The sequence below is a fragment of the Aspergillus uvarum genome (assembly GCF_003184745.1).
Source record: "Aspergillus uvarum CBS 121591 unplaced genomic scaffold BO82scaffold_33, whole genome shotgun sequence".
Lineage (NCBI taxonomy): Eukaryota > Fungi > Ascomycota > Eurotiomycetes > Eurotiales > Aspergillaceae > Aspergillus > Aspergillus uvarum.
In genome coordinates, this window is record NW_020291330.1 from 1 (window position 1) to 125,771 (window position 125,771).

The 125,771-nt window shown below is 51.7% G+C and overlaps 47 protein-coding genes across 47 annotated transcripts; 22 read left to right on the forward strand and 25 right to left on the reverse strand.

Moving 5' to 3' along the window:
* Positions 1-518: 518 nt before the first annotated feature.
* rim8 (pH response protein PalF) lies at positions 519-2,858 on the reverse strand (the record flags this gene model as incomplete). Its single annotated transcript, XM_025631497.1, has 2 exons — positions 519-2,324; positions 2,394-2,858. 2 exons carry the CDS (start codon positions 2,856-2,858, stop codon positions 519-521), a joined length of 2,271 nt encoding a protein of 756 aa, XP_025491012.1.
* A 1,666-nt stretch (positions 2,859-4,524) lies between these two features.
* Positions 4,525-5,482, reverse strand: BO82DRAFT_365514 (putative GAJ protein; the record flags this gene model as incomplete). Its single annotated transcript, XM_025637006.1, has 2 exons — positions 4,525-5,313; positions 5,480-5,482. The coding sequence occupies 2 exons, from the start codon at positions 5,480-5,482 to the stop codon at positions 4,525-4,527; spliced, it is 792 nt and encodes a 263-aa protein (XP_025491013.1).
* Positions 5,483-5,804: 322 nt separating this feature from the next.
* Positions 5,805-7,785, reverse strand: BO82DRAFT_392741 (hexose transporter protein; the record flags this gene model as incomplete). Its single annotated transcript, XM_025638640.1, has 5 exons — positions 5,805-6,267; positions 6,336-7,124; positions 7,177-7,343; positions 7,398-7,603; positions 7,669-7,785. The coding sequence occupies 5 exons, from the start codon at positions 7,783-7,785 to the stop codon at positions 5,993-5,995; spliced, it is 1,554 nt and encodes a 517-aa protein (XP_025491014.1). The 3' UTR covers positions 5,805-5,992.
* Positions 7,786-9,067: 1,282 nt separating this feature from the next.
* BO82DRAFT_285401 (uncharacterized protein) lies at positions 9,068-9,858 on the reverse strand (the record flags this gene model as incomplete). Its single annotated transcript, XM_025631498.1, has 2 exons — positions 9,068-9,645; positions 9,714-9,858. 2 exons carry the CDS (start codon positions 9,856-9,858, stop codon positions 9,068-9,070), a joined length of 723 nt encoding a protein of 240 aa, XP_025491015.1.
* Positions 9,859-10,159: 301 nt separating this feature from the next.
* On the forward strand, positions 10,160-11,667 carry BO82DRAFT_311871 (WD repeat protein; the record flags this gene model as incomplete). The annotated part of the gene is made up of 2 exons (XM_025632421.1): positions 10,160-10,429; positions 10,485-11,667. Coding segments are annotated over exons 1-2 (1,434 nt in total), but the record flags the coding sequence as incomplete, so codon positions are not given.
* Positions 11,668-11,744: 77 nt separating this feature from the next.
* On the reverse strand, positions 11,745-12,759 carry BO82DRAFT_432960 (uncharacterized protein). Its single transcript, XM_025640835.1, has one exon. It carries the CDS (start codon positions 12,393-12,395, stop codon positions 11,973-11,975), a length of 423 nt encoding a protein of 140 aa, XP_025491017.1. The 5' UTR covers positions 12,396-12,759; the 3' UTR covers positions 11,745-11,972.
* A 1,053-nt stretch (positions 12,760-13,812) lies between these two features.
* Positions 13,813-16,188, reverse strand: BO82DRAFT_416735 (Zn(II)2Cys6 transcription factor; the record flags this gene model as incomplete). Its single annotated transcript, XM_025640004.1, has 3 exons — positions 13,813-15,702; positions 15,767-15,967; positions 16,038-16,188. 3 exons carry the CDS (start codon positions 16,186-16,188, stop codon positions 13,991-13,993), a joined length of 2,064 nt encoding a protein of 687 aa, XP_025491018.1. The 3' UTR covers positions 13,813-13,990.
* Positions 16,189-20,083: 3,895 nt separating this feature from the next.
* On the forward strand, positions 20,084-22,202 carry BO82DRAFT_98709 (M48 family metallopeptidase). The gene is made up of 9 exons (XM_025641727.1): positions 20,084-20,869; positions 20,925-21,166; positions 21,233-21,473; positions 21,540-21,564; positions 21,627-21,672; positions 21,745-21,811; positions 21,879-21,910; positions 21,967-22,025; positions 22,083-22,202. Exons 1-9 carry the CDS (start codon positions 20,522-20,524, stop codon positions 22,124-22,126), a joined length of 1,104 nt encoding a protein of 367 aa, XP_025491019.1. The 5' UTR covers positions 20,084-20,521; the 3' UTR covers positions 22,127-22,202.
* A 293-nt stretch (positions 22,203-22,495) lies between these two features.
* Positions 22,496-23,913, forward strand: BO82DRAFT_337131 (FAD-dependent oxidoreductase; the record flags this gene model as incomplete). Its single annotated transcript, XM_025633382.1, has 1 exon — positions 22,496-23,913. Exon 1 carries the CDS (start codon positions 22,630-22,632, stop codon positions 23,911-23,913), a length of 1,284 nt encoding a protein of 427 aa, XP_025491020.1. The 5' UTR covers positions 22,496-22,629.
* A 324-nt stretch (positions 23,914-24,237) lies between these two features.
* BO82DRAFT_355039 (chaperonin-containing T-complex subunit CCT8) lies at positions 24,238-26,405 on the forward strand. The gene is made up of 3 exons (XM_025635336.1): positions 24,238-24,368; positions 24,505-24,875; positions 24,988-26,405. The coding sequence occupies exons 1-3, from the start codon at positions 24,310-24,312 to the stop codon at positions 26,265-26,267; spliced, it is 1,710 nt and encodes a 569-aa protein (XP_025491021.1). The 5' UTR covers positions 24,238-24,309; the 3' UTR covers positions 26,268-26,405.
* Positions 26,406-26,702: 297 nt separating this feature from the next.
* On the forward strand, positions 26,703-27,399 carry BO82DRAFT_285435 (mitochondrial 54S ribosomal protein bL12m; the record flags this gene model as incomplete). Its single annotated transcript, XM_025631500.1, has 2 exons — positions 26,703-26,918; positions 27,079-27,399. The coding sequence occupies 2 exons, from the start codon at positions 26,703-26,705 to the stop codon at positions 27,397-27,399; spliced, it is 537 nt and encodes a 178-aa protein (XP_025491022.1).
* Positions 27,400-28,077: 678 nt separating this feature from the next.
* On the forward strand, positions 28,078-29,961 carry BO82DRAFT_355041 (uncharacterized protein). The gene is made up of 2 exons (XM_025635337.1): positions 28,078-28,599; positions 28,695-29,961. The coding sequence occupies exons 1-2, from the start codon at positions 28,089-28,091 to the stop codon at positions 29,753-29,755; spliced, it is 1,572 nt and encodes a 523-aa protein (XP_025491023.1). The 5' UTR covers positions 28,078-28,088; the 3' UTR covers positions 29,756-29,961.
* Positions 29,962-30,367: 406 nt separating this feature from the next.
* On the reverse strand, positions 30,368-31,882 carry BO82DRAFT_375226 (velvet factor family protein; the record flags this gene model as incomplete). Its single annotated transcript, XM_025637466.1, has 2 exons — positions 30,368-31,274; positions 31,539-31,882. The coding sequence occupies 2 exons, from the start codon at positions 31,880-31,882 to the stop codon at positions 30,368-30,370; spliced, it is 1,251 nt and encodes a 416-aa protein (XP_025491024.1).
* Positions 31,883-33,022: 1,140 nt separating this feature from the next.
* Positions 33,023-34,028, reverse strand: BO82DRAFT_98804 (uncharacterized protein). Its single transcript, XM_025641729.1, has 2 exons — positions 33,483-34,028; positions 33,023-33,426 (listed from the first exon to the last, which is right to left on the reverse strand). Exons 1-2 carry the CDS (start codon positions 33,790-33,792, stop codon positions 33,218-33,220), a joined length of 519 nt encoding a protein of 172 aa, XP_025491025.1. The 5' UTR covers positions 33,793-34,028; the 3' UTR covers positions 33,023-33,217.
* Positions 34,029-36,324: 2,296 nt separating this feature from the next.
* BO82DRAFT_98778 (uncharacterized protein) lies at positions 36,325-38,672 on the reverse strand. The gene has a single exon (XM_025641728.1). The coding sequence runs from the start codon at positions 38,571-38,573 to the stop codon at positions 36,648-36,650; it is 1,926 nt and encodes a 641-aa protein (XP_025491026.1). The 5' UTR covers positions 38,574-38,672; the 3' UTR covers positions 36,325-36,647.
* A 254-nt stretch (positions 38,673-38,926) lies between these two features.
* On the forward strand, positions 38,927-39,938 carry BO82DRAFT_285605 (pre-mRNA-splicing factor SYF2; the record flags this gene model as incomplete). The annotated part of the gene is made up of 3 exons (XM_025631507.1): positions 38,927-39,139; positions 39,205-39,840; positions 39,891-39,938. 3 exons carry the CDS (start codon positions 38,927-38,929, stop codon positions 39,936-39,938), a joined length of 897 nt encoding a protein of 298 aa, XP_025491027.1.
* A 282-nt stretch (positions 39,939-40,220) lies between these two features.
* On the reverse strand, positions 40,221-41,746 carry horA (ubiquinone biosynthesis protein COQ11). Its single transcript, XM_025635338.1, has 4 exons — positions 41,576-41,746; positions 41,454-41,508; positions 41,040-41,380; positions 40,221-40,943 (listed from the first exon to the last, which is right to left on the reverse strand). Exons 1-4 carry the CDS (start codon positions 41,619-41,621, stop codon positions 40,522-40,524), a joined length of 864 nt encoding a protein of 287 aa, XP_025491028.1. The 5' UTR covers positions 41,622-41,746; the 3' UTR covers positions 40,221-40,521.
* Positions 41,747-41,958: 212 nt separating this feature from the next.
* Positions 41,959-42,855, forward strand: yaf9 (YEATS domain-containing protein YAF9; the record flags this gene model as incomplete). The annotated part of the gene is made up of 3 exons (XM_025631509.1): positions 41,959-41,991; positions 42,065-42,089; positions 42,152-42,855. The coding sequence occupies 3 exons, from the start codon at positions 41,959-41,961 to the stop codon at positions 42,853-42,855; spliced, it is 762 nt and encodes a 253-aa protein (XP_025491029.1).
* Positions 42,856-44,032: 1,177 nt separating this feature from the next.
* Positions 44,033-46,030, reverse strand: BO82DRAFT_99014 (Zn(II)2Cys6 transcription factor). Its single transcript, XM_025641730.1, has one exon. It carries the CDS (start codon positions 45,909-45,911, stop codon positions 44,085-44,087), a length of 1,827 nt encoding a protein of 608 aa, XP_025491030.1. The 5' UTR covers positions 45,912-46,030; the 3' UTR covers positions 44,033-44,084.
* Positions 46,031-46,253: 223 nt separating this feature from the next.
* Positions 46,254-47,212, reverse strand: BO82DRAFT_355049 (cysteine dioxygenase). The gene is made up of 3 exons (XM_025635339.1): positions 46,776-47,212; positions 46,460-46,718; positions 46,254-46,406 (listed from the first exon to the last, which is right to left on the reverse strand). Exons 1-3 carry the CDS (start codon positions 47,064-47,066, stop codon positions 46,321-46,323), a joined length of 636 nt encoding a protein of 211 aa, XP_025491031.1. The 5' UTR covers positions 47,067-47,212; the 3' UTR covers positions 46,254-46,320.
* Positions 47,213-49,580: 2,368 nt separating this feature from the next.
* BO82DRAFT_432971 (indoleamine 2,3-dioxygenase) lies at positions 49,581-51,357 on the reverse strand. The gene is made up of 3 exons (XM_025640836.1): positions 50,839-51,357; positions 50,137-50,760; positions 49,581-50,077 (listed from the first exon to the last, which is right to left on the reverse strand). The coding sequence occupies exons 1-3, from the start codon at positions 51,130-51,132 to the stop codon at positions 49,694-49,696; spliced, it is 1,302 nt and encodes a 433-aa protein (XP_025491032.1). The 5' UTR covers positions 51,133-51,357; the 3' UTR covers positions 49,581-49,693.
* Positions 51,358-51,563: 206 nt separating this feature from the next.
* On the forward strand, positions 51,564-53,211 carry BO82DRAFT_384069 (L-kynurenine hydrolase; the record flags this gene model as incomplete). Its single annotated transcript, XM_025638076.1, has 4 exons — positions 51,564-51,795; positions 51,852-52,189; positions 52,250-52,727; positions 52,796-53,211. Exons 1-4 carry the CDS (start codon positions 51,651-51,653, stop codon positions 53,209-53,211), a joined length of 1,377 nt encoding a protein of 458 aa, XP_025491033.1. The 5' UTR covers positions 51,564-51,650.
* A 251-nt stretch (positions 53,212-53,462) lies between these two features.
* On the reverse strand, positions 53,463-55,802 carry BO82DRAFT_285577 (putative C6 transcription factor; the record flags this gene model as incomplete). The annotated part of the gene is made up of 6 exons (XM_025631505.1): positions 53,463-53,915; positions 53,976-54,868; positions 54,916-55,331; positions 55,387-55,442; positions 55,498-55,672; positions 55,735-55,802. 6 exons carry the CDS (start codon positions 55,800-55,802, stop codon positions 53,463-53,465), a joined length of 2,061 nt encoding a protein of 686 aa, XP_025491034.1.
* A 597-nt stretch (positions 55,803-56,399) lies between these two features.
* BO82DRAFT_384070 (cytochrome c oxidase subunit 7) lies at positions 56,400-57,422 on the reverse strand (the record flags this gene model as incomplete). Its single annotated transcript, XM_025638077.1, has 5 exons — positions 56,400-56,858; positions 56,934-56,965; positions 57,020-57,080; positions 57,148-57,226; positions 57,394-57,422. The coding sequence occupies 5 exons, from the start codon at positions 57,420-57,422 to the stop codon at positions 56,829-56,831; spliced, it is 231 nt and encodes a 76-aa protein (XP_025491035.1). The 3' UTR covers positions 56,400-56,828.
* Positions 57,423-57,639: 217 nt separating this feature from the next.
* Positions 57,640-60,450, forward strand: BO82DRAFT_384071 (uncharacterized protein; the record flags this gene model as incomplete). Its single annotated transcript, XM_025638078.1, has 2 exons — positions 57,640-57,690; positions 57,761-60,450. 2 exons carry the CDS (start codon positions 57,640-57,642, stop codon positions 60,371-60,373), a joined length of 2,664 nt encoding a protein of 887 aa, XP_025491036.1. The 3' UTR covers positions 60,374-60,450.
* A 278-nt stretch (positions 60,451-60,728) lies between these two features.
* BO82DRAFT_355054 (uncharacterized protein) lies at positions 60,729-62,662 on the forward strand. The gene is made up of 3 exons (XM_025635340.1): positions 60,729-61,307; positions 61,368-61,543; positions 61,618-62,662. Exons 1-3 carry the CDS (start codon positions 61,120-61,122, stop codon positions 62,382-62,384), a joined length of 1,131 nt encoding a protein of 376 aa, XP_025491037.1. The 5' UTR covers positions 60,729-61,119; the 3' UTR covers positions 62,385-62,662.
* BO82DRAFT_355055 (thiamine-binding protein) lies at positions 62,513-63,920 on the reverse strand. Its single transcript, XM_025635341.1, has 4 exons — positions 63,661-63,920; positions 63,237-63,342; positions 62,988-63,090; positions 62,513-62,819 (listed from the first exon to the last, which is right to left on the reverse strand). Exons 1-4 carry the CDS (start codon positions 63,721-63,723, stop codon positions 62,753-62,755), a joined length of 339 nt encoding a protein of 112 aa, XP_025491038.1. The 5' UTR covers positions 63,724-63,920; the 3' UTR covers positions 62,513-62,752.
* Positions 63,921-65,828: 1,908 nt separating this feature from the next.
* BO82DRAFT_432977 (inositol-pentakisphosphate 2-kinase) lies at positions 65,829-67,153 on the forward strand (the record flags this gene model as incomplete). Its single annotated transcript, XM_025640837.1, has 2 exons — positions 65,829-66,893; positions 66,950-67,153. The coding sequence occupies exons 1-2, from the start codon at positions 66,033-66,035 to the stop codon at positions 67,151-67,153; spliced, it is 1,065 nt and encodes a 354-aa protein (XP_025491039.1). The 5' UTR covers positions 65,829-66,032.
* A 1,861-nt stretch (positions 67,154-69,014) lies between these two features.
* On the reverse strand, positions 69,015-70,212 carry BO82DRAFT_99232 (chitin deacetylase). Its single transcript, XM_025641731.1, has 3 exons — positions 69,739-70,212; positions 69,261-69,625; positions 69,015-69,186 (listed from the first exon to the last, which is right to left on the reverse strand). Exons 1-3 carry the CDS (start codon positions 70,068-70,070, stop codon positions 69,134-69,136), a joined length of 750 nt encoding a protein of 249 aa, XP_025491040.1. The 5' UTR covers positions 70,071-70,212; the 3' UTR covers positions 69,015-69,133.
* Positions 70,213-70,718: 506 nt separating this feature from the next.
* On the forward strand, positions 70,719-71,973 carry BO82DRAFT_355063 (Nitroreductase). The gene is made up of 3 exons (XM_025635342.1): positions 70,719-71,266; positions 71,376-71,490; positions 71,624-71,973. Exons 1-3 carry the CDS (start codon positions 70,811-70,813, stop codon positions 71,827-71,829), a joined length of 777 nt encoding a protein of 258 aa, XP_025491041.1. The 5' UTR covers positions 70,719-70,810; the 3' UTR covers positions 71,830-71,973.
* Positions 71,974-72,008: 35 nt separating this feature from the next.
* Positions 72,009-74,676, reverse strand: BO82DRAFT_311936 (uncharacterized protein). The gene is made up of 3 exons (XM_025632422.1): positions 73,282-74,676; positions 72,946-73,232; positions 72,009-72,873 (listed from the first exon to the last, which is right to left on the reverse strand). The coding sequence occupies exons 1-3, from the start codon at positions 74,575-74,577 to the stop codon at positions 72,435-72,437; spliced, it is 2,022 nt and encodes a 673-aa protein (XP_025491042.1). The 5' UTR covers positions 74,578-74,676; the 3' UTR covers positions 72,009-72,434.
* Positions 74,677-76,245: 1,569 nt separating this feature from the next.
* BO82DRAFT_355066 (MDM34 family protein) lies at positions 76,246-78,544 on the forward strand. The gene is made up of 2 exons (XM_025635343.1): positions 76,246-76,667; positions 76,750-78,544. The coding sequence occupies exons 1-2, from the start codon at positions 76,333-76,335 to the stop codon at positions 78,119-78,121; spliced, it is 1,707 nt and encodes a 568-aa protein (XP_025491043.1). The 5' UTR covers positions 76,246-76,332; the 3' UTR covers positions 78,122-78,544.
* Positions 78,545-78,692: 148 nt separating this feature from the next.
* Positions 78,693-80,710, forward strand: BO82DRAFT_311941 (CCDC47 family protein). Its single transcript, XM_025632423.1, has 3 exons — positions 78,693-78,922; positions 79,037-79,895; positions 79,968-80,710. Exons 1-3 carry the CDS (start codon positions 78,856-78,858, stop codon positions 80,341-80,343), a joined length of 1,302 nt encoding a protein of 433 aa, XP_025491044.1. The 5' UTR covers positions 78,693-78,855; the 3' UTR covers positions 80,344-80,710.
* On the reverse strand, positions 80,683-82,574 carry BO82DRAFT_355068 (nucleoside transmembrane transporter FUN26). Its single transcript, XM_025635344.1, has 2 exons — positions 82,279-82,574; positions 80,683-82,174 (listed from the first exon to the last, which is right to left on the reverse strand). The coding sequence occupies exons 1-2, from the start codon at positions 82,467-82,469 to the stop codon at positions 80,920-80,922; spliced, it is 1,446 nt and encodes a 481-aa protein (XP_025491045.1). The 5' UTR covers positions 82,470-82,574; the 3' UTR covers positions 80,683-80,919.
* Positions 82,575-82,732: 158 nt separating this feature from the next.
* Positions 82,733-85,463, reverse strand: mdr2 (ATP-binding cassette permease mdr2; the record flags this gene model as incomplete). Its single annotated transcript, XM_025632424.1, has 3 exons — positions 82,733-83,469; positions 83,523-84,158; positions 84,210-85,463. 3 exons carry the CDS (start codon positions 85,461-85,463, stop codon positions 82,984-82,986), a joined length of 2,376 nt encoding a protein of 791 aa, XP_025491046.1. The 3' UTR covers positions 82,733-82,983.
* Positions 85,464-85,799: 336 nt separating this feature from the next.
* BO82DRAFT_355071 (Hsp90 co-chaperone CDC37) lies at positions 85,800-87,834 on the forward strand. The gene is made up of 2 exons (XM_025635345.1): positions 85,800-86,984; positions 87,045-87,834. The coding sequence occupies exons 1-2, from the start codon at positions 86,014-86,016 to the stop codon at positions 87,541-87,543; spliced, it is 1,470 nt and encodes a 489-aa protein (XP_025491047.1). The 5' UTR covers positions 85,800-86,013; the 3' UTR covers positions 87,544-87,834.
* On the reverse strand, positions 87,765-89,179 carry BO82DRAFT_355072 (clathrin light chain CLC1). The gene is made up of 4 exons (XM_025635346.1): positions 88,999-89,179; positions 88,691-88,941; positions 88,516-88,622; positions 87,765-88,409 (listed from the first exon to the last, which is right to left on the reverse strand). The coding sequence occupies exons 1-4, from the start codon at positions 89,036-89,038 to the stop codon at positions 88,058-88,060; spliced, it is 750 nt and encodes a 249-aa protein (XP_025491048.1). The 5' UTR covers positions 89,039-89,179; the 3' UTR covers positions 87,765-88,057.
* A 370-nt stretch (positions 89,180-89,549) lies between these two features.
* BO82DRAFT_375251 (CTD-interacting domain-containing protein) lies at positions 89,550-90,997 on the forward strand (the record flags this gene model as incomplete). Its single annotated transcript, XM_025637467.1, has 5 exons — positions 89,550-89,647; positions 89,712-89,803; positions 89,856-89,914; positions 89,969-90,110; positions 90,165-90,997. The coding sequence occupies 5 exons, from the start codon at positions 89,550-89,552 to the stop codon at positions 90,995-90,997; spliced, it is 1,224 nt and encodes a 407-aa protein (XP_025491049.1).
* Positions 90,998-91,076: 79 nt separating this feature from the next.
* Positions 91,077-92,885, reverse strand: BO82DRAFT_337211 (t-SNARE syntaxin TLG2). The gene is made up of 4 exons (XM_025633383.1): positions 92,625-92,885; positions 92,024-92,556; positions 91,603-91,946; positions 91,077-91,544 (listed from the first exon to the last, which is right to left on the reverse strand). The coding sequence occupies exons 1-4, from the start codon at positions 92,645-92,647 to the stop codon at positions 91,263-91,265; spliced, it is 1,182 nt and encodes a 393-aa protein (XP_025491050.1). The 5' UTR covers positions 92,648-92,885; the 3' UTR covers positions 91,077-91,262.
* Positions 92,886-94,033: 1,148 nt separating this feature from the next.
* BO82DRAFT_355075 (calmodulin) lies at positions 94,034-95,402 on the forward strand. Its single transcript, XM_025635347.1, has 6 exons — positions 94,034-94,166; positions 94,280-94,336; positions 94,410-94,425; positions 94,545-94,670; positions 94,723-94,935; positions 95,000-95,402. Exons 1-6 carry the CDS (start codon positions 94,164-94,166, stop codon positions 95,032-95,034), a joined length of 450 nt encoding a protein of 149 aa, XP_025491051.1. The 5' UTR covers positions 94,034-94,163; the 3' UTR covers positions 95,035-95,402.
* A 306-nt stretch (positions 95,403-95,708) lies between these two features.
* On the reverse strand, positions 95,709-97,166 carry BO82DRAFT_355077 (uncharacterized protein). Its single transcript, XM_025635348.1, has 3 exons — positions 97,077-97,166; positions 96,810-97,013; positions 95,709-96,736 (listed from the first exon to the last, which is right to left on the reverse strand). Exons 2-3 carry the CDS (start codon positions 96,821-96,823, stop codon positions 95,758-95,760), a joined length of 993 nt encoding a protein of 330 aa, XP_025491052.1. The 5' UTR covers positions 96,824-97,013; positions 97,077-97,166; the 3' UTR covers positions 95,709-95,757.
* A 1,224-nt stretch (positions 97,167-98,390) lies between these two features.
* BO82DRAFT_285626 (glycoside hydrolase family 47 protein) lies at positions 98,391-100,404 on the forward strand (the record flags this gene model as incomplete). The annotated part of the gene is made up of 4 exons (XM_025631508.1): positions 98,391-99,103; positions 99,201-99,998; positions 100,049-100,306; positions 100,359-100,404. The coding sequence occupies 4 exons, from the start codon at positions 98,391-98,393 to the stop codon at positions 100,402-100,404; spliced, it is 1,815 nt and encodes a 604-aa protein (XP_025491053.1).
* Positions 100,405-104,843: 4,439 nt separating this feature from the next.
* Positions 104,844-107,210, forward strand: BO82DRAFT_99548 (FAD binding domain protein). The gene is made up of 3 exons (XM_025641732.1): positions 104,844-104,987; positions 105,110-107,046; positions 107,113-107,210. The coding sequence occupies exons 1-3, from the start codon at positions 104,984-104,986 to the stop codon at positions 107,122-107,124; spliced, it is 1,953 nt and encodes a 650-aa protein (XP_025491054.1). The 5' UTR covers positions 104,844-104,983; the 3' UTR covers positions 107,125-107,210.
* Positions 107,211-107,506: 296 nt separating this feature from the next.
* BO82DRAFT_99568 (uncharacterized protein) lies at positions 107,507-107,927 on the reverse strand. Its single transcript, XM_025641733.1, has one exon. The coding sequence runs from the start codon at positions 107,836-107,838 to the stop codon at positions 107,599-107,601; it is 240 nt and encodes a 79-aa protein (XP_025491055.1). The 5' UTR covers positions 107,839-107,927; the 3' UTR covers positions 107,507-107,598.
* On the forward strand, positions 107,928-111,257 carry BO82DRAFT_99569 (uncharacterized protein). Its single transcript, XM_025641734.1, has 2 exons — positions 107,928-108,234; positions 108,295-111,257. Exons 1-2 carry the CDS (start codon positions 108,017-108,019, stop codon positions 111,080-111,082), a joined length of 3,006 nt encoding a protein of 1,001 aa, XP_025491056.1. The 5' UTR covers positions 107,928-108,016; the 3' UTR covers positions 111,083-111,257.
* A 766-nt stretch (positions 111,258-112,023) lies between these two features.
* On the forward strand, positions 112,024-112,811 carry BO82DRAFT_99571 (uncharacterized protein). Its single transcript, XM_025641735.1, has one exon. The coding sequence runs from the start codon at positions 112,161-112,163 to the stop codon at positions 112,644-112,646; it is 486 nt and encodes a 161-aa protein (XP_025491057.1). The 5' UTR covers positions 112,024-112,160; the 3' UTR covers positions 112,647-112,811.
* A 5,451-nt stretch (positions 112,812-118,262) lies between these two features.
* On the reverse strand, positions 118,263-119,882 carry BO82DRAFT_99586 (homeobox domain-containing protein). The gene is made up of 3 exons (XM_025641736.1): positions 119,606-119,882; positions 118,726-119,520; positions 118,263-118,668 (listed from the first exon to the last, which is right to left on the reverse strand). Exons 1-3 carry the CDS (start codon positions 119,711-119,713, stop codon positions 118,501-118,503), a joined length of 1,071 nt encoding a protein of 356 aa, XP_025491058.1. The 5' UTR covers positions 119,714-119,882; the 3' UTR covers positions 118,263-118,500.
* Between the last annotated feature and the right edge of the window lie 5,889 nt (positions 119,883-125,771).

A 125,771-nucleotide genomic window follows, 5' to 3' on the forward strand; every position in this document is an offset into this window, starting at 1 on the left:
AAAGGTGGTTTTCTGTCCTGTGTTTTTGGGGGGGGGGGGGGGGTGTTGATCGCAACAGAAAGCAAGATCAGCCAGCCCGAGAGGAGAGGATGCGAAAGTGTAGTGGACGGACGGGTAGTCGGTGGCTTCTGGAGGTTGAGAGACAAACCCGGCTTGGGGCTTGGCGCGTCTCCCCCCCCCCCCCTTCAAACCAAAAAGGCCCAAATGTTCTTAGCTTCTTATGCTTATCAGCCACACACCAAGTTCCTTATCCAATGACTTTGTTTTGTTTTGCTGTTCCTTCGTATCGCCTGCTGCCTCCATATCCCATCCCACCCCATCCCATGGCCTGGCTGCGATAAGCCAACTTTTTAGTCACTATCTCCAACTTATATGAAATGTATAAAAATGTATGAAATGTAATAAATGAATGAAAAAATCACAAAAACTCAAATGGTATCTCCCGGTAGCCCCGCAATGCAATAGACTCAATCAGAGGAAAATGAAACAATGAAAACATGCTCCCTAGGCCAATTCGTTCATCGCTGATACCGCGGTAATGACTCGTCGCCATGCGCCATGCCACCCACCAAGTGATGGTCTTCTTCGCCATCGTGGAAAACCGGCGCCGTGGGTGCGTCACCCGACTCAGCTGGTGCTACATCCATGTCCTCGGGCGCGCTGGCCTGCGCCATCAGTCGCCGTCGCTCCAGCTCTTGTTTATCATCTCCCGTCTGCGCCGCCTCACTGGCAGCCATGGCGCTACTGCCAGGCACTACCGTCTGCATTGACTCGGCGGAGATGGCCGGGCGCGGGGCGACATTCTCAATTGGTGAAGGCAGATGATGGTAATCCTGGAGGTGGTCGTCTTCCGGTAGCACTGGAGCCGTGGGCATGACCATGTCCGACGATCCGACTCCTGGGTCATCCTCAAGAGGCTGACTAGGGAGAAGCATCTGCTCAGCACGCTGTAACCGTGTCTTTTCATCCATCGGCTCTTCCGAAAGAGGGGTGAACGCCATCTCGCCGAGCGATTGATACGACTGCAGCCCATCCCCATACCCTGGTCCCGGATACTCAGGCCAGTTTGACGGATCATAGGGGTACGCCTGGTCTTCACGATACTCCGTTTCACCGTTGGGCTGCGAATTCGGCTCAGTTGGCCATACTTCTCGCTCAGTGATGGAACTGCCCTGCGAAGGCTCATCTGGTCCTGGCGCCACTGACGGCGCAGATTCCGCCGGTTTGACTCCCCGCTGCGAATCTCGCGTGCCAATCACGACCTCAAACACGACTGCCACAACACCTTTCTCGCGCCGAATTTGGTCCGTATCCAGGATATTGCCCGACCAGTTGGCTGTGATTGCACTGTTGTTGATATCGGCCGGGTTCAGCACTTGTCCACTGGGCGAATAATTACCACCCGAGGTGACCATATTGAACCGTGGCAGAAACCGATCGGGAGAAGTGAGCTTCCCACGAAGATCGACCACAACCTCGACATAGTATCGGAAATTGATCATACTTCCTGGGGTACGCGTGATGGTGGGAAAGGTGTCTTCGGGTACACGGATCGAGGTCTTGATGACGGCCGTCATGGTCACCGGATCTACTATAAGAGGTGCAAAGGTCTGCGTCAGATCTTTGCGAAAGACCCCCGTGGTGCGACTAGAGCCGAGGGTTAGACCACCCAGACCCGTCCGGGAGCGTGGATAGCAGTCCTCATAGACGGGTTTCTTTCCGTCCGGTTTGCCCATAGGAATCGCCGGATGCAAATCGATCCGTCCCTGGCGGTAAAGGGTCACAATTATACCATGCGCGCTGCGCACTTGTTTGCAATGGTTGATAGTGACCAAGATCGGTAATGTATCTCCGGGCAGCACGCCCGCGCGCAAAACTTCGGCCTTGGCGGTAATTATTCCATCCGTCACCGAGGGGGTAATGCTCCGCGCCTCACTATTGCGCATTCCGGTGCTGGTCGACGAGCTTGGATCGCTGGGAACTCGAAAGCTCTGGCTGCTGTTGCTCGGTCGACTGGAAGAGCTGACGTTGCTGGGTGCCGGACTGAGCGGCGGGCGATTGTCGGTCGAGCTCTCGCCATTTTCTGGGGGATCGAGCGATTGCGTATCGGGCGCGTCAGATCCTGCTGACTTGGCCTTCGCTTTGGACTTGGCGCGTCGGGAGACTGGCTCGAGGGTGACAATTCGAGGTTTGGGGCGAGGAAAGGGGCCAATATCAATGTTTTCCAACACAGTGACGCGTCGTCGGCAGGTGGAAGTCGGATTAATCGTGGTCGGCTTGGTTAGGGTGGACGTAAGCATGTAGGAGATGGTCCCTCGTTCGAACTGCGTACGAGTCATGATATCAGCATCGGCCACTTTCAGCGGGTCGGTTAGTTGTCGCAAGGCACTTACATTGATGCTGCTGGGTAGCGCATACGGTGGAAAAGACATCTCGAAGCGGAACTTGTAGACACCCTCCTTGAGACGACCCTCCCCGCACAGGACAACCTCATCCTCAAACAAGGTTGACAAGCCATTTCCCAAGTATTCCGCCCCTCGACGCCCGCGTCCGGGACCCAGAAAGCCCAACTCTGGTGATGATTCCCCCGTTGGGACGGTATTCTTGTAAACTTTGACATAACCATGCAGACAGACGACGAGATGTGTGATGCGAACGGGCCGAACAACGGTTAGCACGACTGTGCCGGTGATGGTGTCACCTGGAAAGTAGGATCGCCAGGGATCGTCAGGCTCAATGTAGAAGTCGGTGATGCTGCGATTTCGAGGGCCGAGTTGGGAGCGGAATTTGGCTAGGAGGGAGCTGCTATTCCGACGGAGCGTCGAGGAAGGTCGAGAAGGTAGAGGGTTGACGGACATGACACACAGCCACTACGTCGCCCAATCCATACAAATGGCGAGCGAGATGAGGTGGCTGGCAAGCGGCGAACGCAATGGACGTAGAAGAATCCAGCGCAGTCAATTGAGGGCGAGCAGGAGGGCAGGGAGACTGCCGAGCCAGAGGGAGCAAGGAGGGGAAGGGAGGGGTGGAATCAAGACGAGCCTCTCAGCGCGGCGTCCTGCCGTCGAATGACGAAAGCCGTCGATTCAGGGTCGACGAGGCAGCAAGGGGCGGGTAACGTGAGGAAGGATGACAAGCTAGAAAATAGGTGCCGACCAGAATGGAAGATGGGAGTGCGATCGAGACAGAGAGAAAATTCTCCGTTCCTAGCATCAAATCAAGCAGGCAAGCAGGCAAGCAGGTAAGCAAGCAGTCAATCCCCCGGCAGGTCCGGCCCGATTTGGCCGTCGGGCGCGAAGGCAGTCAGCAGTAACCACCAAGATCTTTTCAACCTCCGTAGCTAACGCAGCAGGAGAAATTAACTGGATGGCGCGCAATTTATGAGAGGTTGCGTCGCTTCAGCCTAGGTTGTGAAATCACGCAGAGGGCCACAGGGCGCGTGGGGGAGAGGCCCCAATCCGGGGTGGGGAGGGGAAGACGTGTTCGGGAAGGACCTTTCTTGTCCGACCGTCAGGAAACTTAGCAGAGGCTAGCTAAGCAGAAAGAAGTAAAAGAAAGAAGGAAAGAAGGGGAGGAATGAAGAGAAGAATTATCCGGGGGAGAGGGGGGAGGGGAGGGGAGAAGAGAGAATTGTCAAGGATTAAGAGTCGGGCTGACTGGTCCGCATCATTTCTTCGGGATGGATGGAAATGCGAACAATGGATGAGAGGAGCGAAAGCGAGAGGCAGAGAGTAGGCAGGTAGAGGAAATTAGAGGGACTAGAGGGAGAAAGAGAGCGAGAGTGGAGCTCAAGTGGGAGAAATGACAAGATGAGATGGATGGATGCTAGAAAAGCCCCCCTTAGGCTAGGATGACTAGACTTGACTAGGAGTAGCAGTAGGTCCGAACCCAAAGGGCGTTTTTGGACCGTGGAGGGCCAAAGCTTAAGTGGGAAATAGTGGGAGGGGGGAAAGAGGAGATGCAGGTCGTTGATGCAGGTGATAAGTTAGAGAAGAGACGGGGGGAGGGAAGAGGAGGGGTAGAAGAAGAAGAAGAAACCAGAACGAAAAAGAGAGAAAGAAAAGACAGAAGAAAATAAATTGCAGTAGAAGGAAAAGAAGAGGATGAAGATGAATGTAGTCTGAAGGTATTGTAGGTAGTGAGCGAGGTGAGTGAGTGGAAGACCCCCCGGGGGGGGATGAATTGGGATGGGATGGGATGGAATCGGGGAGTGGGTTAGAGAGAGAGAGACAGACAGACGGGGGGGGGGGGGGGGCGAAGAAAGGTGGGATTGGGAAAGGGAAAAAGAGGAGAATCGACCACGGTAAGTGCAGATAAGCAAGAGGAGGCGAGACAGTCAAGCTTCTCTTGGGCCGTTCGTGGCTCGGCAGTTTCCACTCCCTCCTCGGCTGGAGTTGGAGCCGGCGCCTGGAGCACCACTAAATACATACTGTATAATTACTCAAATTGCCCAGATTTCCTCCACACACACACACTCACTCTCTCCATCTTATAAATCAACAATTCACACAACAATCATCCCCCTCAATCAAAGATCTCCCGCAATCCCTCCCCTTCCACATACTCCTCCTCCCCATAACATTCACGCTGCACCGCCCGCAACACCTCCCGATCGCCGCCGGTCAGCCGATCGACCAATCCTTCCAAGACATAGATATTCTCCGTCCACATCAGCGCCTGACGCCGAAACTCCTCCGTTTCCTCCACCACGCACGACAAGCTTTTCTCCTCCTCGACTTTTCCTTTGTCTTTGTCACCGGCTCCCGAAACCGCCGTCACCTTCCCCTGCAGATGACGAATCTCATCCTGCAACTCCACTTTCCGTAGCATTAGCCGCTCCCTCTCCTGTTCCCTATCATAAGCCTTTTCTTCAACACCACCGGTAGTCCCACCATCACCATCACCACCACCACCACCACCACCACCACGCCCCCCCGCCTCCTTCTTCCTCTCTTTCTCATCCTCAACCCTCTCCCTCTCCTCCGCATCCCTCCTCTCCCTCACCAACTCCTCCAATTCACTCACCTCCTTCCCCACCACCTCCACCTCCGCCTGCACCGAACGCAGCCGGTTTTCGCGCTCGCGCTTCGCCTCCCCCGCGAAACTCCAGTACCAGTTCAGACTCCCGATCTTCTCCACATGGATCTCATTCTCGTCCACCAGCTCCTGGAGGAACCCCTTCACTTGGATCGCGTGGATCGAGGCCACCGCGGGCAGGGACTTCTCCAGCTCCTTCAATGTGTGGCAGGTGCCGCTGGCGCGGAGGTGCGCGACGATCAGGGCCTGTTTGGCGCTCTTGGGGAGTTTCGGGGGCTTGGGGGGTAAGTAGCATTAGCTGGGGTTTTTTGTGTTGGTGGCAGCGAATTGGGGTTGAGGTAGGGAGGGGAGGGGGAGGAGGGGGGGTGTTGGTCAAGGTAAGTGAGGTGGAGAGTTCGGTGCTCGCCCCGGGGCTGTGGGGGGGGCATCCCTGTCGGCTCACCATGATTGCTAATCGCGAGGCTTGTTTTGATTTGAGACGTAGATGTAGACGTAGTCGTGGACGTAGTCTTGTGGATCTTGGTTTGATATTGGCAGGGTTGGTTGTGTGGGATTAGCATTTGAAAGACGAATCCATCTGTGTCGAGGGGAGAGCAAGTAGATCGATAGTTGGTGATTGTGAGAGGTGGAAAGGTGCTCAGTATAGGCAGTGGTGGTGGGCCGGCTGAGGTTGTTGTTGTGGCAATTTACTAGGTACGTAGGTACTGTTCTCCAACACTCCCGCGAGTCTATTGGATGGACCATCAATCAGGCACGATGTGTGCCTGAGGCTGGGGGAACACCATGAATCAAGGTGGTCCGTACTGGCCAATCTAGTAACTCACGGCCTACACGGCACTAAAGAAGAGAATCTCACGCAGGTCGAGTTGGCACTGCACTATGGCCTTTTTCAGGATAGCAGGCTTATCAGCCCTATTGGGACAGTATTAGGCACAGTATCATGCACCTCCCTCGATCAGACATGCACCTCCCGGACAAAACCCCCCTCTTTGGACGTCTCCTCAAGGTGGTGGATCTCATTACCTCCCTTTCCGACTCCGGCCACCCCTCCCACCACTGCCTGGTCCCCATCGAAGTGCTTCGCAATCTCCTCGAGGGGGGTGTTACGGGTCTCGATGTAGAAGAACCAGACGACCGTCAACTCGACCCCGAGCCAGACGCAGTAGAAGATGTAGTACTTCCAGCCCAGGTTGTCCATGGCAATGGGGTTGATGTATTGATTGAAGAAAACTAGATGGGAGTTAGTGTTGATCCTTAGGTATCATTGACCATTGCCATCCGAAAGGGGAAAAGCTCACGTGCAGCATCGATGCAGAACCACATCACCGTCATGCCCTTGGCGCGGATACTGTAGGGAAGAATCTCAACCGTGTAGCCAACCAGTAGGCCGGACCAGGCGACGTTGTAGAAGACATAGTAGATATAGATCATCGCCACGACGGCGTTGGCAGCCCCGTGGTTATGAGCAATTTCATACCGCGCCGAGCAGATGGTCCAGATAATAAATGCGACCAACATACCGGCTGTGGAGATCAGGAAAAGCCGGCGCCGGCCGACCTTGTCCACAACAAAGCACATCGACAGAGCGACAATGAAGTTCAAGATTTGGAGGCAGCCGTTGATCAGGTTCTGCTCGACGGACTTGGTATATCCAATGGAGCTCAGGATCTTCGCAATGTAGTACGAGACCAACCCGTTGCCGGACCACTGCGAGAATAGGCCTGCAGTGATCAAAATGATGACACGGTGACGATTTCCTTTGGTCCGAATCAACTCCATCCAGCTGTTGCTTTCGTACTCCTTCTCTAGTCGGATGGTCTCCTTGATTTCGTGCATCTCCAGCTGCACAACTTCGTCCTCCTGGTTGCCGTTGGCATGGCAGTCCGCCAGGACCTTCAGGGCCTGCTCATGTTTGCCCTTGTAGATCAGGAACCGGGGAGACTCCGGAACAAACCAGATGAAGATGATCTGCAGGATGGATGGAGCAGCCTGAACGATCGTGGGTGCCCGCCAGGACCAGTTGTTTTGAATGTTGTTCGTGCCGAAGGTGAGCCACGCGGCAATAATGGCGCCCACGTACCATGTCGCTAACGCAGCGATCAGTATTAAATGGATGATCAGCATAGTACGAGAACCTACTATTGTAGATCGTGGTAAAGACGGCACGATGTTGGGTATGTACAAGCTCCGTGATCAGCAAGGGTGAAGCACCATGCGCGATGGCAACTCCGAACCCGATCAAGAACCGGGCTGCCAAGAACATGCCATAGTTGGCACTGATGGCCTGCAAGACGACGCCCAGAATCCTGATCATATAATGAGCACAGCACAGACTCGGAACAGTAGTTTGAGGCACTCACATGATGAGGCAGCCGATGAGAACTCCCATCCGCCGGCCAAGGTAGTCCGCCGTATAGGGCACCGCAGGCAGCGCCGCCAATGAGCCCAGAGACATAATCGCACTCAGGATGCCAAGTTTTGAGCCACTGGGGTTGTGGAAGTAGTCTTTCCAGTAGTACAAGGTTTGGAGACCATTCATCATCGACCCATCATAGCCGTTCGTGGCCTGAGACCCTGTCAGTAACGTGTCCTGCACCGGGAGATCCCCGCCAGCCAAGTGTATGCACATACGGAAGTCAATACGACAAACATGAGGCAAATGTACGTCTTCCTCATGCCAGGATCCTTGTACCATGTCACTCGGGGAAACTGCTGGCCAGCGAGCTCGAAGGTCCCGGAAGAACCCATAGTGACCGTTCAATGCGTAGATTCGAAGCGTAAGAGAGGTAATGTAGGACACTCAGCCAGTTTCCTGCATAAGAGTTTAAGAGGAAGAGGACATCTTTGAGGCGCGGGAACAGGCTTAAAATCTAGTGTCTGCCAGGTTTACCATCCGGCTATTTGGCATACGAGGACCATGCCAAATGTTCACCGGTCTAGGAGAGCTCGCGAGCTCGCGGCTAAACCTAGGTAACGCCTAAACAGATGCAGTCTCCTGTGAATAGCTACACGGGGAAAGAATCAAGGCCTGGCTCTAACATTATCCAAAAGGAACGACGGCCTGGTCCCAAAGCCCGGTCTGGCAGTGAGCCAACCACTCAAGGTTGGGCCGGGCCGAGAACCTAGGCATGTTTTGAAGATACTAGCTGGACGAGTCGAACAAGGTCAATCACCCTGATTCGCAGACTGGAGATGTGATCTTGATTTAGGCTAAACATCGAGCATGAAGCTGGTGCCGGCGAGAGGCCCACCACGATCATCCCACCGAAATCTGGGGATGCGGTCCGGGGTACAGGGAGTGGAGGGTCTAGTTTCATCCACCCAAGCGTAAACGAGTGTCTAGTCCAGAAGTCGCAATGGCCAAGACCTTGGCCTGCGCCTCCCGGGACGGATTTGACATTGCGCTACTGTTCCCGATGATGGGCGCGACTGGAGACTGGTTGGCCACATTGGACGAGCCCGAGCTAAATTAAACCCCTCGCTGGAGGCGTAAGAGCTAGGCGAGTGATACGCTGGCCACTTTTCACAAGCGACTTGGAACGGATAATATCATGCGCTCTCAGCTGATGAGGTGAGATGGTCACTTGACACGTGCCACTGCTTGCTGACAGTGTTCCGTTTGTGGCTGTTTTCAAATTACCCAACTCGTGTTGCTGGCTATTAAGCATCTCCTGGTAAAGTGATTCATGAGTGGTTGAACCGTGCCTCGGCCATTGACCTGGACTCAGAAGTTTGCGGCCGTGGTTCAAGTCATGCGACAACAGTTTCAGGTGGCGATACAAACATTCCAATACATGACCTGGAGCTTGACCCTGCATACCGTCTAGGCCTTGAACGCAAGGACAGGGTACATTCAGCGGCGGGGATGCGCCACGCGGTATATGCGGGGAGTATTAGCTTAAGATGGCTGGCGGTATTGGTTTTCGTAACCAAGTAGCATGCCCCTCAATTATGCTGAGTTGCATTTTCGCTGACGAACCTCCAATCAGCAGGACATGGGAAGAGGTCAGTTCAGTCACAGCTTCAGACCTCATAGTAGGTCATCAAGCTCTGTGTCCATATCACTCGTCCAAGCCTTCCGAGCCAACTTGCGCTTCTTCTGTCGCTTGGCCACCGGTTTTATCTCGTCACCCGAGCTGGCCATCATACTAGTCTGTGTATTCGCCCGTTTGCGACCGACGCGCCGGCCCGATTGCGAAGGCAGCCGATCCTCGTCGGTAGAAATTTCCTCGCCTTCGACGAGCACCAGGTCGCCCGTCTCACCCAGCGATTCTTTGGCCATCTCCTCCAACAGGATCCCCATCGCGATTAAAGCGGTCTCGTCCATACTATGATGGTCGTCCTGGCCGCGGTCGATGGTCGCGTGATCGTAGAAATCGGCCGAATAGGCATGTACGGCTTCTAGCAACTCCGACGAGGGAAGCTGACGGTCGGCTGGGAGGGATTCATGGGCGAAATAGAAGTCGTTTTCCTCGTAGCGAATGGGCGCATTCTGCCGACGGAAAAGCACCTCTTCAGGGCGCACCGAACGCCTGCTCGACGAGGCTGTGTCGCGGTTCTTGGAGGCATACGGCACGGCGGGCAGAAACCCATGCGCGTTAATCCGGCCTTGACATTCGATTGTCAGACTCAACTCGCGGTGATCAAGGGTGCATGATAGAACACGCCCAACTCACCTGCTACGGCATCGTAGACCGTTGCCAATCGTCGCTGTTTGGTCACCTCCGCCTCATCTTGTCGGTCATCCTCCGGCTCGTCCCCAAGGTCGGGCGGCTTGACAAAGGAATTCTGACTGAGCGCCAGAGATCTACCGTGCGACATAGCCATAGCCGTCGGTGCGGGACAAGATCGACCTGTGCGAAAGCATCAGGGAAGTTGCCGCGCCACTGGATAATGGAGGCCGTGCCTCACTGCAGAGATTCAGAGACCGTCTGGATTGATTGTGTTTAATTTTGGTTTGCGACAGAGCGGGCGGAGTCGGACTCGGGCCCGCGCAGGCGGGGAGGAACAGCTTGCCGGTTCAACATTCTTCCGTCCCCGCAGCCGAGGTGAGGCATTCCTCCATCACCGCAAGCTGAGATGAACCTCCCCTCACAGTGACAAGTAAATATAGTCTGAATGTGAGACATCCTGATGAATGAATGAATTCGTACATCCTGAACAGGACTTTGGGGTCCATTCATCCATCCACATTCCATGCTGCGCAGACAACTCGCCTAGTCCTGAACCTTGAGCCGGCGCCCGGTATACGCTTCTCCAGCCAGCACACCACTCAATCGGCGCATGGTCGACCCCAAGAGATTCCGGATGGATCTTCTGGTTTAGAAGAAGAAACGTCCGCTCACAGAGCTGGAGTCAAAGTACTTGCCATTGATCAGAATGAAGGCAGATTGTACGCCCCCTCTCGTCCCCCCAACTCCAAGCATTCATACTGAACGCTACGTCAGCATGGTCTCCGGCGGCGCCGACCCGTCCATTCACTTATGGGATCTGGAGTCCCGCGGATCCGAGCTGAATCATGTCCATCACTCGGTGGCATCGGTCAACAAGGCATCGCACGAGGATGCGCACACGCATGCGATCACATCCATCTCGATCTACCCCTTCGATCCGACCCCGTCGACGATCCTGACCACCTCGCACGACGGCACGCTCAAGCTCTCCGCCCTATCGCCGGCGGCCATCATCCCCGTGCACACGTTCCGCCTCGACTGCACGCCGTACACGCACGCCATGTCCTCGCACCCGGGCGCGCCGCTCCTCATCGCCGTCGGCACCTCCGAGAAAGCCGTCCGCCTGCTGGACCTGCGCTCGGGGCTGTCGACACACGGCCTGCCCGGCCACGGATCCGCGGTGCTCTCCGTCGCATGGGCGCCGCACCAGCCGCATATCTTGGCGACCGCCTCCACGGACAACCGGGTGATCCTCTTCGACATCCGCCGCGGCGGGCACAACTCCGCCATCGCCGCGCTGCACATGGACGACGCGGTGGGCCTCGTGCGTCCCGCCACCGCGCCGCCCGCCTACCAACCGCGGCCGGCCTTCTCGCCGCACGTCCGCGCGCACAACGGGGCCGTCACGGGCGTGCGGTGGACGTCCACCGGCTCGCACCTCGTGACCGCGGGCCAGGACGCCCGGATCCGCGTCTGGGACGCGAGCACCGGCGCGAACACGCTGGTGCACTTCGGGCCCCGCGTGCGCAACAGCGTCTCCTCCCACCTGGCGGAGCGGGCGCCGCTCGTCGTCCCGCGGGGTCTCATGGCGGCGGGCCAGGAGACGCTCCTGTGGCCGAATTTCAACGAGCACGACGACCGCGGCGAGATCTACATGTTCGAGCTCCACGAAGGAGCGTACATCAAACGGCTCCGGGTGCCCGGACTGGCGACCACCGGACAACAATTCCGTGGCCGTTCGACCGCATTGAGCGCCGCCCGAATCAACTCGCTAGCCTGGCGCGGCAACGGGGCCTCCGGCGAGGGGATCGAGATGTTTTCCGCTCACGGCGACGGCACCATCCGCAGCTGGGTGTCACGGGAACCCGAAGGGGAGCCGGACGAAGCGGAGGAGGCCGAGCGAGCCGACCGCAAACGCAAACGCGATGTGCTGGACGAGATCTACCGTGGCTTTATAGGTTAATCATGCTGGTCTATATCCATATACACTCAACTCGCATACGCATATACACTCATATACATATGTCTTTTTATGTCCAACTACAATGCGGACGAGTATTGACAATGATATTGATCATATCATGCGATTCATCATTATACAGCAAACATGACCCATTCACAACCCAGGTCAATCTCAACAAAAAAAGGCTCCATAATACAATAATTCCATCATTCCATCCATCACAAATATCGTTACCCATCAAAAAGCCGCATACCAGCCGCGACTTTAAAAGAAATCGTCATCAAACAGCATGACACCATTTACTCATTCCGAATCTGATGCTCCCCAGCAGCGTCATCCTCCTCGGCCGCGAACCGCTCGAAGCCACTGCGGTTCAGGTTTCGGTGCTTCAGGTCGCGGCCGTGGCCCTTGGCGCCGGGGTGCTGATTGCCGATGAAGGTGCGCTTGGACTCGCCCTCGGCGGGGAAGGAGTTGCCGGTGCCGGTCAGGACCTCGCCGGTGGCGCCCATGTCGCGGGCGCTGCGCGGCATGTCGGTGGCGTTATCCGCCGCGAAGGCGGCGGAGGGCTGGGCGACGCCGTAGTTGTCGAAGCCGCCGTGCTCGGCCCGCTGGTCCGGGCGCGGCACCGAGGGGATGGTGTTCTGGAGGCCCGCGTCGTTGGGGATGGTGGTGCCCGAGGGGGCCATGTCCTCGAGTCTGCCGCCGCGGTGAGGGGAAGACATTCTGGTTGTTGTTTTGTGGCGGTTGTCTGGATAAGGGAAAGAAGTTGTTGGGTTGAGTATGGAAAAAATTTCCGTTGGAATAGTTGTAAGAGTGACACTCAATGGCTTTGAATCTGCTTCGAGCAATCCCACCGTTCAATTTCGCCAGGGTTTATATACAGTTGATGCAGCAATGGTGGTGGATTCAATCTGATGTCACTTTTCGCCCTCGAGCATGGGTCAATGATGAAGCTATGATATCAGTTCGATCCCCATGCTATCACCCTAGTATTCGTTCGTGTTCGTCCTGCATTCAATTCGTGTCCCAATCCCAATAAAAGTGGAGGCTATGATGAAACACTTTCGCTCTGAACCTGAATTGTCGAGTCCATGATTTGGGATGCATGTTACAGTCATGGAATGTAGAGATTCTAGAATTAACTCTTAGTTGTTGTTAAATTAGGGCGTAGTTGCCGCCTTCCCGGTCTACCAATCGACTCGACGGGTGGCACGTGCTGCTACATTATAACTATTGGACTACTAGGTACAATCACCGAACAGCCCTTCTGAATCCTGAGAAGCAATCGCTCTGACAACTTGGATCATAAAGCATGGCATGGTCTTAGCACTTTTCAAAATTGCCCAGTATTGCCGTGGTTTGTATCGCTGATGTCATGGTTAGAAATGACTAAGCCAGCCGACCCTTTCTCGGTCGAGATGCGATGCGTTCATTTTGCCACGGATGAAAAGCTGCTAGCTCCAATGAGAAGAGGCTGTAGGCTGGAGCACTCTGTGCCTGGCAATGCATTGGGACATGCCATGTATTCAAATCTGAAGTTGGTGCTTTCCGGAGCTCACTAGCTGTAGCTAATGGTGTAGAGGTACACATTCTAGACGTATACAAGACCAAATGCTATAACGGGCCGGAATCTCATACTTCGATTATACAACTAAAGCAATCCAAAGTCCACATAATAATGGGAAGGCAACGATCAGGGATATGTGATCAAAGGGGAAATGTGAGAGGGAGCGAGCATGCAGTCAATAAATCATACAAAACGTAAGCACATCAAATTGAAGATTTGGGTTTTTGAGTTTACGGCCAAAAAATACGGTCCCTGGTGTAAACAATCATCACAAGCAAAACCAAACACGTAAAAGCAACTCCAGTAACTCCTGGCCCGGGGTATGGGGGTATGACTGTCTGCGTCCTCGCAGTTATCGCCGCTCGTTCAATGCTGCCGCCAAGAAATGAAAATCGCTCATGGTTGTCCGGCCCAGCGGTCAACATGATAGTGGTATATGTAAAGGTCAAATGACTGTATGAAACAAAAATCCGATGGATAGATCAAGGCAAACAATGTAATGTCTAGGGGGTATCTGGACTTCTCCCTGAAATGTGCAGATAGGTGATGAGGCGTAGAATGCCGAGAGCCAGCTCGTGCATCCGGTTTTTCTCGCGCGAATAGGTCTTCGCTCTTCTCTCAGGTTCGTGGGCCAAGTTTATCGGATACTTCGGGTCGGTTGCGTTCTCAAGCCCGCTTGAGTAAAGGTCCCTTCAAGGGTATAAAGTAGAATGTAACGAGATGCGATCCCGTCGCAGAATAATAGTAATTTCAGAGAAGCAGATAATCCCAGCCGTTTTGCTGCATCACTTCCCGCCAGTGAATGAACGGTTTCTTCACTTCCTCTGCATCCCAGTGTGCAGGACTTTCCTTCGGAGACTCGGACTTCTCGCGCTTGACGGGGCTGCTGCCATTTGCTGAAGACGAGGGGCTAGCATCCTGGCTCGGTAGGGGCTCGATAGGCTCGTCTGACACCCGCCACACTTCTTTTAGAACTCGGTACATGCGGCCAAAACTGCCCAAATCTGCGTGGTCACCAAGAGCAGCGGCGCGGTCGGCGAGAACGTTGCGGAAAGAGCTGTTCGGCGCGGAAAATGCCCCTGCGATAAGCAGAGGCCAGACCACCGAACGATCGAACCCTTCTGGTCCAGATGGAATGTACTGAATAGCATTGGCAACCGCTGCAACCAGATTAGCGTTACTTGGCTGGTGACGGTCGAATCCAGGAACTAGACTGCAGAGGTAGATCCTGGCTGCAAGTCGGAAAATCGCCGTGATGTTGTTGGTCAGGACCGTTGGGGAGAAAGCTCCATTAGGCAGGTACGGGCTCTCCAAAGACTGGTTCGGCGATTCCGTGAATTCCAATTGTTGTCCCAGGGCGGAAACGTGAGAGCAGACCGCCAGATCATCAATCCTTCCCTCCCTTTTCAATGCCTCCAAGCAAGTAATTTCCGAAATCAAGTACATGACGCGGTCATCGCAGCCCATGAGTTCACGTAAACCCAAAGATGATCCACTGAGGTGCTTGGAGCGATACGTATGTGCGAATTCGGGTGTCTTTCCGTGCATGGTAGAGCCTAGGATGTCGATCCAAGAAGCCAATGTCATGGTGAACGGAGGCGGCATGTATGGGTTCCCGCAGGGAGGTACAGGCGACGATAGGCCTAGTCGGTTCACCAAGTTGGATGCGGCTTGAAAGTGATCGAACCATGGGATATCCGGGAGATAATCGTCCGCGGGACCCACAGAACAATGGAAGAAGATCATGGCAAGAGTTGCATCGAGAATCTCTTCGTGGTTAGTGTCCTCTCCGAGAGCCAAGCAGAGCTGTGAAACTGCCTCGAAACGGTTGCGCATGATATCGTGGTCGATCTGCTCTCCAACAATACCTTCTGTCGTCTTCCGGTGGATAGCGGCCACACTCAAGCAGCAGTGAAGATAGCACTTGTTCGTTTCCAAAGCCTGAAGAATGGCTTGAGCTCGGACATGTCCGCGTTGGTGAGCTTCCAGCACGGGAAAGATAATGCGGAGAACATTGTAGATGAAGTGATCGAGAAGCGGGCGGTCATGATCACTGACGGGTATGCTTGACTGTAGAATCGCGTATGTCTGTCCGATAGTTTGCTCGCAGAGTGCTGGATCAAGTCCCGGGAGCGTAGGAATCTGCGCGAAATATTCATCCTGGAACCAATCCTCTCCGGGGAAGGTGGGTAAGGGAGCGTTCAGCTGGGGAGGAGCAAATGTGCTGAATGTTGAGCTGCAAGAATCGTGGCGTAGTGGAACGTCGTTGATGAATGTCTGCCGCTCCGTCTTGACATCGATCTCGTAAGGGTGTGGCAGTCCATAGATATTCTGAGTGAAGGCCGGAGTAGGCAGATGGGTTGCGAAGATATCATACTGCTCTGGATAAGCAGGTCGACTAAGCTCGTACTCTGGAGATGTGGGTGACGGCACGGCCATACTGCGGTTGCGGGCCGAGGGATCTATGGCACACAAAGGCTGGTCAGATGGCTATGCCTCAATGAGTTCCACAGAAACACTACCCACCAGTCAAAGCCCCATTGCGCTCGTTCATCTTTGTTTGCTTGATCTTGTTCTTGATGCGCTCCTTTTGAATCCTCCTTTGCTCGGCATTGCCCCACCAAACAGGACGTTTGTATTCACATTTGACACAGAGGTTGATGCAGGCGCTACATGATGGGTGCTTCTCGTCACACTTCTTTCTGCGTAGGCGGCATGTGAAGCAACCTGGATGAGAAGCACTGTTGTTAGCCAGACCTTCGCGATACCGTCAAGGTATATGTCAGTTACAACGTACCGGATCGTGAACGCTTATGCAGCTTCATTGGAAGCTTGTCCGTCGCTCTTGTCGATGTACCCTCACTACTAGAAGAAGACTGAGAAAGGTCTTCAGCTTTGATTGGAATCATTGTGGTAGGTGATGACTTCTTCTTTGATGGAACGGGCATGGTTGATATTGTATCGTGGCGCAGGGAAAGGGACTCGACTCGAAAAGGACAGGACACAGGAGCGTGGCGAATGAATGCTGGGATATGCGGGCTATTAAGGGCAAGACTGAACCAGCAGCCTTTGGTGTCTAACTGGGGTATTAGAGAACGAAAGGCGCAGGCTGCAAAGGACGAGGCGGCTAAAGATAACGCTGGGAGACAGTGGTCCACAATCGAAGTTGATATGATCGGTGGGCATGAAGGAAGCTTTAAAGATGAAAGTAGTAGGTCGATCTGGGATGAAGCAGGCCATGATGTTTCTATTTTAGAATCGATTCCGGACAACCGACAGGGCCGTGAGCACACACAGACACACACATGCACACATGCACATATCGGGGAAATTGCGGTGGTGGGAGTCGAAGCCATAGATTGGGTGGGGAAGGAGGGAAAGGATGATCGTAGCCAGACCATGCACGGACAAGGAACCGGCCACCAGGCGCTCCAAGGCTAATTTTGGATCATTTTGCAAGATACTACACTTCTGGCCATTGACTTGGCGCCCATGGCCGCCCTCTGCACAATTGATTGGATCACGCACGATGTCAATCTTGCCATGGAGGCAATCTGTTGAACGCTGCTTGTGCCAGGTTAATTTTATCCTGATGTCGGGTTCCTGTCCTACAAGCAGACGTTCTCGTCCCGCGTAGCCTCTCAAACCGGAGACACGAGTGTAACATGATCAGAGAATCTTCTCGAGGGAACCTCCTTCACTCCAGAGCGCTATAGCAACCGGTGCTATGGAAGGGACTTTCTCGCCCGTTTCGACTCGAGAAAGAAGCGTGGCGACCACCAAGCGGCACGCCGCACGATTCCGATTGCCCTCCATCAATACCCATACGACGCACTCGCGATGCGCCAATGGCAGGGTCATCTGCAGGCTGGATTAAGTGACTTGACGATGCCAACCTGAAAGGGGTGATATTTACCCGAATGGGAAAATGCATTGGTGAGAATCAAAGGATACCTACGTCTGTAGCCGTTGATAGCGCGGGGACATCCCAATGCCAACCGACTAATTGCCCCCTCTTCTCTTCTCGCGAGAAAATTCCCACTGGAGACAGACCCTGCCATGCGCACAAGGGTCTCAAGCACCTTGGACCAATCAGACTACAGATTGGCAGTCATGCCTGGTCGTCTCTGATAGTACTCAGTACTCAGTACTCCGTACCTAGACTACCTATAATATGGCAGGTTTGCGGGGAGAGGAGAGATTTGATCAATAATTCATCAAGAGGCTGCCATCGAGTTGAGCACCTACAGTAGTGGAAGCGCTACCTTCGGAGCTAATTTAGCGTGCTGAGCCAAGCTTCCTGAGTTTGGAAACAATTGGCCGACATCTTCCTGGGTCTTGACAGAGCGGGACAGCCGCAACCAACCGTGCGTGGGTGGGTCGGCCCTTTGATGCCCCGTGCAACCAGACGAAGACCAAAGTCGGCGCCAAGGGTGTGATAAGATAGCGCTAGCCTCTCAATCCCGACTAAGTCCCTGACAGGAGGGGAGCAGAGAGCGCTGAGGGGGTGACGACTGACGAGCTGACAGAAGTGAACTGATATGATTGCTTTCCCCCCCCCTCCTCCCCCGCCCTCCTCCTCCTCCTTAATTAGTATCAATTAGCCGCCTGCACCGACTTCAATTCCCTAGATTATCTTCTGGTCTTCCATAATTAGTATACTTCGCAGGGCTTTCAACCAATCTCATAGGCCTATACAGATGGTGTTATCCGCATTGACCGCTAAAACCCGTGCGTTCTCATGATCTGATCCTGAGGAAGATCGAGCCGTGCGAATTCCCAGGTGGGGAGGAAGATGACTGGGGGGAGCTAAAGGCATTTTTGACTTTAGCTTTTCTGCAACCAAGGTGTCCCAGTCACACCTCCTCTTTGGCACTCAATCACTTATCTGAATGGCTGTACTGTACCGGTCCCGAACCACCTTCTGGCGGATCGTTGCCCGTGATTCATGTACTTACTATACAGGACATCAACTGAATATTTTCAACTGCACTGTCTCAGCTGGGTGTTGATTATTGTTGATTAAGACATATGTCTTGGGATCAATACTATTGATTATGCGGCCAAAACAACGTTGGTTCTGGGCCTGGCAGCGTCGGTGGGCATCACAATCCCGGAAGCGAGTCATCATGTTGTGGGTGTCACGACGCTTCTGCCGTTTCTTGTCACATTCCTGCAGCTACAGCCTGCATCCCTCGCGAATTGAATAATTAGCGTCCTTTCGCTTCCCTGTCAATTGATATTCCAGCCAATCAGATGCGCCCAACATGAGGTCACTTCCTGCCACTCTGTTGTGTGCCCGTGACATGTACACATTCCTTCTGCAGTCGATATCCCGCGGCCCTGTCGCAACTCTCCATCCTTGAATATACTGTAAGTGCTATCTATCCGCGAGAAATCACTGCGTAGTTTGTATCTTTAGCCCAAATCTGGAAGACAAATCATTGCATCATCTCTCCTGACAAAATCAGCAGTAGCCCTAGAGATGATGCCAGAAATTATGAACTCGGCCGAGTCAACCTGAAATTCCGTATCATTCTAATTCTGTGCATAGCTACTCCGGACAAAGGTAATTGATGGGTTGACAAATACGCGAAAATGTAGTCGACGAATGATTTCTCCCAAGCTTATCCCCGGCATATTTCAAGGGCATTGGTCGGCAGATATTCCTAGTATCTCCGAGCGAGGAAAACTGCGCCGTGATACGTCACTCGTCTATACACCTTACATGTCTGTCCATCAGGCGGGGTAGGGCAGATTTTAGCATAACATCTGCTAACCAGCATTTACCAAAATCTTCATCACTCGGTGCACTCGTGCGGATTTCCGATCAAACCTCAGGAACCCACTGCATTGATCAAAATAGAAACTTGCCCGCCCCCAAGCGTTAAGAGCGGTGTCTAGTATAAGTGCCAATTACTTGCAGTGCTTCTAACCGCCGTGTTGTATAAATCCCTCTTTCCGGGCGTCTAATAGGTAAATTTTGCCATGCTTTGGTCGAAGACAGAAGATAATAGACTACCTCCGTCTCATGAAGAGATCTATTTTAGGGCGAAAGCCTGGCAATTACTTGCTCGGTTTGATGCTACTCTATCAGTTTAGGATCTTAGTTGCATAATCAACCCATTCTATTTTCCGGTTACTGCATCAGCCTTGTCCTTTTTTCCCCAGTGTATTGGCGCTCTGCGTGTAGCCGCCGAACACATTCTAGAGATTGATCACTCACAGGTGCAAGGCCACGAGAACCATGCTTTCATTTCGCTAGCACTCGCAGGTCGGCGCGTACACGAAACCTGCCATTGGACTTTTCTAAATGGCATAATTAGGGATTCCAGTCTGTGGGGACTGAGGGGCCTGTCTGACTCTTGGGATCTCATTCAATGTCGCTGAGAATAGCCTGGTGTTTCTTTCTTGATCTTCGGTGCTAATCTGGAATTTCTAAAAAATAGTGCCTGGTTTCATTGTCGTCCGGAATAGAGACATGGACTGGCTATGGTCTTCTTTCGGCGTCGGCCTTGATGCCGCTAAGATGCATGTGGCAGATGTACGATATCCGGTCCGTTATTCCACTCTGCCTTGTGGAAAAGGAACCGCTTGTTCTGTACTCCGTTACCTGTTGTAAATTGCCCGCATTCAAATATAGAAATGTCTGGATTCAGATATAGAAAGTATGCGAAAAAGTGGAACGGTATCCAACTGGCGGCACTACGCAGGATGTAGCGTACGGAAAACTCAAGTTCGTAACTTATTTACTGTAGACCTAATTTAAAATGTACTTGCTCGAAGCTTGGATGTAGTATAGTTTATCCATGCTTCCCTAGATAAAGTCTCTAGTTCGTCGAATGTGAAACTACTCGCGCAGCTCCCTGCTTCAGTGAGAGACTGCGAAATTATACTTATATATATATTGATTGGTCCCACAACGACATGCTTTTCGGTGCTCGATCAAACCTACGCCCCCATCTTGTATGCGCTTGAACATAAAAGTCTCATTCAAGGCTAGCATAGACGGATTGAAGCTGTTGCCCGACGTAAACTCTTGAAGTTGTGGCTTATTGAGGCTGCGGGACACTTTCAATAGGGAACTGTACTGTATACCCCGGCCGCACTCTCGGCCGGGCTTCTCCGCCAACTGTCGGGATCCATGATCCAATCCGCTCAAGCTCCAACCTACCTCCGCATTCCACTGCACCTTAACAATCGTCTTACTATTCATCCAGGTCGATCTTCTCTCTACTGTCAGCGTGCGACTAAGCTACGTGATATCTAAATCTGACCGTCATGCTACATCAAACCATAGAGCGAATGCTCTCTCGCGTAGTTCCCCAGACAAACCAGAGTTCTTACATCGCATTGCAAAGTCGTATTACCTCGACCAGGACATTCGCAAGCCATACCTCACGCTTCCGAACTGTCTCTCGATACCTCCATCAGCCACAGATCCGTACGTTCTCAAGCTCCGGCCGTAGATGCAGCAATGGGAACTACAACCGATTCAACAACTCAGGCCGGGGCCCACGGGCGCCGCCGTTGATTTATCACTTGTTGTCGCGGGCGCGTACCGGGCATTTCGTGATAATAGGCCTTGGGGCATCAGCATTCTACTACTATAATACCGAGGTAGTGGAGGTGAGTCAGTTCTACCTTCTCGGCCTCGAACCATGCACTGACGGCGGCTTCTCAGATGACTGGCCGGCGGCGGCTCAACTTCATATCCGTGCAACATGAGCTGGAGCTCGGAGACCAAGCCTATCGAGAGATCCTCGCAGAGCATCGAGATCGCATACTGCCAGACTCTCACCCAGATGCTAAGGTAGTGCACCGTGTACTCCAGCGACTCATTCCTCAGGCGCGCGTAGAAGGCGCCCAGTGGAGAGCACACGTCATCAAAGCGGACGATGTCAGAAATGCTTTTGTTCTTCCCGGGTAGGAACTTTTCCTTCTCGCGTCATCCAGTGATGGCATGCGATTCTTCTAACAGGTTTGCTGCAGGGGGAAAGTCTTTGTCTTTACCGGCATCTTGCCTTTCTGCAAGGATGAGGATGGTCTGGCTGCGGTCCTCGGCCATGAGATCGCGCATGTGGTGGCTCACCATAGTGCGGAGGGTATGACTCGGAATTATCTTCTGAGGTCTGTTGTTACGGTTGTCTCGCTGCTCTTCGATATCTCAGCCATGATCCCTGCGTATTTGTCGCATTATTTGATTAACTTGCCCAATTCTCGGGTACAGGAGGTGAGTTTCCGCTTTGGACCGTAGATGAAAGAACACGAAGACGAGACTGATCACCATATTTTGTAGGCTGAAGCGGACGACATGGGATTGAGTATGGAAACTGAGCCCTCTCACCTTCTCTCAACCTAGTGGCCGACTAACCTTCCTTGCTAGTCATGATGGCTCGAGCCTGTTACAACCCGGAGGCTGCTATCGCATTGTAAATTGCTCCAGATGCATTCTACACCGTTTGCTTCTTTGCTGGTACACATGATTGCTGACTTTGTCTCAGCTGGCAGCGCCTGGTAAATAACAAAGAAGAACATGAGATTCATCAATTCTTGTCGACACACCCTTCGGTAAGTCTCTTGGTCAGCGTTTGGGACACATCTTCTACTGAGGCATATCCTGATTCATTGGCCATAGAATGAGAGTCGTATCCATGCTCTCAATGAAAAGTACGTACACTCCTCGACCCGGATATGAGAATCCACCGCCCCTGACACGAATCTAGACTCAACACAGCACAAGCTATCTACCTGGATGGTGGCTGCAAGATGGCAAATGAGTACAGTACGTGGCTTTGCTTCCCCGCCGAGTTCTGTATACTTTGACTGACAATCCATTAAGTGCCTGACTTTAGGAGAGCTTTCGCTTTGCACAGGGAGTTTTGAAGCACATGGTTCCAAGTATCTTTCACTGATTGTACATAAATTAGTCTATGTAAATCCCCAATTCTGTATTACCACAACCCATATACTTCGTTTTAGCCCGCACTAGAAGTGAACCTGTACGCCAACTATTTCAATCATCTCTGAATGTTCTTTTCTTTTTGAACACAATGTCTCTCGCACATAGAAATAATCCTACTATTCATTATGTTTACCTTCACATAGACAATTTCACCACACCACCAGTGGTTGCTGACTGCCCCTCGGCAAAGCTACACAAACTCGAGCAAGATCACCTTCGGGCCCGAAGCTTCGGGAGGCTTGAATCGTATCTCGGGCCCGAATATATTCATAGTATCTATAGGATCTATCCCCCCCGCCCGAGCAGTTAGTATATATACTGAAAGCCCAGCATTGGCGATTATCCGGATACCATCCAAGCATCTAAACAACAACTCTATCTGCCTTGAGTCGCCTCTGCTTCATTAACAACCACAAATCACACAATGTCGTCGAAACCCATCCTCATCGTCGGCGCGGGCCTCGGTGGCCTGGCCCTCGCGCAGGGCCTCAAGAAGAATAACATCCCCGTCAAGATCTACGAGCGAGACGCCAAGCAAGATTTCCGCGCGCAGGGCTACCGTCTGCGCATCGGGACCGAGGGCATTCGGGCCCTCCAGGCCACCCTGACCCCGGAATTGTTCCGCCTGTTCGAGGCGACCTGCGCGGAGAACGGGCTGCTATCCGGCGGCGCCAGACTTGATGCCTTGTCCGGTAAGCCGTTGACCCAGCAGGCAGGTGGTGGTGGTGGTGGTGCTGGAGGCCCTCCCATCCAAGCCCAAGGCTCACTAAGGCCGTACACCGTCGACCGCGGGATACTGCGCGAGGTGCTCATGACCGATCTTGAGGCGGAACTACACTTTGGGAAGCGTTTTACACACTACGAAGTCAGACAAGGGAAGGGTGAGGAGGATACGGGTCACGAGAACACTGGAGTGGTCGCGTTTTTCGACGACGGGACCGCGGAGGAAGGCGCCTTGCTCGTCGGCGCGGACGGACTGCGATCGCAAGTGCGCAAGCAGCTCCTGTCGCCGGCCTATCCGTTCTTGGATACGGGGATGCGGATCGTGTACGGGAAGACGTACATCACGCCGGAGTTTGGACAGCGCTTTGCTCGAGAGGCAATGGGGGGGATGTCCCTGGTCACCGAGAGGGAGACGGGAGCGCCGAAGACGCTGCTGCTGGAAGCCACTCGGTTCCCGCAGGCGAATACCCCAGTGCGCGGGATCCAGTTGCCGAGGGATTATGTGTACTGGGTCTTACTGGCGCATAAAGATTATATCCCGTTAGAAGATGAGGAGGTGTTGAAGTTGGATGGGGACGGGTCGGCGAGGTTGTCGTTAGAGCTCACGGCAGATTGGGATGCGTCTGTGAGGGTCTTGTTCGAGGAACAGGATCGGAACCAAACGTCGACGTTGAGGATCTGTTCCGTGAAGCCGGATGTGCCGGCCTGGGAGGCACATGCGAGGGTGACGCTTCTGGGAGATGCGATTCATGCCATGCCTCCAACTGGCGGAATGGGCGTGAACACTGCATTGCGCGACGCGGAGGATCTGGTGCGGAGGATTGTCGAAGTGAATGGGTCAGGTGGTGTGGATGTGGATCTTGTCGCAGGGTATGAGGAGAGTTTAAGGGCATTTGCGCGGATATCGGTCAGACTCAGTTGGGAAGGAGGACGAAGAGGATTCGACTTGAGACCAGCTGAAACATGTGAGGAAATAGTTTTGTGAGATAGTTGTTTTCTATTAGGACGAGGACAAGGGCCGGCTGTGGGTTAGTTAGTGGCAGCTTAGCTATGCATATATTGATCTCTCCTCTCACACACAGCGCAGACTCCAGCGAGATTATCGGGCTCTTCATTGACAGGAGAGTATGAAGTAATTGCCCATGGCAAACCGTCGTTCCAAAATTGGAAGATCAATGCTCCGCCGTAGAAGGGGGAAGTTGTAAATGGATAAGCATGCCGAGCCCCTCCGCGTGCAAACCAAACAAACAGCCGCCGCCAGACCGTCTCTGAAGCTCCGTCGAAAATTCCCAGAACAGCTACAGGCCAGTGTTGAGGCAGTGTTCCCTTACTCCCTTCATTTGGATATTTCCCCAAACTTCAGAGGAAGTATCCCTTCATCATGTCATTGTCACTTCCCGGACCGTCCCAGGCGGGTCTTTTTAAGCCTGGGTATCAGAGGTAAGCGAAAGCCCACTCGTGGAATATCCCGCCCCTCAAGCCATCAATACCACCAGGTTGAGCAGACCAGTCAAACCTATATGATATGGAATGGGGTTATAATGTAGAACAGAGGCTAACACAGCGTTCTCTATAGCCACGATGCCGAAGATGGTGCCGTCATCCGCAACATCGAAGCCTGCCAGGCTATTGCTCAGACTGTCTTGACGTCGTTGGGCCCTTACGGTCGCAACAAGATTGTCATCAACCATTTGCAGAAGATGATCCTCACTTCGGATGCGGCTACTATTCTCCGTGAACTGGAGGTTGTGCACCCCGCTGCTAAGCTGCTGGTGATGGCCAGTCAGCAGCAGGATCAGGAGATGGGAGATGGTACTAACTTGGTCATTGTTCTCGCCGGAGAGTTGTTGAAGAAGGCCGAGGAGTTGCTGCGCATGGGCTTGAAGACGAGTGATATTGTTCAGGGCTACGAGAAGGCACAAAACTTTGCGCTCAAGACGCTAGAAGGTGGGTTGATTCTTCCGGCCATGAGCGCTCGGCGACCTCAGGGGCTGCTGTGAAATAACGGACCAGGCAAGCAACGAGTGGTTGAAACTTACTGACGCTTGCTTGACAATAGATCTCGAGGTCGATCGCCTTCAAGAACTCCGCTCTCAGACCGAGCTTACCAAGGCTCTCCGCACAGTCGTCGCCAGCAAGCAGTCCGGAACCGAAGATCTTCTGGCCTCTCTGGTTGCAGAGGCTGTCCTTGCTGTCCTCCCCAAGAACCCCGCCAACTTCAATGTCGACAACGTTCGTGTCGTCAAGATTATGGGAGGTGGCTTGGAGCAGTCTCGTGTGGTTAGGGGTATGGTTCTCGGCAGGGAGCCTGATGGTGTGATCAAGAAGGCTACCAAGGCCAAGGTTGGAGTCTTCAGCTGCCCCATCGACATCTCTCAGACCGAGACCAAGGGTACCGTGCTGTTGAAGAACGCGCAGGAAATGCTGGACTTCACCAAGGGCGAGGAGGAGCGCTTGGAGGCGGCTATCAAGGAGCTTTACGACTCTGGTCTGCGTGTGGTCGTCTGCGGTTCCACCGTTGGTGATCTGGCCATGCACTTCCTTAACCGCTTCAACATCCTTGTGATCAAGATCCTTTCGAAGTTCGAGCTGCGCCGACTGTGCCGTGTTGTCGGCGCCACCCCTCTCGCTCGCCTGGGCGCCCCCATGCCCGACGAGATGGGTAGCATCGATGTTGTCGAGACTACCGAGATCGGCGGTGACCGGGTGACCGTCTTCCGTCAAGAGGATGCCAACGCTGTCACTCGTACGTCCACCATTGTCCTGCGTGGAGCTACCCAAAACCATCTCGATGACGTTGAGCGTGCGATCGACGATGGTGTCAACGCAGTCAAAGCTATCACCAAGGATCCCCGCCTGGTCCCTGGTGCCGGTGCCACTGAGACCCAACTTGTGGAGAGAATCTCTGCCTTCGCGGATAAGACTCCTGGCTTGCCCCAGCATGCCATTCGCAAGTACGCTGAAGCGTTCGAGGTGGTTCCTCGCACTCTGGCCGAGTCGGCTGGTCTGGACGCTACTGAAGTTCTGTCTCGTCTCTACACCGCACACCACCGGTCCTCCAACAATGATGAGTCGGAGGAATCGTCTGCAGAGGAGGGCAGCTCTGAGAAGGAGGAGCCGTACTGGACCACGGGTGTGGATTTGGAGATCAGCTCTTCGGCTGGGACCCTTGACGCCGTGGAGGAAGGCATCCTGGACCTGCTAGCATCCAAGAGCTGGGCCATTCGTCTCGCGAGCGAGGCTGCCCGGACGGTGCTCAGCGTTGACCAAATTATTGTTGCTCGACAGGCCGGTGGTCCTAAGCCACCGGGCCCCAACCCCAACTGGGATGAGGATTAAATGTAATATTTAGGAGAATATGATATCCATTGGAGGCTCAAAAAGCACGGAATGTGATTGAGACACGATAACCATGAAAAGCCCATGACCCCTATCCATGGGCATCTGTATTATCTGCAGGCTATAGTAACAGTAGTGGTAATGGATCTTTTCAATTCGTACATCCGGGGTCTTTCATCCACTGCTGCGGATTTGTTCTAGAATATACCTAAGAGTTCCTGATATACATAGTAAGTAATTGATTCTCTGTTGACAGAACGCCGACTAGCGGGTGTCGGCATCACGTGACGCGACTGGATTTTCCGGGCCGACACTCGACTTTCTTTTCCCGCAAAGGCACTTTTCGAGCATCCGAGCACTTCGAGCAGCTTGAATCCCCCTTGGCCTAGCCACCTTCTGTCGCCCCGTCCAGATCGCCTCCCTCTCACGCCCAGCATGTCCATGTCTACCCAGTTCGCAGCTCGCTGCTGCAGACAGATTGTTCGCCCCACCGCTGCCCTGCGCGTTTCCTCCGCTTCATACCTGTCCAGCAGCCGGAGATGGCAATCCACGGAGTCTGCTGCTCCTGTCAACCCCAAGATCACCCAGATTGTCGATCAGATCAGCCAATTGAACCTGTTGGAGACTGCCGACTTGGTCGCTAGCTTGAAGGTGCGTTTGTTGCTGCTTTTCCGGCATGTCGCAGAGTCCGCCTAGGACTTTGTTTGATACAGGTTCCTATCAATCGAACTGCCGCCGGCCGCGATTGATTGCTCCTGTGATCGCGTGAAATCATGGATATAGTTGCTGACGGAAACTTCTCACATTATAGTCCCGCCTGAACATCCCCGACCTTCCCGTCGGTGGCTTCGCCATGGCCGCTGCCCCCGCCGCTCCCGCCGCCGCCGAGGAGGAGGAGGCTCCCGTCCAGCAGGAGAAGACTCTGTTCAACCTGAAGCTCGAGTCCATCGACGCCGCCTCCAAGGCCAAGGTCATCAAGGAGATCAAGAACATGCTCGGCCTGTCCCTGGTCGACAGCAAGAAGTTCGTCGAGTCGGCGCCCAAGGTCCTGAAGGAGTCCGTCCCCAAGGAGGAGGCCGAGAAGATCATCGAGACCCTCAAGGCCGTCGGTGCCAAGGTCACCATGGACTAAGCGGATGGTCATTTTTGACGGTCCGGGGGGACTTTCCTTTGTAATGCTACCCCGGTCCATCTGGGTCGCCCTGTGGCTTATCATTCTTGGGATGAATCGACGAAAACGAAAAGACCTGGATGGGCCTGGAACGTTGTGATTGGGCTGCATCATCGAGCTGGAGTTTTTATCTCGCACCACCCTTATTTTCATTTTTGTGTATTGTGTTCTGTTATATCACCCTTTTCTTTATTATCTTTTTTCTCCGTCCCTATATCTCTCTCGAGATTCTATTTTCTGATATAAACGGAAAGCGGGAAAAAGGCGGCGAATGTACATTATCATCTGTATCGAATGGATAACGTGGAAACAAGAGGAAAGAAACTGGTTGTTGTTGTCTCCGTCATCCGAGTTTGCCAGCAACTCATCAGGGCTCGTACGTTAGTATTTTGGATGAGACGAGTAGCTGTCAAATCGGTCTTAGTTGAAGCAGTACGACTGCGGAATTGCGCGACAGAGAAAAGACAATTGAGTGAGATGCTGATCAGTCCATTGTATTCTAGCGCCATTGTTCATGTTTTTGGCGCGGGTCGTCGAGAAGTGAACGGAGATGCGGAAAGCCCGAACTCCAGATTTCTTCCTCCCCGCCGCCTTTGCATCAAATCCACACCTTCCTTCACTTCTGGTACACCCTTCCTAATCGATTCGCTATGTCCCTTCCTGGGTCCTCACGCAGCATCAGACGGCAATGCCAAATACGTCTGCATTCGGGCACAAGCCCCTCCCTGAGCTTGCACTATAGCTCCAACCTGCGCCCCCGCCTTGTCCAAGATCACCTCCACCTTCAGCATAATCAGCTACTCGCACCTCGGCCTCCGCCCAGTTCCTGCTTCCATACCACTACATCCAACAATGACTTGTATCGGACTCCCCGAAAGTCCCCTGCGCTACGACGCGCCGCCAACATGAGAGATGCCCGCGTGTCTTCTCCTCCCCGCCCTGCAGACATCGGCCCCGAGTCCCACATCACCGGCGACCTCACAGCTCACAAAAAGTGGCTCGCAACAGGCGGCATGGACAATTGGGCGGATGCCGTCCTGAACAGAGACCTCAAGACAGAGATTACGTGGCCAGTTTTCGAGGCCACCGGTCTACACTTGCTGGAGTGTGCTCATGGCGGCCCTCCCACTCTTGCCGCAATTCAAAACAACCCGCGCAACTGTACGTGACACTTCTCTCTAATCCTCGCTATTTCAGGCGTGACAAGTGCCGTTGCTCCTAAGAAGATTACTAACAACTTTTCCCGAAACATTTAGTGACGCCCTTGGAAATGTTCAAGATCGGCAAGCTCATCCTCCCGCACCACAAACCCTTCCAGCACTGGGTCTCCTCGGCCACCGCGCTGGCCAAAGTCCGGCCCGCGATCTACATCCAAGCCGCCAACTACCTGAAGGAGCTGCGCGCGCAGCACAACAAGAGCCACCAGTCCCCACCGCGCGATGTGCCGATCCTGCAAGCCGTCGAAGCTCTGGCGACGGGGCCCGTTCCGGACCCGCGCGCCATGCATCTCCACGCGCGGGTCCTCTGCCACCGGCAACAGTACCGCGAGGCGATGGCCCTCCTGGACGAACTGCTCGAGCTCATCTATCCGGCCAAGAAACTCGAGCCGGGCTTCGAGACCGGGCTGTACTTCCCGCCCATCGACTCCTTCTGGGACACCTACATCTGGGTCCAGGGCATTATGCTGGACCACAGGCACAAAACCAAACACACGCCCGAGGAGATCTACCGCCGGGCGGCCGAGGAGTTCAAACAACCGGAGTACCTCGTGCGGTACGCGGCTCACCTGCGCGAGCAAGGTCGGTGGGACCAGTACGAGAAGTACATGCACATGGCGGTCATGGCGGGCCACCGCCGGGCCACCCGCCGGCTGGCGTGCTACTACTACCTCATCGCGCAGGGGCGGTATCCCCGGCGCGGGGAATCCGCCACCACCGAATTCCGCCCGATCGACCCCGCGCAGGAGGGCCAGGGCCTGCTGCAGGAGAAGAGCCGCTCGTGGTGGACGCGGCTCCGCGACGAAATCTGGGCCGAACACCGCCGGCCGTCGCTGACGCACTATCGCGCCATGGCCCGGGAGTTGTTCGAGCTGGCGGCGGCGTACGGGAGCCCGGAGTCCGTTGTCATCGCCGCCGTCATGGCCCGCGAGGAGGGCCGCCTGGCCGATGGCGAGCAGATGATTCGCAACATGCTTCGCGCCAACCAGTTTCAGAGTCCGGAGTGGACGCAGGTCAAGGTGGACGTGCAAAGCCTTCTGGAGAAATGGGGGGATCTGCAGTTCAAGTTCAAGATACCGGAAGAGTACTTCGTCCTCTAGGCGAGAAAAGAAAAAGGAAAGTCAACAAAATGAAACTTGGGCTGCCCTTCTGCGGGGTGGTTCGTGACTCGGTATCGGACTCTCTGAAGTGCGGTGTGGGCGGCTTTACTGAAAGCTCGATTTCTTCTCTGTGCACTCTTTAATGACTGTGATACCCAAGCATAGACTAAGAACGTCGTTCCAATACAAAAGAGATCGCGGAGCAGCGGGGAGGGAATCCGTCCGAGTAGGCCTGGTGTAATCTTGGAAGGCGCAGTAGATAATGCGATTGCGACTGATGCGCCTAGGCTGGAATATTTATGGGTACCAGAATCGGAAAGTATGACAAACCCCCGAAGAAATTGAAGAGAGACTTGACTACCAGCCGTAACGCCACCCCTGTGCTCGTCGTAGCGCGACGGCATGCCTATGATCGCTCTCTGCGTACTGTCACTCCTTCCACCAGAATCATTCATCATATCATAGAAAAAAAGGAACATCGAAAGACAGATAAGCACGGAACATGATCTGGGGGTGGGGAGAATTGAAAGTTCTGCTTTTCAAGTACAACGCGGTCAACCCTTGTCATAATTGCCCCCAGCTGCCGACAGAGGCCTTGAAGCGTTCTACGTATCACCTCCTTCGGCCCTTCCCTTTCCCTTTCCCCCGCGTCTTCAATTCCACAAACCCAAGCTCCTTCAATCCTTCCGTTAGAAGGGACGAATCTCTCATTCCAGGAAAGTCCTTGGCCGGGAATACGCGGAAGGGATTCGTCCAAGCCTCGGCAAGGATCGGCATTGACTTGCCAGTGTCTTCCACGTGACCCCAGTTCATCAGACGAAATTGGAGGCGGTACAGTCCAGCTGTACGGACCGAAAGGTCGGAGAAGATGTAGAACGTAGCAGGTTGTCCCTGTCCCGAGGTGTGTGGGGTGTCGTGGTAAGGGTTCGGTAGCACGTATTCGCTCGCTTCGGGTGCGTAGTAACCCGAGGATGGATGGGCTGGCGCGGTGCTGGGGTCCGGGTCTTCATCGACATAAAAGGGTGACACGAAAGCTTTTCCTGATAGCAAAGGAGTCGACTGTCCCTGGCTCAATTCATCCGCTCTACCCGTACCGTCGGCGTTCATGTCTGATTGGGAGAATCCGGGCTCGGGAATGAGGAAACAGCCCACAGTGAATCGCGGATCTTGAAGGATATTATTGTCGTCAGAGGATCTTGGATCGAAGTCTGTCAGAAGCATTTGGATGATGGGAGGTGGGTCAATAGGCCGTCGATCTCTGTCACCCGCGCCACAAGCTCGCGCAGCCAAAGGCTGCTGTCTGATGTAAAGGTGATATCGTGAGGTTGATGACGGTCGCCGCGGGGGAGGGGACGGCGTAGGCGAATGATGAAGCAGTCTTTCAAATCCAGAAGGCATACTCGTCGTACTCTGCCTTTGGGGCTGTTGTATCTGACGCTTCTCCGCAGCCATGCTGGCGGAAGACCCCCCCCTACAATCATAACAGTGACCAGGACTTGGGCCAGCCGTGGAGAGTTCGCTGTTTCTGCCAGCAGGAATTAGTGACTTGACCGGAAAAAAGCACCTGGCACTTCTCATCGCAGCTATGAAGGAAAGACATGCGAGGAAAGTACAGTGAGGGTAACCTGCATACGCTTGCTCAAAATGAGAATGTGAACAGGAAATATGTGTGCATGAGCCAGTCAAGAGATAACAGAACCATGATCACGCATCTGAGCTCAAACGAGCCAAGGCCAACAAAAGAAGGGAATGGAAAACTAAGAGCTAAGAAAATGAGGCATACTCCACGTTTTTCAACACATTGGACCGTTGATCCCCAAAGTGAGCTGGACTACCAGTATTATATGGAGGGATCGAAGAGACATCATGCTTCTGATGAGCGACACTATCCCAGAGCCTCTCCTGATAGGGCAATCTAGAGTTGAAGGCGGTAGATGCGACAGTGGAATCATAAGCCTGACTGGCTGGGCTAGGAAATAAGAAGCGCGGAAGCTCGTCCGTGGGATGAGAATGACTCGGAGATCCTGCTAGCGCCTGATGGTTGTCGCCAGCGGCTTGGGCCCGCCCATCAGAATATTGCCCGCTGGATGTGGCATGGCTCCTTGGATGCAGCGGCGTCCTCGACATCTAGACAATTGGCGCTCGGAAGTTATCGTTCCGTTGATTCTTGTATCTGGTTATCTCCTTGGGGATTCTCTTCTGTGACTTTTCTGTCGGTGGGTCTTGTTTTCTATCGGCAAGTGCTAAGAGCTGATCCCACTGGTCGTTTTCTGCAGAGTGAACATCCATATATAGGATCTGAATTGACGGGTCGAATCGAAAGCTCAATAAGATTAAGGCGCACTTGGTGATGCCCAAAAAAGGGAGACAAACAAGAAGGGGATGACACTTGACTGGAATGAAGTGATAGCGCGCGGCGGCATAATAATAGGTTCCAGACGGAAAGTAGCTTCGCAGAAATAAGGTAGGGATGTAGAAACACGGCTTTTGGGGGGGCTTTTAGGGGAGATTCAAGGGTCCAAAGAACATGGTCCGCCGTTGGTGGACGTTCCTACGAGGAGAACTGGTAAAGTAAAAGTCATCTATTAGTTCGTCCTGACGAATGCCAGAAAAATTCCCACAAAGCGATTGTTTGGGAAGGGGTATAGAGTGGGAGGGGAAATAAGTAGGGAAAATCAGAAAAGAAAAGAGTTCCACCGAACTCCATCCAACCAGCTCATAGCACCGCTTGTGCGGCTGCAGGTAGTGACGATGGAGGTGCTGAGATTTGCAGTCAATCCGCTGCTTATAAGGCGTTTTGGCTTGTCTGATGACGCAACGGATTCAGCGACGATAGGAAATGTTGACTAACTGTAAATTAAGCAGTAATCTGCACATTCGAATCCATTCCATATGCGGCCGCGAAGAAAAAAAAAGGAAAATGAAAAGAAAAGAAAAGAAACAGATCCGGGGAAATCGGCAGGCTGGGTAATACTTTTGTGAGAGAGCCAGTGCGTGCCCACTGCGTATGTGTGTGGCATTGCGCGAAAATCAAGACTTGCAGCAACACTGCGTCCCTGACAGGATCCAGCATGGTCTATTCCCGGATCCTGGGATTTCTATCGAACATCTGGTATCCAGTCGTTCGAATACAGCCCTGAGAGAAGGGTACTGAGACAGTCTCCGTTGGTAGTATGACAACACATTACCGGTGTGTCCGGCAAGAGCCTGAAAGAGGTCTTGGTCATCAACAAACGAACACCAACAGCAGCTCCTTATATGATACCCCCGGAAAGTGTTCGCTGTAAAGAACAGAACAATGAGCACTGGTATAGTATGAATGCAGTCATTATTATCGCTTCCAAATGCCCCAAAATTGATATTTAAAAGGGCAGCTTGACATGGCAGGTTAACCATCACCAAGTACTGAGAAGTAAGCTACCCCGACGAGCCGCCTGATGCTGAATCAGTTTGAGGGGTCAATCATCTGAGAACCCCTGGTCTCTTTGTATACACCCCCTCGTGAAACCAGGGAGGCTGCTGTTTGATTTGCTGCGCCACTGTCTGAAAAGACGCAGCACCGACGGGAATTATGTAAAGATGAGAACGCGATGTAGCGAAGGGTCGGTAGTTGCAGATCGTACCGCATGATGCAGAATCAGCACATATTGTCATTAGAGCCGCTGATTGGTCTATGTATATAATTGTCAGTTCAGTATAATTAGTGATACGCCTGATACTCGCTGACTTCCATAATCGCTTTTGACAGCGACTGGTTCTGTTGCAGATTGAGAAGCTACCAAGGATTCATGTGAGCAAGAGATATAGGAGGCCACCGTGGTGGGAATTATAATTGCCCAATACAGAAGTCGCCTGCAGCATCTTGAACTTGAAGAGACAGGAAAGTGACGTTGTGGGAGTTGTAAAGAACCCACTAGAAAGCTGTTTGGTGGAGTCGAGGAGTTCCATACTGTATCCGAGCTGCCGGTCCCATGCGGAACTCTGTCCCGAGACAAGAACCTGCAGGCGTATAGAGTCGCTCGCAGCAGAATAAACATTGGTTGATCAACTCTGACCGCCAATTTTCAATCTTGCCATCTTGTCATGCAGTCTCTAGTGCCTCTGAAAATGCATCACCTTCGAGATTGGAGCCTCTTCTGGCTTCGAGGTATTTTTGATTACAAACTCGCTGCCAGGTCTCTTGCTGTGACTCATCATCTTACGCCGAAGCAAGAGCATGTCATAGCTGAAGAAGACCGTAAAACCAAAACACCAGTGACAGTTGTGGAGAACGGAATAGCCGTCGCTCATAGTTCCAGCCGCTGCTGATGGTGGCGTGCTGTGGCTATTGGATCATTGCACGGGCCACTACGGTAGGCCAAAGTGCTGGCTAAGCGTAGCCGGAATAGACTATCCTCGACAGGGCTCGAAGTCAACGTCACAAAGGCGTTGCCAAACAAGAAAGTTGAGAAAAGCGGTTTTGTCAGGCGACTGAAGAGTGCAGGCCCGTGCCGCCTCTCTTCGATAGTGCTTAAGATAAAAGATCCCTAGTAGGGGGTACATTCGTTTGAGTGATGCGTGTGTGGCCTCTGGACTGGCGAAGTAAGCTTTTCATCCTTGCAATGCGGTATAGGATCCCTTGAATGGCCACCGCCCCAGGTTGTTTCATATTTGCTGACTGGTATAGCGTAGTTAGTGCTCTGACCCACATTCAAGGTCCAGAGCGAAAGTTTCTTTAACCGACAAAGGAGGTGGTGTTTTTAGTGCATTAGCATCGTAGCGAGTGTTCGCCTTTCGCGACTTGGCGAACAGGGCTACTGCATGTGAGTGGTTGCCTTACCGACAAGAACAAATGATGTGTCTTGACGGTTGAATGGCTTCCCTGGGTTCTGTGCGATTGGCTGTATGCTGGCGGATTCAGCACCAGCCAGAGATTGGCGTTTCTCCCTGTGATCCATGCAGTATCCTGAAGTTCCTGGAATTTATGTGTACTTAGTGCCCACTCTTGGGTTTGCGCTCGGGTGGCTGTTGGTCTGGACCTCTGGCTCTGGAGGCTACCATACTGCAGCCGTTAGCAGGTCAATAACTACATTGACGGCCCTGCTTGTGCACACGACCAACCTTCAGTGCCGCATGCCCTGTTTTTCAATATTCTGGTGCCGCTCCACGCTCGAATCCCGTTCTCTCGTGTCTTGCAGCCGCAGCCCTGCGTTGGCATTGAAGTAGCGAGGCGATCGGTCAGTCGCTGACTCGGCCGAGGCAGCTGGATTTCACTTAGCGCTGCGTGTGAGCAGCCCCGAGCCATCAGCCTCGAGCAGGCAACTGAAAGATTTTCAAGTTCGCAATACGAGGTCCCCAGAGCCGACCGCACCCAAAGAGAATCAAAGCGACGGAGTACGGAGTAGTCGTTCCGGAAAATGTCTGGCTTAAACCAGCAGAATTATAGTGGAGCACTCAAACCGGGGAGATCTGGATATAACCTCCTTAGACTGGTTCACACGACGCCAAGGTGGAGTGGGAATGTACCGAGCAGACTTGGAATCAATCGCTGATGAGTCCCAAAGAGTTGTCCACTGAGGAGGAGCATCGAAGGGGAAGATCTGGAGGTGGAGGAGGAGGAGGTAGGGGGAACAACTTGGAAAGAAGGAAGGGGGTGAATCAAGTGACCGGCACCCCATCACAACACAAGCAATTTGGCCCCATCCATTGCACCTCCGCCGTAAAGCATTCCACGGTTTCAGGCGTCGCCATACCTAAGCGTCTGGTTGTACTTTCGACCACATAAAAACTATGTGCCTGGTGTGAAGTGCGAAAGGGAAGCAGGGAAGGCTCAGACTCCGGTTGGGGTGTTCCGATATGGAATGGCGGTTGGAGTACACCGGAACCAGACTTTCGTCGACCAGACAACAGTTACCCTTGAACTCCCCATTCACCTTACGTCGGGCTCTCCGGTTCAGCTTGTCCGATCATGAATGCCTTCAGCAGGATGGCTATGATATTAGACACGGAGCTCGACACCAAGGCACACTTTACAGTACCCCAAAAAGAACATCATTTGATTATCATAAGTCCTCGGAGATGCACTGCATAGATAACGAAACAAAGAAAACGCTGAAATGGGGCTTGGGGCGAGGTGCCAATCAGACCCGTAGGCCAACAAAAAAAAAAAAAAAAAGACAGAGAGAGAAAGAGAGAGATGAAAAAAAGCAAATCAGCAACTATTCTGACTGCATGACGCTATCACCTCCGATCCCTCTTGGATGCTGATCCTCGAGCTTATGGCAGTCCGTCCTACGAGTCCTCATGCAATCAGATTACTCGCTCAGATGAAGGAAGAACTAGTGCATTGGGCGTAAGGAAGCAGGGATAACCTGGCGTCCGGACCGACAAACATTATTGTGCCTGTACCTCTGTTGCACTTACCGAGTCATAGGATCCTAATCTTCTCGAATCCGGCATTGGCTTCCAGACAAAGGCAAGTTCGTCCCGCGTTGACTCAAGACTGCTGTTTACTTGCTGATTGCGAGAGCATACCGGCCCGTGTCTCTAGTATATATGGGTCATGTCGTCTGTTTTCATCCACCATCCGCGGAGAAAGCATTGCAGTCACAGGAGATATTCTACTTTGGGTGCGTGAAGCAAGGCACATGTCGGGCTGATTGTCACACATCTACGAGTCTCTATCGTAGATAATACTCCATTCCTCGATTAAAGAATTGGCTACATGGTGCCATCTCAGCCGAATAAGGGTAATTCAAGTATGAAGCGTATTGACAATGCTCTACTTCTGGTTGTCGCATACAGATACTGACTGTACTTTACAGGCAGGCTAAGAAAGGGTCGTGGCTGCATGCCTCGAGTCACAAGACCTCTGCGTACAAATGAAGCCCAGAGATGATAATAACAACCTCCCTCATGGTAACAAGTCCGGGCTTGGATCCACATCAACATAATATCTCGTCGCACTGCTGCCGATTGGAGTGACACGATTGCTGGAGCAGTGTGTCGGTCGGTCATTGAGAGCGTTAACACTCAGGATGGACCTTAGACCGAACCGCAGATTCGGAGGTCCTGCTTCTATGCAATGTTGGCTTGCGCCATGGACATGTCCAATGAAGACCGCAACCGGCTGCCCATGAAAGCGATCCCATGCAAAAATATGTCCCGTCTGCTCCCAATTAGTGGCATCTTGCGTGTTTCGCTCTTGAGACATCTTTGGCCTTGCGACCAAGTATCCAAGCTGCATCAGATGTAGTGATCGCTTGCCGGCAAGACATTGACCGCTAGCATCTGGGCTAACGCGAAGTAAACCTAGCGTAGAGGGTGTCCAAGGCTTGGAAAAGTTAGTCCCAATGGGCGATAGAGAACCTGTAAATTCGAGTGGGGCATGCTGGGGACACCAAGCATACTCCATATTTGTATCTGCATCAGGGATGACCAGACTAGACACCAGGCTCCCTTCATGTTCATTGAGCGAATCGGCAATCTGACCAAGGTCAGCTATCGATTTTGAGCATCCAAAGCGATGAATTTGCGTAAGAAGCCGCTCAATGCTACCATAGCCAGTGCTATCCCCATCCATGGTCAAGAATGATTTTTCACTAGCGACCGTGAGGGGTTCAGAAGCACTTGAATGGAGGAGCAAGTTAGATTGCCAGCGGATGCCCAGCCGATCCTCCATGTCTGTGAGAAGCCGATTCAGAATTTCGGTATGTTCTACCTCGCCAACTAGGGAAGCTTGAAGTTCATCAGCGGGGAAAGCGTAGCAAAGTGACTTGGCCCTCGAAAGGAACGGTAAAGTACTATTGGCGCGCTCTGATATTTGTTTCAAGAATGTAATGGCTTGTTGCGTATCTCCGGCGTCAATCAAGGCCTCCACGCACGTGTATGCAGCTCGAAATTGATTCTCGTGCGACTCAGGCGACAGATTCTCTATGATTCTAGCCCATAGAGTGTCTTGTAGTGCCTTGCTGTTCATTTTGACGAGCAAGGTGAAATAAGAGCCCGACCATGAGCTCCGATGGTCAGGCCCTGCCCAATATAATATATCATGCAAGCGGTTGCTGCTCGGTTGGACATCTCCAGTCACTAGACTAACCATTGCACCTATGTCCTGGGTTTCCTCGCAGAATTCAAGATACTTGAAGACATCAAGGAGAGCGTGAACTAGAAGTCTACTCTCGTTCGGACCCAGGCGTTGCGAGCCGCAGGCTAGATAGCCTTCCAAGTAGCGCTTGAGAGCCGAAACTGAGAATGCAAGTGCTGCATAGTACATGCCCAGTACATAAAGACGCTGCGAGCAACGCCCATTTATCCTCTCTACACGCGTAATAATCCCATGGATAGCAGAGAGAACTTCTCGGAATTGGTTGTGCCGCTCGCAGAGTGCTAACGCTCTCGATAGAGGAACGCATTGCCGGGACTGCAGAAGTCTGCATCCTTCCTTGTTTATCACATTACTCTCAATGAAGACTTGCAGATCAATAAGACTTCTTATGTGTCTGGTATCGAGGTGCGAGGCCTCAGGAGCGTGTCTTTTTGAGTCTGGCCAAAGAGTGGCCAAAAGGGGCGAAGGCAGGGAATCTGTTGGCCACTTATTCCGAAGGCTTTGCGATAGATGTGATTCCAAGATTGGATCAAATAAATGTTGCTCAGGCCGTTTCAGCGTAGCAGTCAGGGCGAACCGAAGTGTTTGGGACGGGGTGGCCTTGGGATATGAAGACCTCTGCTTGGCGCTTAGGTCAACATGGCGACGGAGCGTTATGTGGCATGGCACTGGTCTCTGGTCCAGTCTGCGCCCAGATACAAGCAGATGACTATGAGTCCGTGGGCTCGGCATAGAGCTATAATAAAATGGTTGAGCTCAGAGGTCGATTGATCAACCGGAGTTTATTGTATGACATGCTACCGAGAATGTGTGGGGATGAGTGGGCGGGCGGGTCGGGGGAGGAGATAAGGATAATCAGACAATCAGGGGAAAGTCAAAAGGCGGTCGGAAGGGCGGCGAGTCGTGCAAATCCGAGCCAGAGCTGACCTCAGCCTCAACCTTGATTTCTTTCATCATCCATGCTGGTAACACGAACTCCAGCCTTGACTTCTTTCATTACCCAGCGCTCTATTTTCACGTTGCTTTGAACCCTATCTTCAATTCTAAACATCATCGCAACCCGATTCTGTGCAGACTTCGGCGAAATGCCCACCGAACACAACATCGAACAGCCTGCGGCAAGCAATCCTGACTCTGAGCAGGAGCAGCCAGCCGAACAGCCAGGCGATGCCTCCCAGGAGTCTACCGCCAGTGACGCCGTAGAGGAGGTCTCGGAGAAGGTAGATAAGACAGAGGATGATGCTGCTTCCAAGGCCCGCCTGCGCAAAGAGAGATTCAAGGCTCTTCAGGCTCGCGCAGTAAGCACTCCACAAATTCACCTTGTCTAAAATGCGCTTTTTTACTGATATCTTTTCCCCTCCAGAAAACGGCTACAGAGCGCAACCTGAAGGAAACCGCCGCCGAAACACAACGCCTAGCGACCGACCCGGCATTACTTTCATCGATCTCGCGCAAGCACGCCTTCGCATCGCACAACCTGCTAAAAGCTGATACAGAGGCCGCGGGCGAGGATTTTGAGCGCAAGCGCGCTTGGGACTGGACTGTGGATGAGTCTGAAAAATGGGACAAGCGGATGGAAAAGAAACAACGCCATCGTGACGACGTTGCCTTCGAGGACTATACGCAAGATGCGCGCAAAGTTTACAAGAGACAGCTGCGCGAATTACAACCTGACTTGGAGGGTTATGAACGAGATAAGATGGCGGCCATCGAAAAAGCCGCCGCCAACGGGGACCTCGAAATCGTGGAAACTAACGACGGCGAAATGATCGCTGTCGATAAGAACGGCACCTTCTATTCCACGGCAGATACTGTCGGATTCACGGAAAACAGGCCTGATCGGGCAGCTGTCGATAAGCTGGTCGCGGACTTGAGAAAGGCTGAGGAGGTTCGACTCAAGAAGCGGAGAGACCGCCGCGGAGATGATGATGGTGACGTCACCTACATCAATGAGAAGAACAAACAGTTCAACCAGAAACTGGCTCGCTTCTATAACAAGGTATGTACCGTTTATTTCTTCTTCTGGTATCAAGTCTGATCGTGCAACAGTATACAACCGAGATTCGTGACAGCTTCGAACGTGGAACTATGATCTGAACGGATCCAATCATTATACCTACCAACGGCCACACCCACGGAATATTCCAATATTGGTTGATTTCTGAGTGGCTCTGCACGTCCCGGTCGTTACATGCGGTCTCCCTTGCTGGGGGTCATCTTTCAGAGCAATGCGATCAAGCTCGAAATAGCCCAGTCGCCTTAGAGCCAAGCTCTGACCCATTGAGCCTAAAACTACGATGCCAGTCACGTTGAGCTCCATTTGCAGAGAGCAAGGGCGCCCTTTGTTTCTGAGGTTGGCAGAAATCGTAGGGGAAAGATTTAGTCTAGGGGTATCGATTGGTAGCCTTCTCTGTACAAATACACTATACCAGCAGCACTTCATTGCTTCCACTCCACCTTGAAGCAGTGCCGCTCTGCAGTTCTTCCAAGAGCTGCCTCATGCTTGAATATCCAACCTCGTCTGGAATACAGCCAACAGTCAGCGATTCGAGCAGTGGTCGGACCACTCCTCAACTTGTGAGGGCTTGTTGCACACCGGGGCTCTTTATCATTCTGTGACATTTTTAGCATCGAGTTATAGAAACCAAAATCCAATAATACCGTGTGATTAAATCAATGCTCAAAGCATGCTTTTTCTCCAAGCCTTCGTGGCTAGGGCTTCAATCTTTTGTACCCCCAATGCTCCGCGAACAGACTCATCTTCGAGGGCCTCTGCTACAGCTTCCCCTACGTCGTCCACCTTGAGTGGCTTGGTTACCATCGAGCCAAGAAAATCAAGCTTGTTTCCCAGCAGAGCATTGACCTGGGATCCGACAAAGCCACCGAGTGCAATCGGCAGGGTGAACTTTCTACTCTCATCGTACATAAAGGGTGCCTGCACGAACACGTTTCGAAGTTCCGGTAGCTGCGCTGCTATGATCGATTCCGCCTCTCTCTTGGTTGTGATGTACCGACTGGGAAGGACCGGTGCTCCCGACGCAGCAGAAATGTAGACAAAGGTAGGAACCCGCTCATGGTGTGTCTCTTGGGCGAGTGCGATAGCTAAACATCATGACCCCAACCGTCAGCATCCAGGCCAAAACTCTCTTCTTCTCTAATTAGGACCGAAAACCCCTCATCCAAGCACTGCATACTCACCGGAATCCCTGTTCATCAGCTCGTATGTAAACTGCCCGCTGCGGTCCCGGACCTCAAGCGGCTCGCCCTCTCGTCTCTCCCCGGGATCCTGACTGCCAGGCCTCGAGGCACTGAAGGCCCTTTGTAAGCCACTGAGAATCGGCTCCCTGCCCTGCACCACTCCTTTGTAATCCGCCTCGAGGAGGATGCCCATGCTGTGGACCACGGCCGTGGCGCCATTCAGGAAAGCCTTGTATGTCTCGGGTTTGAGGATATCGGCCTTGGCCCATTCGACGGAGCTCGCCCAGCTCGGGCGATTGACCGAGTCTGTGACGGCATCCCACCGCGGTTCGCCCGAGCGACTATGCCGTGGCGATCAGTAAGATTGCGCGAGATTGAACAACAATTTATCCGACCATCAGTAGAATCATATACCTGAGTGACGTGACCGACCAGCCCCTAGCGACGGCAGACTTGCAGATCCTCGAACCTGTTGGAGGGGAGAGTTTCGTCAGTCGATTCCTTGCGCGCGCGCGCGCCGTGCGAAGTATACTTACCTAAGAAACCATTACCACCCGCGACAACAACCCGTTTAGCAGCCATCTTGCTAACTATATAGTTCTATCACACAGTATGTGCGTGCGGTTATAGCGCAAATAGAAGGATAAGAAGAGGAGCAGTGAATTTCAAAGTAACATGGTCGAATGGGAGTATTTGAAAAAGAGAGCTTAATCGCCGGAGCCAGAAGAATAGCTGCGGAAGCTTCCGAGGAATTCCTTATCGTATCACCACCCGCCGTTGTCACGTGCCGTTGCGGCGAAAGTCGCGACAGGGACATAGTCACTTTGCGTCCTACGTGCGTCCCTCATCGCAATTCAATCCCAACACATTTGTCCTCCATCACGACTACAATCTACAAAGGGACGTCTCAAGCTCAAGCATGCCTTCTGCAACGGGTACAAAGCGCGTGAGGGTGAGCGTTTATTCTATCCCGTATATGCATCAGAGGGAGGCAGGACCAGGCCGCTGACAAGAAGAATCTCAAGGGTGTCTCTGTGTTTCGTCCTTTTGGTACGCCAGCACGAATTTACTCACACCACTCGCTATGCTGTACTAACACTCGATGACCCCAGTCTTCGGCAGCGAAGCCCAACCGTTCGATCCTGCGAAGAAACCTCCCCACGTGCCCGCCGACCACACCCACCAATGGCGCGTCTTCGTCAAAGGCGTCAACGGCGAAGACATCTCCTACTGGCTGAAAAAGGTCCAGTTCAAGCTGCACGAGACGTACGCGCAGAATGTCCGGACCATCGAACAGCCCCCCTTCGAGGTCACGGAGACCGGGTGGGGTGAATTCGAGATCCAGATCAAGCTCTATTTTGTGCCGGAATCCAACGAGAAACCTCAAACGCTGTGGCACAGCCTGAAGCTGCATCCGTACGGCGACGATGCGGAGGGCAAGAAGGAACGCCGGGAGATGGTGACCAGTCAGAACTACGAGGAGGTGGTTTTCAACGAGCCGGTGGAGCAGTTCTACGAGCTTCTGACCGGAGGCCCCGCGACGACCGCGCAACCGCAGAAGGGGAAGGGTGGGAAGAACACCAAGCAGGCCCAGCAACAGAAGAACGGCCGGACGGCGGAGATCCCGCTCAACAAGACCCCGGGCAACGAATACAGCAAAGCGGGAGAGGCCAGTGAGATGGACCGCCTGGCGGAGGCCAACAAGACGGTCGAACAGATGATCAAGCAGGAGAAGGAGAGACTCATCGAGCGTGAGAAGAGACTTGCCGAGTTACGCGCGAGCGAGGGCGTTCCAGCCATTACCAAGAAACGCTAATTGAGGTCTCGGAAGTCAGATCCTCGTGGCATCATGTCCCGTGAATCGCGTTTGACTATCGGCCAAGTGATGGCCTCCTGACTATCCAGCCTCCGAGCACACGACTAGCATCCAGGACTGTCACCACAAAATACAAGTTCTCTCCCGCATACGCCAGATGCAGAAGGCAGCAGGTGCCGCGCTAAGTGAACGACCAGGTTCAAGCTCCATTCTGGTATGGGAAAATCAAAGAATACCCGCAACGAAGACTCGGTTTGCGCTATGTCTATCTGATGCCTCCGAGAGACAGATGTTCCTGTTAGACCTGCGTGCATCTCCGCAACCCAACGATAGGTACCGAGTAACTCTTCCGCTCACGTCCGCATTGTCACCGTGGACTCATCTGCCAGAAACCGGACAACGCAGTCCAAGTCTGGCATTGAATGCCCGGGGGTAACCAACCTTGCTTCTTGGTATCACCCTAATGCTAAGCAGCCTATAGAGGCGCTTGAGATGCCAGCCCTTAGCTTTTTGTGAGACAATCAAAGATATCGTCTTATTTCCGCAAGAAGAACGATAGTGGAATACTCATCAAACTGTCTATTTCCTTATAGCCCGTTCACCAGAAATTTACCTGCATCAACATAAAAATAGTTCGAGGTGTTCCACGCGCTCATCCTCTCCCCATTCAGGTCAAGCTTTGAATTCTCATTGACGAGAATTCACTGCGGCCCTAGTCATTGTAGTAACCGCGTTTGAAATGAATGAGCTATTAGCTGACTTGATCGAGGCAGCATAGAGCCTTCTCCGTTATCCGAGGGGCCGTTAATGTAATCTCTTCCCAAGGGAGGCCTCTCTTTCCTTGCCACGGTGAATGCGTAAAATAGAGGAACGGGATTGATGCTTTGCACCGCCAATTTTAATTGTCGTTTCCGTGGGCCGAGAACACATCAGATTCCTAGTTTGAAAGGACCTTGCCCGCCATCCCATGTTCTCACCTACATTCAATGCTGTCTTGTCGATCATAAGTTGATACATGGAAGAATATTCTCAATCAAGAATATCCAGAGTCGAATCATTCAAGACGATGGAGTGGACGACAGTAGAGCTGGTAATTTTATTTGCATGGAGGGACAGCCACGATAGTTGACCACATTGGCAGCGAATACGGCGAAGTCAGTGGGGTTCACTTGGTCCTCAATCTGCTCTCAATGACTCAAGTGTTGCTTGATGGGGAATCAAGCTGCAGATTATGTGAAATCGAGGTCGGGCATCGTGTGCAAGAGCAGTGGTTCGCTGCAAGTGGGATCAATGTAAGCCGAGAGAAGCCCAGGTGAGAAGAGGCCCTGAACATCCGCGTCTGCTGAGCGTAAGGCACCCGGAATCCCAGGGGCAACGATCCATGCACTACTATCGATAGTCGAAGAATTGCTCGAAGCATCAATGCGGGAGGCTGGCGGTGCACTGCCACTGGCCTGTGGATAGCGAGACTCGATCCAAGCCGTAAAGGTTTCCGACGCTGCATTTCTTAGATAATGGTGAGCCCTGTTGGCTACTGACCACTTGTTTTTCAACGTCTTCAGACAGCCAAGAACAAGGATTATGCGGTTACAGTGATGATCCGAACACTCCGGCGGATGGATTCGACTGGTAGCAAGCTGCACCATGCCGCATAGCACAAGTCCAAACACGACAAACGGACTATATCTCTGAACGCTTGGTCGCACAGACAGCAGATTCGACAGTTGCTTAGAGGCTTCTGTGGCTTTAATGTCGTGGACATGCCGGGTAAACGATGGCGAGAGACGGGATGGGATTACTGGACTGATGGGAGCCCCTGTGTCTGGCAGAGCAGGTCGCAGATTGCTTCTCGGGAGATGTAGAAGCATGGCCGCATAATGAATTGTTGTATGTGCTTGAAAGAGCATTTCATCAATGCTGCCGTACATATCCACAATGTCCACTTTGGTTGATGGGAGGTGGTTTGTCCAGCTGACAAGCGCATTTTCCACAGCTTGCAGATGGTCCCTGTGTGTCTCGGGTAAACTGTTAAGCACGATGACACGAGCCAGAATACACACTGCTTCAATACGATAACTGAAAGATGAATACCGAGACTGGTCAGCCTCGCCATCATCATCATCGTCAGCAGTGAAAATCCGTTTGTTGAATCCAGCAAGGGTTGGCGGGGTTGGGATGTTCGAATGGTTGACATAGGCCGATTCTTCACAAGGCAGGGCAACGTCATATGGAACGCTGCTGCATCGCAGGACGACCTTTTTCTGTAAAGCAGCCATATAGACGTCCACGGTGAAGAGCTCCCACCACGTCCTGCGCAGACTTTCTGCTTCAACGTCTCTTTCGTCGCATGATGTTGTCGCAAAGTCTCGTCGGTACATGCCCAGCTCCAAAGCGATGTCAACCGCAGTAGAGAACATGATCTGGGCTTGCGGGCATTCTTCGCGGGCGCATAGCAGTATTGAGTAAAGGAGAAGGGCCTGAACTTTGCACGGAGTCCTCTCACCGCTGGCGCTCAACTCAGCCAGTGCTGATTCAGATAGCGACGCACTCGACTGCGGCAAGAAATGGCTTCCTATCAGGACAACCACCTCGTGCAAATACTTCGGATATTTGCGCTCCTCATAAAGAGGAGCGGGGACCAAGATTGGGTGCGCAGAGTGAAAGTTCTCGTAATACAGGCGAACCAGCCGGGCATCGGACTCAGTTGGGTCTTGAATATCCTCCGCTAACTGGATCGGAAGGTCTTGCTGCCCCGAGGAGGAAGGCGATACCTCTGTCATATTGACACTAGAAGCATGGTGGGGGATGATCGTGCTTGGTGTAGCTAGATGCGAAGTCATTGGCTGCTGCTGTAGAAGACGAGGATAGCTGGGAGTTGTAGCTAGGGGCTGTTGTTGAGTCGCACCCTGAGTCTTCCGCCTTCCTCCCCGCCGTGAGGGTAAATACAGACAATTGAATCGATTTTCAAGACAGCGGGAGCATGACGGTGTCTTTGCGTCGCATTTGAGGTGTTGCTTGCGACATTCCGTGCAGGCAAGTGGTGCTGGGCGGACCATGTTGAGATCCGCAAGGTGAGCAGTGAACTTACACAGAATCTTGTGCCCGGAAGCCACTGCATTTGAAGTAAACACAGGCGCCTACAGTACTGTCAGAGGCCCAGTGCATTTTCGGTGAATTGAAGGAAGCGAGGCGCATTTTAAGACAGTAATGCAAAGGCCGATGCTGAGCGGCGATTGAAGGAAAACGACACATTGCTTGGGTATGACTCAGCAGTGTTTATGCATGCACATCTTAACTCTCATCTGTTCTCGACTTTCGGTTCGCTGTCGAAGTCTACTCTCTTAGGCTCTCTCAAGTCTCTTAATTCGACTACGCGTACTAGAACTGCAAAACATAAAATCTATTCATTAATCTAGTTCGTTATTCATTACGTGCACCGGACCATGGCCCATTCATGACAAAATCCTACGCCTGGTAGACATGACTTCTCCGCCCCGACTCCCGGTCATAGATATTGTACCCGAAGTCCGCTGCATTCGGAGGCGTATACACTGTTGCCAGTTAGTCGGAGCCTGTTACATTTCAGGTGATGAGGGGTGCATACAATGCAGGGAAACGGCAAGTTGATCACTGCGAGGGTTCATGACCCGGTGCAGTCCAATCTGATCACAAATGTAGGCCACTTCGTCGGTTCCATACGTTGTGTCCTTCTTCACTCTTAACGGGGCCTCATGGCTCTGTTCGGGGTCAGGAGTGTAATAGATTGCCTCATTCAGCTCGCCAGCGAGAATCTTCATGATGCAATGCGCATTTGCATGATCATGGATCGGGGATCCTTTCTCGGGGTTCCAGACTAGAACCAGCTGCCACCATGGTCAGCTGAAATACATTCAGCCCCTCGCGACTGAGACATTACTTACCAGATTTGCCTGTCCGTTGATATTGGCTACTAGGTTGCGTGTATAGTTCTTGCTTGGGTCGTTCCGTGCAAAACGAGACCAGTCTGCTCGGTTGGAGGCATATTTGGACATGAAAGCCATGAGGACACGGTGGTCAACTTGTTCTGTACCAATGCCCCGCGAGCTGCCAAGGTACATCTTCAAGTCTTGGACCAGCTGGTCAAAGGTATACTCCCCATGCTGCAGCGACGTGATGCTGTCTTTTGTAACGGGAGACGAAGTGAAGTTCGAGGCAAGCAGGGTTGAAGACATGGTTCAGCGGTCGATAGCAGTCAACGAGCCCAATTGAGAGAGAGTCGATCCGGTAAAATGAAGCTCCTGGCAGGTATAATTGTAATATGGGTAGTCAAGAATGACACTTGTTGTGGCAATGCACTGCGACTTCTTATAAAGCTGCTTGATATAACTAATATTTGAGTCTACACAGAACCAGTCGGCGATTGAGCCAGCTGGTCGGCGATTGACATTTTGTCCAGTGGAACCGCCGACGCGTCAGCCAATAATCTGCTCTTTCCGCCCTGGCACGACGATAACCGACGATAACCAGCGCATATCGACATCTCGATTCCTGGATATGAGTTACGCAGTCTCTCGTGTGCTGCTGAATACTGGTCTTTTGCTTGGTCGCTAACTCCAATTTCTTCTGGAAGCCATGATACTCTGTCACAGTGTATCAGAGGACATACTTCAGGTAAAATCCACAGCAAATGAGAGTTTAATTGCTATGGCACCCAGTAGTGTTGTTGCCTCAAAAAGCGCTTCATCTTCCAGCAATTTTATGGCCGGCAATCTGGACAGAGGCCGTAGCCATAGCAAAGCATTCGACTTAGGTATCTACAGGCTGAGAGTTATTTATGCAGTAGTTTACCAAAGTGAGTCAGTCATGTCCATTGTCGAGCAAGAAGAACATTATGATGAGGTTGACACTCGATCAGTAGCATCTGACATGTCAGAGCCTCAGGATGAGGCAGTAAGGGATATTTATCAGTGCCAGAGGATAATCCTATATCCATAAATTGTGCTGTTGGCCTTAGCTGGTCTCACGAGGGCGAGTCCTAGCTAACCTAGTGGTCAACAGCATGACGACGAGTAGATGCCCAATGCGCAAGCGAAGAGCCAGTAGATAATTGTCGGATCATGTACAGTACTATACAGCTAGAAAAAGCCAGGACTTGTGCCTTTTGCGCGGCAGATCTACAACAAAAGGTCGTGACGATGTCTCGTAAGACCAGGGCAACCCCCAGCTTCACTCCTTTTCTGTGTTCCAATCACCTCTGTGAGATTAGGTAGATTTCCCATGCCCTACCAGATGTCCAGATTCACAGAGTAGATATCCCTAGTAACATACACAACAAGCAATGCACGAATGGAGACAAATATGTCATGCCTATCATGGTTATCCCTCTACATCGCATAGGGCTTGCAATCCTATTCGCATTTCCCGACGCATTACCATCGCGCCCAGAAGCCCCGATGTATACGCAACACCAATCTGCTTCGTGATAGCTCACTGGCCGGGAATTGCGGTGAAACTGAATCGCCATATTGCCCTCGATGATGCGATAACAGATCGCCGATCGAGGATTGACTTCAATCGCCGAGTACCTTGTCCTCCTCACCAGCTCTTAGCCAGGGCGATCCAGTGCTGCATGTACTGTATATGCTTAAGGTTTCGGGTGATCTGTCCGGTCAAACGACCTCCCTAGGATTGAGTACAATACAAAACAGTAAATGTTTGTTAGCCTTGTTATTGGAGAGATTCTCATGCCTGAAGGCAACAGGCCGTCATACGCAAAGGAGAACATATTGGGGAAAAAAATAATAGAAACTTGGTGGGTAGGGCTGCAAACAGACCAACACATTCGATTTGACCCAGTGTAGCTTGGTTGTGGTGTTGTGGGGAGCATAGGTACCAGCTATCATATAGTAACTATATGCTCTTACTGGGGCAATCCAAGCTTCCCCTTCCCCACACACTCAGTTTAACCTTCTGACGGCCTTAGAGCTCCATGACCCAACCCACAATGACACCGGCCCAAATTGAAAGATTGCTACCATGACATCACGTCCGCATGATAATGATCAAGAGTGCTGACCAAAAGATAACTACCGGTGCTTGTCCTCGTCCCGGTCCTATCAACAAGGTCCACTCTCGCTGCATTATCATGGATCAAGGGATGAATAGTACGCCGTAGTGCCTCCCGTATCTGCCCGTCTCACCGACGGATGTCGCCGTGGTGGTGACCCGGAATCGCTTCCGCTTCCGCTTCCGCTTTCGGTCCGCCCTGGCTCGTCAAGCAGGTCAGGGGGGGCTTTCACCAGATGACGGGACTAGAATGTTGGCCAAGATCGTCAGCATACATAATATTTCAAGCCGAAAGCATGCTTTTGGATGAGGTCACATCATGCTTCGAAGATTTATTTCATGTTCGTATTCGTTGCTTTTTTCGTCATTCTTTTTGGAGCAACATAATCTCTCACTCGGGATGTACTTACTGTGCTATATATGATTTTGCATCGTAAGGAAGGGGCTAATCTGTACCTCCGGTAGGGATCTTGCAACTTATCGCACAGCAATCGATGACGATGCTGTGGTGATCTGACAATAATTCATTGGTTTCCTTATTATATTTCCTCACAATAACGCTCGAATAAAGGGCCCGGACAAGGTGTCTTGAAGGATGATGCCAGTAGTATGACTGCGATAATCAATAAACATATTATTAGAGTGAGAGACTAGGATCATTACGATTCGAAGTTAAGTGGCAGAAAAGTCGCTGTTTATCGTGGCATTCAATTATGTACAGGGATGATGGTGATGATGCTGTTCCCATATCTCAAACAAGCAAGTCACACAGTATACCAGGCAGTCGCCACACTCAACCCGAGTAGCAAGCTGCAGCCTTGGTAGTATCTCGTGTTTGCTTCAAAAACGGAATCAGGTCAGTCCCTCCAGTGCCATGGACTCCATCAATAACTCCTTGTCCATTCCAGCTTTCCATGCGCGTGGACGTCCTGGTCGCCAGATTGATCTGCGAAGACGTCTCACTTGAGGACGTATAGCGCGCGGGCCCGATAATGTATCGTGTCACCATCTTGACATGCTTGTCTCGAAATCTTCCCAATGACATCACGGCTCCGTTGTATGCATCCCGTACAGGCGAGTCAGCCTTGTGGCTCAGGGCATATGAGCGGATATTGGCTGTGCGAACCATCATCTCGAGGAAGCGGCGGTGAGGTCCTGGCATGTATTTGCGCATTTGCTAAGTCACCAGCATTAGTACCATGGCGCGGTCACCATAACCTGGAAGTTGGTACATACCTCTATAAATCCGCCCTTGGAAGCAACAGGGGGCTTCCCGGTAGAGCCCTTGGCTTCCCCCGTGGCATGGTGCACCACACCAAGGAATATATCGAATGTCTGGATCAGAGAGCTTTGCGCATTGCTGCCGCCACTGTGCTGACGCCATTCACCTTCACCTTCTCCCATGTCGTAATACACGCCCCTCGGCAGCCCAGCTACTGCCATGTTCTTGCTACCTGCTAGGAAGGGACGTAGTTGATGATAGAACACGGTTGGTTGACAGTGCTCATACATACGCTTCAACAGCTCCCCAAGCTCGATAAGGCCTTCGGCCAGCTGGTCAAGATGTGCTTTGACCAGCACGGCGTCATCGACACTGGCGGCCTGGATGGCATTGGTCATCAGTGGGATAAGCTGTGCTCCCTTGGCCTCCAGTGCCACCGAAAGCATGAAAAACCATTCCTCATCTTTCGTGCCAGTGAACGAGTTGACAACCGATAGGTTATCGGGGTCAGTCAGGTCGGCGTTGTCTTCTGAGACTCTGAAGTTCCACAGGTTCAGAGCTGCGTACGTTGCACACGGTGGGAGTTCTAGATGTTTCGACACTTCAATAAAGGGCCGCGAGATGCAGGGTGGTAACACCTGAACACGATGGCGCCCCCATCAGCAAAGAACTAGGCATGTGGCAATGCTGAACAGCCATAAGGAAGGGTCTCTTACTTCTCGAGGTGTATCTCCACCCCAGATGTAGGCATGGGTAAGATAAGCAAGCACGACGTATGCTCTCCTCCATTCCGGCTCGGATGCTAGCTTGCTAGTGGTAAGAACGGGCAACTCATCCACCGACTGCCTTATCGCTCGCTCTTCGATACGAGTTGATAAGTTGGCGGCGATGCTTTCCCATGGGGAGTAGTAGGGGTCAGGCAGGTGTTGTAGAGGAGGACTATCAGGAAGGAAGCCATTTTGGAAGGAAAGAGCGTATTGCTCTAAGCAGATGCCCGGCGTGTTCAACATGATGAAAAGTGCAAAGTGATCTGAAGGACTGGAATGCTCTGGGATGGATGGTTCAATCAACTTGAGCAGTGCCAACAACAGGAATTATATAGATTTTCAACAATGAATCGCGGCAGTGTCGGGGCCCGGAGCGGGTTATAGTAGAGGTTCCTAAGGTATTGTGACACAGTATCGTACCACCATAAAGAAGATATCAACGATTTGCAGGGACATTCAAAAGAAATGGTGCCAACAACGTCAGTCGATTTTCAAATAATTGTCCGAAACGCCATTATAGCTGAATGTTTTTATCAGCAGGAAACACGGATCTGGAGGCGGAAGCGGAACGGCATCCGTGCCGGGTCAAACCCGCGGCAGCCATTGTTATAGTTGATTAGATTATAAATATGTGATACTGATCCAGGGATCCAAGGAGTATCATTAAAATCTCTCTCTTCTGAGTTACTATTCTAGCTTGAATCCTCAAGTCATATATTTTTATATTACTCTACTACCTACGACCTCCAACGACCACCATCATGTCCAAGCCTGTCTTTACGGAGGAGGCTGCGTCGCCTGAGTACGCAGCCCAACTCGACGCACAAGATCATCTTGCTGCTTTCAGAGACAAATTTATCATTCCCTCAAAAGCAAACATCGCTTCTAAGAAGCTTGCTAAACCCGGTAAATATCAGATATCCCCAATCATGAATGACCTTGATTCCTGATAGTCTGGGCAGGACTCTCCTCCGAGCCTTGCATTTACTTCTGCGGTAACTCTCTGGGGATTCAACCAAAAGCGACCGTCAACTTTGTCGAAGCACAGCTAGACACCTGGGCGTCGATTGGGGTTGGTGGCCATTTCACTGATCTCGAGGATTCCCCTCTGAAGCAATGGCAGTTGCTATCAGAGCAAGCTGCAGCTTCCATGAGCAAGATTGTTGGGGCCCAAGCAGACGAAGTGGCAGCCATGGGAACCTTGACGACAAACCTTCACCTTCTTCTAGCCAGCTTCTACAAACCCACTGCCACCAAGCATAAAATTATCTTGGACTGGAAGGCATTCCCCAGTGACCACGTACGCAAATGCCCTCGGTGAAAAGACTTATGTTCTGAGTTGAGACTGACAGTAGCATAGTACGCTATCGAATCTCAGATTGCCTGGCATGATCTGGACCCAAAAAAGTCCATGGTATTGATCGGCCCGAAGGAAGGTGAATACGAGATCTCTACCGAGAGAATTCTGTCCCTCATCGATGAAAACGCCGATGAAGCGGCTCTTCTTCTCCTCCCTGGTATCCAGTACTATACCGGACAGTTCTTTGACATCAAGAAGATCACTCACTACGCACACTCACGGGATCTCATCGTCGGATGGGATCTAGCTCATGCTTATGGCAACCTGGAGTTGAAGCTGCATGAGTGGAATGTGGATTTCGCGGCGTGGTGCACATACAAATATGGGAATGCGGGTCCCGGCGCGATGGGCGGGCTTTTCGTGCACGAGAAGCATGGCCAAGTTGACTACTCTGAAGGAGAAGACGCTCCCAAATTTCGCCACCGTTTGACTGGCTGGTACGGCGGTGACCGGTCAGTGAGATTCAAGATGGACAACAGTAAGTCTCACTGCACCTTCCGGGTTCATGCATCTACAGAGTATCATGAACTGACAATCGGTTCACAGAATTCAAGCCCATACCTGGCGCTGGGGGCTTCCAGATCTCAAACCCCTCGGCCATCGATCTCGCAGCTCTGTGTGCCGCGCTGTCCGTCTTCGATGGCACATCAATGGCAGAACTTCGCCAGAAGTCTGTTCGGCTGACTGCATACCTTGAATATCTCTTGCTCAAGGACTATGATGAAGAGTCGAGACCGTTCCGCATTATCACCCCGGAGAATCATGAGGCCAGAGGAGCGCAGCTGAGCCTGTTGCTGAAGCCTGGCTTGCTGCAAAACGTATCTCAAAGGCTGCAGGAAGCCGGTATCATCTGCGATAAACGGGAGCCAGACGTAGTGCGCGTGGCACCCGTCCCGCTGTACAACACTTTCAGTGAGGTATGGACATTTGTCCGGATTTTTAGAAAGGCACTGGAGGTTTGATCCAAGCTAGTAGTGTGAAAGAACAAAGCCAGGCGAGATGAATGTACAGTTACCACGATTAATGTATACGAGATTCATGATTCCAAGTCTTTCGAAAGCGTCTTGCGTTTCCTGCGTCTTATAGTGCCGATGATTCGTGATGGTTCGAGAAACCAAGTTTTCAGAACTCTCTCCATAATCAGGCAGTAACGAGCGTAAATTCCTCCTACTATGCAAAATGACATACACAGTCTTTGGCATGTAGCTAGGTTTCAGAGGTGACCGAAACCATCTCTGCCATCACCCCTCGGCAAAAAGTCTTGAGCTTGAGAGAAGAAATTCGCGGCCAAGATCGAGAATTCGTCATTCATTGGGTCAGGTGATCGAGATGAGCCCATGGACCCCATTGGATCTTGTCCGCCTACAAGGAGCGAAGTAGGCAGGTTAAATTGTGAGCTTGGTGATGACGCTGACGTGTGGTGAGAGTTGAGGCGAAATGGTTCAGGCAAGGGAGAAGTTTGGGAAACTTCAGCCGCGATTGTAGGAGGCTCAGAGTACAAAGAGTCCCCGAACATGCGACGAGCTGAGTCGGTGTCACTGTTGGAGGAGTATTCGAGGATCTCCCAGAAGCGGGACAGGTCTATGAGGAGGTATTTACTCTGTAGGCCTGACGCTGGCTGATAAGATGCAGACACAGCATCCTCCAGCTTCTGTAGCCTGTCCGCCTAAACACACATTTTCTGTCAGCTCATGCACAGAGATAGCGGATGAGCGCGTCAGCTTACCAATCGTGCCATATGAGGCCATTTTTGTCCCAACTTCTGCACAAACCTGACACACCTGTAGAAACGGTCCCGCTTCTCATCACGAATAGCAGCATTCTCAGTAAAACTAAGCTGCAGTTCAATCGTAGCTACCACAGCAGCGCTATATCCCAGGAACGGATCGGAGATCGTAAAACACCGCTCTTCAAAGAAGTTAATGAAATGTATGATCCATGTTGTATGAGATGAAATGAGATCCGAGCTATGCTGGAGAAATATCTCAGGAATGGTACTTCGAAAGTTCCTGAGACTGAGCGAAAGGAGAAGCGGATGATTAACCAGGCATAGTATTGTGTGGTATAAGAACTGGTTCAACAACCACGGACCCCAGTAGTCTCTTCTTGCCTGAAGCTCTTCCAGTGTCCTTTCATTAAGACTAGCTGGTTTGAACCTGTGAATGTAGGGCATTTGAGTCTCGAGGTCCATTTGAGCAGCCAAAATCTCCGAGTAGTCTGATTCGGACGACCAAGGAGGCAATTTCCCAGGTTTCCCATGGCGCCGGACATACTTGGCAGTTTTTGCAAAGACACCACTGAGCATTATCATGTACGCGAGAATACCCTGGTCATGCATTCCTGATGACCGAGTTTCATCGGCCGCATCAATCAAAGAGTTCGGTGGTGGAGGCCTACTTGGACTCTCGGGGAAAGGGGGGAAGCTTCCCTCCGGAGAATCTAAGTTTTCAACGTCAACGCCATGAAGACGTTTCAGCAGATAGATGCTCCAGAAGCAACGCCTACGTTCTTCACGTGTTAAGGAGAAATGTGACGAATGTGATTCCGAGCCCAGATTGGCAGACTGTGCCAGGTTCAATGCCAAGCTACAATGAATACTTGAGCGATGTGTATTTCCGTCTGTTTCAGTTAATCAAAAGTACGTCAGACATGGATGTATCACCTACTGGTAAAGTCAACAAGGCTTAGTAGGCATAAGCTTTGGAGTGTGGAAAGTTCAACTGGTCCTTCCGAAACCCTTTTCATGACCAGACCTCTAGCAACTTCCGTATAGCCATTGATGAGAGACGGGAGTTCATCAGGACTTGACGCTTCGTCATCTGAAAACCGTACACTTAAGGCTAGGATGGCGTAGATTATCTCTGGATCACGAGTTGGCAGACTTCTCAGAAAGCTGTCCCTGTGAAATAATGGGAGAGGCTGAGAGTCGCAGTATTGTAGATACAAGTCTGCTATTGACAATACCTTCTCCCATCTGGGTAGCGGAGTGAGTGCACTCGGTGCTGAGTAATTCAATGAAGGAGTCAGGGAAACCAGTCCGGTAGTTGCTGCATTCTGTCGAGCGCGACTCTGTGCGTTTCGCCTAGCGACAAATCATCAGTCACTGGTGCAACAACAGTGAGAACGTGACGTCTTACTCCAGGGTGTCCAGGAACTCGCTCATCTTAGCTTCCCAGCTTCCCAGACGATCTTCCTACACGTAGCAAAGTTAGACACAACCAATAGCCAAGGCATCCTTTCGGGATTACCAATATCTGTGAGATCCTAGTCTCCGAGGTGGAAATGCCAGAAATCGATTCTCCTGAATAGCTAAGACCATTGGTCAATGGCCTTCGGTGCTCTCCAGCATAGGTGCATGTTTGATTTAACCGCGCACATAGAGAGCAAAGTGGTTGTTCCCCAGGACATTTTGCCTTTTTCCGCCTGGAAAGAATCAATCATTAATGTGTCATATAGCGCGATGCCGGGCAGTCAGTCCGGCTTACCTGCACGGCTCACAGGCTTGCCGCACTCGCTTAGCGGGCCGTTCAGGAGTAGCGGACTCCAAATCCATCTCAGTGGAGTATTTATGTCGGGTTCTCTCCACAGTTCTCGACTTTGAAATGTGTTCTGTATTTCCAGTGGGCCCTGAACAACAGATCCCCCGAAGTGGGAAGTAGCCTAACGCAGGAAGTTTAGTTCCCTGCGGAAGCCTCCCGAAAGTTGTGTATATCAGGAAGAAGGCACATTTTACATCGGTCGAGTACTTGTGTTGACTGCAATGACAAGGGCAATAGCTCAAACTAAACAGCTTCAGATGCCACAAGGTCGTAGTCAGGAACACTACCCAAAACAGTGAGGTATAACCAGTGAGTGCTTGCTTGCATGTGGACGGGATAAACCGCATGTGGATGACTAATCAGCAGCCTAGTCAATAAGGTAACCTGGTTGAACTCACTTAATAATGCTATATAATAAACCAGATATGTAATTACCATGACTGAATACGAGGATGTAGATTTTAGAGAACTTATAGCCCGCGTAGAAGAATCAGCTGAAGGCTGGAGTGTGCCTTGGTGTCTATGATACGAGAGGTAGGTCGCTATGCTAATTCTAACCAATCACGAGGTGTTCATTTGGCCTGTTATCCATCCTGATTGCCATATGGCATGATGAGAGAGGCCCTTCGATCAAGACACAGCGCTCATACTCACAGTCAGAGTGTTGACCGATTTCAGGTGGCGTAAGGTGCTGGTATGAAACCCTGCTAATTGCCGCAAGCAGAGTCGCCTAATAACAACATGATACACATTCTCATCTTTAGGTGAAAAAGAACCTAGGTGCTTCGCATGTCCTGTGCTCATATCGAAACTCCAAAATCGCACGGTACAATAGTAGTGTGGATCTTCAAGCCGAAACAGGAAAGAGGAAAGATTTCACACATTGACGCCCTAGCTTGATTTATGTACAACGTCGATAATCCCAGTCTTCCTCTCAGATGAACCGTTACAAAAACCCAGACATACCGCCAATTGGAGTCAGGGAATGTCAATCGCGAGACGCTGCGGGATCATACTTGGCATGGCAAAGTATTAGGCGTTTACTCCTTACCGAACCAGGTCTTGTGGCCCTGTTGTCAATATTAGTAACTGACTCTGCAGGAAAGGAAGCATTCAAGTGTAGCGTAGACGTGGGCAGCACTTACGAAGACCATGCGGCCCATGGCATAGGTGGTAGCTGAAGAGACGTTAGTATAGACAACTCGATTGCGCTAGAATGGGTATTGTTCACCAATGCCGAGACCATAGACGGAGATGAGGTAAGGGTACATAATGTAGTTGCTGCGCTCGGTCTGTGGGTTGAAAGGAGAATGATGTTAGACCTCCATACTACCATGCAATCATTCCAGACCGACTAACCTTGTACCACTGACGCTTGCCGTCGTGCTTCTGGAAGAGACGCTGGTAATAAGGGACACGGTTCTCACGGAACACGAATCTAGGGAAATATTCAACATATGTCAGCCATCTGGAAGTCAATGGGGTATGAGCAGTGGTCAGAGCCCGGTCAATGGTGCGCAAACCGAGCTGACGAACGAGTTATGAATCGGGAGCGCAGAGGTCGTGCAAGGGGATGAAGATCAAGAAAAATTAGCAGAGGCTTACCCAGCCATGCGAGGAGCGGTGCGGAACATTTTGGCGGTTATGTAAATGCGACAATAACGAGATTTTCTAGAGAATGAAGACGAGAATGGCAGCTTGAAGATTAGCAGTAACAATGATCAGTCGATGTCGTGAAGTGTGGACCCGAGCATATCCTGGTCACGTGGTTACCCTCACACTTCCGCCTTTAGGATGCAAGGCTTATTAATTTCACGTGATGACGCAGTACCAAAGCTAACTCAACTAGGTATGGCTCAACAGGCTGGTCTCCCCCAGAAAAGTAGTTTCCGCGGAATCCAAGTGCGCAACAGTTGAGCTCAATCAATCACCACCAATTTTCACATGTGCAAGAGATTTTCCGTGCCTTCAGGGAGCGAATGAGGAGGATGGTCAGATCTATCGTTCTCCTCTCTTCCTTTTTGTCTCAAGACTCATGCGCCCGGCTCTTCTTCGATTACTGAAGAGACCGTCAGCTCTTTCGGTTCTCGACTCCCTGATCTCAGCACCCGTCGGGGTGGAACAACTGGAGCTTAGACGCGATCAAAGATGTCTGCGATGTCTATCGAGGAGTACCCGACGAGAACATCACGTATCCACTGTCAACCCAGAACAAACATCATGCAGCGAATCTCTCTCTCCCTCGACAAGGCGAAAATTGAGCTTTCAGGTCCACAAGATCAAAGCACCGAAGGCGCAAGCAGAAGACAGTATTGAACACGGTGAAAGCTCTCCCGACAAGCAGGAGTACTTATCGCGAATTCGATTACAAACAGAGAAGCTGGAATTCGAGTCAGATATTGGACATGCACGCGACATTGGGACTCGTCTGGTGGATGACCCACGTCACCGAAACGATTTCAGACTCTGGGTAGAGCTATTACGCTACCGTCAACGGCACTATGGAGAGCAAGGAACAATGGTCATTTGGGAGGCTCTGACTGATCGCGTGGATGACGTACAACTCCCAGTGGACGGGGACTTGGCCGATTTTCTCTGGCAGAGCTTTGTCGACCTCGGGTTCAAGCGAGAGATTGTGATGGTTGAGGTGGCTGAATATGCGCGAGCGCTCTGGAGTCAGACTGGGAACCGATGGCCCAAGCTCTACGAAAGAATTGTCGGCGGGTTCATCGAACGCGGCATGATAGACCGGGCTGAGGAATGGCATCGAAAACTCCAGGATCCACATCTAGCAAGCCCGAATGACATTCTACATGTTCTGAGACCGGACGTCTCTGCTCGCCACTCTAATAATACCGTTGTGAGTATAAACAAGGCTAAAGACCAAGGCCAAGGCTTCCTACCAAGCCTAGTGGCGTTTCGCAATATCTGCCGGTCGATACAAGGTCACCAGATATACGTTCCCACCATGTCTGCCCTCCTTCAAAACGACCTTCCTGCTCAAGAGCTGGTACTCATGCATCTATTTTTAGTGGGTAAGGGCGATCATCCCCGCTCCTACAAAGAGATAGAGCCATTGATCCACGGTGCGGAAAAGCGTGGCCTACAATCGTTCCGGCAGAAGCTCCGAGCTTATGTCGACCGTCAATTCCCCAGTGAGGTTGAAGACGTTCAAATCAAAGACTCTGAAATTGAGAACTCTGAGCATAGACTGCCGGCGAACCCCGGCGAAAGAGAGTTCTTGCATGACCAAAAGCCCATCAAGGACGACCTTGGCGCGCGCATATTCGCTACGGACGCTTTGAAATTTGAACTCATTCTCTCTGGCTTCAAGATGTTTGGTGCTACTTCTATCGGACCACAATCTTTACGAGAAATGGCAGTGAGAGCCCATGGCAGTCGCGATCTACTGGAAAGGCTTCGGCTTCTGCAGGAAGCAGGTATTTCCATCGGGGACTCGATCTTTTCTCGCCTTGTCCGCAAGCTAGCCACAGAAAATCGTGGTATTGTTCTGGCAGATCTACTTCGAAGTGATCAACATCCCGACATGCTGGAGGATACGCGTGTTCAAGAATCTCTTTTGTTGTCTCACTACCTTAGTCGGGACTGGCGTCGCTACAACCTGACCCTAGCCATACTCAGCGAAATAGCTGATGAAGGACCAAACATGTTCAACATCCATTTTCGAAAACATCTGAGAGCGGGCGAGTGGGAGTTGGCATCAAAAGTGGTCGATGAACTAGCTTTGCGCGGAGAGCCTCTCACGAAGACAAGCATCGACTTAATGATCAAGCATGTTCTCACGCCACGACGGCCTGGGTCTGGACCGATACGAGCGCCTGGCCGGCCACCGCAAATCGAAGTGGCGTTCGTCTTCCGTGTTCTACAACGCACCATTCCATTGGGGTCAACTGTATCTGCCAGGCTCTGGATTGAGTTGATTAAACGACTGGGCCAGACAGATTCCTGGGTTGAGCTTCGGAGGTGTTGTTTTTGGCTAGCACGCCATTATTCTTTCACTGGGCCGCAGAAGGATACACCTCTGGACATCATATCAAAATCAAGCGCGGCACCACATTGTCGTACTTCTCCAGTTTCGGAGCAGAATGCTGACATGCTCCGGACAATATTCAACCGCCACGTCCAGGAAGCCCTCGTGCATTGGGGGTTTCGAAAGCGAGTCTCTCCGAACATCCATCGCTACCACACGGCCAGTGATCCGATTCCATGGGTACGGGGCCTCGCTTTTCTGCGTGAGCTGGAGCGTAGCGGTGTTGAGCTTCAGGTAAGCTGCATCAGCCGCGCGTGTCGGCAACGGCTTGCTATTGTCTTTGGACGAAACCGACGGTCTAGCCGCCCCATGAACCGCCTGTTGCGACGAGAAAATCCTTATACTCTTGAGAAGGTACTTGGTGATATCAGCCGCGTCTGGGGAGAGCCATCCTTGTTTGCAGGCCGAGAGCACATTGATGTGTTCCGACTAATTAACCCACCGAGTTCCAAGATGTCGTACCGCAGGACACGTAAAACCCTCTGGAGGAAGCAAAAACTGCGGGGGCCGGCTTTCACCCAGAGCCGGTCATAATGTACAACAGACAGTGTATATAGAATCCAATAGACCGACAATATATCACATGTCTAGCTTCTAAGGCTAGACAGAGCTTGAAACTTGGATGCCTTAAAAAGGAGGGGGGGGGGTTGAAGGGGAGTGGCACGTGAAGCGACCGGGGCAACGTAAGATCCCAAACAGAACCAAACAAACCCAACAAACAAAGAAAGCGAAGATGGGGACGGATGGCGCGTCCGACCGGGCTGAGCCACTGTTGTGCTAAGAATAGGCGGCCACACTTGCCGTTCGTTCTCCATCTTTTCATGGCTTCCCATGACATCCCAACTGCTGTATGGCCTGCCTAGACCTTCTGGCCCACTGTCAATAAGCAGATCAACGCAAGATTCTAAAACTCTCTTGACCGTGCTCTGGTTGACTTACCACCCACTTCCACCCCCTGTCGTAGCTTGCTCATTATCTATCCCTCTTTTTTTCTTCTAACCTGTCAATCAATAAATAAATGCGAGCCTCTTCTATTGTTCCGCGAGTGGGGTCATTGTTTCTTCTGGCTGCATCATTCCTATACATATCTACTCTCATCTTTAGCATTGGACTGTGACCGTTGTCTTACCGTCCACATCTGATTTTATCATCCCTACGCTCCTCCATCAAATCTATAGTTATCGTCCTATTCTCCTAAGTCATTTTGCAACGATTTCCCTGCATATCTCTCCCCTTACACCTACATACCATATCGCCCGAGAGTCGTCTGCACAACCACAATGCGAGGACTGGGGATTCTGGCCCTCGCCCCTCTGGCAGCTGCAAAAGCTCTGCATTCGCGACAGACCGCATGCAACAACTCACCGTCACTGTGCTCCAAATCCTATGGTGAGATTACTCATCTAGGCGCACATGATAGTCCGTTTCTCCGGGATGCATCGACAGATTACTCAACCTTTGGAGATCAGTGAGTAGTTTCAGAACCACATACGCTACTCAAGCTTGGACCTGACTGACAGTCTCGCAGATATTACAACACGACTTTACAACTTGAGGCGGGCGTACGTCTCGTAACGGCGCAAGTGCACAAGTCAGATTCGGAGTGGCACTTGTGTCATACCAATTGTGACTATCTAGATGCAGGCAAGTTAAGCACATGGCTATCGGAGATAAAAACATGGTTGGACTCCAACCCAAATGATGGTATGTTGCGCACCCTCCGTTGGATGCATTGACCAGTGACAAAGCAGGAGAGCTGATATCATATGGTTGCATAGTGGTCACGGTCCTGCTTGTCAACTCGGACGATGCAACAGCATCGGATCTTCACTCGGAGTATGAGACAGCGGGTATTGGGAATTACACCTACACACCTACCTCACAGACCTCCGCGCCCAGCTCCTGGCCCACTTTACAGGAGCTGATCAACGACGGTACTCGGCTGTTATCATTTGTGGCATCGCTAGATGCCTCGAACAACACGGTGGCTCCATACCTGATGGATGAGTTCACTTACCTTTGGGAGAACCCCTACGATGTGACCTCGGCGTCGAATTTCTCCTGTACACCCGACCGTCCAACGACCGTTAAGAATGACTTGTCTGCTGCACTTTCTTCGAACCGGCTTCCCTTCATGAATCACTTTCTTTACCAGACCACCATACTCGACATTGAGTACCCAAATGTCAGCTATGTGGGCACGACCAATGCCCCTTCCGGCGGCACGGGCAACCTCGGCGATACTGCGAAGAAGTGTAAGAGTGACTACAACGGCCGTCAACCGACATTTATCCTGGTGGACTTCTTCAACAAGGGACCCGCCATTTCGACTGTGGACAGTCTGAACAATGTCACCGACGCCACCGGACGCGCCAACCTCACATCGACTACTCAAACGAGCTCCGCCTCCACGTACTCAAATGTGTTCAAGGGACTGGTAGAAACGGTTCAAAAGGCAATGGACGGGGCGAATCCCAGCATGGGAGAATGGATCTGGGCCGGCGGGGACTGGGGCAGCTTGTTGGGCGGTGGGATTGCTCTTTAAGTCTGTCGCGCGCTTCCTCCCCTCTGGCTTCCTATGGGGTTGTCTTATTCATTCTTTTTTCCTTGCGCATTAGCATCATTGCAGCTCTCTCATTGGCATACATAAGTTCAAGCTCGGCGCTTCTCAGTCTCTGTGATATCTGGATGATTTTCATGACGCTCCCTCGCTTTATGATAGTTGACATTTTACTGCACATAGAACGGCGTTTTTTGTGAGGGATCTTAAAGACTTGTCAATCCTTGTACTTATATATATGAGAATACCTTCCTTATCCGTCCATCGGTATCTTCCATGCCCCGGCAGGTGCAGGCATTTTGCCGGTCGTAAATCAGATTCAGCTCGACCACCAATGCCCTTACAACCGATGCTCACTCCTTCCCAAGCAAGGAGCGGACCTTGTTCACCTTATCCTCAAACGACTGCTCCTTATCGGTTCTGCTCCAGGGAGACGTGATACATTAGCCAACATCATCCAATTAGGCATCAACTACTGGGAGGCACTCCTAGTCGGTAGTCCGATGTCATAGGGGAAATTGAAGACCGTAGTGACTGTAAGCAGCCGGGGAATAGGAGTTGGGGGGGGGGGGAGGAAAGGGTGTCTACCTTGACCCCACCCGAATATCCGTCTGAATCCTCACGATGCCCTGCTGGTGTAGGACCGTATGCGCCTGGCCAATGACCTGATGAACTTTGTCCCAAGGGCCCTCTGTTATGCCGCAAATCCCCGCAGAGGGAGCACGCAGTCAGCCAAGAACGGGGGGGGGCGGGTAATATGATTACGAGCACGAGTCGGAGCGACAAGAAAGCATTAGGAATTCCCCGATGGGCAGGTAACAATTGCGACTGACTCACCAAGGGTTGTCCCAGCGGAGTGCATGACAAACTTGAGGCCCGACTTCTCAACCAGGCGTTGGACGTCGGCGATTTGGGCGGACACGGATGGGGACGAGGTGCCGATCTACGCGGATAGGTTAGTGCACTGAGGGAAAGTTCGTTCATTCAATAGAGCTTGCAGCTTGGGAGTTCAGGCTCGGGGGGTCCACTCCATATGGCGTTGGCAGGATAGCGTGGAATAGAATGGGTGAATGGGTGGACGGATGGGATGGATATGCATGAAGCAGTCGGGGTCGTCCCGTCATGATGAGGCATGTCATGGATGGATGCATGGAGATAAGCACTACTTGTTGGGGATACCTTGTCGATGGTGACGGAAGACAGCCTGCTATTTCGGGGCACTGGCATAGCAAAGATGCGACAAAAGGTAGTCTGTACTTACAGGAATCAAGCAGAAGTCCGCCGTGCAATGCGGGGGAGTCGGGATGGACGCGATGTCGTCCATTTTCAGATTCACCTGCTGTTGAAGCTTCAGGAAGATGCACAATTGTTTGGTGCAAGCCTAACAAATCTTTCAGAAGCCTAAAGTCAATTTCTCAGTAAGCGTGGACGATGATGAGACCTCTGAAGTTGACTGAAAGCAGCAGTAGTTGTTGTTTTTCTCGCGCTGTTCTTCCCTCACCGCGGGGCCGAATAGCGGAGGGGCAATTGGAGAGGAGGGGTGGGAACATTTCCCACGTTTTCAACTTCCCCCCTTTCCATTCGTTGACATTAACATTGAACTTGACAATAACTACTACCTCACTACGGAATACATCGCTATTCTCTCTTCTGGACCCGATGGTCGATTCTTAGTCCCACCCGGTTCTAGCATTGCACAGTACATACAGATACACAGACGGGCATCGCCAGCCATGCACCGGTCTGTGGGTTGCCGCGAACAACTCATCAAAATCTCGTTTCCCACTCCGGGGGCAGTTGATAATCATACGGTGCATCATTTAGCTGCATCTGTCCAGATTGAACATTTCTGGTCGGAATTCACGGACTCGACAGGCTAGACTAGCAATCCTTTCTTTGTGGGCCATGACAAGTATCTCTCTTACTTCGCCCGTCATCTTGTCCTTCTCCCTGGACTGTACGCTCGCCTACCAAAATGAGGGCCATAAAGTCTAACTACGATGGGTATCGTTGGATATGCAATGAACGATCCTGGGGCCGATACCAATGCCGAACGGGGCGACTATCCGGGAGACAAGAAGACAATCAAAAGCAAAAGTGACAGGAAGAGATCCCAATGGAGCTGCATGGAGAGTAAGGAATCGAAGCAAACAAGTCAACCGAGTTGCTGATTGGCGAAGGCCTTTTGAGGCTTGTTAAGAAGGGAGGATGTCTTGAGTATGCCTCCAGGGGGAGTTGCACTTCCAGCATCAATAAATGATGCCTCCAAAATCGGTCCACTGAACTTTCAAATGAACCACGGTTCACCTCGCGTCTCTAAATCCTCACCAACTTCTTCCTTCGGTCGCCTCGTACCCCCACTGCACTGTTGAGGATATCTCGTGGGCTATAACTAGCACTTTCCCATCCTTTTTCTTCTCCTCTCCTCTCTCTTTCTATGAAATAGTTGATTCTGGTGGTTCTGCCTACTCCACTCGGGTGTGACGCAGCCTCGTTGGCCGTCCGTTCCAATCGACCATTCCTCCACTAGCTCAGCCCGATGGATCAACGTTAGCCGTCCCTGGAGTATATTGCTCGCATGAGTTAGCAGAGCGAGGCAGGTTTCGTGACATTGTCGACCAGTCTATTGAATACGAACTACCTCCTGCTATCCTTATTTGACCGCCTATTGCCTGCTGTTGTGCATCAACCAAGGCAGCACGGGTTTTCTACCGACGTCTGTGTGCCCGACGCCCTGCTCTCAGCTGGGTTTATACCGGCGCTGTGATAGTCCAGCATCTCCTCTCCTCGAAACTAGTTTCTTCTATCATCATTCCCAAGTATTCGTGGCCGAGTCGCGCCAGGTGTCAGCAGATCCGCACTCCCTGAATTCAACCTCCCTCAGGGCTGATCAAGGAATTGCAAGCTTAGTGTTTCCGCCTAAGAACAGGGAGTCCGACCGCCACGGTGGCTGATGCGATTCAAATCCCTGCACAAGGCTCAGGTCCTAGATCTACAAAGTACCAAGTAATTGTTGCCCTTGCACTAAACGAGATCGGGCCGGGGGCTTTTCTATCAATATTTGGAGTGGCTCATTCCTGCACGGACGAATCAACGAGCAGAGGCTTACTTCCAAGGCAAGATCACCTGAGCCTGGTTTGGAGCGATCAGATCTCATTTTCAGCAGCTTATTCTCCATCGCCTGCAAATCAATTGGCTGGGTGTAACGAGGCTCAGTACTGACACAAGGACGTGAGAGCCTGGGAAAAAGCGAATTATTGCACTAGTTCATAGATCAGCTACTCCTGTCTGCCCACGTTATTTGACTTGCTGCTGGGCTGAACATTCGTACAGCAGGGTTTGGGAAAATCTCTTGTCCTTTTTGAGAGATCTGCATTTTCATACATCGCAGCCTACTTCTCATAAACCTTAACTGCTACATATTTTCGCCTGCGCCTTCCGGACTTTTCCTTCCTTGAAGGAACTGCTTCGGCCACGTGACTCTATACATCACGTTGCAGAACATTCCCCCTTGGCCTTTCGCTATCATCTTAAACTGCGTTGTAGGAAGACCGAGCTTGCTTTTGACTTTATGGATATGAGTTCCTGCTTTATTCATCATCCTTGACCACAGATTCCGTGAGCCCTCGACCAATGACGAAGCCTAATATGCTGGAGCTCCCGGTAGGGGCTGAGCTCGTCTATCTTGCCGAAGGGGGCGCAAACATCATCTATCGCATCCTCTTTCCCACCAAAAATGTGAAGAGGCGAAACCATCCAGAAATGCCGGTGACTGTGTCTTCCAGTCTGCCATCAGGTGTAACGGATCATTATAGTATACCCGCCAACTTCAAAGGAAAGCTGCTCCGTCTTCGGAAAGACACGAGCTCTGGAATCTCCTATCAAGAGATTACACGAAACTTCGATCAATGCATTCGACCTCTGTTCAAACCAGAAGAGCTCGTCGATCAGGAACTTGTCTGTCTTCCCAGAGGTCTGGTTCAACTATGCAATGAACAGCTTCTAGCGGCGGAGCAAGCCGGGCAGCGTCCCAAAAGACGACAAGGCGTATATCTCTCTACGACAGAGCCATTCGGCCTTCTGATAACTGACATGACCACATTCGCTAGTCCTGGGACCACGTTATCAGAGCTGAAGCCCAAGTGGCTTGCGCAATCTCCGTCAGCCCCATCTAATTCTCGGCGGTGCCGGACATGCGCACTCCGCGAAATGAAGAATCACAAGGCGCGCAAGATTGGCAAATCTGAAGAAACATCATTCTGTCCGCTGGACTTGGTGAATGACAGATTTGAGAATGTTCTCCGAGCGGCCCGGTTCGTCAAGGGATGCAAGGATCAGGCCCGCCTGGCAAAGGTACTCTATCGGAATAGTACCCTGCAGAGACTCCTAGCTCATCAGAAGAGCATGTGCGATGTGGGGCTCCATGGTCCTCCTGTCACCTCTGTCGAGAAATCGCTCGGGATGACTCTCCGTGACTGTACCATGTTCATCAGGGTGTGTTTTTCTGCTTTCTCCTGACTGGACACCCACTAAGCTAATTCTCAATGCAGATACCGAAGGATGAGACCAGTCGGGCCGAAATACGCCTCGGAGACCTAGATCTCAAAACTGGGGCGGGAGGCAAGGCGAAGTACTGGCTTGACTTGGAACATCGCCTGAATGATGAGGGCTGGTACGTGGGAGCGAGGAGCAGTGTATCTGAGAATGAGTGTGCACTACAAGGCCCACGCAATCACTCTCAACCGTCGATATAAGCTGTACAGCCATTGCTTGGTCGAGCTCCATCCACTACGACTCCAGATCTATGTCGGCACCGGGCTGGGGCCTGTAGAACCCAGTCTACGGAGCGATCATCACATTCTCGATCACCTACAACTTCACAATAACTAAACGGCCTTTCTCCGCCATCAATGCTCCTCTAAATCATTGAAGTGTATCGTTCGCTCTTCCAGCCTCTACAGAACTCCTCGGTTTCCAAGGCAACAATGCGCTAAATCTAGGCCTGATGTGTTTATGTTCGATGCTAAGCATGTAATGGCGTTCTTTGCGTGTACACTAATCAATCAGATACATTTCAGATTGCTGTTTAGTCTAATTATTGATAAGAAATACATCATTCTCTGGTCGGAATGACTCCCATCTGTCGCACATATCGAATAGATGCAGCTATGATTCCCAGCCCACTGGATAGCTTGCTTGCAGCCATGACCATTTCCAAGAGAAACCAGCCATCAGGTTCCCAAACCTCAAACTACCGCGGAGGATGATATCATGATGTCGTCCTACGCCTTAGGATATTGGATTTCAACAGTGATAGCTACAGGCTTTTGTGATTCCAACAACCAACCACAGAACAGACCATCGCAAAGCAAAGTTTCTGGCATAGAGCTTCAATCCCACGCAACACAATCAGTTTGGATCAGGTATCCGCAAGATACCTCACCAGCGGAGCGGCCATCACCAATAATCTCCGAGAGTGTTGAATTCCGCGATCCTGTCAAACTCTGATCCCTCCCCAACTGTATGCATAACCGCAAACAACCATGTCCGATCTCACCCTGACGTCACGATCTGAATTGCCTCTACTGGTCCGTTGACAGCAACACAACCATAGCCGCAAATTCATTTTAGCCACTCGGCGCTTCAAAAAGCGCGTACTTGTCGATCGTCCCCTCTGTCTCGGGACTATCCTCCAGCTCTCTGTGTCCTAATCTCCTAGATCATCCTGCGTTTCTGCACGGCACTAGTACTCGTCTCATACAATTTTCCCAGCATTCAGCGATACATAAAGATACATACACATACACGCATATCTACAGTTACACATACAGTACACCCATACACCCATACACCCATACACCCATACATACCTGGTATACATACACCTCATAGAATCCACCAAGATGGCCGGCGTCGCGGCGAAGATCAAGCAATCCTTCCAGCATGCCTTAAAACCTTTCCGCTCTACCCGATGGCGTGGGTTGATGGCGGCCAAGGACGATGATCTCGACGCGCAGTACAACTTCCCTTCCGGACGGAGGGCCGGTCAGGGGTCGGGGTCCAGATAGCTTCAATTCAGATCAGGCCCAGCCAGTCAAGTGAGTTCCATTGCAGTATGCTTTTCCTGGAGGCCACTACTGACAGACTTTTCTTCTTGCAGTGCAGCGAAAATTCATATATCCGTTCGAGGTTTCGTCATTGAAAAGTTCCGAGTCGGTTCTTGTGACACTTCTTACTGTACGTTGAAAAGATTTTAGACTAGATGCTTAAAATATAAACAAAACTGCAACTACCTATTCCTACTCTTTCGGTGCGAGAACATGATTCCACCGTGCAGGACCCCCGCCAGTACATCCTTCAGTGGGGTATGATTTCGCGTTATGTGTGTCCTCAAAACACTCAGGTTAGGATATATATAGGGGGGGGGAGTCATAAAGAGCCAGGTATAACATATATTGGAACAATTACCTCTATCATAAACAAAGTGCTGAAACATGAAAACTCCATCCGGAGACAGTCCGATATCCTGTTTCCTTGAAGGCGCAGTCTCACCGGCTCTAATTCTCTAGTCTAAGGCTTCCTCTCAGCTCCTGACAATCCCACCGTGATGTGCCTTATTATGGAACCAAATACCGAACACAGCATGAAGACTGAGACATGCATTACAAAAATACACTATGTAAAGAAATGCAGCCAAGGGGGCGTCCACCAACTGCCTCGATCTGCTGATAGCATTAACGATACCAATTATACTCTGAGTCTCCCAAGCATTCTCCCACCGGGACAGCTAGAACCAGCACCCGTGACATTAGTATCTGCCGCAGTAAAGCAAAGCACTAGCTAGTCTTATATGTTACTTACGAACTAGCCCCCGGGCCACAATCTCATCCAGCATCGCTCGGGTCAACGTTGCCACGGTCTGCGCATGGGTGTCGTGGGCCAAAACCACCGAGCCCCCAGCATTCAGACCCTCCAAAAATCTCGTGAAGCTCCTCGGGATCAGGTCCGGATGGTCGTGCGCATAGTCCTTGGTATCCACGCTTGTGCTAATCACATAGTATCCCAGTTCGCCCATGGCGGCGAGGACTTCTCCATTGATGGCGAGATAGGGCGGTCTCATGTACGTCGGAACAACGCCGATGGTCTCGTATAATGCTACTTCCAGCCGGCGCATTTGCTCGACAACCTCACCATATGGTAGAGCGGACAGACGGGCGTGATCGTACCTGAGTTTCATATCTTTTGTTCATTTTCTTGCTTTCTCGGGTGTTCCGGTCTTGTTGCAGTGGGGATGCTGGTGCGCAAGGGGCAAGGGGCAAAGGCAATGTTTCTTGCTTACGTGTGCGAACCAATCTGGTGTCCCTCGTTTAGGGTCCGGACCAAGATGTCGTGGTGGTTGGAGAGCTGGTAGCCATTGACGAAGAAGGTGGAGCGCGCGCCGTACTCGCTGAGGAGGTCGAGAAGTTGCGGAGTATAGATGCCTGGTCCGTCATCGAAGGTAAGGGCCACGGTGCCGGGAACCGCACATTGAGTGATCACTACTCCGTAGGGTACATTTCGTGCTGTATCATTTGAGGCCAGGCACACCGGGCTGGTGTCAAAGAGAATTGTGGTTAGAATGTAGAAGAAGAAAAGAAGGGATGACTTCGTAGTCTTAAAAATGAGCGACATAACTGAGATCAGTAAGAATGCGAGGGAATTATTCAGGTGATGGCTTCACCCAACTCACCAGAGGGAGGAAGAGTGCACTTAGCTTCCTTGGAGCAGATTATCATTCACTGTGGTTGTCGTGAGCTGCCAAAAGGTTGGGAAGGAGCTATACAATGCTCCCGGGCTAAAGAGCGAGCTCTCCGAGATAGGAAAGGCAGGCTTGCAGTATGGATAACAATGGAAGTCCTGCGGAAGTTACTCCGACAGACATAATATACTAAGTATAAAAAGAGGATCGTCGGACTATCATGAAGACCGTATGGTGTTGATTATGAGTAAGTTAGTTGCAGACAATGATGTCATCCTGCATACGAGAACAATGGACTTCAACAACAATGGCCCACGAGCTCCATCAGGACGATGCAACCGCAGACTTGTACTAATTATCAGACACGTTCGCCTACCGACACGAGCTCCAGATTGTCATCCTGAATCAGCCTTACCCAATCGCCCCAGAACCCCAGAGACCATGCCATTCATTGGTGCGTCCGTACCTGAACAAACGCCGCTATTAATAAGCCTATCTCCGCAATTCCGCGCGAATACGAGATCCCGTCGGAGCTCATCTCCGCAGTCCGCATAGATCTTTCTACCCGGTACAACTATAAGAACGGCACCACTTTCCCAAACAAAAAGAGGAGAACACAAACTGACTCTAGCATTCTAGTCCATCAATTGAATACCGGTGTATATACCACACAATGGCCACGCCCCGACTCCTCCTCCGCCGCTGCACCCCCGCAGTGCGCTTCACTCTCCCCCGCACCGCTCCCACCAACGCCTTGTTGACACCAGCAACCACCACAATCCGACTGTCCTCGTCCTCGTCCTCTTCCTCTGCCCCCACGACTCCCAGCGCACAATCCCTCATCTCTCTTGCCCAGAATCGCCGCACGATCTACCAACTGGGCCGCAACCACTCTGTCTCCGACGCCCAGATCGAGGAGCTCGTGCAGCAAGCCATCCTGCACGTCCCGAGCGCCTTCAATACGCAATCCACCCGCCTGGTCGTCGTCCTGCACAAGGAGCACGAGCGACTGTGGGATCTCGTGATTGGCGTGTTCCAGAACCTGGTCAAAACGGGCGCGGTGCCCGAGCAGGTGTGGAAGAACCAAACCTTGCCCAAGTTGGAGGGGTTCAAGGCTGCGGTTGGGACGGTGAGTTTTCGTTCCCACCTTGTATTTGTGCCGCGCACTTTGTATCTGCCCTCGGTTTAGACTGGAGTGAGTCTGAGGGTCCGAGTTCTGACTGATGTTTTGCACATAGGTCCTCTTCTACGAAGATCCGGCGCACATCAAGCCGTTTTCCGAGAAGTTTGCGCTCTACAAAGATCAATTTGCACCATGGGCGCAACATTCGAATGCTATGCATCAGTATTTCTGTGAGTTCTTCTCTTGCGTCATTGTTTCGTCTTTTACACCCTCCTGTTCCCTTGGCGTTGCTGTTGCGGCAGTAAAGGGGGAGCTCGTTTGTCTGATGGGCAGCGCCGGCTGACTTTCGGTGACTTTGTCAAGTGTGGACTGGCCTCGAGGCTCTGGGATTCGGCGCCAACCTGCAGCACTATAATCCCCTGATTGATGCGCCGGTGGCGGAGGCGTGGAATGTGCCTAAGGAGTGGAAGCTGGGTGCGCAGTTGGTGTTTGGCAGTCCGGAGGGAGCTCCGGGGCCGAAGGAGCAGAAGCCTGTCGAGGAGAGGGTTAAGATCTATGGGAAACTGTAGACAATCGGGGATACCATGATGGTATCCACCGGGGAGGAGGGAATACTGTACGGTAGGATTGCTTCTCGTAGTAGACTAGATAGATGTAGATTACAGGATAGATCTAACGGTGTGCATCTTCGAATCCATAAAGCTTATATCAAGAGGGTCTTCTAATACGAATGGTCTCAACGTTGTAGGTAAAACATGACTTGTGGGCTCTACGGTACTCGGTCAGCCGTTGGTTGCGCCTAAATACCGGTCAAGGGTCGCAACTTCGTAAATGACAAGAATCTCAACCTGACCAGCAGATCGGGAGCGTCCCCTGGAGATCAACACATTTTCACTTCTCTTCACGCGCGACCAGAACAGCAAAAGTCGATTACTCAATCCTGTGAGCCAAGCTTTGATCCTTTTAGACCTCACGTCTCCAACTTAAAAAATTCCATCCAAACAGCATAATCGCTTCAACGACGCCAAGTGGTATATTCCAACCCAGAGAACTAATGCCGCTTATAACGCCCCCGCCATCTATATGTTATCATGCCAAAACACAAAATAAAACCGTAACGATAAAACCTCCGGCGCCCTCGCGAAGCGCAACAATGAAGAAGCAAGATCACAAATCAGAAAAAGTCCTGCTCATCCAGCCACTGGGAATCGATCGCGTAGGCGACTAGATCCGCAGCACAGCACATGTCTTCATGTCCGTGTTCGAGGTCGAGCAGTTCCAGCACGGCGGTCAATCTCTTCTCGAGCGTCTGCTTCAAATCCAAGACACCATCAGCGTGAACAGGGGTCACCGTCGGCGGCGTTTGTGGCTTGAGGGCGTTCTTCTTGGATGCAGCGGACGGTCTGAGGCCCTTGTTGGGTGAGCATGGGGCCAGGGGTTGACGAGGTGCTGGGAGCGAGGGGCCCTCGGGTTTTTTGTTCTTAAGAAGGGCCTGGAGGAGAAAGAGGAGCCAGACGAGGTTGGTTCGAGGGGCGTACTCGGCCCAGATTCCCGCGATGTCCGGGCATTTTTCCGTCTTGAGGGGTTCGCCGTGATAGAGCTGGGCGCGCATGCTGAAGGTCAAGATAGTCAGCTGATCATGCACTGGGGATGACAACGTCCGAGGTACTTCCGGTCCTACTCACTATCGGTATGTGTTTCTGAGCATGATCTCATCCTCATCCCGTCCGATTGCATCGAAAATCTGTTTCTTGTCGAGGTCTGACGAGGCAATCTCGAAGGCCTCGGCCGCTTCGCTGAGGTGCAGTTGTGCGCGAGACAAAGAATAGTCGATGATGGTCGTCTCGAGGGAGCTGAGTCCGAAGCCACTTTTGTACGACTGATGCATGATCTCTTTGTTTGTGGGTGGATCCATGCACCCCCCTGGCCGAGTACTCCGGATACAGACGTTGCCTAAATGTAGGTCGCGGTGCTATTGGATGTCAGGATTGAGAATAGCTGGCGGAAGATTAAGAGCTTACCTCGAACAATGCGTATTCCTCCGCCCGAGCAAGCGCCATTGCCACTCCCCAGAAGATATCGTAAATCTGGAAGATAGAAGTCCAAGCGAACTTCTCCAGTTCGCAGCCAGCATCATCCATTTCCACAATCGCCCACAATTGCGAGTCGGGATAGGCCCGTTTACTAGATGGGTTCGGATTCCAGCAGTCGTCCTTGGTCTTCTTGTAGTGGTCCCAGGCTTTCTGGAACGAATCGGGAAACCGGCCCTGAACCACATGGATTTCTCTGAAGCGAGCAAACCCTGGGATCGGATCCAGGTATTTGAGCATCTTGACTTCGGACACGATCTCATCAATGCTGGTAAACTTCTTCGAGCCTGGCCCACTCTGAGCCCGCAAGGGCACAACTTTGAAGACCCCGTCGCCATAGGCCTTCAGGCGCGCGAGCTTGGATCTGGACATCTCCTTCTTGCACACCTCCTCTCGTAATCGAAGTTTGTAGACCTCTCCATAAGACCCTTCCGCAATTTTGACCACCTCTAACATGTTCCCAGCCCGGCCAGCCCACGAGTCAAACTTCTGGACACTCTGCGCCGCGGCTACGGACAGCGCCTCATTCAAGATCGGGCGAACATATTCATTAGCCTTGTCATCCGTAACACAACCAGACGACACCCGAGCCACTGGCTTGTCCTTGTTCCTTCGTGATGTCCTCGTCTCAGGTTCTATGAAAGCTTCGCACGTCTTGTTCCGTCGTCGGGTTCGCTCTGTCGGGGTCTTAGGACTGATGCGGACTTCCACCATCGTGTCGTACCGTGGCTTCGCTGCTTGACGGGTTTTTGTCTCCTGTGCATCGGTGTCCTTCAGTTGCACTTGCGCTTGTTCGTCGTTTTCCGGCTCATCTTGTGGTTTCGAAGTTCGGACGGACCGATCCCTAGCAGAAGTAGGCTTTACCTCCTTCTCTTCAACCGACTGCACGACCTCAGGTCGGTCCTCTGAGACCGTCTTGCTCGTCTTTCCAGATTTACCCTTCCTCGTCAGGTTTATAGGCGTGCTTTTCTCCTCAATCGCCACCTCCGCTAGTTTCACCCGCACACCCTCCACAGCATCCTCGCCGCTCTCCTTCTCGTTCTTCTCGGGTTGCAACCACTCCGGAGCCTTAGCAGGGCTTCGCTGATCAAGCACCGCCCTCGGGGCATCTGCCCTCCTCTTTCCGTACACCTTTCTCTGCGCGACGGTGCGGGTTCTGGTTGCCGCTCGAGGAACCCGTGGCTGATGGTCACCGGTCGCAGCGACCGGGGAGGAAGGCGAAAACATGACGGCTTAGTGTGTGGCACACTTCGCTGGTAAAAGGAGACTTTCGATGATAGTCAATGGGCTCGCTGCCCGCGAATGTGAGGGACGCTGGGAGATTACCGATTGCGTTGATGCGAAAGAGACAGCTGCAGCGGACGCATACCGCAGAGGTAGCTTATTGTTCTCTTACCGCCTTAGGCTTAGTGCGAGTCGTTGCTGAGGAGAAAGAAAAACAGCGGACTGATTATGTAAGTGGACCTGGCATTCATAGTCTCATACTCCCCAAAAAGGTAAAAAGGAGGTACATATGAACTGTAACGAAATGGACAAAAGGGGTTACGGGCAGAGGAAGGAGAGGAGTCATCTAGAAGGTACATCTAGCAATGCGCGCTTGCCCGATCATGAGATTCCTCGGTACAGTACACATGTCAATGCATCTATACTTCTTTGTGTGCGCTAGTATGTACAAGGGAAGCATTCACTGCAAGAAACAATAAAACTATCCATGTGGTTGATTTCAAGCTCTACTTTTTGGTCAAAAGCAATTGCGGAGTACATCATGCTGGTTGTCTAGCAAATAACAGAAAATATGCCTGGCTTGTAGGCCAGAGCGTGAATGTTGCCTACCTCAGCAAGTAAGCCAGCGGGCAGGAATCGAAACCCGTCGGGCAACCTCCATACAACCCTTGAACTGGATCTGGGGCACCGCAGTCTGAAGTTTCCTTTTCGGTCACTGTGAAGTAGCGGGGCATGTTCACAAGGGATGTCAGTGAATCTACTCCGTACCGTACTCCCGTACTCTGTAAATAGCGTCGACACGGGCTAGCCGGGAGTTTCACAGGGACGGGTGGACCGGGAATGAGGGAAAAATTCCCACTCTGTTTTCCAGCACGGGCCTTTCATTTGGAATGTGAAGATCCAGTCAGGAGAGACGGGAATAAGGATGGATTTAATGCAAAGAAGGCACGGATGGATGGATGGAAGGAAGGGACGAAAGGTCAGCCGATAACTAAGTTGGTTTGTTTAATTTAGTCCAGTAGTTAGGAGAAGAGTCATCAGGTTCTCTCATTCATAATTCTCAATTGAACATAACAATCGAATCTTCGGAGCAGAACGGAAGACAGAATCTAAAAGCCGACAGTGACGTTATCCGTTCCCCTTTTGGCCGCTGAGCTTTTTTCTGTTGCTTCTTCATAGACCCAAGACACCACACAGCGCTGCGGTCGCAAACACTGCTGCTGGGTCGCATCGGGCCAGGATCTTCCAAAGATACAATATCGATATCACTCTCATGTTTGAAATCAAATTGAGATCCCTACAGGTAGCACGGGAAGCTATAACGAGAGCTATAAAGGTCTGTCGCGTCGATCACGCGAGCGCCGTAGGATTACCGGATTGAGCCAGCAATCCCTCGGGAAATGTTCGCCGCTCGTCTTTTTTTTCCTTCCAATCCATCCGCCATCCATTTTTATTCAGTCTTCTCCCATTATTCACGGTCGGCTTATCGGCGCATCGACCCATTTCCTCCTCCTCCACCACCACCACCACCATTATTTCCTCCTCCCCCTTCTCCATCACTCTGCCTGCTCCTTCCCCTTCTTACCCCGGCCTCTTGTCACTCTCCTCACTTGTTGGCCTTGTAATGGGTCAATAAATAGGCTTACTTAAATTTGGTCCCTGTGCCCTTGTGTTCCGTCTCTCTGTATTCCTTCCCCATGTCGGCACGTTCGAATTAAACCAAAAAAAAAAGTGACTCCATCCTTTCGATGAGCGACGATGGCGTTCAACTTCAACTGGTCGCCGCTTATGGCGGACGCGAGTTTCTATACTCGCGCCCAAGATCTGCTGACTGCCGCTTTGAATAAATCTCCCAAACCGCCCATCATCGTGGACGATATCATCGTGACTGAATTGAATCTCGGTTCCATCCCGCCCGAACTGGAGATCCTGGAAATTGGGGATCTGGCGGAGGATCGCTTTCGGGGCATTTTCAAGATGTCATACACTGGAGACGCCTTTCTCACCCTTAAGACGCGAGTACAAGCGAATCCTCTCAACACCTATCTTCTCACCCGACCGTCGTTCGCGACTCCCATGCCCGTCGCCGCAGCGTGAGTGTGACTCCTACAAGCGAACCCTATTTTCACGCACTCTGAACTTCTTCTGTTAACATCTTCACTTGCTGCATCACAGAACTCCTCTCACCATACCTTTGCAAATTACCCTCTCCGATTTCAAACTTTCCGGCTTCGTCATATTAGTATTCTCCAAGCAAAAAGGAATCACTGTTGTCTTCCGGAATGATCCACTCGAATCCCTCAAAGTCTCCTCGACTTTCGATTCCATTCCCTTTGTGCGCGACTTCTTGCAAAGAGAGATAGAGGCACAGCTTCGGATTCTGTTTATGGACGAATTGCCTGCTATCATTCACCGTCTATCCCTTCGATTATGGGTTCCAGAATATCGCGCTGGTGAAGAGCTTCAGAACGAAGCTGCGGACAATGCAGGCGAAGGCCCAGGCCAAGATCCCCTGGCAAGCCCGCCACAAGACCCTGTCGATGCCTCTGGAAACGCTTTGGATGAGTCGGAAATCGCCTCTCTTTCCCTCGATTCGACCGTTGAGACCCATTCTCTATTCTCCCAAAAGAACCTTCTCCGATTAGCGGCACTTACGGATTCCCAGCGGACGCTATCACTTTTCACTCCATCTATTCAGGAAGTTGTATACCGCGCGTGGACTTCGCCTTCCGACTCGGGCGATCTTTCTGGAGGCGTGACGTCACCTCTTAGCTCAGTTCTCTCTAGGAGTCATTCGCAGATTGGGGGCCTGTCCTCTTCCTTCCAGGACACAGCCAGCATGGTGTCCGCGCACAGTCGGTCTTCTGTGAACACGCACACTTTCAGCAGCTACGGATTGAATTTGGGTTCTGGTCGTCATTCGAAATCCAACGCGAGAAAGCGGAAGAAGCGTGTCGTTGATTTGCGTCGTCCCAAGACTACAGATGATGCTGTCAGCGTAAGTGGTGAGAGTACCTATACGGAGACCACGAGCGCCGCATCGGTTTACTCAGCTCCTCTACCTGTGGTGAGCGAGCAGACCGATGACCCAGTGACGCCCCCTCTTTCGCCAAGTAGTGACCTTCATCTTCCGACAATCCCCGAACGACATCGTGCCAGTCTATCTAGACCTGCTATGCCACGGCGCAATATCGCAACTGAAATGTTGCGGGACGTCGGTGAATCATCATCCTCTGCGGCTCCCCGTCATCCTGCAGTTGTTGACGTGGATGCCACTCCTCGGACTTCTACACATCTGCACATGTCCTCCCACCGGGAGAGCGAGAAGCAGCAAGAAGCAGGTGTAACCCGCAACTTGCCTGCGACGGCCCTCCCGTTCACAGATGCCAAACCAGCCTCCAGCGTGGTGGATCAAGCGCTGGTCGAAAGACTCGCCGGAGAAATTGCTCGTCGCATGCGCGACGAGAAGCTGACCCCTGGTGGCAACTGCAGTGCGTTTTGGGATCGTCTAAGTCATGAAGATGCTCCGCCGGCATATGGTCAATGATCATATTTTTAAACTCACTTTCACCTTTCTCTCTTCTTATCGGGATTGTTACTGTGCTCAGTGCAGTCCTCGAGGCTCCTGGTTCAGGAGTAATTTACGACCGCTACGACATTGATATTAATCTGTCAGCTCTGCTTTTTATTTTGATTCTGATTATCTTGTGGGGTGAACTTTGGAGCGGGTGCTAGAACTTGTATATTGATTGGGCTGTATCCATAAAAGAACCGGGCGTGGATTTGTGTGATTTGTGCTATTTGTGCTTCTGTGAGCGACATGCTTTCTTTCAGGGATACCACCTCGCTCGCTGACTGACTCTCTTTGACATTGTAAATACGTCTATCTCATTTCCCTCTCTTTGCCCTGATTCCCATCAGTCTCAGTGTTGTTGCTGCAGGTGAACCAAGTCTTGAGAACTGGCTCCGCAATTGAGGATAAACATCCTAACAATCAGGAAATTTACTACTTCCGTCCTGTCGCTTATTTGTAATTGACCGTGGGTGTAAGAGTATGAGTAAGTAAACACAGGGTCCTGTGGACGGGGAGTCCCCGTCCCAACTGGCGTAGGAGGCCGGCGGCTCCACCAGCCGAACTCGGCAGGCTCCGATTGCGACAAACGTCAACCGACCCAAAGCCTAAGCCAAACTTCCTCCTCCTCTTCGCTTCCTTCCGTCGCCACGTCGCCAGATCCTCGCCTGTCAACATCTCGGACTTTCCAACTCCCCCCAAATCTCGTCATGGCGGGCATGTTCCAAAACTTATTTGGAGGCTCGCAGCCTTCCAACCCGGCCAGGGTCGACGATGGTAAAGTCACGCACGCAGCCCCATTTCCCAAAATCCGGGGTCGAGCTCCATCCAGCCCCGACCGACCCATGAAACACCCCAGCTCCAGCCTCTTCTAACAATTTTATCCTTTAGATTTCGCCGACTTCGTTGAGGCCCCAGAGCCCTCTCCGGCTTCCCTCGTCCCCGGCTCGTCCACCATTCCGGCCATCAACACCCACGGAGTGGGCGCTGGTAGCCCGGTCCCGTATACCAAATGGTACCGGGTGTGGGAGCGGACCTCGCCGCAGGACTTCATGCAGGAAGCCATGGTCATGCCGATCATCCTGCTGATTGTCATTTTCCACTTCTGGGGCACCCGCAAGAACCGGCGTCGGGCCCGCGACTGGGCACAAGCGCACGCGTCTGCCTTGCAGAGTGAGTTCGCCGTCGTCGGCTTCGAGGGCACCAAGACCGAGGAAGCCCCCTCCCCGGATGCCTTGCTCAAGGAGCGGTCGGCGCAGGAGTTTGCGTCCTACGCCACGGGCCGCCAGAACGTGGCCTTTGTGGACGTTTCCGTTAAGCTGCCCAAGCGGTACAATCCTGTGATCTTCTGGACCGAGTCTGTGTTCAGCTTCCTCTTCGAGAGCTGGGAGGCGCCCACCGAGATTTACGAGGCCACCGCGTACACCTTCGACGGCAAGGAGAAGGATGTGGTGCCCGTGCCCGCGAACGACACCTCGTCCCTGAAAGTCAACAACTCGACCTACGACGGCTTCGTCTGGGCGATCGTGCACAAGAACCACATGCGCAAGTTCCGCCAGGAGCGCTACGATGCCTCTCTCACCTTCACCCGCGAGAACCCCAAGCTTCCCAGCTGGGTTACCATCATGACGGAGAGCGCCGAGATCACCGACGTGCTCCTCACCCCCGAGCTGATCCAGGCCGTCGAGAAAGCCGGCTCTGACTTCAAGTACCTGATCGTGACCGACCAGCCGATCGACAAGCCCTTGAAGTATGATAATGCCCCTCGTTTCTTTCTCCTCGACACGTCCTCGGAGTCAAAGCACTAACATCCTTCCCTTAGGATCGAGGAAACCACCCCCCGTAAACGCATCCAGCTCGCCATGACCCTCCCCTCCTCGGCCGCCGGCTACGCCACCTCCATCCCCCTCTTCTCGCAGTTCGTGCGCCTGGCCGACCGCCTCGTCGCCGTCGCCCACTTCCGCCCCGAGGTCACCCGCAAGATCCGCCACACCCGCGAGGAGGAGATCAAGAAGCTGCGTCGCGCGGACGAGGAGGAGAAGGCCGAGGAGCGCCGCCTCGCCGCTGAGAAGATCAAGAAGGAGGAGCGCGAGCGCCTCCTCCGCGGTATGTCGGCCGACGAGCAGCGGAAGTACTTGGATCGCGAGTCGCAGAAGGAGCAGAGACGGATGATGAAGAGAAGCACCCGTCGGGGTTAGTTTGCGTCGCGGTTTTTTTCGCCCCGGCGGAGCGGCTGACAATCTTCTCTTGACCATTTTTCTTTCTTTCTGTACCGAGGCACATAGGGGAACAAAGACCTGGGGGAACAAAAGTTTATTTACAACGTCATGGTGGTGGCTTTTCGCCCTATCCTGCTTGTCCCCTTTGTCTCTGCATGCTTGCTTCCCTTCCTGTACTCTTGGGGTGATGATGATGGTGATGCATACTTTCATGTACAATGTATTCATAATTAGCTGAACTGAGATGATGGGGTTTGGTTGGTGGTGGGTGGGTCTCTCTATTAATGCATCTACCTATCTTTCAAATGATACCGAGATGGACTTGTCGCTGTCAACTGGGTGCTATCTGTAGTAGGACCGGCAGCTCGTTGCGCGTAGGTCAACTCACATACGTGCCTCTCTACCGACCCCATCGAACCCTGAGCCCGTTGAATGAGGTACAATATCCCATCGTAATCTACAACAAGCGGAAGTACAGTAGTACACATAGTCTATCATAAATACTCAAAAACAACCAAAACAACGCCAAATCCAACAAGCACGAGTAAACCCCACTCAGCCGCCCGCAGCCAGGAAACTCAACAAACTCCCCAGCGTCAGCCCGGCGACGAGCATCAACCCCATAAACGCGCCAGCGGGCTCGCGCTCCTCGGGCGGGACCAGCCCGGCGCCCATCATACAGTTACTGCCGAGGTAGCCATTGGAGACGCCGAACAGCAGCTGCACGACGACCAAATAGAAGAAATCACTCGGGACGACGGCGCCGCGGCCGCCGATGTTGCACAGCTGGTAGAGTGGGATGAAGGCGGCGCGGGCGCAGGCGAAGCCCAGCAGCGCCGCGGGGCCCCAGGGCCGGCGCACCAGCGACAGCGGCGGCCACAAGACCAGCATCCGGCCGAGGAGGTCGCCGGCGTTCCAGAAGAGGAAGGCCAGCGGGATGAAGACGGGGGCGTCGAAGAGGCGCGAGGACGACGACCCGTGCTGGTTCACGGATTCGATCTGCGCGGTGAAGACCGGGAAGGTCATCGTGATGGTGAAGCAGAGGATCATGGCCAGGGCGGTGGGCCGGAGGCGCTGGAAGAGGGTCCACAGGCTGATGGTTTGGGTTTTCGGGTTGGAGTCGGTGGGGTCATCGTCTGAGGTGTTGTCGTCGTCGTTTTCGGTGGTGCTGATGATGCTGGTGGTGATATTGAGGCTGGGGACGTGGGAGCGGCGTTTGACGAGGGAGGTAAAGGCGATCAGCGCGAGGGAGGAGACCGCGGTTGCTGTGATGAAGTACGCGAAGGCCGATTTGGAGGATTCCTGCGGGGGCGCTGCGGGGTGGTTTTGATCGTTGTCGGTATCGCCTCCCCCTCCCCCTCCTCGGTTGGCGGCGACGGAGAGAACGGAGATGATCTGGACGATGCAGGGGAGTACGCCGGCCACGCCCTGACCGCTCATGATGGCCTGCGTGTACTCCTCGCGTCCGAAGCCGGCAACGTACGCATAGACGCCATTCTGGTTGATGCCCGTGGCGAGGCTGGCTCCGAAGACCATGAACATCAAGAAGCCGAAGTAGGTGGCCACGGAGACATCTTTCATGAAGATGGTCGAGAAGGCTAGGAGGGTGAAGACCACGATGTTGATCAGCAGCGAGACAACCGTCCGCTTGGGGTAGGAGGCGCCTTTCTGGAGCTTGGCGAGGATGAAGGACGACCCCAGGTTCGTGACCGTCGACACGGTCAGGATCGAGGGCTGATAATGAGTCGCTGCCCAGTCGTCCGTCCGAAAGCGATGGTGGAAGTATGGAGCTGCTGCGAGGAACATGTTCCTACAGTCATCGAGGCACGCTGATTAGCGAGCGGGCGCTATATAGTTGGTGGACGAGAAGGAGAAGGCATTGTGCTGGTCACTCGGGGCTCACAATAAACGTACCATGCCCATAGCATAGAGACCCCCAAGAGGAGGAACACCGCATACTCATACGCGGAGAAAGGGGCCTGCTGCGGCGCCGTCGACGCGGCATCCCCGGCCTCGGACTCGTTATCCTCGTTATCCGACTCCGCAGGCTGCTGGATTGCCTCATACGTCACTTGCGGAGCAAACTGTTTGCGGATACGGTTCATTGTTATGGCTGTAGAAGGGTCCCTTGGTGGAGAGCTAAGAGAGACTCGGCGAGGAGGAAGATTAATCCATAGTATGGAATGTAGGTCGGGTGAAATGAGGACAAGACGAGGTCACGATGCGAGAGATCAGCAGTGAAGGTGGTCGGTCATGAGGGCGTGCCGGACAGTTGCAGTGCCAAGACTGGCTGACTGGCTGACTGACTGATCACGTTCGGGTGACTAAGACAGGCAGGAAATGTACATTTATGAGAGGTTGACTAAGTAGGCGAGTTGGGTATTTCTTCTTCTGTACGATCGATCGCTCTATCCAGTCATCCAGGAACAATAATAGAAAATACAAAACCACAGAAATGTTACATACATCGTCAGGCGCTCCACCTTCTAGGAACAAGTATATATGAGTGAGCCACCTCCCGACAAAAAAGCAAGCCCGGTGGTCTTCGCGGCTCGAAAACGTCAAACATGTAAATATAGAACTGAAGAATGCTTGAAAGGGCCTGTCCAGTGACTCCTTCTATTGCTTCTGCTGAGCAGTCTCCTCGCGAGGCTCTTCAGCTTCATCTTCAACATTCTCATTCTCCAACTGCCACAACTTCTCCTCTGTCTCAGGACTGACCGGTGCCCGAGGAGGAGTCGCATCGCCGCCACTCAATTGCCATTCCATCAATTTAGTAAATGCTCCATCAGGGCGAGAACTGAGCTCCTCATAGCTGCCTTGCTCAGCCACCTTGCCATCAGGAGCAAGCACGATGATTGTGTCCGATCGCTTGATAGTAGAAAGCCGGTGGGCGATGCTAATAGTCGTGTTGTTGCCGCGGAGCAAGGCAGCAAGGGCACTGTTAACAAGGGTCTCAGACTCCGCGTCGAGCGCAGAAGTCGCCTCGTCCAAAATCAGAATATCAGGATCCTTAATCAGAGCGCGAGCAATGGCAATGCGTTGCTTCTGGCCACCAGAGAGTTGAGCTCCGCGAGGTCCAACCTGAGTGTCAAGGCCATCCGGCTACCGAATATGTGTCAGCTGTGAATATTTCCCAAATCATTTCATTCACTCACAAAGTCACTGATAAATTGACAGTTCGCCTTCCTGGCAGCCGCGATGATTTCTGACCGAGTCGCGTGGGGACTTCCATAGGAGATGTTCTCGGCAATTGTTCCAGAAAACAAGACAGGCTCCTGTGCAACTACACCTATCTTCCTGCGGAGAGACTTGGCATTCATCTCACTGATATCCTTGCCACCGACCAGAACGCGTCCTGCAGTGGGGTTATAGAATCGCAGCAAGATAGAGCCAATGGTGGACTTTCCTCCGCCTGATGGTCCGACAATGGCGACGTTTGTACCCTGAGGAATCTCGAAATTGAGATCGCGGAAGATAGGAACCGCAGGGCGGGTAGGGTAACTGAACGAAACATTCTCGAACCGAATGGGGCCACGGGCGGATTCAACCTTAACGCCCTTTGTGGGTGATATCGTTGGCTGTCGGTCCTGCAACTCAAATAGACGACTAGCCGCACCGACACCTTTCATCAATTCGGAATAGAAGCTAGAGAGACCAAACATGCTGGACCCAGCATAGGCAGTATACATCAAGAAAGATGTGAGTTCTCCAATGCTGATGGCGCCTGATTTGACCATTCCACCTCCAACATAGAGCAGAGCAAGAATGGTCATATTACCCATGAATCCGGTCTACAGGGAAGTCAGCAAAAGTTCAACAAAGATCGACACAGGGTACCATACAGAACTAAAAAAGGTCGCGCTGATCAGAGACTCTCTCTTGCCGAGCTCGAAGATCTTGCGAACTTGAGTATTGTAGCGGTTGACCTCAAGGATCTCACCAGCAAAGGATTGGCTAGTCTTCACGTTGCCCAAACGTTCTTCGGCGATCTTGGTAAGGGTTCCGAGATTCCTCTGGATCTTGCGGCTCAGGTTTCGAATCGATCTTCCATAGAAGAAAGCTCCTAAACCAATCGGAGGAAGCAAAAGCGCCAGGATACTGGACAACTTGAGACTGACATAAGCCATGAGACCGAATCCTGCCACGCCACTTACAGTCGCCCGGAGACCGTCGGAGAGATTCTGAGTGATACTTTTACCAACGATGATCGTGTCGGAGCCAAGACGTGAGATCAGATCACCTACGCGGTTCGCATCGAAGAATTCCGCATCTTGAATAAAGGTCTTCCGGAACAAGTTCGAACGGAGCCGAGCAACGACGCGCTCGCCGACGATACGGAGAATGACAATGCGACCATAGTTAGCGGCAGCACCCAGGGTCATGATTCCGGCCAATGCACCATAGAACATAGGTACACTCAAGCCGAAAAGCTGATCCGGAGCGCCCTCATCCGCTGTCTCGTTGTCTTGCGCGGACTTCGTGGCTGCGTCCATGATTTTGCCGATTGAAAAGGGAATAGACATCGTGATACCCGAAGAGATGAGCAGGAAGAAGAAAGCGAACCCGAGCTTTTTAGCCTCTGGGCGGGCGATGGATAGCAGTCGCCAGATCTCCTTGAAGCCGGCATTCTTTCCTGAAGCTCCGTCTTTGGCTAGCTTCGCTCGGAGGTTGACCTTAGCTGCCTGAGCTGCCCGTTCCGAAAGTTCAAATCCCTTGTCCAGATCCTCGTCGTCCTTAACCTGTGTCGTGTCTTTTTTAGTTTGCGACGGTGTCGTCTGACCAGTTGGTCTGGCCTCCTGTAATATCTGAGAGGAGGAGAAGAGGCGCATATATCCAAGCATCTGCGATCGATCAATTGCGGTTCGTGCGCTATTGACGTGAGAGAGCGGCGATCCGGAGGGTAGAGGGGTTCCGTGGTAATTGCGTAATATGCTCGACGGTCCTGAAAAGTGTCTCTTGGATCCAAGAAAGGTCGTCCCAAGGGGAGAGGCATTATTCTGGGGAAACAGTTCAGAAGCGATGCTTCCACTTGTTCGAGCTGTCTGTCTGGCAGCTACTCCTGGAGCCCAGGAGGCCAGCAGCCTGGCTCCGCGCATGTCGGAGAAGTGTAGAGGGCGGGATCAGATAGCTGCGGAGATGAACGGCGTTTGAGGAAACCAGGGTGCCATATCCTGCTAGATGCTCTCAGAAATCATGGAGTACATGCCCTAGACGAGCTCAACTTTGCTGTTTCTGAGGGCTGGTTGTGAGGTTGATGGAGGGGAAAGCCAGGAAGCTGGAGGTCAGCCGCGAAGCCCGCCGAACCTCCGGTCCCGAGCATCGCTGCTTCGGCCTGGCATCGGCGACGGTTCTGCCCTCCCTCGCCGCCTGCTGTGATTCCGCCGCTATCGAAGCTGGTCGAGAGCATTCGATGGATGTTGAAGCAGCAGTCTGCGCTTGTTGCTGTGGTTGCGCTCGATTGATTTATTTTCCTGTTGGAATAAAGAGACCTACTTTCTGATCTGAAATTCTCCACCTTAATCACAACCATACCAAACCAGGCTGTGTTTTGCAGTACTAGTTTAAACAGTTGCTGTTTTGCTGCCTACCCCACCCCCACCTCTCCTTAACTATACTTCCTTGAACATCTGCACCACTCAATCCACCATGGTTCTCGACTACAGCAAATGGGATGCTCTCGAGCTGTCAGATGACTCCGATATCGAAGTGCATCCCAATGTCGATAAGCGCTCCTTCATCCGAGCCAAACAGGCTCAGATCCACCAGCAGCGTGTGCAGCGCCGTCATGAGATTCAAACCTTCAAGTATGAGCGCATAATCAACGATGGCTTACTCGCCCGCATCGACAAGCTTCTTACACTCCTGAAGCAAAATGAAGGCTCTTCCAAGAGCCCCGAGGAATTCGTCTTCCAGGCTTTAATGGAGTTCGCCAGTAACCCGTCAGAGGATCTGCCTCCCCCGCCGCCGGAGGGAGTGCATACGCAAGAGAAGGAACAACCCAAGTATTCTCAGATGATGGGTGCCCTGGTTGATCAGGTGAAGAAAGAAATTGGTGAAGTCAGTGACGATAAGCTTTTCTCGGAATACATAAAGGGCGTGCAGGGACATAAGGAAAAGGTGCAAGGTCTACAGAAAGAGCTTCACCAAAGACTTGCGCAACTGGAGAAGGAGGAGAGTAGCAAGATCACTAGCGATCAGCTGCATACTGGCTTTGACACTTCGCATATCGCCAGGGGAGGCGAAATCCAGGGCCAAGGCTCGTCGGCGAAGACCCAGACGGTCGAGCTTCTGAACCCCGGAGCTTCAGCTGGTGCTTCATCCCAGGAACCTGCCGCCGATAATGAGGATGAGGATGAGGACCCAGAGGACATGAAGGCTAGTGACCTAGCCAAGCGGTTTGCCAAGATCGACCGCGGCGATTACCGCGCTTTGTTGCAGTTCATCTCCGCGAACCCCCAGATCGTTGCCGAGCGAGAGACCGATGGCCTCCTTGTGGAGGCCTTCAATAGCCAGATGGAAGGCAAGGATGAGTATGCCCGTCAATGTGTCCACCAGGCATTGCTGTTGCAATATTGCCGGTCCCTCGGTCGCGACGGCATCTCTCTATTTTTCAAACGGTGCGTGGATGAAGTGTTTACCCGTGAAGACAATCCGCTAACATTTACCTCACATTCCAGTATCACAACGGCAGACCACCAGGCCGGAACCCTTTTCCGAAATGACGTGAACGAGACCTATAACAAGATCAAGACGCGTGCTGCACAGCTCGCCAAGGATGGCTCTGCATCTAACGATCCGGCTGGTGTGGAACAGATCCAGTTGCATGCGGTTGATCCCAACACCAAGATCAGCATTGCTATCCCTGCAGCCGAGAGTCAGGATCCCATTGAGGTGGAGGCGCGCAAGGTCTTCGAGTCCTTTTCGAAGGAAATGCAGAACGCGTTGGCATCGGAGTCTCTGGACGAAGTCAATAAGGTTCTTGGAGAATTGAGCGTTGAAGAGGCGGAGGATGTCGTTGAAAAGCTGGGACAATTCGGCATGCTAAGTCTTGAGGAAGGCATTGTCGACGCCACGACTGAAGAAGGTCGGAAGAAGCTGGAAGAAATCGAGGCGGAGAACAAGAGGGAGAAGGAAGAGATAGGTGAGCCAGGAGGTGATATCACCGAGCTGGATTGAGTAGTGTGAACGTACAGCCTATATGTCATTGGAATAGGTCTTTATGTTCAACTGTCTTCATCTGAACCCCAACCGGCAACTATGCTATTATTCTGATCACATACTTTCCACATACTGCACTTACTAGCTCAATGCCATCACAGCTTAGGCATGCAATAGTCCCCGGAACTGATCTGCAGGAGTTGGGTATTTCCGTTGTGTTACGTAGTTACGAGGTGTGAAATGATTCAGTGTTCCAATATGCATGGTCTAGCTACAGAAAGGGAATAACGAAGATATCAAAACATGTGACGAGAATAGGATAAAGAAACATGTAATTAGGAAGCCACCACAACCCCAAACGGGTCACATAGGTATATTCAGGTTGGTGAGGAACGTGTAGGCTCTTGGAGTCGATGCGGAATAACATGATGTTCATGAGCATGGCGCTGAAGTAAGTGATAAGGTATAAGTTCCAGGAGACTTTCTGTTTTCGGTCCCGTTCGCCAACCGTGGAGTTCAGGTGATTCGATATCTAGACACCGCCAGCACCGGGTGCATTCTGATCCTTCTTCAGATCGAGCAGCAACTCTCGGAAGCGCTCCTTGCCAGATCCGCTGGCGCCACCCTTGCTACCCTTTCCAGACACGTCAACCAGTTTAGCAATGCGTTCCCAGCTAGTACCGCCAGAGGATGTGTCTTCGCGATTAGAAAGGAACTGCTCGGCTTCGGCGCGAGTCTGAGCGCGCAGCTTGTCTGTCTTGTTGTTGTAGGAGACGTAGAAGTCATCAATGTCCTCCTGCGCCTTCTTGATAGTCGCTTCCTTCTTCTCCTCGGAAATCTCGGCACGACGCTGAATGTCTGCATTGCGTCTTTCACGCCATTCCCTAAAGGAGTCGCAATGTCAGAAACATGGGCAGCATGGAAGCGACGGAACGGTGAGAGCGGGGATAGTGGCGTGTAGCCTTTCTCTCGAGTTGGGGATGGTGTTACCTGACGGGCTCAGGCTCCTCGTCGGGAGCTTGCGAAGTGTAGTTCGTGTATCCGGTAGGCGGGAAGGGGGCCCCCGTTCCAGTGATTGTACCACCAGGGGCAACTTGCTGTTTGACCAGCAGTGCATTAGTACACTTGGGACATAACCGCTGAAGAGACTGAGTACAATGCGTACCTCATTTTGTGTGTCGAGAGCTGGGAATGAAGATTCGAAACCGCCGATCTCGTTGGGAGACGCATCGCCTGCGGCTGGGAAGGCATCCGCACCACCAAGTAGATCGTCATCGTTGTTTACGTCTTCGGCAGCAGCGACATGGTCTTGGGGAGTTGCAAATTGCTCGGCATCGTCACCAAGCATGGCTCTCTCGCGAGCCAGAAAGTCGTTCTCATCGGCACCGCCATTGGTCTCTACCACCTCGGTTTGGCCTAGCGACGGGTTAGTCTCATGATGTAGTAGAAGCGGCGATGATGCGGGTTGCTCACCCGCGGAGAAATCCTCCAATGAAGGGAAGCGATCGGCCATGTTTGATCGATTGTGTGAAGTTCAAAAAGTTTATGCGACTTTTCACAGTAAAGCGCGGTAACTGTCAATAAACGCAAGAGGTGAGGAGGAGGAGGAGGAGGAGGAGGGAGGGAGGGGAGGGAAATGAATGTAAGGTACCAGCTGGCGGGTTGGGGATGCGGGCGGAGAGTACGTTTGGATGGGCAATTGGAGAACCCCCCGGATTCTGCCACGGAGGGCGGTAAGAGCTCTGGGCTGCAGCTTGCATCGGAGAGGAGAGAGTGACTACTCTTCAGGGAATCCTTCACTTTCACCTCAGTAGTCCTTCTTTCTATTCTCTCTGCTCATCTGAGCCTCGTCTTGGTATTTCTGCTCGCTCGCCTCGTCCCGTTCGTATCTCCAAGGGTTAAACATCACTTATCTACCTCTCACAAATCGAGTCGCCAGCCCAAACATACCGAAATCCACAATTACCCCATCACACTTGCCGGCCCAGAGTAGATTGCTGTTCTGAAAGAGCGAGGCAACCACAATGGCTTACACCGATGACGCTGTTAAAGCGAAGCTCTCTGCGCTCAATGAGACTCAAGAAGGCATTGTCACAGTCGCCCAATGGGTTATGTTCCATAGGTAAACGATCTTGACAGCTATGGATAACCAATTGGTCTTGGCTAACCAGGTCCGCAATCGATAGACGACACGCAGACCGGACAGGGCAGCTTTGGCTGCAGAAATTGCGAGAATCGCCTGCGCCGAAGCGATTGAATCTGATCTATCTCGCCAATGGTACGCACGGCACATACTACTAGCCTGACTCCCGATGACTGACCCAACCCAGAGGTCGTGCAACAGTCGCGCGCGCGGCGCAAGGAAGACTTCCTCCTCGCGTTCTCTCCAGTAGGTCACGCCAAAACTTCGGTAAGCTTCAGGATGAAAGCTGACATCTACAAGATCATCGCGGAGGCTACGGCTACCGCGTACAAGGGTGCCTCGAATGACATTCAACAGAAGCTACGACGGGTAATAGAGGTTTGGAGGGCGCGGGCAATCTTCGAGCCGTCAATTCAGGATGTTATCGAGGCTCGAGTGGATGGTAAGGATGCTTTGCATGGACGGTTTAATACATGTTTAGCTCATATCTTTCTAGAGATTGACAAATCGCGCTCTACCGGGAAAAAGCCGCCATTGGGAGGATCACTCTTCTCAACGTCGTCCGGCTCCACCCCATCTGAGCTTCAGCCCTTGGTCCCTTTGCAGTCAGCCCTTTCGAAAGCTGCAGTAACTTCCACTTCATCCGCCACCGCTGCCAACGCAGAGTACGATAAGCTACACGATCCGAAGAACCCATTGCCAACCCCTCCGGTGCATGCTGCACGGCTCAGCCAACTGTTGAAGGCTCTGGCGAATGCGGAGAGCTCCGTGTCGGAGGTTATCAAGTCACGGTTGGCACTAATCGATGGTCTCGAGAAACTGTTGGAGACCAATCGCTCAGCTTTGTCAAAGGAGCAGAGACTGGCCACGCAGCTCGGAGAACGAAAGGCCGAAACCGAGGCGACCAAGCGGGAGGTCGAAGATGGCATCATGCGAGGTCTGTCTGCGGAAAATTCACCTGCGGCTAATCATGGAGACCTCGGGCTTGGAGGAGAAGCGAGTGTGTCTCGGCCGGAGGTCGAGGCTCTGACCCCTCCACCTGTTGAGGCCCTGACACCCGTTGGCTCTCCGAAACAGGCTCCCCAGGAAACAATTCCAGGACTCACCAACGAAACCCAGATTGTCGGCGGGTTCACACTTCCTGGAATTGAGCATCCCTTCAACTCATCTTACCCCACATCGGATCTAGCTTTTGACGGTTCCAATGGCCTCCATGCCAAGAAACGCAAGGTCACTCACGAAGAAGAGGACTACGCTCAATTTGCGAGCGGAGATCTGGATGCTGATGTGGCAGAGCTCTTGAAGCAGGAAGGCGATGCACAGAATTGATACCCCGCACTACTAGGTGGGTATATGGTTATGCAAGCTACCGCTCTGATTTTCGACATATTCACCAGCTTTTCATTTTCCATCGTGTGCTTTCAGTGGCACGCACATGTTCAAGCTCCGTATTTCCGTTGTCTAACCATGCTTCTGCAGGGAGGCACTTCTTACAATCATTTATGATGTTGGCTGGCTGTTGGCTGTTTTTGCTATTGAAGAATGACAATGTATCACCGGAACCAGGCGAAAAGACTGAATTCAACGAAAAGAACTATGGGTATATGTCTGGATCCACCCATTTGTCCCTCGCGACCCTGGACAACGACGGTCGTCTCTTTCGGTGGTAGCTTGACCTGAATGCACGAGAGCTCAATCCAGGGGATTGTTGATTTTGCTGTGTAGAGGGTGGCTCCGGTGCCGGTGCCGGTGAAGGAAGCTCAGGAGAATCATGTTTCTTTGGTTTGACTAGCAATACGATGAATAACCCTGCCACCAATATTACCAAGAGAAGGAGAATCTTGCGCTTGACCGTGCGCCGTTGATAGTTAGTAGCCTGGAATAGGATGCTGTGTTAGTCCCATTCCCCAATACAACGACCAAATAGAACTTACTACTTTGAGCTCCTTATCTGCCGCCTTGACCTCCGTACCCATGCGTTCGATGTTGTAATCTATGCGATCCAGCATAGTACCCTGATCAATCACCATAGCCTGTAGCTCGCGGAAGATGTCTGACAGCTCAATAATGCCTTTGGCGATATCATTGATTTCCCGTTCCCGTTGTACAATAGCGGCGTCATTTGATGTTGACAGACGCTGGGAGGTTTGCATGAGGGTGGACTGGGAGAAGGACTTGTCCGCATCCGATTCCAGGAGGGAGGGATCTGTGAAGGGGTTCTGCATCGGGGTCGGCGACCGGTCAAAAGAGGAAGCACCGCCCTCCAAGCCTCGTAGCTCTGACAGCCAGACAATGGTTAGCGCATAGAGCCAGAATGTACAGGCCCGAAAGCGAGGGCTCGCAGGCTCAACTCACTCTTCAGGTAAATGCTTTGTTTCTTTCTGAACCGAGCGCTGGCTTCCTGCACGCGGGCGGCCAGTGAGATCTGTAGATTCTTCGCCATGGTCTCATCTCCGCTGGTGACTCCGCTTTGCTGTTTAGCATCCCGCACCATCATCTCGATCCTCTGCACGGCCTTCTGGCATACGTGGAAGGAGCGCGTGATGTCCTGGGTGAGTCGCTCGATTGCTGCTTCATCCTGCTTCCTGATCTCTTCGTCACCAAACCCGGGGAGAAGGTGCTTCTGGTGTAGCTTGTCCAGCTGGGCGGACTTCTGCGCGATGTCGGCGAGCAGCTCCGTCACTTCATCCTGCACATCGACCCAGCGCGGGGGTAATACGTCCATCTCGATGATAGCGTCGCCATCCTCATCTGATCCGCCCGTTTCGGCGATGAGTCGGCGGCTCTCTTCAGGCTGTGAGGGGATGTCGGAGAAGCCATTGGAGGCGCCGAGATAACGTGGCTTCTTGGCCGGATGATGTGTGAACGACTGACGGTAGGAGATATAACTATGATGAATCGAAAGATCAGCATACCATGTTCGCAAAGATGGCCGGTGTATAAGTTTGGAAAATACAGGTTGGTCCGATCCCGCCACATTGTGAAGCAATGACTGTGGGTGTTGCCTTGTTCTGCGGTGTTCCGTCAACGGGGGGGATTGCGCCTCTAGACTGCTGCTACCCTGATCATTGTCGGGCCAAACAGGACAGGTAGGGTTGGGACGAGGCTCTTGTCAGAAGTGGAAATCAAGAGAGAATAGTCTGTTTCGCGGAAATACAAGGACCCTCTTGATCACTGTGTAGATGATACTGCAAACACCAAATGCGCCCGATAGGACCTGTCGCTGTTCTGTACTTCCGTAGCTGGACTTCCCGGGCATGTTGCACATGAAGGCCAATCCGGCACTTTCCCTCTTTCGGAAAGCACGGCATGGAGCATGGAGGGATCCTCGCCATTACGTCAGCCATCAGCACCCTGATCGCAACTCGGTGTACTCAGCACAAGTATTTCAGTGATGAAGATCCAAGCCTTTGATCATATCTCAGATAGGCTCGGCTCTCCCTTGCTTGAGGCATACAAATCAGAAGTGAAGCGTTGGTCTAACCATCGGAGGATAGAGCCGCGCCTACATCATAGAAAGGTTTCCGGCGGCATGCTTCCTACTGTTATCATGCTCTTCCTGCTTCTTCCGGGCTACAGCGAGACAAAAGTATTGCTGTAATTACTTCGACGTAGTTCGAGAGTCGGTCGTCAACTGCGTCTGTACATTATAGCGCTTACCGTGTCAGGACAAAGTGATATATAAATACATATGTTTTATTGACCAGTCTCGAAGTATAAATGATAACCCAAGGAAAACCGAAGAATCCCTCTCTCTTCAGTGCAACGAGGGACCACCGTTGGATTGGCTTATAGCTGTGGTCATCCAAGCACTATCTCTGCGCACATATTGAAACGCAGCAGTCAGGGGAAACCATCGCATTTGACACAATTGAGGCTCAAAGTACCCGAATGAACGCAGTAGTGGATGGACTGTCGGGGAACTCTCTGCAGCCAGCGACAAGTACCTGAATAAAGTTGACCCTGGGACACAGCTGCGGAACTTGCTGCCTTCAAGCTTTGGTACTGCTGGGGATCCACGGGTGCGGCCAGACACTGCTTTCTAGGCGGTGCAAGCACGAGGGGATGGGAGTAATGCACGAGGGGCACAGCCATCACATCACGCAGAGCTGGCAGGAAAATAAAGAAGCATGCAGCCGGCAGCTGAAGCACTCCCGGGCAAAAATAGCAACTACGTACTGTACCTAGTTACTCGTAGTAGCAATAAATAATTGACAGTTGAGGACACATGGTGGCCCAGGCGGGTCACGTTTCGGGCATAAGCGACCGCCTTGCCAGGCATTCCCGCTCAATGGTCCTTTTATTATTGTGATGGATTCGGGTTCCCCTTAAATCATCTTCCACCACTACCGACTCCTCCTCCCCCCCCCCCCCCCACCACTACTTTCGCCCGCTCCTATCAAACCAACAGTTTCCCTTTTCTTCCTCCATCCCTCGATCTACTATCTTCTTCTTGGTTTTTTTCGTGATCCCATCACACATATCTCATTAAACCATGGTATGTCTACCTTCCTGTTCGCAGTCTTGGCCCGGTCATGTTGAAAATCCCCCACTTTGCGGGGCAGATCGATCTGGAATGCTGGTCAGAATTGCTAACATCTCATCATTTAGGCCGATTCTCTGACCGAAGAGCAAGTCTCCGAGTACAAGGAGGCCTTCTCCCTCTTTGTAAGCGACCCCGATGCTTTCTCGTCTGCTATGAAACAATGTTTACTGATTCATTTCTCGTGATTCCTGATAGGACAAGGATGGCGATGGTTAGTGTAGTTCCTTACCCCTCAACGAAACCCGCCTGGCACCACTCTAGCCACCACACTGCAGACGCCACCGAAACCACTGAGAATCGATCGCATTTCTGACAGAATCTATGTTACAGGACAAATTACCACCAAGGAGTTGGGTACCGTTATGCGTTCCCTCGGCCAGAACCCCTCCGAGTCTGAGCTCCAGGATATGATCAACGAGGTCGACGCTGACAACAACGGCACTATCGACTTCCCCGGTATGTGATAGCCATGCATCGGGCTCCAGACATAGTATTGACAGCTGCCTAGAATTCCTTACCATGATGGCCCGTAAGATGAAGGATACCGATTCCGAGGAGGAGATCCGTGAGGCTTTCAAGGTCTTCGATCGCGATAACAACGGCTTCATCTCTGCCGCGGAATTGCGCCACGTCATGACCTCAATTGGCGAGAAGCTCACCGATGACGAAGTCGATGAGATGATCCGTGAGGCGGACCAGGACGGTGACGGCCGTATTGACTGTATGTTCCACACATTCCCTGCTTGAATGTCCGTCCGATGACTAACTTTTACTTCTTCTTCCAGACAATGAGTTTGTCCAGCTCATGATGCAAAAATAGATGGCTGTTAATATCCAATTTGTTTAATTTTTGTTAGCGAAAGGGTAGGGGCAGAGAAGTGTACTCCGCAGTAACCCATCTCATTCCTGATACAGTTTCTTGTAGTCTATCTATTCGAGTACGGTCACCAGGGGTTGGGCATTAGCGCGCTCTCCATTGTCATAGTCGTTTTGTCGTCATTGTTGCAAACAATATTAGCGCCGACATGAACCCTAGACCAAGCCCGGTCGTGTCAAATGAGGGACAACAATACCTGTGTGCTCCACAGATATTGAATTCCCTTGGTTTGGCCGAGGATGCTTGGGATTGCATGTCCAGGTCCTTATGCCCTCGTAACAGGCTGCTTCTCGCTGCTAGCCCTCTTGTCAGTCAATCTAGCCGCCTAGGTTCTAGTTGCCGTGCTTCAGCGGTAGTGATGCTCGGGCGAAACAGCCCAACCAGAGTTTATCTTCAGGACCTGTCAAGTCATTTCAGGCTGCCAAGTAACATTCCCTGTAGGGTTGAAGCTTATGACCTGCCAAGAAATCTTGAAAGGAAGCATATCACAACCCAACCCAGATTCACCAACCAAGCCCCGAGAATAGTAGCACACATACTTAGGATTATCTCTAAGCTGATCTGGCAATCTTCCCAGAGACAGGTTTCTATAATGAGAACACACCTGAATTGCTCCACCGCATTCGAGCCTTCTTTTCCATTTGATAGAATGTTGAATACAGAGTGTCACCGATTGAACCGGAAAATCTCCATGAACTGCCTCGCCGAATCCACTCCCGCCATCGGGTCGGGATCTTCGTCCGGCTGTTGCTCCCGCTTCTCCGCAGACTCTCTCTGCATACCTTGTTGCGCCTTGAGCCGCTTCAATTGCTCCTTGACCTCCCTCCCAACATCCGGCACCAGGATCGCCTCGCGCGCGCCCTCGATCCCCAACCGAGCCCAGAACTCCCGAATCAGCGCCGCACTCGCCGCATACTCCGCTTCCACATCCGCCTCCTCCACCCCGTCCGGGAAGAAGCTCATGTCGATTGCGGAGTCGCCGTCTCCCTCGTCACCAGTCGCGGCGTACGCACCGGGACCCATCTTCTTGGCCAGCAGCGCCTGCGCGGCAATCGAGCTGACCAAGGACGGGCCGCGCCATTCGATCTCCACGACCGTGCCGCGGATCCTTGCTGCCGGCTGCGTCTGGCGCACGTCCCCGACGCGCACGCGGAAGTCGCCCACGTCGTAGACGGCGCCGCCGGGCACGGTGACCGTGTGACGGTGGCACCAGAAGGGTTGGCAGGCGTAGCCGAAGTGGTAGAAGAGTGTGCTGCTGGATGCGAGCGGGACGGTTGTCATCACCATGGGACCGGCTGATGATGACGACGATAATGGGCTGCCGGAGGATGCCCCGGCTGTAGTAAGCGCCGCTGCTGGGGCCGGGGGAGGGTTAGTGGGAGTGGTCGTTGCGGCGGGTTCAGAGGTGTAGATGAAGCCGTGGTTGGCGTGGTAGGAGAGGGAGAGGAACTGCATGTATCGTGGTTGCGCTTGGCGCTGCTGCGGTGTGGACGCTGGAAGGCATGATGGCGTATCTCGCATGAGCTTGTGCTCCAGGAACCACCGGCCGACGAGGGTGGGCTCCTCTACTAACGCCGTGTGGAGGCGCTCCGTTACCGTTGCCAGTGCCGTCGAGGCATTGGGGTTGGAAGGAATGAAGTACACCCTGCAGTTGGGTCAGTTTAATTGTTGAAAGAGGGTCAAGCTCGACGGGAGCAAGTGAATAAACGGTGGTTTACCCTGTGATGGCCATTCTGTTCGAGCAGACGGCGGCGTCCCCGTTATGGGACCGCTACGGTATGAGCTGGGCACAGCACACCTGTGTGGTCTGATGGTGCCGTGCTCTGGGTAGCGGAAGAAGTTGAGTATGGATACAAGAGCCTTAGGCCAAGAGGACTGAGTTACTGGTCGATATGGACTTATACTTTGCAGCAAGTTAATGTCTGCCGTGGTGTTAGCACTGGCTGAAAGAAAAGTGTAAGTGTTTCCGTTTCCTTCCTACATACTTGATTGCTGTATTGGGTTATATAGTATTCGGTATATCTAAGCAATTTCTGAAGCTGGAGCGATGTTATGACTTTGACGGTGGTGATACAATCATGGATGTCAACCTTTAAGCCCGATAGAAGAAATAACCCAAAGGAGTGAAGCAGGCTGTTTGTGCCTGGTTGGTAAGGCAGCTACACAGACGAAGCAAACAGAGCAAACAGCGATGGGACGGAATGGAACAAGCAGTCTCCCGCCCTCACCCGTGCTTTTCTTGCGCCCGCAGTCCCGCCTCCACTCCCATTAATCACAGTCCAAGACTCCAAGCAAAAGCACTGGATCCCTTGGAAGTTGGGCCCATCCAGGCTCCACATTCATCATTTTATCCGATACCCAGCCCTCTCTACCCCGAAGGGTGTGCTTTCTAGTCTAGCAGTCTAGGCTGTCTGTCTCTTTCAGACCCTGGCTGGCCTCATTCACTGCATACCTGGGATACCAATAATCTCCCAATCAATTTCCCTCAAGCTGCTGGCATTGCTGCTATTGCTGCCAAGATGCGGGTTACTGTTCCATAACAGAGGCTCAGAGCCCGAGACCCTTCCGCCCCCCTCGCTCTCCAGGGGCCGTTTCCCACGGGATATGTCAAAGGTTAAGAATAGAAAATCCTACCAATCTGAGTCTCACTAATCCAATTTCATTTCCTGGGATCCAAGGCCCCGCGGCCAGCCAGGGTCGAAAGCGCCACCAGCTTACGCAATGGGCAGATCCTCCCGCCGCGGTGCTTGTTTTCCTTGCTCGTCTCTTACTTACTGTGGTAAGCTCTGTTAGCTTTCTGAGCCACTTTGATGCGGTTTGTCTCCTCTTTGCGATCAGCATGCCACACATTACTGGCTGTTTGGCAGTGCAATTGACCCGTCTGATACAACATTCCACCTAAGATGCTGGAATTACCAATGATACTGATGCTTCTGAGCTAGCCTTAACCTGAAGTAGCAGGAAAGGTCCTCGAGCTTCCCCTACAGCCAGGGGTGATTGATCCCTGACGGCTATATACGGGCCATATGTCTTTTTCCCATTCATATTCTCCTAGACAACACCTGCTTTTCAAGGGTCTCGCGAACCTTGGAGACTCCCCCAATTCGTTCGCTTTTTTGTACTGGTCTCGGAATCCCAAGCCCGGGGTGACTTCAGACTGAGTCTGGTATCGAGCCTCCTCTCGATGCTTAAACTTATTTCTATATTATAACTTTTGGCCGTAGCTTGAACGGCTGTCCTCTCTCTCAATCAATTCTCTGTCCATTTGTGCCATTATTTCTTATAATAAACCAACCACCATGATATTTTCACGGAGAAGCTATCTTCTTCCCACTGTGATTCTCATCTGCCTCACCTACAGTCTGTTCTCTAGTCTACCGCCTGGCACAAAGAGACCGCATTCACATGCCCATGACAATGCGCAACAGCCCACCTCGACTTCAGCATCCTCAGTTGGTGATCGAATCCATTGGACTAAACAATCTGAACACCATCCAATTGAGGAATATATTCCTCTTCCTACTGCAGTACCATCCGCTATACCTAAGATACAGTATGAGTTTCCAAGAGAGTCGTGGGTTGCTGGATGGAGGAGGAGGAAGAGACAAAACGCCGTGAAGAAGGCGTTCCAACATGCGTGGAAAGGATACAGAGACAATGCCTGGCTACGGGACGAGCTATCCCCCCTTAGTGGGCGCCATCGCGAGACGTTCGCTGGATGGGCAGCTACGCTGGTTGATTCCCTTGATTCTCTGGTCATCATGGGCATGACAAAAGAGTTTGAAGAAGCGCTGGAAGCTCTCGACCGCATTGATTTCTCGACAACGCATGCCTTGCAGATCAATATCTTTGAGACCAACATTCGCTACCTGGGCGGGTTCCTGGGTGCCTATGATCTCACCGACGGCAAATACCCAATCTTGCTTAAGAAGGCCACCGAGATTGCGGACATGATATATGGATCGTTCGACACCCGTAACAGGATGCCGCAATCCAGATGGGAATGGACCAGGTAAGGCAGACATACGTTTAACCAAGATGACCAGACGAATTGTGCTATCCGAGGCGCTGTATCCGTATAATAAAAGCAGGTGCTGACCGGCCTCTAGATCTGCAGAAGGTCACGGCATTATGCCCGGTAAACAAACTATTCTTGCTGAACTTGGATCGCTCAGTCTGGAATTCACCAGAATGTCTCAGCTGACCAAGGACCCTAAATACTTTGATGCCATTCAAAGGATTACGGACTTTTTTGAAGAGAATCAGGGACTTACAAAACTGCCAGGCCTGTGGCCTATGATGGTGAATGCACAAGATATGGAGTTCAGTGACCCTCGATTTACAATCGGAGGGATGGCTGACTCGACGTACGAGTACCTCCCGAAGGAACATATGCTACTTGGAGCCCAAACGGATCAATATCGCAGAATGTACGACTCGTTCATGAAAGCTCTCAAGAGCCGTCTCCTCTTCCGCCCAATGACGAAGGACAACCGAGACATTCTTTTTGCTGGGAACGTCCAGGCCAATGTGATCTCCCCCAGCAGGGAAAGGCTGGATCCACAATGGGAACATCTGAAGTGCTTTTTGGGTGGTACTGTTGGCATTGGGGCTAAAGTATTCGACCGTCCTGAAGAACTCTCAATCGCGCGGAAGTTGGCCGATGGATGCATCTGGGCATACGATATCATGCCTACTGGCATCATGCCAGAGATTCTCCATCTGAGCGCATGTCGTGACCCGAATGATTGCAAGTGGGACGAAAACAAGTGGTATCAGGACGTGCGGCACCGCTTGGCGAAGAAGTCCAGCTCGGAGAATCACATCAAGCAGGCTGAATCATTGATTGAGACATACGGGCTGCCGCCAGGAGTTGTTGATATTCCAGACCCGAAGTATCACCTCAGGTTAGTTTTCTCTTTCTGCTGGCATACTCATGCGCTGACATTGTTCAAAGACCAGAGGCTATCGAATCTGTGTTCATACTGTACCGTATTACCGGCGATACGAAACTGCAGGATGCTGCATGGCGAATGTTTAAGAATATCGAGAAGATGACTTGGACTCACTTTGCCCACGCCGCAATCGCCGATGTGCGCGATCTTGAGTCGCCGCAGCTGGATTACATGGAGAGTTTCTGGCTAGCGGAAACCCTGAAGTACTTCTACCTCATTTTCTCCGAGCCGGATGTTGTAAATCTGGATGATTACGTCTTGTAGGTGCTGCAACAACTGTCATTCAAATCCTCGACGCTAACCCGAATCCAGGAACACCGAGGCGCATCCATTCAGGCGCCCTTCTCTTCAATCGTGAAGGCCGATACCCAGTTTTCTCGTTTACATGCTGAGATTAGCGTGAAAGAATTTGCATTGGTGGGGCGTTAATCATTCTTCGATCTCTTTAAACAGACCCAATCCCTTTTGTACATAGACTAGGTCCTCCAAATTGATATAAAGCCTCCGACTTACGCGTCCTCGTCAAGAGCAGCAAGTCAATCCTAGGTCACCGTATAGACTGTATCGGGTCCAAGTACCCGTTTCGAACCGTTGTCTTCTCTTCCCTCCACTTATGAAATCATCTCTGCTCGTCAGTCATAGCGTTGAATTCCGACCTACTTTCCTCTGTCCATCATTCACTGTTGATCGATGAATCGTTTGATTTCGGCCATAGCACGTCCGCGCAGCTATGTCAAAGTGAGTCGTAGCAGGCTTGTATTCCTACAAATATTGGCGACTCCGAAACAATTGGGGTCTCCGTCAAATGCACGGGTGGCTTCAACTAAGACAGTGACCTAGCACAAGCAACAGGGCGTGCAGATTCATTTGTAGTTCTGTATTGCATAAAGCAATTCGACATGAATAGTAAGACACAGTCACAACCGTGATTCCGTCCCGTGCCTCGAATGCAGATACACTCCGCAAGAAAAGAAAAGCAAATTTGCCCACTGTGGCTAGTTTGGGTCTTTACAGAGGAACAGCACGACGTAGCGTAGCCTGTAGCAGCCGGTACCATCCGAGTTGTTGGGAATCACAGGTCAATGTATCGAATACAGATGATATTTTGATAGATTCATTAGGTCATAAAGGAAAGTTTCAATATTTTTAAGAGTTATAAAATTAGTTAGTTACATATTAACATGTTTATTTGTATATCTTATGATTCTGACGACCCCAGGCGTTATACACGTCAATACAATGGCCTAAGAGAGAAAAAAAGCTACACTGGTTGGTACAGTCGATCTGGCCATTCTAGTAAGTCTTATATCTGTCGAGTGCGCTGGTTGTTACGCCCTTCCTTGTTTATCATGCTGGTATATAATAATCCCGTGACTACGCATAGGGGAGGTAGGCTAACGGCAGAGAAGGGATGTCTTATGTAGCGATTGGGCCTTGACCAAATCGCTCCGATATAGGACAGGGATGGATGGGTCCGTTCCTTGTGTCTGTGTGTGTGGCCATCATGATGCAGGGATCATTATGGACATAACCTGGAATATACTTATCTTTGGACAATCCTCCCAGGCTTGTGATCAGAGGTCCAGTCCGAAGAGAAGTGCCTCGGACAAACGCATGGTTGTAGTAGTATCTGTGAAGACGGACATCATGCCGCGAAATCCTTCATTGTCTGATGCACAACAGAAGGGAGCGCAAACCTCACGAATCCACACTATCTGGCCAACGAATCATGGGGCCTGTCATTAGAAATCAGATTCCACACCCCGCATCATTTGGAGGCTTTTGGAACCCGCGGAGAAACTCCGGCTAGGGCTGAGGACAACACATATTTATCCATCCCACCACAACCCAGCCTGTGGCCCAGTTGCGATAACAGGTTCGTTGGGCATCGATTTCTCCCATCATATGTCGCAGAAATGGCTCTCCGGGCTAGCGGGGCCAGGTCGCGTGAAGGCCGGGAATAGTTTCATGTTACGTCAATTGGTCTGGTTCGGTACTTACCCGATCCGGTGCAGAATACAGCATCAGTCACAAGTGTCATTATGATGCCAACCAAGAGGAAGTGGGCTCAGGCAGCTGTGGCAAAGGCGCAGCATTCCTTTCTTTGCGGGGTAAACACAGCTTGACGTCGTCTTATAATTGCTGGTGACGTTTGGAAGGAAGAAAGGGGGCGACTTGGTTACAGATTATCCCTGTCGGATGCCGCCGCCAGTGAGTAGTGCATGTTCAGCCTGCCAATCTGAAAGAGGCATTGTCGGCACTTCCTTGGTGGTATCGAAGGTGGCGAGACCAGGGCCGACTGAAGTCCTGAATCGAAGGGATATACAGCGAATGAAATACTGGACCAAGAAAGGACCTTCCAAAGTTCCTGGGACCAGCTGTTCACAGGATCTTGTCTACTTGGGCGTATTCTGAGTGAGTACAGTACTACTAGTAAGGTACCGCGTATCGCTAAACGGGAGGAGCGACGGTCTAGACAGTCTCCTGGATTCGAAAGGAGCCCAGCCCCAATTTAACTCGCGCCTCTATTACGCTCTTGCTCCGCACAATCGGGTTTCAGCAAGATCAGATAAGAAGTGGTTCACAATGAGCCGATTTTAGTCTGCTCTAGCCTGGCAAGTTGGAGGCCGTCTCTATGGCGCAATTTAGACGTGCTCTTTGACCGGACATACTTGGACACGCTACCTCTCGTCCTGATTTTGCAGTGTATTGAGCCGAGACGATTGCAAAATTACCACAGAGTGCGAAGGACGGCTACGTGCGGCACATCAATCCAAAAAAATTCCTCCACTCAGCCGTGAAGCCCAGTCAGCCCCTGCAGTCGGATCAGCAGCCCCTGATCGACCTAACGGAGCTGCTGCCATGGAAATTCGCATTTGGCTTCCAGAACCTGTTTGGCACGGCTGGTGCCTTGCTAGAATATTTCGAGAACGGGATGTGGGCACGCTGGGGTTTGTGATCTTATGGGGTACGCGGCTGCCCTCAATGAAATTGAACGCTAAGTCAAATGGTCGCTGTGCCCCTGATGACCTTCTCCAGGAGAAATGGAGCCCGTTGGGGAGGAGACATGCGCTCCAACGGCTATCTGATTGATTGATTTGATTGATACGGAAACAACCGGTCGGCCGATGTCGGACGGGCCCCACACGGTTTGGTTACCAGACCTGTCACATGAGTTGCACAACCCGAGCAGGCCAACGCCAGCTCCGGCTCTCGTAGACGAAGTCTGGATAATCTGCATCTGGTAGGAAGGATGATACATCTCTTGTAAGGGGTGGTTGATAAGCTACATTCAACCTGTTTCTAAGCATGCCAGAATGATTGAAAAGGTCATTTCTAGAGGGCAGTGGGATGAACACGGAGCAGAAAGTCCCGTCACCACTTATCTGATCCGGAACAAGACACCCTGGCTACACAACGAAAATACGTACACATTACCTCGCGGATGCACTGCTGATCATTGCAATCCCCCCACTAACTATTGTCTGCTGTAGAATATTCTCCCCACTAGACGCTGACGGCCAGAGCTGATTTTTGAGATGTATGTACTGTACTCCGTACTCCTCTGGTCGACATCACCGTCGCCAAGCGTTCAGCTGGCAATGAAAAAGTTGTGTGTTAGCCGAGGAAGAGGCCGCACCCGGATCAGATTAGATCGGTAACGTTAACTCGGCTACTGGTGCGGTTGTTACTTACCGTCTCATTGCCGTTGTCAGGCCACCGGATGAATTCATCTCGGCTCATGCTATCCAGCACAGTACTGCATTCAGGAGGTGTGTATGATGTTTGACACTTATGATGGCCTGGACGTACTATGATATCAACACGAGACGTCAACTGGAGTTGCAGAATCCGTGCCTCCCACTCGGGATAGCTTTTCCACTCATTTGCCTCCCATTTCCTACCGACTCAAGTTAAATAACCCGCTAGCTGCAGATCCAGACTTACCCCGCGGAGAGACTGGGAGGGGTCCGTTCGCTCGAAGCACCCGATCGCTTGGCACAGTAGCGAATGATAATGTTCTTTTAGACTGTAGAATTGACTGAACAAGCCTATCGGACGCTCTGGCTTTGCAAAGACCCTCTGGATGGGAATTGACGCCCTGGTGTTGTGGGTTAGTTGTGGGATAAACGTTCCCGAACGGTCGCTGGAAGAGGACGGGTATTGTTACATACCGTGGAGAGAAACTGGAACCGGGTATCGATGGATGGACCTGTACGAGACATTTCCTCACCGAGTGGCAACCAGAAAAAGTCATGCTTTCATTCTTGAATAATTGTTCGCTACGATTTTTCGCCTCGCATTCTTCTCCCCTATTTGAATCCGTCACTGGTAGCTTCCCCACGTGCCCTATCTCATCGGTTTCTTTTCTCTTCCCTCCCACAAAATTCTGCTTCCTCCCTTGACTACTCTTGTTTTCTCAAAATCTCAATTCCATCATCCAGTTGTTTCATGTTCTCTGGATGAACGACCCCATACAAACCGGGAGAATCCTTTTCTGACACGTACAGACCCTAGCGCATTCGGAACCGTCCTCCCGGCGCCGTCTTGCCCCAGGCACATTATTATAGTACTGTAAAGTACTGTACATTCGCCCATTCGCCTCCTTCCACCTCCCTAAAACAGCATCGCTCTGATTCTCCGGGACTTCTTTCATTTCCGATCTGCTCCCTGCATCGTTCGTCCTTATCTAAATGCCCACTCGCTTTGTGGTGTCCACTGGTCTATTGTAGACCGTCTTCAATTGCCACTACCTTTGCTCATCCCTTTTCGTTGGGTTCGCTTTCTTTTTAAGTCCACTGTCGACCAACAATCACGTCTGCTCGATCCTTCAATCCGTCCCACATCGTCTCACTCTGCGCTTTGTTTTAATATCTTCACACGCTCGGAATCGGCGGGCAATTCTTTCGCTCTATACACGGCTTCACAGAGACATAATGGGTAAATCATACTTTTTTCCCTCCTTCCATTCCTCCGTCGGTATCTCTCAGCCACTGGCTCTTGCGGTTAAATACCACGGCCTAGTTTCTAACTCAATGACTGACATGTTTTCGTGTATGTAGTTCACGCCGTACCTCAGCCGCCTTCGTCAAGGCTGGCGACGCCACAGCCTCCCCTTGCCTTCAATGGGGACCACAAGAGCATCCCATTGTCCTCGACATCTCACCCCGATAACCCTGTCCCTGAAGAACCTCGAGGAGTTCGGGCACTGTCTGTAACCGACATCAATTTCAGTATTTCGTCACCATCATTGCGCGATACCGAATCCACCGGCTCCGAATCACCATCGCCTGCCCAGACGCCCGACACAGAGATCTCGTCCGATGCGGAAGAATCTTTGAAGAAATCCTCCGTGGAAGATGGCTCCGAGAAGCCCCGTCGAGCCTCCACCGTTCTGATCTCTCAGAACTCGGAGGATATGAGAAGAATCTTGGAGAATGTTGGCGTCGCTGGTACCCAAAAGCTCCAGCCTCTGTGCTGTGGTGGTGGTTGCTGTCGCAGCCAGCCTTTGGTCAACATTCCTACACCGTCGGTTGGAGCGAACGTCGTGACTCCTCCGGACAACAAGGCCTATGAGAGCCTCAAGCTCAATGTCGCTTACCTCACCTTGGACAGCGAATTGACAAACCTTGTGTCTCTACCAGAGAAAACGGTCTCTTTCTCTGCAATTCCGAAATCGGCAGTGGATTTGCAACTGGGTTCTGCAAACCACCCACCTCCTTTTGTCCAGCCTCATCCTCCGTATGACGTCTTCCGTGCGCCTTTGCACCATGCCCGGGAATTGACCAAGTCTGGTGCCGAAAAGCGTACATATCATTTTGACATCGACGTAACGGACTACCCTGCCGAGAGTGGTAGCGTCGATTTCGTCGTGGGTGGCGCCATTGGAGTATGCCCCAAGAACAAGGACGAGGAAGTCGATGATATCTTCAACCTTTTGGGTGTGCCCAAGTCGATTCGTGACAAGAAGATCACCGTGCGCACCTCGAAGGGTCGGTGGCCCACGATCTGGGGTGACGATCAACCCCGGGAGCTAATCACCACCCGGCGGGAGTTACTGAACTGGTGCTCCGACATTCAGAGCTATGCACCCACCAAGGGTCTATTCCGACTGCTCGCCGAGTATGCCAGTGAACCAAATGAAAAGAAGATCCTTTCGTTCCTCGCCTCCGCTCAGGGACAAGGTGCCTTCTGTGACCTGCGAACTAGCTCGCACATCAGCGTCTCTCAGTTGTTGCACGCTTTCCCCTCATCTCAACCCCCCTTGGATCACCTTCTCTCTGTCTTGAACACCCTGATGCCCAGGTTCTACTCCCTTTCTCAAGACCCCCTTCTCTCATGCAAGGAAAAGGGTACTCAAACTCGTCGTCTCGTTGAAGTAGCGGTGACTGTTGCCGAATCAGACGATTGGAAGGGAGGTATGCGCACGGGCGTTGGGTCAGGATTCCTCGAGCAGCTTGCACGCCAAGTGATCGAAGCGGAGAAGAAGGGTATCGACCCTGCCACTCTTGATATCCATGTTCCTATGTTCCGAGGCTTGATGGCCAACCCGCTGGCCAAGCAATTCACTTCTGACGGCCCCATGCTCTTGATCGGTGCCGGTGTCGGCATCGCTCCCTTCCGCGGTTTCGTACAGCGCCGCCTCCAGTCGGCCAATTGCGCTAACAAGGTCTGGGTCCTGCAGGGCGTCCGTGACTCCCTCTTGGACGAGCTGTACCGTGGCGAATGGGGCGTTGATGAGGAGAAGGTGCGCACGGTAGTGCAAAGCCGCCGTGGTGAGAGCAAGTATGTTCAGGAAGAGGTGCGCCATCAAGCTGATCTGGTCTGGTTTGTCATCAATGCCCTGGACGGCCGAGTCTTCGTCTGCGGTAGCGGTAAGGGTATGGGCGAGGGCGTTGAGGATGCTCTCGTCGATGTTGCCATGGCCAAGGGCAATTTGAACATGGAGGAAGCGAAGCAGTTCTGGGCGAACAAGAAGGAAGCCGGACAGTACATTGCCGTAAGTTCTCTAATTCTCAAGGCCAAGGCCTGGTTACTGGATCCATGGACGCTAATCTCAAAGCAGGAAACCTGGTAATGTCCTGAAATCGTGGGTTAGATTGATTCCAGCCGTAACACATGTTCATATATTCGCACATGTGTACTGCGCTCTTTTGTTTTGTGTTTGTTCTATCTTGGATATCTCTGTTATAATGTTGCTTTAGCGGGGTGGGCTTTGTTTTAAACATCTGTTCACGGTTGATCCGGAATGTCTGTCATCATGGAACTAAACATAGAATTAGTTGGTAGCAAATACCTAATGCACATTTCACAATGTCTGGCTGAGTTTGTTCTGGGGAAGTTGCTTAGTGTAACCGGTAGTGCTGAAAGGAGCACATGACCGCGAGTCAAGATATCTTTCCAAATCCCAAATTCCCACTTTCTTACATACCCACACAAATCATGGAACAAGTCTTTGCTCGCCAGCTTTGTCCCTGAAAAGGGATGCTAAGAAAAGGTTGTCCCACTTTTTTCTTCCAGATCGAGAGACTTTCAGGCTCTCAGCTGCAGTCTAGCCACAAGCTATCTCGGCTAAGATGTCTACAATCTGTTGAATGTGGAGATTAGCGTCCGGGACTATGCAAGAGGCTTTTTGGCCACCATGACTGAATCCCCTGAACCGCTCAATCATCGTCAGCCACAGCTCGGCCTTTCTTGCCTGGCTGTTTTCAGCTCTCGTATAATAGAGGCTTAAACAACCTAGCTTAGGACGACGGCGATGGAATGAATTTGGATCTTTCGCCGGCTTCATCTCTTAAAAGCCGTCCATTCATTCCCTGAACTAATCACTCCTTCCTTCTTTCTCTTCACCGGTCTCTCGTTCTTCTGTTTGCTGTCCTCTCTGACTTCAACTGTCAGGTGGACGAGCCGACCGACGGTCCTTTCTGCCTCGTTTTCTTTCTTGTTCAGACACACACTCGCTTTTCACAATGCCTCGCTTACCGTCTCTCGTTTCGCTTCTGTTGCTTTCGCGCTCCTTTCTCCCCGGTGTGTCGGCTGAAGAGACCGAGGTGGTGACATGCGCGACATCAACGCCCAATCCCTTTTCGAACCCGTCGTTTGAAAGTGGTATCACCGGCTGGGGATTTGCCTCGGGAACCTCTGGCAATGTTGTCTCGGGTGATGCAGCCGACGGCTCTTCATATGTGTGAGTAACGACCGTTCTTGAGGTCCTTTAACGCTTGGTTGCATGCTAACATTGTAATAGTGAGACGAGCGCGACCAGCACATCGGTGACTGTCCTACTATACCAGAGAAGTAGCACGTTCATTACGAATGGCCAGTATACCGCATCATTCCAATATCGCATCAAGCCGACTAGCGCTCACGCCAGTATGACTTGTTATATCAAGGCGTACATGGACTCTTTCACCACAGCCGGCCTCCTCGGAAGTGCCACCCAGTCTGTCTCTTCAAGCACGGTTGGTTGGGATACTCTTTCGTTCAGCTATACTCCCACCACCGCCGGAACACACACATTTGAGATCTATGGCTATTGTACTGGCACCACCCAGTATACTGGAGCCGCTATCGATTTGGACAATGTACAATTTGTTGGACCTGCGGTCACCTCATGTTCGACCCAGACCATCACGCTTACCCCTACGCAAGCCCCAACATCCACCGTGATTCCTCCCACCACTGCAATTCAGACACCCTCCTTGCTAGTGTCATCTCCGTCTGTGCTTTCATCGTCGATAGTTACTTCCCCCACGCCATCGGCTGTGACACCAGTGGTGATTACCAGCAGCAGCACACCCTCCTCGCAGGTCTCAGTGGTTGTACCTTCTCTTAGCACTGCTTCTTCCGCCAGCGCTGTTGCACCGTCCAGCGTTGCTACTTCGCCCAGCGTTGCTGCTACATCTGGTGCTGTTGTTTCGAGAATCAGCTCTTCATCTGCCGTCTCTCCTTTCTCGACCATTGCAGTCTCGGTTCCTTCTTCAAGCGGAGCAGGGACTCTGTCTGTTTCTTCCGCCCCTGTGTCTGCATTGAGCTCTCAGACTGCTATTTCTGTACTCAGCTCTGTGGCTGTTATTTCCCCAGTCTCTTCGGCGTCTCCCGTCATTTCTTCTTCCTCCGTTGCTGTTATTGCAGCCTCTTCCGTCGCGCCACTTGCCTCCTCCAGCAGCGGTGTCATCGCTTCTGGTGCTCCCTCCACGAGAAGAACAACCTACATCACCGAGACTATGACTGTCTCGGAGACAATTTGCTCCACAAGAGCATCCCAAACCCAACCCACTGCTATCGTGACAACCACTGGAACTTCTGGCCAGGGCGACTCGAGCGGAACGGAGGGCGGAAGCACTACATCAACCATTCTCAGCACTCGCACTGCAACCATCACCGCTTGCCCATCGAGTGTGTCGGACTGTCCTGCCTCTGCAAAGAGTACTTTTGTGACCACCGAGACTCTGGTGGTCTCTACAACTATTTGCCCTGTCACAATGACCCAGGCTCAACCTACCATTGGTGCCTCGCTTACAGGAGGATCCAATACTGCTCTGCCAGGCGGTGAAGAGGGCCGAAGCACTACCTCCACTGTCTTCAGTACTCGTACTGCAACCATCACGGCGTGCCCTTCCACCGTCCCTAACTGCCCCGCTTCCGCAAAGAGCACTTTTGTTACTACCGAGACTCTAGTCGTCTCAACGACTGTGTGCCCCGTGACTGCTTCTGCAACGGCCCACGGCATTAGTGGTGCCTCCACAGCCACAGTCCTTCCGACGGCCAGCGTTGGATCGAATTCTGGCTCCAGTGCGGCTTCCAACTCCTCATCTGGGCCTGGCGTTGTTTCAGGCTCGGGCTCGTCTGCTGGCTCCAATTCTGGCTCCAACTCTGGCTCCGATTCGGGTGTTTCTTCTGGCACTGTCACTAGCAATTCTAGTGGTTCACATGCTGGCTCAGGCCCTGGTCTCTCTGGTGGTTCTTCTACTGGTTCTTCTGCTGGAACCGGCTCCGGCTCCAGCACCACCTCCGGTAGCTCTGCTGGCACTAGCTCTGGCAACAGCTCTTCTGCCGGCTCTAGCTCCGGCTCTGCCTCCGGCTCCGGCTCCGGCACTACCTCTGGTAATAGCTCTGCTGGCTCTAGCTCTGGCAACAGCTCTCCTGCCGGCTCTGGCAACAGCTCTGCCGGCTCTAGCTCCGGCTCTGTCTCCGGCTCCGGCTCCGGCACTACCTCTGGTAATAGCTCTGCTGGCTCTAGCTCTGGCAATGGCTTTTCTGCCGGCTCTGTCTCCAGCTCCGGCTCCAGCACCACCTCCGGTAGCTCTGCTGGCACTAGCTCTGGCAACAGCTCTCCTGCCGGCTCTGGCAACAGCTCTGCTGGCTCGAGCTCCGGCTCTGTCTCCAGCTCCGGCACCAGCGCCATCTCCGGTAGCTCTGCTAGCACCAGCTCTAGCAACACCTCTTCTGCTAGCTCTGACTCTGACTCCAGCTCTTCCAGCGGCTCTAGCTTTGGCAATGGCTCTGCTTCCGGTGCTAGTGCTGCCTCTGGTTCTGCCTCCGGTTCTGCCTCTGGCAATGGCTCTTCCACCGGCTCTAGCTCCGGCTCTATTTCTACCGGTAGCTCCGGCAATGGCTCTTCTTCCGGTGCTAGTGCTGTCTCTGGATCTGCCTCTGAGTCGAGTTCTGATATTGCTCCTGTCACTGTCAGTGGTGTCTCGCCAGTGTCTGAGTCTGGAGACCAGACTGGAAGTGAACCTGAACAGGATGGAGCCACCTCCAAGGCACCTAGCGCAACCAATTCTCAGACCATTGGTGCTGCTTGGGGCAAGAACATTTCTGCTCCTGCCTCGTCTAGCACTGGGTTCCAAAGGATCCACAGCAGCACTTCAGCTGCTGCATCTTCCACTGCTGCAGTGACCGCAGTCTCAACCGCGTCTAGTGCAGCTGGTGCTCTGTTCACCGGTGCGGCTTCCGCCATGCACATTACAAATGGGCAAATGATTGGATCCCTTGCTGGTGGCTTGGTGTCTATGCTCCTTATGTTTGTCTAAGTGGCTCGACACTATAAAGTCTAGACACCATTATCAGTAAATGGCTCCCCGAGACCAGACACTCTTGCCTGTCACGGCCTGCTTGTTCATACCTACTATAATAGTCTTTGTACAAAGATGAATGTATATTCATGATCTGACCATAATATCTACAAATGAAGTGACATGATCTGGGTTTATTTGTCGTAAGTGGCACTGAGAGTATGCCAAGGTAGATGACATTAGCAATGCCAACCCAGCGCTGCGAGGCAGCGGTCAGTGAGAAGACCACCAACAATGATGATAGTAACCCTTGCTTCATTGGGATACTCGAACCTTCTAAGTTCGCCTTTTTCACAATCTTCTCTTTGCCAACCAATCAGAGTTCCTAGCTTCATTCATGATTCATTGTTGTCGTGGGTGTATCAAGCTGCTGCTACTGCTGTAGACGTCACGGGCAAGATGAATCAACCGAGTCTATTGTTATTGTTCCCCCGACCACATCGAACTATACACCAAGTCTCACGGGGTGGGAAAGAACCCAACCGCGCAAACAGAAAGCAACATGAGCCTAAGTCTATTGTTACTTCGAAGGACATATAGCACATTCTTACGGTTCCTAGATGAGTACTCTGCGAGACCTTTGAGCCGTATGCATCCGGATAGATCTCCGCCAGTCTAAGAAGCATGTCGAAACAGTATGGTGGCAGAGGATACCTCTAAATCCTCAGAAAAATTTAATATTCAAACTCATTTGAAACCGCCAAAAGACCAATAGATCTATCTACGGTACAGTGCCACACCATAATCCACACCCCACGAATCTCCCCAAAAGTACCAAACCCACCAGCCATAAGTCCCATGCAAGTCCACCCCCTCTCCATACTACAAGTCGGAAGAAAGAACAAGCAGACATGAGAGGGGGGAGAAGGCAAGGGTGTAACAACACAGTACTCCGTAGCTCATTACATATCCTTCCTCAGAAAAAGGTCCATCGATCGCATTTCCTAAGATCGCCAAGTCTCCCTTCTGACACACACACCGTACCACGTCGTACTCCAGGGTTGCTCGTAGGGCTAAAGAATGAGACACCCACCCAATGAGAGACACAGGGGGGAAAGAGGTGTGTGAGAGCGAGAGCGATCCACCATCTTGGGATGCTGTCACACCCAAGGGAAAATCAATGTGTACTATGCTGTGTCACTTACTAATTTCTTTTTTTTTTCTTTTTGCGGTATGGTGTTGTTACAAAGACATGCTGTATGTACATGACCCTGGAAGTGGCACTGACCACGAAAGTGCCATGCGGGGGAAGGATCGGGAACCCCAAATCCAGGGTGGCACAGATGCATGGCCTGTACGCCATTCCCCAACTAGACACAGAGGTGGCTTCACAAGCCTTGGGAAGTGGGAGGAGACGAAGCTCCGTGCTTTTATTGCATACACATATGTATTTGTGCTTGTGCCTGTACACTATGCACATGTACAACGGTCCAAAACTATGCTGCGAAACATGTTAGCATATGGAACACATACGACTGACGATTTAAGCGTCTGCTGTCACGGCAGTGATCAAATGCATTAGCCAAGGGAGAAGCAACGATTGGTGCACATCAGGGAAAAGGGAGTCAAGGACCGAAGTTTAAAAGATAAAAGAGCCGTTGGGGGTTGGGCAGATAGTAACGGATCAGGGACCACCACTTATTCTGACTTGCATAAGCTTTTCTTGGGTCTCCTGTCAGTGTGTCAGTGGGACTGGGAATGGAAGTCCATTTCCAGAGAGACAGGGAGAGAAAGACACCATGCAAGTGGGGGAAAGGGAGCTCGTCTCACTGCAGACGCTCGGCTTCCCCCCCCCCCCCCCCCGCTTCTCACGTTCTCCCAGTCACATCAAACTCTCACAGAAAGGAGGGGAGAGAAATTGTTGGAAGGCGAGCCCCGTGACAAATAAGGTCCTTTCGCTCATTTAAGCATTTAGGCAACTGGAGATGCATATGCTCTGACAGGACGTCAGGCTGTAAGAATCGGCCCAAAGAGGGAAAAGGATCTAACTCTTGAGGCGGGTCTTACATCTACAAAGAGAAGGTTTCGAAAGGCAGCAGCAGATGAAAAATCAAGGATGGCGTGCATGAAAGACCACATGTACAAATCCTCCGCGCATAGTCTCATGCAATTCGACTACGGACTCCCTCCGGCAATCCCCCTTGGAAATTTGGGGGTCTCCGGAGGCAAAGCAGAACATATACCTATGATGTAGTCCGTAAATGAGGTGGACGTAAAGCTGAGTGATGTTCCTAAATATTACCCTCGGATTCAGTACTTGGGAAGAGTTATTAAGGTCGGCGGCGGCCGGCGGTTGTTTCCCGCCTGTTGCCCTAAGTAGAGGCGTAACTATGATAGGTCAAAGCGATCGTGGGAGGAGAGAGAGCGAGAGAGTTCCCACCCACTTCCACCTTGCAGTTGCTGATGGCAAAGTGAATTAAGTATTTTATTCAATCAGGAGGCAAATATGTGGAAATGCTATAGCCAGGGATGAAGTCTAGCGGACTTGCTCGGTGATCATGGGCTGTCAAACCCCGCCGCGAGGACAGCAAGCGCAGAACCGACAGCTACTACGAGTAGTTATCATGCATGTCGTATCCTGTCGATCCCTTCCTACGTATATACAAATCACTCGAGGGAAGGGAGATCTGCTGCAGCAAAGTGGAGTGCAGATGGGTTTGATTTCCAGGTTTTCCCTGATCGCAACGGGGAGGGGGTGGGAGGTTCCAATGCACTGACGGATTCCTCTGGTCCAACTAAAACTGATCCTCTCTCTATCGGCCGGATGTACGAACAAGACCGACAGACAGCCAGACATGCGTCTTCTTCCCAGATCATGGGATGATCCCACAGACACCGACACATGATAAGGCTACATACAACAATGCGATACCACTTCGTGTTTTTCATGGTAGCGTGCAAGTCGCGCCGTTGAGCTGGCGTGCAGGCATGTCAAGGCGGACAAGAAGATAGTCAAGCATCGTGGTCTGTAAAATAGACTATACATGAACTGTTTTGCTGCAAGAGGAACCCTGTCTGCTTACCGAATTGGGGATGCCGCCGCTTTCGCAAGGACGGCTCAGTAAAATGGGCAATGCGTGAGTGTCTCAGAGCACGCACTTGAAACTCCGGTTGCTCCCGGATTGTTCAGTTAGAGTGGCTCCCGCTCGGTCGCAACCGGAGTGAGCCACGTGATTGGAGCAATACTACGGTGAATAGCCTTGAGTCGTTATACTTATCAAGAAAGTGATATGATTTTCATCCTCGGTCATAGAACGGAATTTACCTTCCTGCTGGGCAAGTAGGGTCTGGCAGGATTCAAACTGCTCTTTGACTGCACCCCAATGATAATCTGAATAATGGTGAGAAGGTCATGATGGAAGGAAACTAAAGGCTGGTGTCAAGGTACATACAGGTCCCCTACATAGATATGTCAATAGCATGTTTAGGAGTTTTAGATTGGGGTTCTATGGGAGTCACGGGCACGCCTCTGTAATAGACTAGAAGGACACGATCTAACAACAAGCTTCAATTGTACAGTGGGCAACAGCAGACCAGAGCGCCTACTTCAACCCTATCTGGTATACACATACCCCAAAAGATGGACACCCGCTAAGCTTCTACCACTGATCCTTAACTTCCTGAACCTGTCCTGGACCCCATCACCTACACTATCACGACTACTAATAATTAATCATGCCTCCTGGCATTAGCTTAGGTGACGGTCCGCCGGACACTACTTTCTCCAAGGGCCGCTCAGGATTGTTTCAAGACACGCACTTTTGCGCTTCTGCCACACTCCTAGCTGCTCCGTGAGCAAAAAGCGGCGCCAAGTTACGTCGAAAATGGAAAAGAGAAAGTGGCAGCCCTGTCGATTCCTGTAGGAATCTAATTCAGTAGTAAATAATTTACATTAACTTAGTATACTTGATGTAAGTACGGAATACATTCCTGTCACCATCCACCATCTCCGATCAATAACACATACCTGCATACATCCCTACACTTCGCTGTCTCTACTCATCTCCCTGTACGCGGAGGTCCGATCACCCTCCTCCTCTCTCCTCCATCTTCCCCCCTCGCATCAAAGGTGACATCTACCCAGCCCGGGATCCTCCATGCACATCGGTCAGATTCACCGCCATGTGATAGATCGGATCAAATCCCGGGTTTTGTGAAGCATCTTTCCAAATGCCAGTCAAGTCTGCCCTCACTTTCTGTTAGTTACTAATATTTCACTCCTCCCCCCCCCCTCCCTTCTCCAACCCCGTGCTTCATGCAGCAAGTCTCTCCCTTCTCTCTCTCTCTTCCCACCGGCGTCAAGTTCCGCCATATCAAAATGCTTTGAACTGGTCTCCAATACATGCCAACTCGGCCGATCCTTCCGCCCAGTCCGGGGAGAAAAACGTTGGTTGAGTGGCCAATCTATGCATAGGTAGGTATATGGATTCTTCCTGCATATTTCCCCCTTCTTTCCCTCCTCCTTCGACGACGTAGAAATTGGCATCTTAGCGACCGTTGCGATCGAAAATTCCCAAATCTCGGATATCCTTCTCTGGAACAGCACGGGGCCAAGCTCGCAGCGACTACATTTTGGCAGAAGAGGAGAATATGAAGGCAGAGACAAAGATAGACACTTCCCTGTCTATTGGATCCCCCGGCCCAGCTGCAGGGAGAGTAATTCAATCAGCTCGAAGTAGACAATCATCAAACTACCTAAAGAATTGTAACATGAAGCCAAATCCACGGAAACAAAAAGCAAAACAAAACAAAACATTCCCTCGAGCAGGTGAGTGAGTGAGTGAGTGAGTGACTGCCTGCCATCCCCTTACAAAGAAGCAAAGAAAAAAGCCACCCAAATACACATACACACACACCCACAAACGCGCGCAGAATGCACGCATGCACGTACGCACATACTGCACCCTTTTTTTCTCGCCCTACCGGAAAAACCAACTCGCAAGAGTCCCCCCTTGCCAAAATGAAACAATATGATGGAGAGAGAGAGAGAGAGAGAGAGAGAAAGAGCAAGTCGCGCTCGGTCCTTTCACTTCCCCCGCCTCTCTCTCTCTCTCTCTCTCTCTCTCTCTCATCTGTACCTAACCACCATACTTATGTAGGAACCCTAAAAGAGTAACCCCAGCGGACACGGTGTATGTACACCGTATAACGGTTTGAAGGGCCAATAAGGGGGGGGTAAATCTTCTTGAGGGATATGCTTCCAAGATCATGTACTGTACAGTATATTGAGTTGGTGGTGTGTTGTTCATGGGTTCGAGTCCCACGAGGGTCCGCAAGGGAGGGGGGGGGAAGGCCAAGCCCTTAAGGCCACACCTCTTCGAACTTACAGCCCAACTTATTACTCACCTAGCATTACTTCCAGTATCAAGAGGATAATATATGTACAGTATGCTCTAGGACCACCATCTACCCAGCTAGTCGTCCATTGTAGTATATGGGTGTACTGTACTAGGAATAAACCAACAATATGAACCACAAAAATACCCAGACTAGTGGGGTAGGTAAATAGGTACTGTACCTACTCAATATTGCATGAGTCAGGACAAAGACAACCCCCGAATCGAAGTTCACGAGTTGTTCCAGGTCAAGGTTCCCCCATCCTGCCACTCCAATCGGTCATTAGGTCGGTCGGCCGATCTATCCGTCCCGACTGGCTGGGACCGGATTTGAGGCTTGATTGGATACCTGGGCGATTTGGATTTCATCGAGTATTTCCTAATCCGACAAGAAGATCAAGGTTTTTTTTATCTATCTTTTTTTTTGTTGGGGGGGGGGGAGCAACAAAAAAAAAGTAAGGTCAGTCGAATCCTAATGGGTAAGGAAGAAGAAATGCGAAAAAGGGGGGGGAAAGTTTATCATGACGTGTAACAGCATAGGAAAGAGGGTCCTGATCGCATACTCAGTCTGTTCCCTTGCCGTCTTCATATTACTCATTTATTCATTTCAATTTTTTGTACACTGCGAAAGCCTTGAGCTGAAAAAAAAAAAAAAAGAAAAGAAAAGAATGGATGGAATTGTGGAGTTTTCTAGGTATGTAATGTACACAGGACACAGGACATGGGCTCGTTCGCTCTCCTCCTCTTTCCCTTGTTCAAAATATGTTTCTGGCCTTTGACATAGTTATCCGTGCGTAAGAAAGGAAAGAGGAGAAGAAGAAAAAAAAGAAGAAAAGAACCAATGCAAAAAGGGTTTCATCGCTATTGTTCTTCTTCAAAACGGCACAGTGAAGATATGGAAAACACACTCGGAGATTCTTCAAGGAGTCTGAGGGGAACCAGGAGGCCGCCCATTACCAACCGCGTCTCTTTTCCACAGCAGACAAACCAAAAAAATCTAAATGAATCCAACGCACTCAATGCATGTCGGAGCAATTTCCCGTAATCGAAAAATGTTGGGCCGATGGTTGCCAGATATGCAACAGACTCCGGATGCGAGATTTGAGATACTGAACCATGGTCCAGCGGAGACCAAAATGGCCACTGAGGAGAAGAGATTTGAAAATGTAGTACCTACTTTAAGAAGCAACTCAAATTCTGGCTGACTAATCATGTCCGTGGACGAAAATATAATTGATAAAGCAAAAGGCTTAGTATCAGCAAGGCTTGAATGGTTTGCTCTCTTGCGCTGTCTACCTAATGCTTTGGCATGTCGTAACAATAATTTCAATCATTAATGCTTCTCGGTTTTTCGAAATCTAGAGCGGGAATCATGCAAAGAGATTCGTAACATAGGAAAAGTGACCACAGGAAAGAGATAACAACAATAGACAGAAGAAGAACAGTCAGGGGAAGAAAGCCCAGTGTAGCTTGACATGATCACGTCACCCATGTACTGTACAAGATCATTTGAGCGCTCATTGAAAGTAAAAGGCCCATCCAAACCCAAACCCCTCAGGTGCATCGATGAAAGAAGGGTCGTCTAATATATGTTTGAAGAAGAAAACTCAAAATGCCGACCTGAACGTGATAAGCGCAAGCCAAACGCCTCAGATGCGAGAAGAAACAAGTAATGAATCAATGATTAAGGAAGCCAGGCAACGCCAATGCTGTGTAAACGGCGACCCGGACGTGCTTCCACGCGCGTATAAAAAGACTCCCCCCGTGGATTGGAACCATGCAAAGTGATTTTGAAGTCGATTAGAAAACGATAAAGGGTATCAAGAGCGGTCTTGTCAACCTCACTCGGCTCGGCTCGTAGATTCTGTGACAATCCAGAAAGTATAAAAAGGGAATAAAACAACTGTCGGCAAAAGCTCATGTCTATTCGATTGTCAATGTCGCAGGGGCTCCGTAAACTCATGACGTAGTGGATGTATTTCGTGGCAAATGTGACCAGTAGTCGGGATTCCTCGTCGGAATCAATTGGATCGCAACGTTTCAGGGCTTCGTGCCCATGTGGGGAGACGGCATTGACTCAGGAGACGTATGCTCCACGTCGCTGAAAGGTGACTGCCGCTGAGAATCGAGGTCATTGCCACCGTTCCGCATTTGGTTGCGAAGGGCAGGGAGCTGTCGCCGCCTTGCGTTGATGAACCAATTGCTAATCTAAGGAAAGAATGAGCAAATAGTGTGACGGAAAGACAAGGGGTGGTATCGACCTACCTGACTAATCGTAAGACCCGTACGAGTCATGAACATCTGCTTATCCTCCTCGCTGGGGTATGGGTGGTCAAGGTGCTCATGGAACCAGGCGCGCAGGATATCCGTGACCGGCTTCGGCAAGTTGCCCCGTCTGCGTTTATTCTTGGAGTCGATCGGATCGCCAAGGATGCCAAAATTGGATTGCTGGGCGTGTGATAGCGATTGCGGGGTGACTTGCTCCGAGTCGCTCTGGTACGCCATCGTGGGGTACGGGTATGCGACCTGGTTGGGCAACGAATGCGGCCCAGCGCCGCCCATAAACGAGTCCGCACTCCTCCTATCATTCAAGGGGCCGGAAATGTTGGCTGCAGGAAAACCGTGACCGCTCATAGGCCCAGCGCGAAAATCCTGTGCCGCATACTCGGGTCGCGACAAGCCCCTTGATTCCGAGAATGCAGCCGATGAAGGGGACATCCCCCGTTCGGGCAGAGACTGAAGATCGCGGATCGACGGCAGAATGGGACTGGGACCACGCGAAGTAAATCGAGTCGAAGCTGAAGCGGACTGAGGGGGATTTCCGGCTAGACGGCTATGAAGGGGGCTGCTGCTATCTCGTGAAAAAAGTTCACCAGGCCGGAAGTCGTCCGCCAATGGTAGCTTTGAGGGGGTGGCATAGGGCAGGCGATCGGACAGAGATCGGGAGGTTGGTGTCAGGTCGAAACTAGCTGAAAGGGGTCTTTCGCGCGTCTGTGGATGCTGGCGGGAGGCGAAATATGAAGTCGATTCAATTTCATCGTGGAGATGAGGAGGAAGAAGCTACAGCGGGCGTAACAAGACTAGTTTAGTTTTTTTTATACTCTCAGAGGCCTCAGCGACAGGAGCAATTGACTCTCAAACTCACCTCTCGGAAGGAAGGGAGGGCTGGAGTATGATCGGCTGTCATTCCACTTGCGTATGAGATAGCCATTTTTCCAGAAGAACCCTCGCCCAGATCACGATACTGGGACATAGACTGTAAAGTGCTAAAGAGTGGTGGTGGCGACGTTGAAACACGATGTGACTATCCGCTAGCGCAAAGACAGACAGACAGGGTAGATACAGCCGACCTGCGGCTCTTCAGACAATCCTGGGGGGATCGATTTAGAATGGCGAGGAATCCGATTTGGCGCGCGCGCGTCAAGTCTCTCTTATGTTGATCGAGAGAAGAAACCGAGAAGAGGGAGGCTAATCTAGCCAGGGTGGATTGTCGTGAGTGGTGGTGGGGTTGGTGGAATGAAAAAGGATAGGAGAGTGGAGGAGAGGAAGGAGGGGTGTGAGAGAGAGGGGAGGGGGGGGAATGGAAGTGGATTAAGAAGGATAAGATAAAGAATTGAAGGGGAAAGGGAGAGAGGTAGGATCGTGAGGATTAGTAGATTTTTTTGAATATTTGGTATGAATGCGACTCTGCTGCTGGAGGTGAAAATAGTGGATTTGAAGAGAGATATGGGCGAGATAGAATAGTAATATAGTTACCAGGGCCTGAGTCTAAAAGTACCTTGACATTGCCGCACACGATGACGATGGAGACAGCTGAACCAAGGTTATGCAAGGTAGGGAGTGAGGCAGCTCAACAATTGGATCTGGGCTGGGTGGACACCAGATCTCTTTTCTCAAGGTTGTCGGGGTTCAGACAAATAATTTTGGATTTGTTTTTATTTTAATTGATTTTTTTTTTCCTTAATCTAATTTCTGATTTTTTCTTTATTTTCTTTTTTGTTTTCTTTTTTTTCTTTCTCTTCTCCCCTTCGATATCCACCTCCTTCCTTCCTTTCCCTTTTTCTTTTTTTTGCACTTTACCCTTTTCTCCCTTCTCTTTTCCTTCAATGCCTATTTCGAATTCTTTTTCTCCCGCCAATTTTATACTTCTAATTTTGTCTGATTTCGAACTCGATCCTCTCCACGTACTAACTACCTTACTAGCCCTTTTTTGTTTTTTTTTTTTTACCTTTACCTTTCCATTCTATACCCCCGAATTGAATCGAAAATGTTTAGTATAGCACCGTTCAGATCATGCAGGCCGGTCTCCGAGATCCTGCAGAAAAAAAAACTAAACTGTACACTCCACACTATACATCATTTCCAAGCCCACACAGATTATATTGTCACCCAACAGGGGAGGCAATGCAAGTCCACCACCACCATGGTCAAGAGACGTAAGAGAGTAAGAGGGGCAAAATAGAAACACGAACAACCAGATCATATCCGCCTTCAACAAGACACAACACGCGCATCTTCCGCGCGCAGGCGCCCCCCCTCCCCCCGTCAGCTGTTCCATCCCAAGCCAAGCCCGTCAACCATGGAAAATATGGCAAGCAGTTAAGAACAGGGGGGGGTTATAAACCCAGTGAAGAACCGACGATCCTTGGAGGTGGAAGTGGGTACACTGACCACAGACTACGACGAACGGTTCGTCTCAACTTGTTCGCTCCCCTCAGTTTTACAACAGACATGCAACGAGAAGAGAGGATGAGCAAGCGAGCGCGCCAGGGGGGGGGGGAGGGGGGACAACTGCGAATGAAAGAAGTGATTGAGGTGAAATGTATACCGAGAGAGAGAATAGAGACAGAGCAAAGGAAAGGAACCACGGGGGAGAGAATTTCGTCATAACGATCGAGGAGTATAAATATTCAACAACAGTATCAATCCATTCTCATGGCCCTCCGTAAGTTTTCAATCATCTGGAGATCCGAATTACCCTCTTTCCCTTATTCGTTGTTGGTCCTTCTCGTTCCTCTTTTCGGACCCGACCTGACTCGTCTTTAGGGTTGTAGTCCTGACAGATGCCAAGGAATCTCGAAAGGGAGTGCTGGCTAGTTTTAGTAGTTGTTACAGTACCCATAATAAATAACCCCGGGGTGGATGGAAAGAGGGAGGAGATATGGCAGCCAGCCCACGAATAAGAGGAATTCGGATCATAGTCTCTTAGGCAGTTGCGTCTCCAGTGTATGCTCTAGTAGAGAGGTTAGTCAATCAGTGCGGTGGTCGAGTCGAAGCGTGTGTGATCACTACTGGAGCTCTTCCCTGGGTGTACTCCGGGTGTACTCCGTTGTTTGAACCGGTGTGTATGGAGAGGTTGTAACTATATCTGTCCAGCGCAGAGATGCAAGTTCCTAGCTTGATGGGGTTGGAGAGGGATCCGTTTCCATGAGGAACCATCCCTGCGCTAGGTCCCCAAATTGCCTACTGTGAAGCCAAAAGGAATCCTAGTCCTAGATGCCACATTTTAGTTGTATATTAGGCTTAGAAGTTTTGGGGTGACGATTTACCCCGTTTGCACATTTCCGATCCCATGCCTCTCTCGTTCCTCCTCTTCGATTCATGTTTTCATTGGATCAACATGGTTATGTTTTGGTGCCTTCCTTCCTTTTTGATTTTATTTATTTTATTTTGTGTTTTTTTTTTTTTTTGCTTTTTGTGTGGTTCATGCCAAACCTCATACCAAAATAGTGGGTGAATGACCCGTGTCATCCAGAAACGTCTGAGAGCCCGTTTCATTATCGTTGTTGGATGAACTTTTGGGGCTGGGGTGGTTAACAGAAAAGGGGATTGATGACAGCATCACAAAACAAACTCCCCCCTCCCCCCCGGCCCTCTTTCTTCAGTTCTCCCTCCCTACCTACCTATCCCGGCTCGCCAGGTTAGGCTAGCACCCTAGCACGCACCGGCGCCAGGGCAAAACGAAGCTGAAACTAAGGGCAACCATCGAAACCCCTTCATGGCACCCAGAACTCGAACCCGACCTCGAATTCGATCGAACACCTTCCTTCGCTGACTAGTGAGCTTCCAGAACCAGGCTAGCCCCCGTTCTTAATTGTTTGTCTTGCGTCCAAATTTTCTATCTTTCCTTCTTTCTTTTTTTAGCGACCATGTAGAGATCAAATGTTGTCTGGTCGTCTTGTCCCTTCCCCAAACTTCGATCCTAGGTACAGGAATACTGACTTGTCGCGGGCGACTTTTTGAGACATTATCTGTGGATAGGCGCCTCGGTTTCTGAGGTATGTGTTGTGGTGAAATCTAGTACTTGCGAGGGAGGCACTTGCCCCGTACCTTCACTGGGATGATGCTTGCTGAATGACAGCAGTGGAGGAGGGTGGGGATGTGTGTGTGATTGAGGGTGGTATGAAGAGCCTGGTATAATTTGTTCGACATGCAAACAGACCTTTTGGTTTTTACGATACGGTGGCGGGAGGATTCGATTCAGCACTTTGGGCCGGTCTAAATGACTCTGGCCTGCCTTACATTCGACTGTCCTGTCTCGATTAATTATTGCAGTCTCTGCTTGATTAAATACCGTAGACAGGTGGGGTGGTACGGGTTTCAGTCATCAACGGAAAATGCTTCCTGCACGCATTTCTTGTTTGAAAACGAAAGATTAGGGGGTACAGTAGAAAGTAATAAAGCCTCACCATGACCCTGGCTTACCCACTCACCTTTCAACGTCGTACAGGGCAATAATGGCCGGTAGCCCGGGGAAAGGGAGAAAGGGATACTAGGGGGCATCCCGGAAGCGCAATAATACAAGTAGGCACAGCACTCCAGCCAACGGATTGCTGAACCGACCAACGACACAGCACCAGCTCACTAGAAAGCTGCACCGGAGGCGCAAGGAAGCAAATCCTCTTCCTCAGGAACGGTCCGGAGCAGGTATGGCTGCAGGCCTCGCCCAAAGGGCTTGTATTCGTGCGGAGAGGAGGCGGGGCGATAGCACAATGCAGTACAGACTGTACAGTAGATATTGGCCCTGCAATAGAAATCAGTGTTCTCTTTCGGCTGCGAGGTTGTGTTGCGAACCAACCAATTATTTGAGATTCTCAAAAAGCAGACAAGAGACAATGTGACGATACATGAAGGGAAGAAGAGATCGTCGGGTTGGATCCACATTGCTGGTGGTGTCAAAAAGGCGCGGAGGCCGGTCACTGGACCATACAGAAAACGAGAAAGAGATCCCAAGTCATAGCTTATCCCAATTCGGACTACGGATAAGCAGGCTACATTTCAGGTTCAATCCGAGCAAGAATCAGATGGCCTCAAAAGAAGTCGGGAGAGACAATGTTCAGAAAGCGTAAATTGCAATGAGATACCAAGAAAGCAATAAGATGGAATGAAAAAGAAGAAAAGAAGAAAAAAAAAAACACAGAGAGAGAGAAAAAGAGCAAAAGAAGCAAAAAGGGAAGGCTTGTAACGTATACAACGTGTTGTCCAGGGTTTTTCCAAGGCGACTTGCCTTGCAGGATTCCCTAAACCGCGACGGCTACGGCGTCCCTCCCGCTGCAAGGTTGTTGAAGAGACAGGTTCGATCGAAGGCTCAGAGCGAATGATCGCGATCGATCGGTACCAAGCCAGGGAATGACAGGCGCACAGGGAGCCGGTCAGTCATTCCCCACGGCGGGGTAACTGAAAGGAATTGAACAATGACTGGATGACTGGGATAACTGACACTGGAAGCGAATGTCTCCTGTAGGCTGGGAGAGAGGGGGGAAGTGTGAGTGGTAACTTTAGAGGTGAGTAAGTTACATAGCATGTAACTGAGTAGTAACTAAAAGTACAGTACAACCGAAGTTGAACGGTAACAATCCCAGCTTCCGGGACAAGGATCGGCCACAGCAGCAGGAGCAGTTCTTCCTTTCCGACCGACCACCCCACTCGCCTGCCATCTTAGTCAATGTATCGTACGTCAGACATAAATCAGTTCATATTATTTTTTCAAGTCAAAGAGACGAAAACAATGACAATATATTTATCCACCTTGCGCCTAATAGACCGACCCGGACATCTAAGAAATATGTCTATAGAGTTTTGGAGCTTATTGGCACAATAGAGTAGAACAAACAGCCCTAAGGGATTGGTGGTCGTTGATAAATCAATCGACTTTGGGGGCCACCTTGCTGGTATCAATCAATCAATAGTCGATACGAAGCCGGATTGAGTTTTGGCCCTCTGACTGGCTCGAAGAGCCGCATGTTCGCTATGGTTCCGTATCACCGCCCCTTCCCGGCCCTTCTTTGCTCCCCCTCCACCCTCTTCCCTTCTTTACGAAAGCAGCGTGATCAAGGTGGATGACATGACTGAAGGAGGTTCTACCGTACTAACGCCATTGAGGTGAGGAGTGGCCTGAATTAATTGGTGCGACCTGCCATATAATATGCAAGATCCATCGCCCGTGCATATGACATCTCAAATTATCGGCTAGAGGGTGGGTAGGAAGTGGAACTGACGTGCCGTGATCAGAAGTGAGCCATGAGATACTAGTTATCATAACATCATGGGTTACGAGTAGCCTGGGGGAAGGGGGGAGGGGGGGGGGAGGGGGGGCGGGGGTACGATACTCAGCGGGGGGGATTATGATTGCATTTTGTAGCCCACATAATCTATATGAATTCGTGTTGATTATGGTGAGATGAAAGAAGGATCCGAGTACCCAAGGGTGGAGGAATGGTGTAATGAGGATTGGCAAATTGTCATATACGTGTAGTCAAATGGAATGAAAAACTTGACAGATTATCGGATGTGATGTGGATGCGCATTGCATCGCTATCCATGGACCGGGAATCCTTGCCCACGAGGAGGATACCATCCCAAACTTCGGGTAAGTCAAGACAAGTTAGGCAGGCAGACGGGCAGGCGCTGACTTCATGGGCCAAACCTTAAGCCCCAGTCTCGGTGGTGACAAGCGCATGAAAGCAATCCAACAATAGGTCGATGACAGGCAGGCGAGACAGGGGACAGGGGCAGCACCGCGAGATGACCCATGGTTATTGGTCTAATAGTCTCGCTCAGGCAATGAGAACACACCACATGATGGTCTAGGTCGGGTATGCATGAAAGATCTTCACTAAGTGGGTTGTGGGTTTTGTTTTGTCATGAGCATTGGTTGGAGAAGGCATCCTGCCACGGATACAAGGCAGAGCTGAAAAATGGAGCGCCGGTCGCAATGCCTCTTACGTTTAGCGTAGTTTGATTGACTCGATGCACCCAGTCACGAGCCTATAATAATGTAACCCACTCACCACCTGAAGATGATCGGAAAA

What these genes read in the sequence shown, in the direction of transcription:
- BO82DRAFT_432960 (XM_025640835.1), bottom strand. Translation starts at nt 12,395, where the DNA reads ATGTCTTCCCCTCACCGCGGCGGCAGACTCGAGGACATGGCCCCCTCG.
- BO82DRAFT_98709 (XM_025641727.1), top strand. Translation starts at nt 20,522, where the DNA reads ATGCTACATCAAACCATAGAGCGAATGCTCTCTCGCGTAGTTCCCCAG. An exon ending in ATAATACCGAGGTAGTGGAG is followed by an intron (nt 20,870 to 20,924) that starts GTGAGTCAGTTC and finishes GCGGCTTCTCAG; the next exon opens with ATGACTGGCCGGCGGCGGCT. An exon ending in CCGGAGGCTGCTATCGCATT is followed by an intron (nt 21,673 to 21,744) that starts GTAAATTGCTCC and finishes ACTTTGTCTCAG; the next exon opens with CTGGCAGCGCCTGGTAAATA.
- BO82DRAFT_355039 (XM_025635336.1), top strand. Translation starts at nt 24,310, where the DNA reads ATGTCATTGTCACTTCCCGGACCGTCCCAGGCGGGTCTTTTTAAGCCT. An exon ending in TTTAAGCCTGGGTATCAGAG is followed by an intron (nt 24,369 to 24,504) that starts GTAAGCGAAAGC and finishes CGTTCTCTATAG; the next exon opens with CCACGATGCCGAAGATGGTG. An exon ending in TGCGCTCAAGACGCTAGAAG is followed by an intron (nt 24,876 to 24,987) that starts GTGGGTTGATTC and finishes GCTTGACAATAG; the next exon opens with ATCTCGAGGTCGATCGCCTT.
- BO82DRAFT_355041 (XM_025635337.1), top strand. Translation starts at nt 28,089, where the DNA reads ATGTCCCTTCCTGGGTCCTCACGCAGCATCAGACGGCAATGCCAAATA. An exon ending in TCAAAACAACCCGCGCAACT is followed by an intron (nt 28,600 to 28,694) that starts GTACGTGACACT and finishes CGAAACATTTAG; the next exon opens with TGACGCCCTTGGAAATGTTC.
- BO82DRAFT_98804 (XM_025641729.1), bottom strand. Translation starts at nt 33,792, where the DNA reads ATGTTTATTCTGCTGCGAGCGACTCTATACGCCTGCAGGTTCTTGTCT. An exon ending in TGTCAAAAGCGATTATGGAA is followed by an intron (nt 33,427 to 33,482) that starts GTCAGCGAGTAT and finishes TTATATACATAG; the next exon opens with ACCAATCAGCGGCTCTAATG.
- BO82DRAFT_98778 (XM_025641728.1), bottom strand. Translation starts at nt 38,573, where the DNA reads ATGCCGAGCCCACGGACTCATAGTCATCTGCTTGTATCTGGGCGCAGA.
- horA (XM_025635338.1), bottom strand. Translation starts at nt 41,621, where the DNA reads ATGGCTGCTAAACGGGTTGTTGTCGCGGGTGGTAATGGTTTCTTAG. An exon ending in GGGTGGTAATGGTTTCTTAG is followed by an intron (nt 41,509 to 41,575) that starts GTAAGTATACTT and finishes CCCCTCCAACAG; the next exon opens with GTTCGAGGATCTGCAAGTCT. An exon ending in GCTGATGAACAGGGATTCCG is followed by an intron (nt 40,944 to 41,039) that starts GTGAGTATGCAG and finishes CATGATGTTTAG; the next exon opens with CTATCGCACTCGCCCAAGAG.
- BO82DRAFT_99014 (XM_025641730.1), bottom strand. Translation starts at nt 45,911, where the DNA reads ATGGTCCGCCCAGCACCACTTGCCTGCACGGAATGTCGCAAGCAACAC.
- BO82DRAFT_355049 (XM_025635339.1), bottom strand. Translation starts at nt 47,066, where the DNA reads ATGTCTTCAACCCTGCTTGCCTCGAACTTCACTTCGTCTCCCGTTACA. An exon ending in TCAACGGACAGGCAAATCTG is followed by an intron (nt 46,719 to 46,775) that starts GTAAGTAATGTC and finishes CCATGGTGGCAG; the next exon opens with CTGGTTCTAGTCTGGAACCC. An exon ending in ACTTGCCGTTTCCCTGCATT is followed by an intron (nt 46,407 to 46,459) that starts GTATGCACCCCT and finishes AACTGGCAACAG; the next exon opens with TGTATACGCCTCCGAATGCA.
- BO82DRAFT_432971 (XM_025640836.1), bottom strand. Translation starts at nt 51,132, where the DNA reads ATGTTGAACACGCCGGGCATCTGCTTAGAGCAATACGCTCTTTCCTTC. An exon ending in GTGGAGATACACCTCGAGAA is followed by an intron (nt 50,761 to 50,838) that starts GTAAGAGACCCT and finishes CATCGTGTTCAG; the next exon opens with GTGTTACCACCCTGCATCTC. An exon ending in CCAAGGGCGGATTTATAGAG is followed by an intron (nt 50,078 to 50,136) that starts GTATGTACCAAC and finishes CTGGTGACTTAG; the next exon opens with CAAATGCGCAAATACATGCC.
- BO82DRAFT_355054 (XM_025635340.1), top strand. Translation starts at nt 61,120, where the DNA reads ATGCGAGGACTGGGGATTCTGGCCCTCGCCCCTCTGGCAGCTGCAAAA. An exon ending in TACTCAACCTTTGGAGATCA is followed by an intron (nt 61,308 to 61,367) that starts GTGAGTAGTTTC and finishes ACAGTCTCGCAG; the next exon opens with ATATTACAACACGACTTTAC. An exon ending in GGACTCCAACCCAAATGATG is followed by an intron (nt 61,544 to 61,617) that starts GTATGTTGCGCA and finishes ATGGTTGCATAG; the next exon opens with TGGTCACGGTCCTGCTTGTC.
- BO82DRAFT_355055 (XM_025635341.1), bottom strand. Translation starts at nt 63,723, where the DNA reads ATGGACGACATCGCGTCCATCCCGACTCCCCCGCATTGCACGGCGGAC. An exon ending in CGGACTTCTGCTTGATTCCT is followed by an intron (nt 63,343 to 63,660) that starts GTAAGTACAGAC and finishes CTATCCGCGTAG; the next exon opens with ATCGGCACCTCGTCCCCATC. An exon ending in GATATTCGGGTGGGGTCAAG is followed by an intron (nt 62,820 to 62,987) that starts GTAGACACCCTT and finishes TCCCTGGAGCAG; the next exon opens with AACCGATAAGGAGCAGTCGT.
- BO82DRAFT_99232 (XM_025641731.1), bottom strand. Translation starts at nt 70,070, where the DNA reads ATGTCGCTCATTTTTAAGACTACGAAGTCATCCCTTCTTTTCTTCTTC. An exon ending in CACCAGATTGGTTCGCACAC is followed by an intron (nt 69,626 to 69,738) that starts GTAAGCAAGAAA and finishes TATGAAACTCAG; the next exon opens with GTACGATCACGCCCGTCTGT. An exon ending in TGTGGCCCGGGGGCTAGTTC is followed by an intron (nt 69,187 to 69,260) that starts GTAAGTAACATA and finishes TGCTGGTTCTAG; the next exon opens with CTGTCCCGGTGGGAGAATGC.
- BO82DRAFT_355063 (XM_025635342.1), top strand. Translation starts at nt 70,811, where the DNA reads ATGGCCACGCCCCGACTCCTCCTCCGCCGCTGCACCCCCGCAGTGCGC. An exon ending in TCAAGGCTGCGGTTGGGACG is followed by an intron (nt 71,267 to 71,375) that starts GTGAGTTTTCGT and finishes TTTTGCACATAG; the next exon opens with GTCCTCTTCTACGAAGATCC. An exon ending in TGCTATGCATCAGTATTTCT is followed by an intron (nt 71,491 to 71,623) that starts GTGAGTTCTTCT and finishes GACTTTGTCAAG; the next exon opens with TGTGGACTGGCCTCGAGGCT.
- BO82DRAFT_311936 (XM_025632422.1), bottom strand. Translation starts at nt 74,577, where the DNA reads ATGTTTTCGCCTTCCTCCCCGGTCGCTGCGACCGGTGACCATCAGCCA. An exon ending in AGGAATACGCATTGTTCGAG is followed by an intron (nt 73,233 to 73,281) that starts GTAAGCTCTTAA and finishes GACATCCAATAG; the next exon opens with CACCGCGACCTACATTTAGG. An exon ending in CTCAGAAACACATACCGATA is followed by an intron (nt 72,874 to 72,945) that starts GTGAGTAGGACC and finishes CTTGACCTTCAG; the next exon opens with CATGCGCGCCCAGCTCTATC.
- BO82DRAFT_355066 (XM_025635343.1), top strand. Translation starts at nt 76,333, where the DNA reads ATGGCGTTCAACTTCAACTGGTCGCCGCTTATGGCGGACGCGAGTTTC. An exon ending in CCCATGCCCGTCGCCGCAGC is followed by an intron (nt 76,668 to 76,749) that starts GTGAGTGTGACT and finishes GCTGCATCACAG; the next exon opens with AACTCCTCTCACCATACCTT.
- BO82DRAFT_311941 (XM_025632423.1), top strand. Translation starts at nt 78,856, where the DNA reads ATGGCGGGCATGTTCCAAAACTTATTTGGAGGCTCGCAGCCTTCCAAC. An exon ending in CCCGGCCAGGGTCGACGATG is followed by an intron (nt 78,923 to 79,036) that starts GTAAAGTCACGC and finishes TTTATCCTTTAG; the next exon opens with ATTTCGCCGACTTCGTTGAG. An exon ending in CCGATCGACAAGCCCTTGAA is followed by an intron (nt 79,896 to 79,967) that starts GTATGATAATGC and finishes TCCTTCCCTTAG; the next exon opens with GATCGAGGAAACCACCCCCC.
- BO82DRAFT_355068 (XM_025635344.1), bottom strand. Translation starts at nt 82,469, where the DNA reads ATGAACCGTATCCGCAAACAGTTTGCTCCGCAAGTGACGTATGAGGCA. An exon ending in GTCTCTATGCTATGGGCATG is followed by an intron (nt 82,175 to 82,278) that starts GTACGTTTATTG and finishes CGATGACTGTAG; the next exon opens with GAACATGTTCCTCGCAGCAG.
- BO82DRAFT_355071 (XM_025635345.1), top strand. Translation starts at nt 86,014, where the DNA reads ATGGTTCTCGACTACAGCAAATGGGATGCTCTCGAGCTGTCAGATGAC. An exon ending in ATCTCTCTATTTTTCAAACG is followed by an intron (nt 86,985 to 87,044) that starts GTGCGTGGATGA and finishes CTCACATTCCAG; the next exon opens with TATCACAACGGCAGACCACC.
- BO82DRAFT_355072 (XM_025635346.1), bottom strand. Translation starts at nt 89,038, where the DNA reads ATGGCCGATCGCTTCCCTTCATTGGAGGATTTCTCCGCGG. An exon ending in ATTGGAGGATTTCTCCGCGG is followed by an intron (nt 88,942 to 88,998) that starts GTGAGCAACCCG and finishes ACCCGTCGCTAG; the next exon opens with GCCAAACCGAGGTGGTAGAG. An exon ending in CTCTCGACACACAAAATGAG is followed by an intron (nt 88,623 to 88,690) that starts GTACGCATTGTA and finishes CTGGTCAAACAG; the next exon opens with CAAGTTGCCCCTGGTGGTAC.
- BO82DRAFT_337211 (XM_025633383.1), bottom strand. Translation starts at nt 92,647, where the DNA reads ATGTGGCGGGATCGGACCAACCT. An exon ending in TGGCGGGATCGGACCAACCT is followed by an intron (nt 92,557 to 92,624) that starts GTATTTTCCAAA and finishes GATTCATCATAG; the next exon opens with TTATATCTCCTACCGTCAGT. An exon ending in CAGATAAGGAGCTCAAAGTA is followed by an intron (nt 91,545 to 91,602) that starts GTAAGTTCTATT and finishes ATCCTATTCCAG; the next exon opens with GCTACTAACTATCAACGGCG.
- BO82DRAFT_355075 (XM_025635347.1), top strand. An exon ending in CGGCACTATCGACTTCCCCG is followed by an intron (nt 94,671 to 94,722) that starts GTATGTGATAGC and finishes ACAGCTGCCTAG; the next exon opens with AATTCCTTACCATGATGGCC. An exon ending in CGGTGACGGCCGTATTGACT is followed by an intron (nt 94,936 to 94,999) that starts GTATGTTCCACA and finishes TTCTTCTTCCAG; the next exon opens with ACAATGAGTTTGTCCAGCTC.
- BO82DRAFT_99568 (XM_025641733.1), bottom strand. Translation starts at nt 107,838, where the DNA reads ATGAAGCCGGCGAAAGATCCAAATTCATTCCATCGCCGTCGTCCTAAG.
- BO82DRAFT_99569 (XM_025641734.1), top strand. Translation starts at nt 108,017, where the DNA reads ATGCCTCGCTTACCGTCTCTCGTTTCGCTTCTGTTGCTTTCGCGCTCC. An exon ending in GCCGACGGCTCTTCATATGT is followed by an intron (nt 108,235 to 108,294) that starts GTGAGTAACGAC and finishes ACATTGTAATAG; the next exon opens with TGAGACGAGCGCGACCAGCA.
- BO82DRAFT_99571 (XM_025641735.1), top strand. Translation starts at nt 112,161, where the DNA reads ATGAGAGACACAGGGGGGAAAGAGGTGTGTGAGAGCGAGAGCGATCCA.
- BO82DRAFT_99586 (XM_025641736.1), bottom strand. Translation starts at nt 119,713, where the DNA reads ATGTCCCAGTATCGTGATCTGGGCGAGGGTTCTTCTGGAAAAATGGCT. An exon ending in CCCTCCCTTCCTTCCGAGAG is followed by an intron (nt 119,521 to 119,605) that starts GTGAGTTTGAGA and finishes CGCCCGCTGTAG; the next exon opens with CTTCTTCCTCCTCATCTCCA. An exon ending in CGGGTCTTACGATTAGTCAG is followed by an intron (nt 118,669 to 118,725) that starts GTAGGTCGATAC and finishes TTCTTTCCTTAG; the next exon opens with ATTAGCAATTGGTTCATCAA.